The sequence below is a fragment of the Cynocephalus volans genome, chromosome 15 (assembly GCF_027409185.1).
Source record: "Cynocephalus volans isolate mCynVol1 chromosome 15, mCynVol1.pri, whole genome shotgun sequence".
In the NCBI taxonomy this organism is placed as follows: Eukaryota; Metazoa; Chordata; class Mammalia; order Dermoptera; family Cynocephalidae; genus Cynocephalus; species Cynocephalus volans.
This window is the reverse complement of record NC_084474.1, coordinates 12643807-12787985: the sequence shown is the minus strand read 5'-3', so window position 1 is coordinate 12787985 and position 144179 is coordinate 12643807. Positions and strand designations below refer to the sequence as shown.

Here is a 144179-nt window from a genome sequence, read left to right as displayed (position 1 = left end):
CTCAGAATTTCATTTTATAAAACAACCTCTTTCCTCTGACAACTTCTTTCTTAATTTGTAAGTAAAGCTTTCAGTAGAGCTTTCTGTTCAAATTTCTAACCTACATCAGCTCGTGTGGTCCACCCAAGAACGTGTTAGCAATCCAGTGCATACCCTTCAGTATCCGTCTTCTTGCTGATGTGATCACGTGCATAAGCACACACGTGTACAAGCACACACATGCACACACATGGCTGACATTGTTTGACACAGGTGGGAATGCATTGTGTGCATTTGCCTCCATTTTCTTTTCTTTCAACAATGCTTTGTGGAAATCCCTTCCAGTCAACCAGTATGTCTCCTATTCATTCTCCATTAGTGCTGCATAATATCTGTGGTATAGCATGGTGCAATTTAATCAACTGTTACCCTGTTAATCTTTTTAACTACAAATAACAATTCATGCACTTATGTTTCTCATGCACTGGTGAGTTTTCTGGATTGTGTGAATCATGTGTTTTTATTTTAACGGGTATTGCCAGAACATTTTCCAAAAAGACTGTAACGTTCACTATGTGTGGAGTATTATATAATGTATATTATTGCTAGTTTGAACTTGCAAATTTGGTTCATGTAAAGTGATATTTCATTGTAATTTTAAGTTCTATTTTCCTGGCTACTCATGAATTTGAGCATGCTTTCATGTGTTTTTTGGCTATTTAGATTTGCTTTTCTATGAGTTGTTGATTTATATTCTTTCCTCATTTTTCCTTTAGGTGATTTCTATTTTGTAATCCAGCCTATAGGGTTTTTAAAACATTTGAAATTCTCTTTTGTTGCAAAATGTAACAGAAGTGTCTAAAATATAAATGTACAACTTAACCATTTTTTATAAAACAAAAACCCTGTAACTGCTGTCCAGGTCAGAATATTGCACCCCTCCCCTGGAGCTATTTGTCCATCTGCCTCTTCCCAACCACACATTCTTCCTTCCCCCCAAAATAACCAATATTTTGACGTTAGTAGTACTAACTTCCTAGCTTTGTAGTTTTACCGGCAAAGTATTCAACCTAACATTACAGTTAAGTTACAACTGTTGTGAAACTTTATGTGAAATCTTAAAATAACATATTCTTTTGACCTCTTTCACTCAGCATTGTTTGCAAAATTTATTCAAATTGTTGCATGTAGCCCTACTCATGTTCATCGCTAAAGTGTATTGCATTTCATGAATATAGAACAATTTATTCATCCATTCTACTGTCAAAGGACATTTGGGTTGCTTGTAGTTTAAAGCTGTTATAAAAATAATGCTGCAATGAAAATACACACATCATCTAGGGAAAATGCCACTCGATTCACTTCTTTTGATTATATATCTAACAATTACTAGGTCCTGAGGAAGTGTATCCTTAAGTGTAGTAATTCTTGCCAAAGACTCTCTTCCAAGGTGGTTCCACCAGGGCACGTTCTCAGACAGTGCTCATTACCCTTGCCAAAACTTAATGTTGTCCATCTTCTTTCCTTTTTCTTTTTCTTCTCTCTGGTATCTCATGATTGTGGTTGTAATTGATGGGCACCTTTTCATATGCTTATTGGACAGCTGGATCCTCTCTTTTGTGAAATGCCTTTTCAACTTCTCTTACCCATTTTTATGCTAAGTTGTCTCACCCATTTTTCTTTATATATTCTAGACATAGTGCTTTGTCTGTTAAATGAGAATTTTACTTTAAAATTACCTTTCTTGGGGAGGCTACATAGTAAAATTTTAATTTGAAATTAAATTTCCTCAGGCCATACACCAAAATAAACTTCAAATGGATAATAAATCAAAATGTAGAAAGTAAAACAATACAAATTCCTCTAATTCCCTTATAATTGGATGTAGGGACAGCCTTTAAACCATGACTCAAAATCCAAAAGTTTCAACAGTAAAGACTCATAAGTGTGATTTTATAAAAATTTGTAAACTTTTCTATAATAACAATGACAATGAAGCTCCATAAGGAAAATCAAAAGACAAACGACAGACTGGGAGAAAGTATTTGCAGCTTATATCTCTCTCAGATGAAGGGCTAATTGCTCTGATTTACAAAGCACTTTAAAAGTTGAGGGGGAAGTTAACAAAATCTTTAGAGAAAAAAAGACACGAAAAGCAGTTCACAGAAAAAGATAAGCAAATGTCACTTGAACATATTAAAAGATGCTCAACTTAATTCATAATTAAAATGCACCTTGAGATACCATGTCTAACCTATCAAATTCCTAAAAATTCAAAAGCTTGACAACACATTCTTTTGGTAAGCCTATGGGAAGATGGGCCTGCTGTTAAACTGAAGATGGGAGTACAAAATGGTACAAACCCATTAAAGGGGAATTTTGTAATGTCTAACAAAACTATGTACCCTTTAACCATCAATCTCAATTCCATAAGTAGGTTATTCACAAGGCCTAAAAGTGACACCCTACCAGTTATGTGTTCATGTGATGGAGAAATTTTTTCTTTACCATAGGGGGATTGGCAGTGACAACTTTAACCAAGGGAAAAAACTTAGCCATAGTGCAACAGGTTGTCATTATGTGTCACTTGGTTGATGTACCTACAAAGAATTCTTGCCAGAAATGTTTAACCCTGGATTTAGTTGTAAGGAAATAAACAAATCAGAAATCCAAAATATGGGATATTCTATAGGACAACTAATCGCAAAAAATTCAGTGCAGTGAAAACCAAGGGAGAGGGAACTGCTCTAGATCAAAAGATCATTGTCGTGTGTGTGTCATATTATTTGAGAATGTTAGAATCTGTTACATATGAAGGGAAGAGGAACTAAGTGTAGAAGCAAGTAGCTTTTGAGACATGAGCAGAATTCATAAGTGCTAAATATAGCAACTTTGCATAGTTTATGGTTTTCAAAATTAATTTTTAAAAACTGTCATCCCAAGGTTTATTTGCTTCCTTTCACCATTCTACTCGTCAGTTTGTCTTAAGTAAGTCTCTGTTTAAGTCTAGAGTAGCTATTTCTCTTGACTCCTAATTTTCTGTCCCTTGTGAAAAGTGAAATTTCAGTAAGGCAACATTTATGTAGCTGAGATTAATTCAAGCAGCATCTTTGTGTATAAGTTCATGGCTTTGGTTTCTTATACACCGTTCATCAGGAATTGCCCAAGGTTTAGGAAAATTATTTCTTTGCCAAAGTTAAGCCTTATTATTTTGATCTTATTTCATCGTTATTATACCACAGCAATTGTTTCATTTGCAAAATTAGAAAATCCTGAAGTCCTTCACCCAATATGACTAGCTTACTTTTAGTTAATAAATGGGAAGTGAAAAATGGATCAAAAGACTACTTCGTGTTCACAAAAAAGGCTAGAAAATAGTATACTGCCCAGATTCTTATACTTTGTGATGCTACACATTGTGGCATCAACGATAGTTCCAATAAATTAAAATTTTAGAAATTAGAGATTGAGTACATAGAAATGTATGTTGTTAGATTTGTTGGTGTGGTGGCAGTACCTACAGTTAGGTAACACCTGATAAGTATCCTACTAAAAGATTTACTGAGCCAAAGTGTTGTTAAATCCCAACAGAAAGACATTGTATGAAAATCCAGTGCTAGCAGCATTGGACAGCTCTATTGCTCAACTGTAACTCAGTGGAGAAGCAAACAGCACAATCAGATAGCTATGGAAATCAACCAAGTGCACAATAGCTGTGAAGATAGGACAAGTTCACAGGGACACATCAGAGAGAACTAGAGATGATTTCTTCTTGGGAATTTTCTAGGTCTGGAGAGAAATGAGATGCATATAGAGAACCTCCTTACAGATTCAAACAGAAATTCATTTTCTGAAGTAAGTCTATACCAACCTTGAATAATTCAGGAAATGCTGACAATGGGATAACTTTTCACATTTATCTGTTTCAAATTTAATTATTCTAAATGTAATTATTTGAATGCAATATATTTGCACATAGAACAAGATTGAAAGGAAGAGCAAGATAAACTGTAAAAAGTCATTCTCTTTCCCTCTTCCATCCACCCGACCACACAGTTCTTCCCAGAGCAACCCCTTTTGCTAGTCTATGTGGTAAAAGTATGTATACATCTTTGTAAATTCTCTTTATGAGGCCTTTTTAAAGTTGAGGACATTGCCCTTATAAATCCTGTCCTCTGCCTCTCCCGTGGGCCCTCATGAGTGTCTTATCTGAAGCTGCCCCTCCAGTGTACTAGAGGCCCACTGGGTTAAATTAACTAAGGAGCTGTCCTTTGTTGAAATAAGAAAGGGGCTATGGATAATGTACATAACACATGAAAATACACAAAATGACTAATTTCTTCACAGTGCCAAGATTTAAGCCAAAATCAAGTAGCCCATTGAAGGAGAAAAAAACCTGAAAATTGTAGACCATATTTTAAAAACCTGGGAGACTTGAGAATAGTGACTCTCTTAGTAAAAGACTTTTGAATGCCTTATGCCATCAAAAGGAAGGTACTTGTGACATTTTCCTTATTTCCTATGATATATGCATTTTCTTACCGCCATTCACAAATGTCAGCTGGACAATGTTAATCCCTACCTATGTTTTCAAATTGCAAAATATTTACAAGTTGCCAACCCCCCGTGGTTGAGAAGCCTTTGGTGCAGACAATCAAAATTGTCCAGTGTAGAAATAATCTTCGAAAACGATCTCCAACCCCCTCTTGGTGCAATCTCATAATCCGAAGGTCCACAATGACCTCCAGTTTGCTAACAGAGCCATCTTTTACATAACCACCTTTGCAGGCAGAATTCAATGAAGCTGGCATCTTCTAGGCATTTAAGCAAAAAGTCTTGGGGGACTTTTTTTTTTTTTTTTTTTTAATGTTTTTCCAGGGTCATATTCCCATTGATATTAAAGAATTTCAATATTTCAAGGAAATTATATCTCTTCTTGAGCCATTTGTCCCCTGAAATGAGTTGTCTCGTTGAACCATGATGCCCAGTGGATCTTTGCTAGTGCTAAAGCTGCACCGCCCGATGCTATAGACAGGAGCCACATGTGGCTATTTAAGTGTAAATTAATTAGATGGTTAGAGCACAGCTCTGTAATACTAAGGTCAAGGGTTCAGTTCCCTGCGCTGGCCAGCTACCAAAAAAAAAAAGTAAAAAAAAAAAAAAAAAAAAAGTGTAAATTAATTAAAACAACAAATGTAAAATGCCGTTCCCTGCGCCGCTCGGGGCGCCCCTCCCCGCGGCCAGCCGTTCCCGGCCCCGACCAGAGCCGAGGGGCCCGATCGCGTCCCCGCACGCCCGCCCCTCCCCCCGCCCGGAGATTGGGGACCGCGCGGGCGGGCGCCCGGGAGCCGGCGGTTGTGTCGGTTGGCGGTGCCGGAGGGGCGGTTGGTAGCGGCGGAAGACGGTGCTGGAGCCGCCGGCGAAGGGGGAGGCGCAGCCTGTTCTATAAGCTTAACCATGAATGCCATTCAGTTGCCAATGTCAGGCAAAGCAAACATAAGCCAGTCTTAATCTGCTTTCTAAGAAAAGTGGTCCGATGATAACCACATCGGAGGGCGAGGTATAAGCTCAGGGCATCCAGAGAAATCATCGTGAAGTTATATGTATTTCTGGTCAACACTGGAACTGCTCTAACATTTGACACTGAACTTACCCTGCAAATCGTGGCAGACCTGATGCATGCGGTTCAAAGCAAGTACAAGACTGCGCTTCAGCACCAGGAGGAGAATGCATGGCTGCAGATGGAAGAGGATGCACCTACAGCGCTGGGACCGACACGAATCCAATTTTTCTTTTTAACAAAGCAATGTTCTTATGTGATCGTCCACCTGCTATTCCTAAAACTGCATTTTCAACAGAAAATGGCATGGAAATAAAAGTTGAAGAGTCTCTTATGATTCCTGCAGTTTTTCACACTTTTGCTTCAAGGACACAACTTGCAGTGCTTCTGCAATTTTGGGATTCCCGGCTTCCACTTCCCCTAGCTGCTCCGTCCCCTCCATAAGAGGCCACATAACCCCTGGGAAGCTGATGAGTTGCTCCTGTACATGCGCTGGGAACTGGACAGAGAGGCCTGAGAAGACAAGGTGTCTGCAGCCAGGAGCACCCCAGTGGCATGGTCTTGAAGGAGGACTCCAGTCGCACGGTCTTGAGTCTGCTTCTCTGACTCTGCCTCCATTTTGAGCTCAGACTCACCAGCAGCCTGGGTCTTCAGGCATGGCTCTCCCAGATCCTGAGTTACAGAAATTCTGGAGGGTGAGGGGCTGTTACTGACCCCTACACACTCTGAACTCAGATTGACATTATCGGTTTGGGAGTTTGCCATCACACTGGCTCCCAAGGTGACTTCCCAAGCAGGGGGCTTCTCCTCCTCGGCCACCGCTGTCTCTCTGGCCTCCTTGGCCCTTGACCACTGGGATCCTATGTTACTGTCCAGCATTGCTGCGCTGTGGCTGGTGTCTTCTGAGGCTCCGCTCGCACTCTGCTCTTGTGGCTCATTCCTGGACATTTGTGGACTTTGTTGGACTCGGTCTAGGCTGCCTCTCCCAGCCCCCAGCACATTCACACCATGCCAGATTACGCCCATGACATTGCATGTGAGGGGCTGAGATGGACACTTCTGTCCAGTTGGAGGGGACTCTGAGGGCCCACACTTGTCACCAGATGGGGTCTCTGTCAAAACGTTGGGCTTCCTTAGAAACAGATGAGGGAGCAGGGAGAGGGCTATTTAGGGGGGAAATTGACATTTTTGTTACCACTATCTCTTTTTGGTTTTTCTTAGGAAATTCTTGCTGGAATTTAGCAACCTTGGCTATCAATTTGGCCCCAGATTCACTGGTCGCCAAGGAGAGAAAGGCAGGCTGTGAAGGGATAAGTATTGAGACTTTTTTAGCTTAAGGAGATTTGGGGGCCTGTGGACCTGATAATTAGTATGACTAGTAGCTTCTGGACATTGGAGTTGACCAAAGTGGGGCCACCAGCCTCCATCTGCCAGTGTGTGAGGTCTCCACAAAATGAGGTTTCTGGTAGGTGGATGGAAAGTCGTTCTTGCTGGGATTGGCAGTGTGATAAGGTGGGGAAGAACAAGGCCTTGGCAGCCACTTGCCACCAGAAGAGGGCTGACATTGGACAGCTCAGGTGACCAAGGCTTAAGATTGCTGGGACGGGAAAAGTCAACCAGCAGCTGTTGTGTGGACACAAGCTCTGTAGGATGGAGCCCAGCAGGAGTGCCACCGAGTGACACTGAGAAATAGCCAGGCATTTAGCCAGGCAATAGACTGCTGGTGGCAGATGGTCACGATGGGGGTAGGACAATTGTGAGTGGCCAGAGTGAGAGGCCATCTAGTGGGAGCAAAGGCTCTGGTGGCTGAGAGGCACTTGGGTGAATGTGAACCAAAAGAAACATGGGAGATCGTTGGGCATGGTGACAGGGTGGAGGCCACAGGCAGGGGACACTCATCCAGAGGAGCTGGGGCAGCCAGTCAGGACAAGGTGATGGGACCAGTATCTTCCACACACCACCTGTGCAGCTAGTGGACTCTGGTAGGTGATGGTTTGCACACCTCACCCGGAGGGTCGGGGATCTCTGCCAGGTGGCTGCAGGAGACAGGAGACATATGCTGCAGCAAGGAGCAGATGGGCCAGGAGCGGCACCTGCACCCACAGCCCCTCCACTGCCTATGTGCTGACTTCACATAGCTCCTGCAACCTCTGCCCCAGGGCTTTAGTCACATCCAGTCCCCTTCTGTGGTCTCCCCTCCCAGGTCCACCCCAGGCTCTGGGGTCACATCATAGGCCCTGACAGGAAGGAGGACATGGGAGAGAAAGGAAAATTTCCTCACCTTTGCAGACGTGAGATCAGGCCCCCATGCCTCCTTCAGTCCCCCCAGGCTGTCTCCGCAGGCTGAAATCAGGAGACTCAGTTATGATAGAGGGAGGGGCTGGGGATCTTACAGGAGGCTTAGTGGAATGTCCTTTAGGGGAGACCATGGGAAATTAGACCATGAAGCCCTAGCGTCAGTGTCCAAGGCCATGATATCCCCGACAGTGACAGCAAGGCACAGGGAAGTGGAGCTGGGGCTCAGACATGTGGCTCTAATGCTATGCAAAAAGAAGAAAAGATTATGCATCTTCTGAATCCCACTGCTGCTCTCAGGCAACTGAGCTCTGGGAGTTGCCTTTGGTGCTAGAGCCCAGGCCTGTATTACAGAGCAGTGACCTCACCACAAAAGGCTCCTGGGGCAGGGGAGGGGCAAAGAGGAAGAGGCTGAACCACAGCCCCTCCCCCACCATGGGCCCAGCAGGGCTTCCTTGATCCCTCCTTCCAACTCCACCTGCTCAACCTGTCACAGATAAAGCTTAGTCAACTGTCTGTTCTTTCCCCCTGGAACCCAGATATTACCAGCTTCCTTGGAGATCTCCGCTTGCGGTCCATCCATTTCATAGTTTTTGAAAATGTGGAGTTGTCCCTGTAATTTTTGTTATTTCCCAGGGATGATTATTATTTCCCCCAGGAGACAGGATCTCCTCTGTCTGCAACAACGTTCTTTTATATAATATGTTCTTGCCTTGCATCAACTCAGATATAGAAGTTAAATTTCTTCTATTCTTTAGCTTTTTTGAATAAAATTTTTATAATTTTTTTGTTTCAAAAATAAATTCTGTTCCTCAGTCATGCTAGCCACATTAAAAGTGCCCAGTCACCATATGTGGCTAGTGACTACCATGTTATACGTCACAGATATAGGATACTTCCATCATCTTGGAAAGTTCTGGTAGGCCACCACACAAAAGCCAATTTCTTGTTTATTTTTCCTTCTTTTAATCAGGAAGTTACATTTTGGCATAAAGTAAATGAATCCCATTTTCAAAAAGCTGGAGGTTAGCAGCTAAATTTTGTAGATTCGATCTCAAAATTCTAAATTTTGTAGATTGAATCTCAGAATCTAAGCCAAAATAGTTCCATATCAGTTACCAAAGCAAATGTCAAGAATAGACCAATGCAGGAGCCACCCTTCCCTGCTGGTTGGACACCAAGTCATCTTTTATAATTCAGCTCTCCTGACTCAGCTCATCCCCAAGTGCCTCTAGAGAAATGACCACTTGCTCCCTCAATGACCTCTGTACATGAGTCCAGCAGAGCTCCCCAAATAAACAATATTTTATTCCACTTAATTGTCTCTACATCGGTCTGTCTCATCCAGCCTCTAAGATGGTTAAGAGCAGGGACCTTACCTCATTGCTCATTATAAGCCCAGCCCACAACATACCTAGTAGGGGCACAATAAAGAAACAACCAAGAAACTGACTGCATAATTTACTGAGCACCTATTTGTGCCAGGAACGGGAACAGGGCTGGGTTCTGGAGTTGTGGGTTGATTAAAATAACCCAGTCCCACCCTCCAGGAACTGGATATTTATTTTCTTAAGTTTGATTTAAAGTGTCATATAAACTCATTTGTAGGATTCTACTTCACTAGAGGAATGACAAACATTTCAAAATAAGAGAGTTATTAAAATGATGTCCCAAACCAAGAAAAGTCTGAGAAACCATCACAGCTAATAGGAGCCTAAGGAGACATGACAACTAAACGTAATGTGGGATCCTGCATGATCCTGGAACAGAAAAAGGGCATTAGGTAAAAACTAAGGAAATCTGAATAAAGTATAGACTTTAGTTTATGATAATGTATCAATGTTAGTTCATCCATTGTGACAAATGTACCACATTAATTAATGTAAGACCTTAACAATGAAGGGGACTGGGTATGGAATACATGGGAACTCTCCGCACTATCTTCACAGCATTTCTGTACATCTAAAACCACCCTAACATTAAAAGTTTATTAAAGAAAAAGATTAATATGTTTACTGCTAAATACCATTTCATCTTCATGATGAAAGAGTCTGACATGGACTGACGCTAACACAAGAAATTCATGGAGCTGGAAGTTACCTGAAAACAAGGTTTTGTGTCACCAACTGATGCATGTCCAGATCTTGCAAGTGGACAGTGCAGTCCTTTGCAAGAATGCAAGTTACTGTGTTGAGAAGAACCTTTGCCTCTCTCTCTGTAAAAATCATTCCCATTAACGTTTTCTCTTTTTCAAACATTTGCAAGAAGGTATTAAAAATTCAACATATAAAAATGTTGAGAGCACTGAAGTAAGAGTGATTGGACAAAATTTCAAGTAAAGTTGATAGAACTGGGAGAGTCTTGGTGTTGTGTGGGGCGTGCTTTTTCTGCGTGCAGATAGGGCAAATGGAAGATATTCATCAGCAAGACCAAGACAAATAAACGGAAAAGAGGGGGTGGACAGGAAGAAGCAAAGACAAGGAGAGAATAGAAGAAGCCATCACATCCTCAAAGAAAGAAAAGGCGGGAAACATATATACAAATATAATAGATATAGATATGAAAAGGATTAAAGAAGGAAAAGACCATAGGCAGCACGAATACTAGATTTGAAATTTTAAAAATCAATGAAAATGGTGGAAGTTAAAATCAAATAAGTGTCAGAGAGTAGAAGGTAACCAGAAAATAGGAAATAAATAAAATATGTAATGAATTGATTCAGAAGTTACATCTTATCAGTAGCATTCCATAAAAAGAAACCAAAGAAATTGGGGGTGGGGGGCAGGTATTATAACAAATAATATCAGAATAAGTTCCACAATAAGTCAGCAGTTTAAAGGGGTCCGCCAAATACCCAGTACAGTTTCTTTTTTAAAACTCATGCAAGGTATATCGACAAAATAAAATTTAAAAAATAAATAAATAAATAAATAAAACTCATGCAAGGGCACATCATTGAAAATTTTGCCTCCCTATGTGTGAAGGGAAGGAAGACAGGTGAACCAGATCACAAACCAAGGAAAAGGAATGCAAATGCCCTCAGATTTTTTAACAGTAACAGGGATAACAAAGACTCAGAGCTGACCAGTGAAGACTCCAGACCAGATACATTCAGCTGGGATACAAAATCACAGGGCACACATCACAGACTTGTTCTCACCAAATTCCAGGCAGGAATCTTTACTTTCTGTTGGATGCATTTCCAAATATTTCTAGACAGTATACCAAGCACTACAAAGAAATCGCCATTCCAGGGCTTTTTTTCCTTTCTTTTGAAAGTACATGCCTCCCTAGGATGCTAGAAGTTGGAGTAAAAAGGACTCAGGAAGTTGTTTTTCTGGGCAGGAATGTTAAAAAAACTTGATTGCCGTCAGCATCCTTATTTATATTTCATTTTCTGTCAGCGTCCAGAGGTGGATAAGTATTGGTTAAGGGAACCCCATCCCCACTACCACCTGCTCTGGAATCACGGAGAGTGCATATTTATAATTCACAGTCCTTTGTAGTCACTAGTGCACACTCTGGAGCCAGACTGCCCGGGTTTGATGCAGGTTTCAGTACTCTCTAGCTGCGAGATTTAGATAATACACCTGACCTACATGTGCTGTAATTTCCTCATCTATAAAGTGGGCATAATTGTATCTTCCTATAAGGATTATTATAAGGAATTAAATGAATTAATTTGTGTAAGGCCTAACACATAGTGAACTTAATAGATGTTAGCTATTATTACAGATATTAAGTATACAACATGTATTGCTATTAAAATTAAATTTAATATTTGTAACTCCTAAAAAAATAAAATAAAATTCATCATCCTAGGGCCCACCCACACCTACTGAGGTCTGAGGGTGTAGCCCAGGAATCTGCATTATTAACAAACTCCCCACGGGATTCTTACACATACTAACATTTAAGAAAACTGAACTAGAGCAAATAAAAGTTTTACCCAAAGGAATTCAACTAAAAAAGTAATTATCATAATCACAGAATAATCATGACTCTTTCATAGTTTCCAAAATACAGTTGGATGTTCATTCACATAAGGCATTTTATAAGTTTAGTGCATGTTGATTCTCCAGTAGACTCCTATATCCTTATTTCTATTTAAATCTTTTAAAACTTGAAGCTTATTTTTTAAGAAATGCAATCGTAAAGTTTGCTTTCACCTGTGTTACTTACTTTCTCTTTAAGATTGAATAAAATTCCCAGCACTATTTCATATCACCATTCTCATACTTGGGAAATCCTTTACACTAGCTGTTAAAATCATTAAGCCAATGTCCTCGATTTAATCTTTAAGGTTGACCAGCCAGCACTGAGTCACTGTAATCTTCTAGGTCAGACAGGAAAAGAATTGACGTCATTACAAAATACCACTGCGTAAGTGTCTTTGAGAAAATGGCAGCCAAATGTACACAGTGCGGTAATGAGATGTACTGAGCACAGTCCCAAGCAGGTGAGCTGGAAGCCCGTGGCACCTCATCCCAAACCCTTCAGGATACCCTGTGTGAGCTGTAGTGGATCTGTGACACACTTTCTCTGACATAACCCATTTCAGTGAGTTATCAAGATGTTTCCTCTCTCCAGAATATCAATCAGCCTATGAGAAATGATAATTTGGCACGTGCAATGCTCAGGGGACACATGCAGTAAGGGATGTTTCATACAAAGGGGCTTCCACCGTGAGCCAGCAACGTTGATCTGCAGCTAAAAACAGAGATGCATAAAAATAAACCTTCACCTTCTCACCTCGAACAATGAAGATGTTTTCCAGAAAACTACACAGGATCTAAACAGCCTTGGATTTTGCCTGCTCCTTTCCCCAGCTTTTACTTTTTAAAAAAGGAAAAATAAAAAAGTGGATCAGCTGACCTAGTTGGTTTATCTCACTAAACTGTAACACTTCCCAAAAGAGAATTATAATACAAGCATGTCCACATAGTCTTGCCGGCTTGTTTCTAGCATTTAGAAATAAACAAAAAAGTGGGGGCATGGATTCAGAGAAGCCAAACCTTCCACAACTAGGCAAGCTGCCATTGCCACCCTGGGGCCCCACCAGGGTCCTGAGGCATGGATCTGCGGGAAGCCAAACCCAGCAGCAACCAGGTGAGGAGAACACCAAAAAAAAAAAAAAACCCACCTTTTCCACGCAGGTAGCCCACCATGGCCACCACAATTGCCACAGCTGCCACAAAAGCAGCTAGTCTCTATAGCAGCAGTCACAGCCCCCGTGCAGATGGCACGCCAGACTCTCAACTGCATTGACACAAGGAGAGGCACCAGCCAAGACCAAAAAAAAAAAAGTCCTCTCTCCACAAAGCACTCCCCAGACTAATAGAAGAAGCATCTGCTTTATGATAATAGGGGTGGACTTGATGACACCTGAACATACTAACAGAGGAACAGTTCATCTATCAGATGGAGAGAACAAATCTATGGTTATTAGAGGAGGTAGGGTGGGAAGGGGAGAGATTGGATTGGATAAGGGGCATAAAGAATAAGTATGATTTGTAATAATGAATATACTAATAAAAAATAAATTTAAAAAAATAATTTCTAGCAAAGTGCTGAGCTCATAATAGATGTCCATCAAAATAGTTTTTGAATGTATAAATAAATGAATTAATTTGGATTTGTTTCCAAAAATAAAAGAAATAACAGAAAAGTTATTATTAGCCAGTAATTTAATATCCTAAATTAATATAAATTTTTCCACATGAGATATTAACGTTAGCATTCGAGGCAATTTTAAAGAGACATGCTAAGGTAACCCAGTTCTAATCACACACTCATCCTTTCCTTCCCACTCCCTCTCTCTCCGTCTCCCCTAGCCCTCCCCCAACTTACATCAAAGGGAGGAAAAACTCGAGATGATCCTCTGAGGTGGAGAGGTAGACAGCCACGTTAGTCTAAACTGCCCGGGGCCTCGTGGTGTGTACAAGCAAATCCAACTGCGGCCCCAAAAAGGGTCAAGCATTGAAGACAAGGCAAAAATCTCAAGATAATTCACATCCTGCTCAGTAAGACAGGACAATGCATGAAGCTGCCCATTCAGTGAGTCCACGTCTATGGGAGCACCAGAGCCTTGCCCTGGTGAATCTCTGCACCTGGAGGACTGTGGTTAAAGACACTGTGCTGCCCCCGAACCCGCAAGGCCCTAGTCAGTGAAGCTAACGGAAGGGTAGGTCGGGCACTGAAATCCAGAGCATAAGCCATTTGTGGATCCATGTACACACTGTATTTCTTTTGTCACTACCATCTTCCTATCCCTGTCCCCAGACCAGCCCTATTCTTATAAATTTCCCCAGTCCTTTCCAACTTCTAACATCCATATTTATGCACCTGCAGTAGAAGCTACCTACATTTTATGTGGGTCTTCTTCTTTTCAATGACAGCCATTCAAATTATATCAACATTCTAGGCCATGGAAATGAGGCTTGTGGGGACCCTGCCTCTATCAAGTGTGTGACTGGCCTCTCTGGCAATCTGCATGTCACTCTCTGCATGTCACTCAGCTCCTTCTGGCCCACGTCTGTCCATCTGCCCAGTGAGAGCATTTACCTGGTAATTTCTAAGGCCCCTTTCAGCCACTGGTTCCCTGGGGTGGAAGCCAAATTAGTTCCTATTAACCCTCCCCCATCCATGAATCCACCTGCTCACCCACACTCCCATACCCACCCACAAAGCAAAAACACATACCAGTTCTTCTCACACACACCCCACGCCACCTCAGTGGTAGCCCAGATTTGGGAGGAAGGAACGGGAGAGAGTAACCATTCGGCCACAACCCAGGTTTCAACAGAGCCCAAATTCCGGCAACTGCTCAATGGTGAATCAGTGCCAGGGAATGAGGGAAGCCTCTGGAGTCATTCATCCAGCTGGAACTCCACCCACCCTGACCCTGCTCCAGTCTGCTCTGGTGGAAATCTGCGCACTGCCCAGGCATCCTGGAAGCTGCGGAGGGAAGGAAAGAGAGACAGTGACTGTACGTGAAATTTTAGGCAAGCAGGGCTTGAGACATCCCTCAGCAATGTCCAGCGCGAAACAGCTGTCCTCACCAGTGTTGGGAGAACTGTCTAAACAGCCACCTTCCTCAAAGAGAGAGCCCCAGAGTAGAAGTATCAGATCCCCACGAGTGTAACCAACGAAGCCAGAGTCTGGAAGCCAGTCGTCCACTCCTGCATTCAGACGGGGCTTATTCCTTCTTCCCTTTATTCTCTCCCAGGGACTATGTTCTGAGCACCCACCAGGCACCCAGGGCTGTGCTTTGTGCTGGTTGCAGAGCTGTATGAATGTACTTGATGCCACTACACTTAACAGTCAGCATGGTAAATTTTGTGTTATTTATATTTTACCACAATAAAAAAAAATTTTTTTAAGGTTTAGACTCCACCCATCCTTGCATAACAGGGAATAACCAACAGTGAGGCTTGTCACCAGCCTCCTTCAGAATGGTTTGGTCCCTGCTGGGTCTGTGCCTCGCTGTTGCTTTAGGTGAATTTCTGACCCCTTTGCACCAACTAGTCGATTCCAAATTAGGCCTCTAGATCAGGGGTCAGCACACTTTTGCAGTCAAGGCCAGACAGCAAATATTTTAGGCTTTGCAAACCACACAGTCTCTGTTGCAACTACCCAACACTGACAACGTGTCTGGAAATCAGTCATCGACAATACCTAAATGAGTGAGTGTGGCTGTGTTCCAGTAATATTTCACTTACAAAAGTTTGGCCTCGAGCTTAGTTCGCCATCCCCTGTTCTAGCTCACTGGAATGCTGTGTCTGCCTCAAGGAGTCTTCTCCCACCACATGAGGTCAGAGCACTGGGGCTTGTGTGGCCAGTTGATGTTTATGCAACAAACATCTGTGTGGGAGACACTGTGCATAGCTTCCTGCACTCGTTGCCTGGAAGCCGGGTGAACTGGGGTCTGGAGACCTCACACCTCCAACTTCCTAGGCGATGTCATCATCTATTGCAAGAACCCAAGAGCTGTGCATGAACACGTGGGCAGATGCTCCAGCACAAGGCCAGGGCAATGGAAGGCAGACCCCACAACAGTACTACTTGGAGTGTGGTGCACAGTAGAGAACACAAACATAAATAATTGCTCAAAAAAATGTAAAATAAGAACTGTGATAGTGTTACAAAGGAAAGCTATTTGGGAATGCCCCCCCCCCAAATAATAACCTACAGATTAGGGCCCCTGTGTGCTTAATATTTATATTGCTAAATCTTTCTTATTTTTATATGTATTTGCCTGGTGTGTCTTTTTCCGTCTTTTTTTTAGGAGTGTCTCACAAGTCTGGGACCACGTTCTGACATGGTCTCTGTTTCCCCATTTCCCTGAACATAGGATTTGTGCCTCCGAACAGCTGAGAGTTCTACCAGGATGCTTGTACCCTATATTTAACAAGCTTCAAAACCAGCTGTTATTCATTGAGTGTTTGGTGGAAAGAGAAAAGAAAGAAGCCCTATACTCTGCAACTGGAGATGGTTCTCAGGCAACATGGTGATGTTGTCAAGCCCGATAGCAAAGATGTGAGTTATGACAGAACACCTTCAGAGCTGAACCCATCTTGACCAACTGGATAAATAACCAGTAGATATAAAAGTGAAGATAGTTCTAGAGACATATGTTTGAGGGCACAGTTTTAAAACTCATCTCTTAGACCTGAATTGGGATTCCTAACTAGAATTTTTCAATCTGTGGGTCCTGCAATCAATTTATAGAGTAATAATCAGAGTTTTTTTAAATAAAAAATATATTGGAGTGGATAAAGATAAATTATCAACTTTGGACAACTTTGGTTTTAGCTGTGTGCATGTGTGAGGGTTTCTATACTGGGTCATATATAATGTATCTTAACTGTGGGTCACAGGCAAAAGGTTTTAATGCCTCTGCCATGGACTCCAGTTCTTTTCATTTAAAAGTAAAATAAAGCATTCTGTATTAAAGGAGCAAGAACTACCAGAAGGTGGACATAGGGGAATTCATTTTTCCCAGAGAAGGAATGGGGGTTGGGGGGGTTAACCTTGCATTTCCAGTAATCACTGTGATGAGAGCTAGGGGTAGGTAAACTTAAATCACAAGGAAAGCCACAATTAGCTTATCTCCCTCATAAGTCTCAGGCACCTTCTTTGGTGAACCAGAGCCAAAGAAACTAAGGAAATCTTTTTATTTTTGCTTTTTTAATGTTTCTTGATTATGCCTTTCTCCTCTTACTTACCTTAAATCAAGAAATGCAGAAAGTATATTTTACATGACGTTTGTGGCACTTGGGGTATTCTGGGGCCAGACGTTTGAACCTCGGCTCTGCCATTTACAAGCTGTGTAACTCAGCAGAAGTTGCTAAGCTCCCGTGCCTCAGTTTCCACTATGAAATGGGGAGAGCTAAATTGTGAAGATTAAATAAGAATATACCTGTAAAATGCTTATAATAGTGAGCACCCTTGATCATCACTCAGGCAGGTACAGCCCTACAGGCTGGGTAACATGCTGTTAAAAAGCTGCTCTCTAGTCTAATGAAGTTACATTCCGTTTCGGAAACAGGACAGTGTGCTCTTTGTAAACACATTGTAGGCAGCATAGTGGTGTAGCAGGAAGACTAAGGCCTTTGGAGGCTACACCTGGGTTCGAACTCAGGTCCTATCTATTTACTTGCAGGGTGGCCACAGGTACTTTAATTAACACCTGAATTCTAATTGACCCTTCTCTAAACTGAATACCTAATACGCATTGAATTGGCGACCATGCTTGTAAGCCATTATCTGGAATGGACTGACTTCTGTCAATTTTCTCCATTCCCCTTTATAACAGCTTCACAGGAAGAAGAAAAGGTGTTCCTAGGTCCAGTCCTTGGTAACTACTTCAGAGTCAGGGTGTAACCCCAGTGCGAGCTATCATTGAGAATATGCCACAGGCAAATGTAACTTGCAATAGAAAGGCAAAGTTTCCCAGTGCAATAAACTGTCTTCAGATCCACAGAACAAATTGTCATCCCACAGGGGTTGCCCTATTATCATTGGAACCTTTTCCTTGATAAAATGATTTGAAATGTTAAAAGTAAAGATTTTAAATAGTCATAATTCTCTTTCTCATTACAACCATTTTTATTTTTAGTTACTACCTTGCAGTCATTGTCTACATGCAGACATAGTTTCTCAGTTTTTGTCAAGAAATAAACTATTTATATTCTACTTTTTTATGTGACCTTATTTATCTGCCAATACAGTCACATCAAACAGCTCCAGAAGAGCCCACCTTGTAAAAGTTTTATAACACTGGATATTAACATTACATTCAGGTTTGTGCTACAATGAGCCTTTTTATGAGCATAGTTTTATTCTTTTTCATTTTTCTCTTTGGTAAGTTACATTCTTCAGAAAAATTATGAAGGCTTCGATGCATTGTATTTACAGTGCATTCCCCTGTAAAAATGAGCATGGCCCTCTGTTAGTAAATCAGAGATTCTTTGTCTAATACAGTCAGTGGTCTGACCCGGGGGCTGATTGCACCCTTGGAAAAACTGGGGTGCAAACACTTTCAAATTGCCCTGCCCTTAGGATACATTCCTGCAATGCTCTGATCTCATCCTAAAATGGCCAGGAAGAGCAGTGCTGCTAATTTCAGCAGTGGAGCCCCACAACACATCACCCAGCCTTTCAAGAGATACACCCACCCTGGCCTTGCTGGAAGCGTGGAGCAGAAGTGAAGTGTGGGGAGGAGGAGCAGGCAGAGAGTGGGGCCCAGCAGTCTGTCACACACACACTGTGTGCAGCAAGAGCAGGCTGGAAGGAGCTGCACTGCCCGCAAGCTAGCACGTGAAGCTGTCCTCTGAATGGGTATTCTGTCCTATCGAAGCCTATTGTTTCGTGGGGCCAAGGCCTGACAATGTCCCATTGTGGCAGATGCAAGGACGAGTTGGTTAAACCCTAGTTTTCCAGATCTCTCCCTTCATTTTCAGTCTCCGAGACCGTCCCCCTGAGGATGGTTCTGCTCTCTGCCTGGGCTGCCTCCCTGCTGGCTGTGTAAGTAAGGATGGTTTCCATACTCCTTGACCTGGTTTGGGGATACTAGAAACCTCTTGTCCTTGCTCTGATTTTTATTAGGTATAAAGACCTATCCCCAGAGAGAAGACACAGGAAAAACTATCTCTGGAATTGCCAACCCAGAGCCTGCTACCTATTTGCAAAGCCACCTTTGGAAGTGCAAGGAAGGAAAATGCTCTTAAGGGTTTTATACAAATCAGTGGATGGTTTGATATTTTCTTTTTAAAGATCATTTAAAGGCCAACTTCAACTGCAAGAGAATATTTTTTGCTTTAAATAAGCCTGAACTGGGCATTAATCACTAAGTGGATTTTCAAATCCCGGGACTAAAACAACAAAAACAACAACTAGATGGCTACCAAGTGTTTTTGTTGCACACGGATTTCTGGGTCTGTAAAATCTTTGCATTGCCACTGTCTATACAAGGACTGGATAACCAGCCAGCTGGAAATGGTTAATAAGGAGGCATTGTGAAGATGGAAAATTACCTGGAAATCATCTACTTTGTGCCTCAGCTCTTAGATGGAGCAGGTGATGACTTCTAACGCGGACGCGGACGTTTTACGTTGCTTGTAGATGGTTTCTACAGAGCACCAAGGAAATGAAAATCCACGTGCTTCCAAGAAGGGAAAATGTTGAGGTTGTCAATGTGTCTATGATCCTGTTCTTTGCCTTTTTTTTCCTATCTGGGTCAGAGGACTTTGATACACACTGATCTTGGTGCTAATGCCCCAAGACAAGAATGCCTGCCAGATTTGGGGGTACTTGGAAAGATGAGGCCGGGCCTTGGGTCTTTTAGGCTGACCCCTGTGAGAAGAATGAGTTGCAGTGTCTAAAACGTATTCCTATATCTGGCTGGGGAGCCCGTGAAGTATAATTGGAAGAAAAGCATGCCAGGTACTCATCTTCCCTGGGTAACCCCAGGCCTGCTGCTTAACCTCTCTGTGGTGACTCTTCCCCACATGGGATGATAACTGTTCTGTCTTTCTCACTGGGATATTGCTGAGGAGCAAAGAGACCTAATTTAGGTGAAAGTGCTTTATAAAAGTAATTTATCTGTATTTTGTGTTGATTATCAATCACCTAGGGAAGGACAGTTCTTCTTGAGCTCATGCCCATGACATAGGTCTTTCAGGAGTCATTAGTAACAGGTGCACTTCTTCTTAGCCACACACACACTCTTTTCACACTGACTAGTTGAGAGCTGCTTACCATATCTGCAGAAGCTGTATTTCTTCCTCTCCTCAATGGCGTGGAGGTGTTGGGCGACACACTGATAGCTTACTCGGGCCAGCAGGGAGCCCATACGTCAAAGCTCTGGGTAAAAGGGAAAATAGGCTAAGAGAGGGGAGAACATGCTGGGAAACAAACCACAATAAACATTTCTCCTGTGAGAACCATTGATCAAACCTAATTGTGGATGAACAAGACTAAGGTGACATTTTCTAAATTGTATTATAATCTTCTTAAAGTGTCCATTTTGTATGTGTCCAGCTATATTATGTATTTTTAAGATTGTGTTCCAGTTCTTCAGACCTGTACCCAGTTCCCCGATTCATTAAAGTGCCATCCTCTTTCCAATCTGATTGCAGAAGAATAGAAATCCACTTCTCTCTCTGCAAACATTGCACTCCCTCACCGGTCTCAGTGGACACTGAGGTGGGATCCGTGACTGCGTCACACATAGAGCCTGCTTCCTGACAGAATAGAAACATATTAAGTAATAATCCCTCCATGTGATGTTTTGCAAGCTCTGTTTCCCCATTTGTGAAATAAGGAGTTTGGATTCCATCGTTTCCAGTTCAAACAAGGATTAAACTATGGGGGATTTCTCTTCTGCTCTGCCCCACTCCCTTTCCTCCTCCTCCCCTCCAGGGTTTTGGTAAATCATCAACCCATCCTCCTGGGGTCTCGTGGATTCCTCTGATCTGCTCAACCCTCACCTACCTTTTCAATATTCCCTAGAGGGAAAAAACTCAGTTTTCTCTGAGCAGGTGTAGTGGACGTCAGCAAGCACATGGGGACTGACTCTTAGGAGACAAAATCTGTGCTAGGCTGAGAGTACAAAATAAGTGACTGCCTGTCTTTTAAGGGTCTTTCAGTCTAGTGGAGGTGAGAGGCAAACAAACAGAATTTTAATGTAGTGAAGTCAGTGGTCTGTAAGGCATGTGCTGGGGAAGGAGGCGCACAGCAGGCATGGAGAACCTGTAGCCAGCCCATGAGTGAAATCAGTCAAGAGCCCTGTGCGTGGATTTCATGCTAATGTAGCTCTGATCTGTGGGCTCCAAGGCTGGCTTAGACCAAGTGGAATAAGTTCTCAAGTGTTGGATCTCTAAGGACTATTGAACTACTTTCTCAACATTCTAATATAATGGGATTTCACTCTGTTGGAGGTGAGAGACCAGTGGCCGGAGGTCCAGGTCTCCATTGACCTCACACAATAGGGCTGATAAAGCCCTCTCTTCAAACAGAGTCTCAGCAATCACTTTATCAGATGTAATTACATTTTCTAATCTTATAGTGACTTCCTTACAGGCACTGAGAGAATCAGGTTAAGGATCTTCCCAAAGGTTATCTGTTTAGGTTCCAGTTTCAGGTTGCAGATCTCAGCTTTATTAAGCATTGTCCTGGCTCTGCAGGTGGTGTCACAACCGAGCCATCTCCTGCACCCACCCCAGTGTAGAGGCCATCTAATCGATGTCTATCTCTGAACAATGTCTTCACTATGCCTGCGCCCCTCCCTCTGCTTGTGGAGCCCGAGGCTGATGCAACCTCAAAGGCACCTGGTGAAATGCAGACTGAGAAGCAGGCCCGTTTGTTCAGTGTGGTCACCTGAGCCACACTCACCTCTCAGGGGAGGGCTAGATTACGTGTGGTTGCTAGACCCGAAGATTTCACATGCTAGGAGGCTGTCAGTGTGATGATGTAAAAAAAGACAAGTGGCATTAAACCTACCCTGGTCTGACATTGTGTTCAAAAACCAAAGGTGGACAAGTGACTCAGTGTGGGGTACATGCTTGGTCGTCATCCAGCATTTTCTATGTAAGTTGGTTGAAGAGAAGAAACACTTGGGGGTGGGGAACATACTGGTGTATATAGCATTAGTCCTAAATATCTTAGAAATTCCCCAATTCTCTTTTTTTGGTGAATTCCTCTCTTTTTATGGACATGTTTTAGGTATTATCCAGCTACCAATCATGCTGCTTGCTTAGCACTGATTTAATTACAAGAGCTAAAATTTTCACCCTCTTAATTAACCACAAAGGGACATCACTATCTACCATACCTAAAGCCACACAGTTAAGAAGCTCAGTATTCCTCTCTTTTCAAGTAAGAACTTTGAATAGCTGTTCAGTTAAATCCTGTAAACGTGCAGTTCCACTCTTCTGGAATAGCTGTCACGCTAATACATGGGTCTCTGTCCTTCTACCACACAGGCACGGTCCTCATCCTTTACCTGCAAGTTACACCCAAGCTCTGTGGGGGAGAGCAGTTACGATGGGGACAGCAAAGCATCCTTTTGAAAACATTCTCCTGTAGTTTTTAACAAATTTGTCTTTTTACAAATGATCGGTGTTCCTGACATCTGCTTAATTCTAGTCACCTTATGGTAAAAGAGGCCATGGGATAAATTAGTACCTGGTCTGGTATGAGCAGGGAAGTCATGCCCAGTGCAATTTGAAGCCTGGCGTTGTGAGGAAATGTGCACCTGGAAAGATAGTCACAGCTCTGCCTCTAAACCATCGCTGCAACCCAGAGCCCCTGGACCTCCGATGTCACTCCTGGATCTAAAACGCATGCTCTTCGGGTGGTATTGGTCAAGCACAGAGTCCATTGTGACACCAGGACTTGGACCTGGAGAGGGGGCCTTTCTTTCTTGTGCCATCTTTAGTTTATGGAAACTATTTAATCTCTTTAAAGAAAGTGGTATTATAAACATCAAGATGAAGATTCTGCCAGGAAAAGCAAACTCCTAACCACTTTTTAAAAAAAGATTTATTAGGGCCGAGCCCGTGGCGCACTCAGGAGAGTGCGGCGCTGGGAGCGCGGCAACGCTCCCGCCGCAGGTTCGGATCCTATATAGGAATGGCCGGTGCACTCACTGGCTGAGTGCCGGTCACGAAAAAGACCCAAAAAAAATAAAAATAAAAAAGATTTATTAAGTGCTTAATAAGCGCCCAAGTAACAGCTTCACAAGGAATCATTCAGTTAAATCTCACACCAACCTCTGAGATAGGTCCTACTATCACATCCATTTCTGAGGTGAGGAAATTGGTGTAGAGAGAGGTTAGGGATGTGCTCAGGGTAGCACACGAGTAAACAGCCGAACTGGGATTCGAAGGAATGTCGACCTCATGCTCTTTACTGTTACTCGTGGTGTCTAAAAGCCACAGCTATGGTATTTGAATTGCATCTCGTGCTGTGAGCACCTGGCACTGCACATTACCCCCGGTGTGTTATTCAGGGTTGGGATTGAGCCTGACCTAAAATTCTCCTTTACTTACACGAACTTGGGTTTTTGTTTAAATGTCCTTTGTAATCTTCAAACATAAAATCTGTAAGTTCTCACATGAGCCAGAAGAAGAAAATGTCAAGGATGTTTTCGGGGGAAGGAGGAGCATGAAGTATAAATAGAGGGTTGAAGGAAATGGTCAGTTTCAAGTTGCTTTCACTGATCCACAGAACCACCCTCTGCTGGTTAGATGAACAGAACCGAGAGATCCGCTCCAATTTCTACTCCTATCCTTGTGGAGTGATGGTGGCGTTGGTATCGTTCCTGAAGGTGTTTGAACAACTCCTCCCTGCCTCACGCCACCCACCACCAGCTAGGCAAGTCAGACCTAGAGGGCTGAGGACCCAGCCTCTCTGCAACACATAGAGGTAGGAGAAAGCCGCCAGCAAGCTGGCAAGCTATGCAAGGAATTTGTAGAGGACATGAGTTCAGAAGGGAATGGCCTCCAAGCTCCTCAAAGCATCTCATTTCCAATCTTCCTTTGTATAAGAGAACACGGCCTGGAGCCACCGCCAGCCAGAATTAAAAGACAAAGCCCATTTTCCATGGGAGTGCCCTCTCCGCCTTCTCCATGTAACGCCCTTCCTCTCATATTCTTACAAAATGATGATTTACTGACCCTCTGAGTGTGGAATCTCTCCTGAACCTCCCTGTGGCCTGCTCTGCCCCACCGCTAACACTGAACTCTCCGATAGCCTCCTCTCGTGAGTAATTTGTGGACAGGTAGCCAAAAGAACTAGGTGGGAGAGGACATCCAGGCCAAGGGAGCAGCTGGGCAAAGGCCAGGAGATAAGGGAACACGCAAGTTGGGCAGCGGGAAGTAGTTCACAAAGACTAAGCAGAGGTTCTTCAACTTGGCTACACATTAAAATCACCTGGGTGCTTAGAGGACCCCCCCCACCAATGCTCACGTTGCACCCCAAGGAATGAAAGCACCTGTGGGGCCGGGACAGGCGCTCAGAGAAGCGGGGCCTGGGGAGCGGGCAGTGAGCACGAAGGCAGGTCCGCCACGCGGGCGGGCATCGGCAAGCGTGCAAAGGGCCTTTAGAGGATTTCCTATTTTTTAATCATGGGAGGAGCATGACCGCAGAGGGCAAGAGGATGGAAAATAATGGGAAGACAGTGAAGCGGGACAGGCAACGAAGAGGCTGGTGTGAGGGCAAGGCCGAAAATCATGGTGTTTGGCCAGACTGATGTAGATACTGTATGGACCCAGAGCATGCAGAACTTGGGATTGAAATAGCAGAGGATGCAATATGGGAAGAGTAGGCTATAGGACCAAAGGGCAGGAAGAAGGAAAAGGGGGTCATGACTATCTGGTAAGTGTCTTCTGCCACGTCTCAGATTTGCTAGCTGGGACAAGTCGAGGAGACCAGCGACCCCGGGCTCCACACTGCTGCAGCCCTGGCCTCAGGAGCCTCCCGTGTGCGAGTGGACAGACCAGGGACGGAGAGCAGTGACCACACCTAGGTCTCAGAGCCCTGGCAGGTTCCCTCAGCATCATGGAAACATCTATATCCTGATCTTCTCCAAACCAAATGCGGAAACACAAGATCTGATCGTGCATTTATAACGTTTTGGGTATAGCCTGGGAGATATCATTTGGATACCAAAGTATTGGAGTTTCTGGGTCCTTTCTACTTTTTGTGTGAATATGAAGATAGGATATTTAGAATAGGATTATCCCAGAAAATCCTGGACATATGATCTTCATAATCATGTAATGCGTGTATTGTACACTGGATAGAAAATGTTTTTGAGAACATTCTCCAAAATTGAGGACATGAAAGCAGAAGGAGTAACTAGCTTTCTCATCCTTACAAATAACATTGGAAGTGGTATTCGGCATAGCACCCAATTTAATTCAGTTCTACTCTGTGCCATCTTTATGCCATGTATCTTTAATTATTGCTTCAATTTTACAAAGGGAACCTGAACATCAATCTAAAGTCCTTTATGATTCAAATCTACACAAAGTTGTTTTGAGTGAGGAAGGAGGAGCCAAGAAATGAAGGAGTTTACAGAAATGATTAAACAAAAATAAAATCTTTTCATATGTTTGTAGAAAAAAACTATTTTGAATTATGAGATAAAGCTGTGTGGCAGAAATCCAAGCCATGATTGCAAATATGATTAACTATTTAGCGTTAGATTTATTTCAGTTAAGGGTACGAGTGAGTCATGATATCCAGGGAAGATTGCTCAACAGGAACTCTGAGCACTGGGTCCTGGCCCGGCCTCGCTTTCTGTGCGGGCTCGGCAGCTGCTGCTTTCTGGCCCACAGGTGCCTCTTCTGTCCAATGAGACAGTGAAATAAATGATTGTTTCTCCACTCTGTTGCCCGTTAGGATCACCTAGGGAGGTTTTTAAACATACCAATTTAAAATCTTCACCCCTAGAAAACTCCAGAACAATTAAATTGAACTCTGGTAGTGGGTCCACGACATCAGTATTCTTCACCCCCCCACCCCAAGTGATTCTAAAGTGTTACCAGAGTTGAGAATTACTGGGGGAGCTAGATTTCTATGTTCTCTTTTCAAATTTTCAATTTCTATTTCGTGAGACATTTCTCCCTCAGACTCTCATTCTGAAATGAAATTCCAGAATGGCACAGGCCTCCTTTTGTTTCCAGCTGTGAAACATACACATGCAAAGACACCACATACAGAGGTCAAGACTTACATTTTTAAAGGGAAAAAGGCTTTCCAACCATAAGTATGACTCTCAACAGGGAAATCATGATCGGTATGTTTGCTGTGTTTTTGTTTGTTTGTTTGTTTGTATGTTTGTTTTTATTGAAACATAATTGATTGCACATATCTGTGGGGTACAGCATTGAATACCAATACCTGTGTGCAATATGTGATGTTCAAATCAGGATAATTAGTTTTGTTTGTTTTTAAGGAGAAATTCTAAATTGCTTCTTAAAGGGTGTTTGGTGCTGTCCAGTGCACTGAGAGGTCCTCAGTTGAGCAAGAAGAAAGTACCAATGGGACAGGGCCCCTCCAGGGGTAAGTCTCGCTAGCTTGGAGGCCAGCTCTCGGCACCCACGTGGGAAACCGGTTCAAGGCAGCTGTGGAGTCCCTGAAACTAACCTTTATGCCAGTGGAGTGAGCAGTTTCTCTAAATACAATAGAACCTCTGCCACTTTGAAGATAAGCTCTCACAGGCCGCCTAAAACAATAATTCTGTACTTTCTTTCCTGTTTCTAGATTTATTTTAAGTATTAGTATAAAATGTCAGAGCAGCTGATAGCGGCCAGATCAGTTTGTATAAAGCTCAGCTGCCTGTTTGTAGTCTATTACAGCTATATTTGACACAGGAAAGTACTTAATCATGCCTGCTAGCAGCACACCACACCCACCTTTCTGAGGACCCTTAGAGGCTGCGAGATTTATCACTGTGAACTTGAACTGGATGGACAGGTCCTGATGGATAACGCAGGCCACTTCTGAGAAGTTTGGGCTAAAAGTGTACCATCCACAACCCAACTGCCAAGAGAAAGGTCAGGAGTGCCAGGTCGCCTCCCAGGAACAGCCTGAGCAGACTCCACCTCTGCCCCAACTAGTATCTCGAGCTGTTGAACTCTGGTGAGTGTAAATCTGACAACGTGGTAAGAAACTCCCTGTGCCCCAGTTTGCCTCCAAAATTGCTTCTTCTAAGAGTCCCTTAGCCACATTTTCCTCTGTACACCAACTGATCAATGATACCGCTCAAATAGAAATAGCTAGTAGCATTGCTGTGGTATTTTCAGCTAACCAACCTCTACCCAAGTCTCATTTCATCTGCACCTGGAGGCGCCCTGGAAGGCCACACGGCAGACGGGGCCTCGCTGTCCATTTTACACACCAGATATCCGAGGCCCATAGAACTAAGTGAGCTGACCACAGCGATGCTATCTGAAGGGGACCCCAATCCGGAAGCCCCATCCCTAAATCCTTCCTCTTAAATACGACATGCCCCAAGGTCTGGTGTTTGCATTTGGCTAGAATTCAAACCTGGGTTCAGCACTGTACTTGTACAGCGAATACCTGCCCTTTCTAGACTTCTGCTTCCACCTCTGCAATGGACATGCCTGTAGGCTCTGCATATCTTATAGGACTGGTGTAGAACACATAGGAGAGCATTATCATCTTGCCATTAAATATAAATACTTAAAAGTACCTATTTGGAATGATATTCTGAAGCGAGACTGAGTGGTCACTGCTCAGCTTTTCTGAAGTACTAACTAAACCTCTCTGAACCATTTCCTCATCTGAAAAATAGCAAATATAGAATCCCATAAATTTTTTCTTTTTATTATGGACACTTTCAAACTTTTTTAGTGTGCTATTTTATTGTTTTTATTTTAAAATATTTACTTGACAAATAAAGATTGTATATATTAAAGGTGTTCAAAAAATATATATATATTAAAGGTGTACAACCTTTAATACATTGTGTAATGATTATCACAATCAAATCAAACACATCCATCACCACTCCTGTTGTACATTAGATTCCCTGAACTTGTGCATCTTATAACTGGAACTTTTATCCTTTGGCCAACATCTCCCCAGTTCCCCACTTCCCAGCCCGTGGCAACCACTGTTGTACTCTTGGCTTCTATGAGTTCCAGTTTTCAAACAATATTTGTAAAGGTAGAGGGAATCACAGAGTGAATGAATGAATGAATGAATCCATGTATTCATACAGCCATGCATGAATCACCTGGTCCCAAACACTTTTTTCTGGATTCCTTTAAACCAAATCCAGGAGTCGCGCCATTTCACCCATCACTGACTAGGATGTTCATTTTTTAACTTGACCGCCATGCCATAGTCACACCCAGCAAAGTCGACAGTAATTCTGTAGCACCGTCTAATAGCCAGTTTCCCCAATGGTCTCAAAATGTATTTCTGCAGTTGGTTTAGTCACATCAGAACACAAATAAGGTCCAAATGTTGGATGTGGTTACTGTCTTTTAAACCACTTTTATTATCAAACAGTTCTGCCCCCTCCCCTCTTTTTAAAATCATATTATTGTTGAGTTGGAGAAACCACATCATTTGTCTTGGGGAGTGTTCCACATTCTGGATTAGGTTGGTTGCTTCCTTCTAGTGGTGTTTAACTTTGTTTTCCATCTTCCGTATCTGATAGGTTTGATTGTAAGGATTAAACGAGTGAACACCTGTATAACTCATAGCAGGCATACTTGTTTGCTAAATCTGCCATACCAAAGTACCACAGAAATTTGTTGTCTCACAGTTCTGGAGGCTGGAAATACAAGATCAAGGTGCTGGCAGGGTTGGGTTCTTCTGAGGGCCGTGCGAGAAGGGTCTGCTCCAGGCCCCTCTCCTTGGCTTGGAGATGCCCATTTCCTCCCTGTCTTCACATCACCTTCCCTTTCTTTCTTTCTCTGTGTCTCTCTCTGTGTTCTTGTTCCCCTTTTTATAAGGACAGCAGTCATATTGAATTGGGACTTTCCCTAAGTAATAACAGCCTTATTTCCAAATAAAGTCACATTGAGGTGCTGGGGGTGAGGAATTCAACATGTGAGTAGGGCAGGGGGGCATGGGGGACACAATCCAACCCCCAATATCACAATACCTTGGCACATAGTAAAATTTCTATAAATATTAGCTAAGCTGTCCATCACTCAATCATTAACATGTTATACTGTTACTTACCTAAAGATTAAATGAGTCACGTTGGCTGGTTAGCTCAGTTGGTTAGAGCGTGGTGCTGATAACTTCTAGGTCCGTGGTTCAACCACTGTGCAGACCAAAAGGATTAAATGAGTTAATATATGGAAAGCACTGAGCACAATACCTAGCACATAGTAAAATTTCTGTAGAAGTATTAGCTATAAGTTGTAACATGTTATTTATTTTTTTAATACTAATTTGTATTCATATTAGAATATTATTGATTTTTAAACACTAATTTAAACTCATAAGACTCAGTAGAATGAGCCACAAAAGTGATCAGCTTTGATAGGTAGGGGAAACAGGACTAGCTCTGCAAATTGAGAGGTCTGGAGGGACAGAGCACGCCTTGGTGGGCACCAGAGCAGCCTGGAGCCCCAGCTCGGGGAGGGTCGGGTCTGGTGTTCCTGTGCCACCAGCTACATGACTCTGGGCAAGTTGCTTCTCCAGACTGAGGATTCATTTTCTCTGAAATGATCAAACACTAGGTATTCTCCAGGCCCCTTTTCATGTCCAAAATTCAGGGTTCTGTAAGGAAAAGGACCGTGAAAGGTGTAGCCTGTGACTACCACTTATAATAACAAGAAAGCTATTGCACTACATTTGTAGTATGCACGAAAATCTAACGAAAAGTTTAACTAGTTATTAGACCATGAATCATTCTTAAAATGAACTAGGAAAAAATGATTTTAATAAAAGCAATCAGGCTGACATGCGTCCGCCTCAAATTATACTGAGATCTTCACTTTGGCTTTGTTCTATTTTTTATCTTTCACTTTTTCTTTATTTCAGGGATCATTTTTATTTTCTTTTCACGTGAACTTCTTTTGGTCTCAAGGTTGTTTGTGGTTATTTCTTTCTTGTTTGTTATCAATCACTCTGTCTTTCTAGTCCATTTTTTTTCACCAAGCACTCTTTCCTGACTTGTTTTCTCTTTTATCCCCCTTTACCCCCCCTTACACTTTTTCTTCTCTTATTCATTTCTTGCTTCTCAAATCTGGATGAAAGGGCCAAAATTTCTCAATATGGAGATGGAATCATTTACAGCATCCTGGACTTTGTCCTGAAAAATCTCTGCCTATCTTTCTGGGATGAGAAGGGTAACCCGGGGAGGCTTCCTGGCTGGGAATGAAGTCGTGAGACTCACAGCTCTCCAGACCTGGACGGTGCCCAAGCCCTCTGCCTCAGATGCAGGAGAAAGTCATCTGTCCCTGCTGGAGCCCTCCTCCTTGGGGACAACACTACCAGGAGGCTCAGCTGCCTGCCCTATAGCCTACTGGAAAGAGGTGGGGCGGGGTGGGGAGAGGGAGTCCAGTGGTGCAGGTCATCAGATCATCAGAAACGATTACTAATTGAAAGGAAGGCCTAGAGTCTGCGAGGGTCCTTCACATTGCCATCGCCATCATCAGAGAGGCCAAGAGGGCAGCCACAGAGGGACGTGGAGAGAAGGGGGAACAGCCGTCTACAAAGCTGGGAGGGCAGAAGCTGCCCTTACCAGGAGGCGGCGTCCAGGGGACTGGGGATATTGGGCCAATCTCTTTGGTGCCTTAGTTGTCTGTTCCCATCCATCTGTATCTGCCAAGCAGCCTTTTGATCTTGATGAAGCTTTCCTAGTAGCCTTCCCTCCTGAAAAGACATGGTTCCCATTAGAAAGAATTATACGGCCTTTCTGCCTCAGACCAAGTTCATGTGCTTGGACAGTATAAAACAGTTTCCCCCAGAACCTGTTGACTCTGGATAAGCTGAAAGGCCAAAGAACTTGGCAACTCTTTGGATAAGAGGAGTAAACAATGAGGAAAGAGTTAAAGATAATATCAAATTTCTAAATCAGAGTTCCCAGAAGGATGACACACCACATGCAAAATAGGAAAAAGGAGCATTAATGAAAGTATTAACACTCTTCAGGCCTTGCCTCACCACCACCTTCCATCGTGATATCTTGTGGTAGAGGCTCTGCTGGAAGTAGCCTATAATTCCAGGGACCATATTTCACTTCCACATTAGTTTAAAAATTATTTGTTAGTGCTTCCTACGTGCAAGACGCTGAGCTTGGTGTTAGGAGATTGAACAACGGTGAAAGATACAGCATAGCATCCAAGAAAAACATAGAGTTGAATAGGGAATCTGAGACACATGTAAATAACTAAAATGCAGATGCGTTGGTCAGTTGCATTGTATATCATTTAGGATTCTGTCAGCTGTAAGTAACGGAAAATTCCTACTCTTAAATTTAATTTAAAGAATAAAATAAATTTATTATCTTACCAAGCAGTTTAGGAGGCTGATTCTTGAGGACATCCTCATGGACCCAGGTTCCTTCCATCTTTCTGCTCTTCCATCTGGGCATGTTGGCTTTGGCCCTCAAGCTTGTCCCCTCACGGACATGAGAAGGCCAAAGGTCCAGTCACTCCACATGAGCACAACATCAGGTGAAAGAACGGGGTCCAATGTTTCCTTTTATTTTTCTTTCATTTTTATGAGAGAAAATTTTCCTTGGAACTCCCCTCCCCCCACTCCCTCCATGTCTCCCTTATTAAAAGTATGTCACATGACTGTTCTTATATGAGACATCAGCAAGGTGAATATTAACCTAATAGCTTGGACCAATGAAGATTCAACATTTTAGACCTGGGAAGGGAGCCCTGGACACCAGATACCTAAAGAAAATCTGGATTCTGTTATCAAGGAAAAGAAGTGGGGAGGGTTTGGGTGGGCAACCAAGAGTATTTACCGTGACATGCATGCTGTAGCTGCACATTTACCTGAAGCTGTTGAGTTCCATCCAACAGACGCTTAGACAATAAAGTGTCTGAGAGCCTTCCATTGCTTTGTGAAAGGGAAAACACCATTTTCCCCAAGAACTGAGGACAGCCCTTGGGTAAGTACAACTACTGTTTACTGGGTACCTGCTAAGTGCCAGACACTGTGTGCCTGGCACCGCACTGTGCTGTGAGCGTCCTACACCCATTAGCTCATTCTGTTCTTACACTGATTCTGCAAAGTGGGTGCTCTTACCCCTATTTACACAAATTAAAGAAAACAACAATTTGCTTCAAGGAAGTTCAGTAACTCCCCAAAGTCACAGAGCTAGGAAGTGACAGAGGCGAGAGCCAGAGCAGACCCAGCTCAGGTCCATGTGCACATCTCTAATGCAGCATTCCCAGACGAGCATGGAGCAGAGGCTTCCATGTACGGCGGTGGGAGGGGAGGAGATCTACACGCTAACCCCCAGGCGCTGTGCTGCTCCAGAACTTGCGGATGAGGGATGGGGTGAAAAGACATCCCAAAGAGCTTGGCCAGGAGGAGCCGCTGGTTGATCAAGGACAGTCTCGGAATCTAGGAGTTAGAGTGGACAGGGATTTCACTCTCTTTCTGCCCTGGAAGGGCGGATTCTCAGCACTGCAGATTATAATGGGAGAAATAGGGCTGACTAGGGAAACTATTAGACATATATGCCAAGAGTCAGATAACTTCATAAAACTTTTCTTTAGAAACCTGGAATCCACTCTGCATCCATCCAAACAAGTCAAGGCTAATGGCATGGTTGTGTAACATTCACAGTGCACAACACATGTCTACATGCACTGTCTACCTGACACCTGAATACTTGTCACTCCCCTCTGAGCTGATGAAACAGGCAATGATGGGAAAGTTCTATATCTGCATGCCCGGTACCAAAGCTACTGCCACATGTGGCCGCTGAGCACTTGCAACGTGACTAGTGTAACCAAGGAACTGAATTTTCAATTTTAACTAATGTAAGTTTAAATTAAAGAGCCACACGTGACCGGTGGCCGTCGTGTGGAACAGTACACTTCTAGATGTTGAGTGACCTGCCCAGGTTTGTGGCTTAGTGAGCTGCAAGGCCGTGCCTCCTCTATTCTCAAGCATTGAGATGGGAATTCTCCCTGGGTTCCTGGAGTTAATCATCAACCTGATTTTAAATGATGGAAATTTAATTCTGTTGTGAAAACTTCTCAAGTTGAAAAGAACTTTCCTTTATGTCAGGTCTGAATGTGTTGGGCAATGGGAGCGTAATATATATTTCATCTCCTGAGCAAAGTTTTCCACTTGGGTCACAGGTAAAGGAATGAGCTCTGAGCCCAATAATGTGGGCAATTGCTTAAGATCGCCTGTTCATTGAGGGGCATGGCTGGAACTGTCCTTCATCTTCTGGGAGAAAAAACAAAATCAAAGTTTCTCTTGTGACTTTAACCATAAATTCTGGAAGGTTCTAGGCACCAAGCAGGAGTCATTATCTGACACTAGTCCTGCTCATTAACACTGGTTAGGCTGATTGAGGGGGCATCGAGGAAGGAGAAGGGGTGCAGAAGAGGAGATTTCATCAGTGAAATCTCATGCTTTAACAGAAAAGAAGGAAAGGGAATAAGGATTAGAGCAAGTCCCCAGGAAAAGCATTTCATTCATTTTGGGGCTGTCAGTATAGGCCTCTGTTAATCTAAACAAATACTTCATCCTGTGATATGATGAGGACCATCCTCTCACCCTTCCCAGTGCCCTGGGTACTGTTTCTTCATCTCAACTCTGTGCCTACTAAGGGATTTTGGAATTGGTTGCGAAAATCTGCCAATGACAACATCGACACCTCCCACCCAATCATGACCTTCGGGTCTTAGGTTGCCCTGCTGCACGAAGCTGAGGGATTCTCGGCATGCGGTACGTTCCTATCTGCTTAGCCTGCCTCCAGATAGGTCCCTTCCTTCCTGCACAGATAGAAGGGTCGGTTCGCCAGCCAGGTGACCCTCACCTCCACCCCGGATTCAGTCACAAACTTCATTTCATCATCATTATTAATAGCTGGGTGTGCTAATGTTTCCTGAAGAACACGATAAGAACCACAGAGAATCAGAAAGAAACAAATCCGTGACTCGGCACTTTTCCCTCCTACTCGACAGCTAGGGAAGGCTCCTGGTGGGGCTAAGGCTGTCAGTGGGGCCTGTGACTCAGGCCCAGTGTCTGAGTGAAGATCTAATATTGTGTGGGATAAGGGTGTGCGGCCACTGGAATTCAGAAAAATAGTGGCCAGCCTGTCATGCTCCTCTCTAGCGCTCCAGCTACCCACCGCTGAGGAACAGAACTGCCTGCTTCACTTAACTACAGTGCCAATTTCTGTTTCCTGAATTCCAGTTAGTTGGTCCAAGGAAGAGAACCTACATTTACCGAGAATTGTGATCAAGGTTTTTATGTATGTCTCAGATTAGCCCCTTTATCTCCCTGTGAGATAAGAAATATTAATTGACATTTGAGATGGAGAAGCTGAAGCTCAGAGAGGGCGAGTGACAGCCCAGGATCACACAGCTGGTGAGAGAGCACCAAAATCCAAACCCTGACCCATGGGTCTTCCAGGACCAGGCTGCCCCCTCAGGCAGGATAATAGGAATGGAAGTGGGGTATCCACTGTTATGGACCGAATTGTGCCTGCTTTCCCCCAAATTTGTTGAAACTCTAACTCCCAGTTGACTGTATGGAGATGAAGTGCTGTGGATTGATTGAATTGTGTCTCCAGAGTTCATATGTTAGAAGCTTAATTCCCACCATTACTGTTGAGGGTGGGAGATCCTATTATGGTAATTGAAAGGTGGGGCCTTGAAGAGGTGATCAGATTGTAGGACCACGCTGTAGTGAATGAACTAAAAATAGTGGTCAGGAGCGTGATGCTGAGGGCTTTAAAAAGAGAGAAGGTGAAAGTCTCTCTCTCTCTGCTCTGCCATTTTCTGCCATGTGAGACCCCTACATTGCTGTAAAGTCACCACCAAAGAAGACACTCACCAGATGTGTACCCCGGACTCTGGACTTCCCAGCCTCTGAAACTATAAGCACTAAATTTCATTTTCTTAAAAATTACCCAGTTCCTGGTCACTTGTTATAAGCAACAGAAACAGACTAATACATAAAGCCTTTAGGTTGACAGGGTTAAATGAAGTCATAAGAGTGGGCCCTAATCCAACAGAGCTGGTGTTCTCATGAAAAAAGGAACAGACACCAGATCTTTCTCTCTCTGAGAGCACATAAAGAAGAGTCCATGTAAGGCCCAGTAAGAATGTGGCTGTCTGCAAGCCGGGAAGAGAGACCTCACCAGAAACCAACCCTGCAGGCACGTCCATCTTGGACTTCCAGCCTCCAGAACTGTGAGAAAATAAACTTGCTGTTTAAGGCCCCCAGCCTTAGGTATTTTGTTGTGCAAGCTCAAGCAGACTGATACACCCGTACTGGGGCCTTTAAGACTTTCTCTTCAAAACTCCTCATGTAACGCTCAGGAAAATGTCAAGCCCTAAACCCACACCCCACAACTCTTTCCTTATCGCCCATCTGCTCTCCAGCAGCACTGGAGCTAGGGTAACATAGGAGAGGCACCTTCCCAGATGACAAAAATTATGGGGACACCCAAGTACTCTGTATTTAAGATAAATAACATTTTAACAAGATATTTTTAAAAAGTAAAATTAATGCAAAAAAATCCATGAGGATCTGGCTACTTCACAATCTTGCTTGAGGCAGCCCTTGCCAGTAGCTATCTCTCTCTGGCTTTTCAATGTTAAGTGGAGCCCCTGTGAATGAACCCGAACTCCATGCTTGAGATAAAGGAAATGCACTTTTTTCCCATTACAGATTATTAAGACATTAATAATAATCAACAAGCTCAGGCTGAACACTGGCTGCATTGCAGACTTTGTCCTGCCTGGGTGCAGAGTGTTCAATAGTGCACAGGGCAGACAAGGCCCCAGCCTCAGCAAGAGGGAGTCTGCGGAGGGACAGAAGCCAGTAAAAGGCAATGAGGGTCCACAGTGCTGGAGCTGCAAGCAGCGCTGCAAAGAAAAGGACAACAGAGGCACACAGAAGACACCTGCACCTGACCAAGAGATGGGAAAGGAGGCCCTGGGGAAAGTGGCATCTCAGTTCACCAAATGCCTGGGCTCCAAGGAGAGAGATGTGCAAACCCTTGAGAGGCTGCTGCTTACCGAGCACTGACAAATCACAAGTATTGTGGCACTGAAAGCTCGTGACATCCTGTAAGGTAGGTGAGCTTCTTTTTCCCACATCCCCATCTGATCCATCACCAAATTCTGTTGATTCCACCTTCAAAATAGATAAGAGAATCCAACCGCCTCTTGCAAAGTCCATTCCAACCACCTCAGTCCGAGCCTCCTAACGGGTCTCTTGGTTTCCGCCTTCGCCCCCTTCACTCATGTGTCACCACTGGTGCCAGGGCCATCGGGCCAATGGCAAGGTTGACCCTGCACTACTCTGCCCACTAACAACTGCTTCTCACCCTTCCTCAGAGTCAAGTAAGTCCAGTAATCTGTCCTGCAAAGCCTCTTCCCCATTAGCCCTCCCCTCATCTCTTTATAACAACTGTATAATTTATCTTATTTATTATATTTACATCCCCCATGGGCTGCCCAAACAACTACCAGAAAAACCTGCTAATCAAGCAAAGCCAAGTTTATTAGATATCCTGCTGGAAAGGAGCAGAACACCTTGACAAAACCTTCGTAGTGTTTCAGAACGAGAAGTTGGAGTAGAGTCTTTGTTGGGGCTTGAGGCTTGGGCTAGGTGACGTTAAGGACGATGTGACAAGGATGGAAGTGGCTGGAATCGGACAATTCATGACATTCTGGCTTTCAACTGGTGGGAACATTGAGGTGAGGGTCTTGTAGGCCTTGATAAATAGTTAGTCTTGATAAATAAGCACCATTTCCTAGCATCATTCAGCACAGGAACTGAGCATTACTTTTGTTTCAGTTCTCACACCACTAGATTGTAAGCTCCACAAGGGCACGGGTTTCTCTTTCTGTTCTGTTTACTTGTATCCCATCTTACAGAATAATGCAGATATCAAGAGTACATATCAATAAATATTTGTCAAATAAAAGAATGAATGTGTTACTATGTTCTTTGTGTGTGTGTGTGCGCGTGGCTGGCCGATAAGGGGATCCAAACCCTTGACCTCGGTGTTATCAACACCGTGCTCTAACCAACTGAGCTAAACGGCCAGCCCTCTTTGTCTGTTAAAATGAGGAAACTAACTCAACTTCCCTCAGTCACGTTATTAGAGGAACACAGCACTGTTTGATTCTAAAGCCAAACTCTCTCCTGAGCCACCATGCTGATGGTAACTAATGTTTACTGAAACTCTCTGTTATGTGCTTAAAGTACAGTTTATCATTTAATCCAATAACTCTGCAATGCAAATGCTATCATTATCCCCCTTTTAAGGATAAGAAAACAGGTTTGTAGAAATTAGGTTACCCAAGGTCAAAAAGCTCACAAGTGCAGGGATGATTCTCAAGTCATGTTTTTTGGACTCCAAACACTATGCAATAGTCGAAAAGTGGAAGCAACCCAAGGCTGCGTCAATGGACAAATGGATAAACAAAATGTGGTATATACATACAATGGAATATTATTGAGCCATAAAAAGGGAGGGAACTCTGACACATGCTATAACATGGATGAAACTTGAAGACATTAGTGCACATGCAAGGACTTCTCTTAAAATTTTTTTAAAAATTTAAAACCCCTGGAGGCTGGTTAGTTAAGTTAGCTCAGTTGGTTAGAGCATGGTGTTAATAACGCCAAGGTCAAGAGTTCGGATCCCCTTACTGGCCAGCCACAATAAAAAGAAAAGAAAATTTAAAACCCCTGGACCTTACAGAGTTTTTAACACATTTTCTTTAAACTTTCCAAAGTAGCAAAAGGTTCTTCTTCAGCCAACACAACCTGCTCACCTGTATTTGTTTATATTTCCTTTCTACATCTTTCTATGTTTTCCCTTATTTTTTCTCCTTTATTTCTTGCTGCATGAACAGCTTCGATGATGGTTGATGACTGCTGGAAGATTTTATGTTCAGGCTAGAACATTGTTCATGGAAGACTCAGGCACTGGAACCCGACTGAGCCACAGTCGCTTCAGGAGAAATGCAGATGGGACCTGTGCTGAGAACTGTGTGGGGTGGGGGGACACACAGTGGTGCTGACAGGTGACAGAGAAATCTGTTTCCAGAAGATTTCTCAGCAAGGTTAGGGGGAAATGATGATCAAGTCTTGGTCCGAGTCATCTGGAGGAGGATGGCAGACCAAGAAGTCTTACGTTTCAGGCACTTGCAACAGGTTAAGAACGCTGCAGCAGGCATCCTCCATGTTGAAAGTCCCCAGGAGAGATCATTAACGTCCCTCACACCCACATAGTTCCTGAGGCCTAAAATGTCCCTCCCAAGTCCTGGGGTGTTGCTTTGTGTTGCTTTGCCCCCCACGAATTTGTCACCCCACTTCCCCTGGGTGACAGAGATGCAAAGGATTACTCAAAGCCCATCTCTTCTGAGAGCAGTGAGAGGCCCCGAAGTGGTTAATATCCAGCTGGAACCCTCAAGCGAGAGGGATCCCTTCCTTGGGAAATTAACACCAAATTAGGGTTCTCTTCCTACATTTATTTTCCAGACCAGGAAGTTACAGGAAGAGACATAGGTGGGGTTATAGTTTAACAGTATAGGCTGGTAACTTTCAATGAAACAAGCCAGATGACATTCCAGTAAGGCAATTAAGTGGTCCTATCAACAACAGTTTGATCTTAGCAAACATTCCTTCCTATAGCAATTTCTCAGTATCTTTACATAACAATCAGTAACTAGTCTGTCTTTGAGCCAGCAACCTGCTGTGCCACAATCCTTATCTTGCAACAGAGACTTATAGCCTGAGGAAAATTTTCTGTCCTTGAAAGGTCAATATTTGAAACTGCAAGGCTTTGGAAAACCAGGCCCTGTGAAGTACATATGCTTTTTAGTATATTCCACACCAGGGCTGCTGTCCCCCTCTACTGTCACAAATCAGTGTGGCCCACTCCAGTAGCTATAACTTCACCTTCTGTCCTATTATTCCCATGCTCACATCAAGACCTTTCTTTGGAAGGGTCAAGTACAGAAGGAACAAGGACACTTTCATAAAAATGTAAAAAGAGCACTAGTCTGCTTGTGCAGCCGTAACAAAACTCCACAGATACAGTGAGTGGCTTAAGCAACAGACATTTATTTTCTCACAGTTCTGGAGGCTGGAAGTTCAGGGTCAAGGTGCCAGGGTTGGTTTCTGGTGAGACCTCTCTTATAGGCTTGTAGATGGCGCCTTCTTGCTGTGTCCTCAAATGACTTTTCCTCTGTGCTTAAGTGTCTCTTCCTCTTCTTATAAGGACAATAGTTCTATCAGATTAGGATCCCACCCTTATGACCTCATCTATCCTTAATTACCTACCTACAGGTCTTATCTCCAAATGCAGTCACATTGGGGTTTAGGCCTTCAACATACAAATTCATGGGGGACATGATTCAACCCATAACAATTTATCTTCCCACTTTGGCCAGTGCAGGCCACCAGAGAAGGGCTTGGTAAGCAGTGTACTCAACCATATGTTCATTATCTTTACGACCTAGCACCATGTTAATCCAACAAGAGAACCCAGGTGGCTGGACCAGAATTAAGTGTGAACCCCCTAGGCCTCCCTTCTCGCTGGGCTGTCACCTACAGGGTGCAGCACAGGGCAGCCTAGAACTGCCATTAGTGGAAAGATAGGAGCACCATGCCCAGTTACCTTAAGGGCAGAATCCCAAATTTTAAAAATACAGATGTCTGTTGGTTGACAACTCCCCAGGGCTTCTCTTTGCACATCTTGTGAGCAAAGGCACTGACTCCCTGCATTCTAGACTCTTCTCTAGAATGTTTCTCTAGCAAACAGCCTTGGAGGATAAAGATAAATGTCTCCTTCCACAGCATAGGGCAACTTTGTTAACTTTCCAGTGTAATGATGTTTTCACCTAGAACAAAGATCACGCAAGCTCATTGCCCATTTCTACAGATTTGGGCTCCTTAAACTTGGGGTCCTTTCCTATACACAACCTACTGCATGCTCAGATTTCACTGGCCCCCATCACATCACCCTGTGGGAACTGGGCTCAAGGAACTTGTGCAAAAATGCTAAAACTCTGCTTCTGCTATTGCCATGATTAGTGAAGTCCTGTGTCTCTGACCCAGGGGTCTCGTATCCACTGCCAACACCCATGAAACTATGGCAAGCTCACTGGTTAGCTTGCAAGTAGGGTAAAATCTCAGACCCTTCACAGTTCTTGATCATCAGTCCCACATCTTTTATCCTGATCATTACCTAGGAAGCAGCCAAGAGATCATTTCTCTCTGAGGAGAGCCAAATTCAGTGACCAAACTGTCTTGCTAAGGTGTGTGGACCAGGAAAAGGCGAGAGTAGCATCAGAAATTGTTTCCTTTTTTTTTTTTTATTTGTCAGCTGGCCAGTACAAGGATCTGAATCCTTGAACTTAGTGTTATCAACACCATGCACTAACCAACTAAGCTAACCGGCCAGCCTGTTTTCAGTCAATTCTTGAGGAGGCAGTTTCAATACTCAACAACACAGGATGTCTGTGAATAGTAGGAAGCACAGAAGCTCTACCACCTTCACTATCAGCCCACTGTTGACTGCCTTTTGCAAATGTTGTCAGAATGCAAATGGTCCAGAAAACCAAATACATGACTCAGATCAGCTCCACAGGCCACAGTGGTCTTGCATGGGTTGGCTAATCAGACTAGAACAACATCGTGACCTGAAAAAAGCATCAACAGTGGTGAGACACCACCTGACAGCCCTGAGAGGGGCAAGGGTCCAGTGTAGTCAGTCTGCCAGGAGCAGGTCCCTGGCTCTGCAGGAGAGGAAGGTTGGATGGCTGGAGACTGCAGTGTGGTTCTGGAAAAGTTTCAGCAAGGTTGATTGAGAGTCCTAGAGCCAAGGTGACTGGTCCGAGGTGTCCCAGGAACATGTCTGGACTCCCTGCGATGCTCAGCCACTTGCTGGGAGCTGTCAAGGACAGTACATCCTCTGCATGAATGTCACAGTAGATACCAGAGCTCACCAACTAGAACTGTGCTAGCCATATTCTCTGCAAGTATAAAATCAAATAGATGCCTCTTCATGGCCACCACAACCAGCTATGGTTAACAAAAAGATTCTAGAATACATAACAGTAAAAGAACAAAGAAAATAAGACTCTGGAATAGCAAAATGAAGCAGCAAAAATGCTAATGCATCTTCAATATGTATGTGAGTACTTTTAATATATAAGAGGAAAAGAACTAGACAGAGCATCAAATACAGCGTCAATTTGAAATATATAATATTTACACTCTAAAAAGATGTTTTGAGAAACTAAAAAACATCTTTAAAGGTCTGAAAAGAAATGTCCAATAATAGGCATGTAAGTTTTTTCAGTGTGTTAGATCATTTTCTTTTCTCGTAACCAAAACTAGCCCAAAGGGCTTCTTGTGGCCTCTCTTCTTCTGAGGCTCAGCCAAGGAGAGGAATCCATAGAGGAGCAGGCCTCCCTTCTCACAGCCCTGCTGGAGGAGGCCTCCCTGACTGTCTGGGCCAGGATCTGGTGGGCAGGAGAAGAGGGAAGTGTGGGGCCCAGAAAGAGCATCACAATGTCCTATCACCCACCTACCCACGTGTTGATTATTTTAAAAGATTCATTGAGGTATGACTCACATATCATAAAATTCACCATTTAAAGGATACAATTTAGTCTTGATATATTCACACAATTGTACAACCATCACCACGATCTAAGTGCAGGATATTTACATCACCCCAAATAGAAACCCAGTGATAGTCACTTCTCCAACAAATACACACACACACACACATACACACACACACACCAGCCCTAAGAAACCATTTGCCTACTTACTGTCTCTATAGATTTGCTTACTCTGCACATTCCGTATAAAGGGAATCATACAATATGTGGCCTTCTGTGCCTGGCTTCATTCACTTAACATGTTTCCAAGGTTCATCCATGTTACAGCATGTATCAGTACTTCATTCCTTTTTATTGCTGAATAGCACTCCACTGTACTGGTGTATATACCACATTTTGTTTGTTCATTCATCATTCAGTGGATATTTGGGCTGTTTCCACTTTTGGGGTATTATGAATAACGCTGCTAAGAGCATTCCTGTACAAGTGTATGTGTGGACATATGTTTTCAGCTTTCTTGGACATATACATAAGAGGGGAATTGTTGGTTCACATGGTAACTCTGTGTTTAGCCCACGCCAGCTGCACCGGTTTACATTCCCACCAACCAGGCATGAGAGTTCTGACTTCTCCACACCCTGGCCAGCATGTGTCACTGTCACCCTTTTCATTAGTCATCCCAGCGGGTGTGAAGTGCTATCTCATTGTGGTTTTGATTTGCATTTCCCTCAGGGCTAGTGATGTTGAGCATCTTTCCATCTGTTTATTGGCCATTTATACATCTTCTTTAGAGAAATGTCTATTCAAATCTTCTGCCTATGTTTTAACTGGGTTAGTTGTCTTTTGCTGTTGACTTGCAAGGGTTCTTCATATATTCTGGATATCAGTTTATTATCAGATACGTGGTTTCCAAATATTCTCTCCCATTCCGTGGGTTAGCTTTTCACCTTCCTGATGTATCATTTGCATCGCAAAAAGTTTAAGTTTTTTTATAGTCCTGATTACTTTTTCTTCGGTTGCTTGTGCTTTTGGTGTCATGACTAAGAAACCATTGACTAATCCAATGTCAAACCTCTCATGTTTTCTTCTAAGAATTTAATAGTTCTTGCTCCTACATTTAGGTCTATACTGTATTTTGAGTTAATTTTGTGTATGATTTAAGGGAGAGGTTCGATTTGATTCTTCTGCACATGGATATCCACTTCTTCCAGCGCCATTTGTTGAAGAGACTATTCTTTCTCCCATAGAACTGCAAATTTTTCTCCCATAAAACGTGTCAATTTTAAGCAAAAATTATTGTTTCTTTATGACCACTGTCTGGAGGATGACAATCAGGCCCATTAATTCAGTCTCCCCACATTCCAGAATTTCTAATACTTGTTATTTTGTGAGATAAACCTCTTCCAAACACGTTTGTTAACTAAACACAAGAACTATTACTTAACATTGCTGAACTACCTAAGAACTTGAACCATTTCTGTTTGCTCTAAATACTCAGGGCTGTGAAGGAGGCTGCTGGTTTCTATTGAAATTCAATCCTAGAGTATTTGTCTGGGAAGCTGGGGGACTGATTTTCCTGTTTCACCCATGACCTCTCCCAATAAATGCATTTATTAATTTCCACGAATTGTTGTGGCTGGTGGGAGGTGTGTAGCTGCCGCCAGTTGTGTGGCTAGAAAATGCGGCTGCCAGCAGAAGGCCACAGGGACTACTGACTCGCTCCTTTCCAGCTCCACGCCTGCTTTGGCCCCTGAGAATCTGCACCACTCCTGAACCTTCCACTCACTGCAGAGAGAACAATGGGCACGTTTAAGTGTTCTTCAGGCCAATCCGATTGCAGCAGTTTTAAAACATCAAACAAGATTTTTACCTTCAAGGTGGTTCAGAGAAAACCAAAGCTGGTCAGTTAAATGGTGAAAACAGGTTTTATTCAGAACTATTGCAATAGGGGGAGAGAGACCTCAGTACAGAACTGGGCTCAGCTCCATATGCAATAGGAAAACTGGGGAGTTTATGGCCAAGGATCCGAGCGAGGATTACTGAAAGGAAGCATCAGGGGTAAGGGGGTTCTGGCTGAACTGACATGACAGCACTCTTGCTGAGGGCAGGCCAGGGTGATCAAACATCACCTGGGGGAGGGAGAGGGGGAGGAAGGTGACCAGACGTTGAGCATGATCAGAAATCAAGAGCGACCAGATATCGAGGGTCAGGGATTCTGGCTAAACCAACTCTATGGGATTCTTTCTAAAACTGGGTGATGCAAAGGTGAGCACAAAAGTCCAAATTTCAAAGACTAGTTGGGAAGAGGATTCAAAGGAGCCTGACTAAAGTGTGGTCAAGGAGACTCTTTGTCAGTGCACCACCTCAAGCAAGCTACTAGGTGCATTGAAGATACTCAAGAAAACATACAGCTGCAAAACACTAAAGATTTTATGCAAAGCCTAGGTTTGTTATATGGGACTCCAGAAGAAACAGCTATTGAAGTAGTCTTCAAAAAGCCCAAAAACAACCTCAAATGAAGGGTTATTATTTCAGAGAAGTCAATCTCCAATTCAACCTGTTTGTCTTTCAGACTGGCATTAGCTCTCGTTCTTATACCACCACGTCAGAGCAATGACTGTTCCAGGGAAAGGACACTTGCACCGTGACATCGACACATGCTGGAAAGCTTTGGAGATACATTGTTCAGGGCCCCCACTCAGTGTGACAGATGGATCCTGCTGTTCTCTACGTAGGGACGTGGAAAGACTTGGAATCCCAGGATCTCAAATCTGGAAGAGTAAAGATTCAGGAAACTCCTTTATTTACAGATGAGATAACTGAGACCAAGAGAATTGAGGCATGTGGAGTGTGCCACACAGTGAATTGAAGTGGATGCAGAAATTAAGTATTGGGGGCGTGTTAATGTTTTCAGTCGAAATCACTGATGTAAGACAATTTTTCACCCAAAATTTGATACTTCAAACATACCACTGTCTTATCTAAACTTGTAAGATGAGATTTTGGTAATTAATATCAACTGCTAGGTAAGACTGCAGTTACTACAGCTTCAAAAAAACCAGATCTAAATATAAGTTCCCATTACCTTGTTGGGACACAAAAGACATCCTCTAGCACCTTTCTCTCTGCATTAAATGAATTACAATGAAAGGTCAGTGACCTTTGTTCCTTGGATTCTTTTGACATTTTTCAAACAGCCTCCCAGTTTGCATTTCACAGGGCCCAGGTGCTGGGCCACCCCCAAACGCAGGTCCCCAGACTTTACTGTCGAATTTAGCGATTATTTTCTCTCCCTCTGCAGCTGCACACAGAAGACTGCTTTTGTGGACCATCAGGAATTTCCTGTGATAGAATATCAGAAAGCTACTGGTGACTTGGAGGAGGTGACTTCACAGGGCAAAAGTTCCCTTTCTACAATAAACATTCTCAGTGTGGCCATGTAGGAAACTTCCTACACAGACCCCACACCTACAAGCCACTTGTCATCTTGACACCAAATAGCCAGAGAAAGAAATAGAACCATTTGTAAGAGATTATCTTTTTTTAAAGTTAACTTGACTATGAGTTCCGAGTATGTTTATATCACCATGAAAACCAATGAAAAAAGTTACCTGAAAATGATTTTAAGAGAACATGTGGGTTTTGTAAAGCAAGCAGGAAAGCAAATTCGCAGTTCTATGCAAGGGATGCAGGCTGTCAAATGATTATAAGGCCCTTTAGCCACCTGAGGCACCTTTCAAGATGCTCAGGAGGGGGGTGGGCTTTGCTGGCTCCCTGACATGCTGACGTCTCAGCCACATGGCCTGCCCGAGGCCTGATGTGCTCTGGCCCTTACCTCTGCAACAGCCATTCCAAAAGCTGCCATTCGCAAGAGAGAAGGGAGAAGCCAGATCTGCTAGGTGATCAACAGTCAGAGCTGGTGCACTCTTAAGACACCCATGATCTTCTCAGTATCGGGGGAGAGCGTGGTCCTAGGGAAGGACCAGCATGGGCCGCACGCACACTGGGCTGAACACACACTGGGCTGATGCTTCCTGAGCGTGCACAGACATCTGCCCCCAGGGGAAGGCAGCACGACAGGCAAAACTTCTCTTCCATCTTTCAAATGTCACACCCTAGCCCGTAAGTTATCCTGTCTTAACAGTATCATGGATTCTCACCTACAGAATCTTCTTCTTAGAAGCTTCTACTACTATCATTTGTAAATAAGAAAAACTGGGTTAACTGGCTTGCTAGCATGACAGGCAGTGAGTCCATCCAAAGCTAAAGGTGAGCTTCTACCCCCTGGAAGAGCTTTAAAAGAATCCATATTCTTAGCAAGGACGCGCCTATACACCTGGCTGCCCCTTCCACCTGGTTTGTAGCCCTCAGAACTTTCCCCTTCGTATCATTAATCTCCCCAAGGAGTTAATAAGCTCCTCTCCTTTTTGTAATAGGATCTAATGGCTTGTTAGGCTTGAGTTTTCCTAGGCGCGCGTGTGTGTTCTCTCGTTCACACACACTCATGTGCACACACACACGACCCTGTGAGCCGTCCTATGAGGCTGTACGGAAGAAGGTAACAGCAGCCGGGTGGTGCTGCAGGTGGAGCAGGCCGCTGTTCCTGGAGGCTGTTCCTGTCTGCAGCGCTCCCGCTGGCCCTGCCTCCCCCGGGGTCAGTAGCCTGGGAACAGCCCTGTATCTTCACGGTGGATCCATCGCGTGCTCCTCAGGGTTCCCGGGATAAGGCATGAGCTTCACCAGCTCTGTCTCCATTGTGACCTGTTTGTATCCGAGCTGGAATCACACGCAGCAAAACGCTGGCACCTGTTTCACCTTTTCTGAGCAAAACACAGTTGGCCTTTGACGTCGCTTCCGCCGCCTCCCTCTGAGGATTGGGCAGTGGCTCCTTCCCAGGTCACTAGTGCTGGTGACCCAGGCCCCGCACTCGGGTGGGGCGTGAAGGTCCGCCAGTGGGCACGTCGGCCCCAGGGTGACGACAGGGAAAACAGCAGGCACCCGACGTGACCGCGACTTCAGACTCCCTCCTTATCCTAATGGCAGCTTAAGTCTTCAAGATGTCCTAGGTTCCACCCTCCCCGCGGCAGAACTCTGGCTGCGTGAGGCGCGGGGCGCGGGGGTCAGGCGGGGGCGCAGGCGCCGCTCCCCCGGCCACCCCTGGCCGCCGCCGCCGCCGCCGCCACCGCCACCGCCACCGCCACCGCCGGGCCGCCCGGGCCTGCGTTCAGCCTTGACTTTACCCCTGCTTAGCTTCCACCGCCTGTCTCCTAACCCCGGCTGAACCAGTGCACGCTGACACTCACAATCGCATGCCTTTGGGGGTCATAGGCCGGCCCCGCCTTCTTCTCTATGGAATATTCAGGAAGGACATAGGCAAGGGGACCCAGGCCTGGAGGGGGGATCTCGGAACCGGGAGTGGAGTGGATCCAGGATAGTGTTCACTGTGCCGGAGAACGAGACACCCCAGCTCCCGGGCCTCAGCCTGTAAAGTACCTTTTGTACACTAACAGTATGGAGAACAATCGGAGATTCAGGACAGCAGAACGGTTTCTGCCTACTTACTTACTGCCAGGCATGAAATAGCCCAGATCCCTGTCCTCAGGACTCGGCATAATGGGGAAGGCAGATATTAAACAAATAATTACAAAAACAAATGTGTAAGTATCTACATTGCTAGAGAGGGAAACACAAAGGGCCCTAAAGGCAAATGTAGCAGTCTGGGTATTGTGATGGCCCACACTTTCCCACCTGCCCAGTAGCTGGTGCTGGGTTAAGGAAACAGTCCAACGCGCCTGTAAGGAAGGGAAGGTGGGGAAAGCGTGTGGGTTCAGTTCAGTGTGACTATGGAAGGCTCAATGTGTCGCCCAGACCGCAGAGCTTCAGGAGAAAAGACTAAAGCAAAGAGGCCCATTTAGGCCCCCGGTTCTTACCCCCATACCCACATAGCTCATTCCTTCTCAACACATTAAAGCCCCCTGTGGGCACAGCTATTTCCTGGTGAAATCTAGACTGCCTTTCCTGCTGCTATCATTTAGTTGTCCCTGGCATCAGAAACTGACCCTGGCTGATTTAAGCAGAAAAGTATGCACTGAACTTCTCAGATTATCTGGAGGACTGGAGAACGGGACTCAAAATGGCAAGAATAAAGGCAGGCCAGAGGGGAGGAACCCAGCCAAAATCATAGCTGCAGAACCAGACCCAGGTGGTTAACGAGCACACTCCAGGGTAGCTCGGAGCATCAACCCTGGTATCAGCCTGTTGGGTTCACATCTTAGTTCTATCTTCTACTACCCATGCAACCTTAAGCAAGTTGATTAACCTCTCTGTGCCTCAGTTTCCTCATATGCAAAATTTACCTAAAACATACCATACCTCAACAAATCTAAAAATGTTGTCAGTTTGGGGGCTGGCTGGGGGCTCACTTGAGAAAGCGTGGTGCTGATAACACCAAGGTCAAGGGTTCAGATCCCTGTACCAGCCAGCCACCAATATAAAAAATAAAGATAAAAATGTCAATATTTTATAAGCCACTGAGAAAAAACACTGCCAATTAAATTATGACACAGTGCTTTCCTGTTACTTCAAGTTTTTATTTTATACTTCACAAAAAATCCTTATTAGACTGTATTTACTTATTTATTTTGTGGCTGGCCAGTACACGGATGGAACCCTGGACCTTGGTGTTATCAGCATTATGCTTGAACCAACTGACCTAACCGGCCAGACCTAGACTTAATTTAGATACAGGTTTTTAATCATGTCATTCTTATGCACACATGAGAAGGAAAATATAAGAAAAATTAACAAATTAGGCTACTTCTAGATCTTTTTCAATTCAGAGTCCAACTCTCCCGAATTGTCTGTTGACTGGTCCCTATTGTCCACGTGTTTCCAAAAGACAGATGCTGTTCTCTGGGCCCTGGCAACCTCTGGGCGGCATTTTCTCCAGGACCTCTGGGCAGCATTTTCTCCGGGACTTTCGTCAAGCTTCCAACACCCCTTCTCCAAGTTTTGGTGCTGCTGTTTTCTTGACCTTACTCAAGGTATCAAAAATCCTTCAGGACACAGGCACAGTCCTTTCCAAATGATTAAGGATGGGAAACAGCAGGGATTGTGGATGTCCTCATGTGCCAACAGGAAGACTACCAAGGGTGTGTAACACACGTGGCAATGACGGCAGCCGTGGGGCAGATGGCTGTCGATCACTCAGCCCTACTCAAGACGCTCCCTGGAAAGACCCTGTCTCAGGAACTATGAAAGCAGGTGTTCCTACCAGCCCCAGAAGACTGTTGTGAGGGCTGCTGAGCACATTTACATGAAGAACTCAGATCTAGGCCCAGCACAGTGTAAGTGCTCAATGAATGTCAGTTGTTTTTGTTTGAAAAAATACTGTAGTAAATCATGAGTGTTTTATAAAGGTGTGCCTTTTTTTCTTAGCTTTGTAGATGGAGCATGGCTTATATGTACCTGGAAGACAAGGTAAAATGAGCTTAATTACTCCACCATTTATGTGCTTTCAAAAGTAATTTCTAATTTGGGGGTGCTGGGAGTGGGAGGGACAGATTAGCAAAATGGTCTTTCCTTTGCTTGGTCAGATAGCCCAGAGACCTGCCCTGCTCTTGAGGACAATTAAATGAACATAACCATGCAGCTAGGATTTAGACCAGCTCAAAGAAGTTGCAGCAGTCAGAGAACATTCCTTACGGTTCAGTGCAAATGTCTAAGTAACTTCTTTCCATTTTATCCACCTCTAGTGATTTAAACTTAGCTCGGTTATTATGTAGTACACTCAGGAACCAAAAACAGCCTTGCTGGTTTTCTTTTGTGTTACAATAGGATTTGGAACACTGGATTCTATTTCTGACCTTGACACCTGCTACACCTTTCTCCCCCGGTGAGAGCTTGGCGGGAGATGGAAAGGTTGTCCCCACAGACGAGCTGTCAGGACGGGGAGTGGAAACAAAGACCAGGACACCTTCTCCCAGTTCCTGCTGCCTGAGTAATCAGAAGCTGGCAGAAGGCAGTGCGGCTCAGCTGGCTGAGGGTGTTCCTCTGCCCAACCGAAAAGCCTTTATTTCACAATCCTGTTCGAATAACATGAAACATTTTAACCCCTAAGTGCCATGCGTCCCATTTCCTTGCATTTGTTTTTGGTGCAGTTTGGTATTTCTAAGGGGACTATCTGAAGACTCTTTTGAAATCTGGATTTGGCAGTTCCCTGGATGCAGGGACCACAGCTCTGCTGTCTTGGGTTTATCTATGAAACAAGACTAAATAGCATGGAGCCGGGTGGCAGGTGCACAGGAACATGAAAGCAGTTTGGGGAGCTCGCCTTCTCTCCACATTTGCAGGCCACTTAGTCAGGCTTCCAGTGTCAGAATACAATTTCTAGAGTAGAACATGGCTTTGGGCCAAAAGATAAGGGAATTTTTTATTTTGGCAATTACTGTCAAGTTGCACTGTACAGGCTGTGCCAAAATACAGTCCCAACAAATGGCACAGGAGAGCACCCAGTCCCATACCTTCTTGCCAACACTGGATTCCATGGTTGTGATTTCGTTTGTAAGGTTGTGCAGATTTCGTGTGCTTGTGAACTACCTCTATGAACTTCTCATTTCTCTATCAGGGTGTTTTATCCATCCACAGCCCTTTGCAACTCACAACGGAAACCTAAGAGACCAACGACCATGGGGACTGCAATAGGACCGCGAGCTGATAAGGGAGCTCCTTAATTCCCGACTGCACTAGGCCCAACACAAGCCAGGAACCTCTCCAAGAAGACTGCTCCTAAGACCTAGAAGTGAAGAGGACAGAAGTGCTTCAAGGAGCCGCTACCGTGTTTCACCCTCTGTGAGAAGATCCTGCAGCCTGTCACTGCACCGAGAGAAGCAAGGCCTGTGGTGATTTGGTGTGGCCCAGGAGTGCGGGGGCACAGGGCATGGAGCAGAGGGGCACAAGGTGCAGGGCGAGCAGCTGTTGCCAGTTCTCTCCTGTCATTTAGAGTTCCCTGTAGCTGTAAGCCTGAAGTCTCGATTTATAGATTTCTTTGTTTATTCTGTGGGAAAGAAGCAGGAAGTTCATTTTTGTCAGTGACCTTGACTAGATGTCTTTGATGATGATGTTAAAGGGGTTAAAGATTCAACACAGTTTATTAATGTCATAATACGATGCCATCCTTATTATATATTTCTTTAATGAGTACACTTCCTGAAATAAATTATACACACACATCCATAGTTTAAAGCAAAAGTTTTTTAATTTACTTACTTTTATTGTAGCTCCATCCAAACCTATAATACAAAGAATGTGATACATTTTCAAATATTTACGTGGACTTATAGAATAATTGCTTTTGTCTTTCTAAAATGTTTTAGACTTTAATAAATTTTAAAACATTTTTCTCCACAATCATTCGTCAAGGACAACCTATATATATATCATAACATTTTGTGTTGTTTTTCTCTTCCTTTAAATAGCAAAATGTTATGTTAATGAAAAAAATTGATCGCAAAAAGCAACTTAAAACATCGACGCTGAAGTATAGGAAATTTGAAGAAATAGCTCCGTCTCGTGTTCGAAATGTGGTACTGCAATAATGCGGGCGCCGTAACACATCAGAGCTTCTCCATGTACAGAAATCATCTGGGGATCTTATTAAAATGCTGATTCTTATTTAGAAGTTGAAGGGTGAGGAAACTCTGAACTGCTAGCAAGCTCTCGGGGGATGCCAATGCTGCTGGTTCATGGACCACACTGTGAGTAGCAAGACCTTAAATTTATATGCACAGGAGAGAGCTTCAAAAAGTTCATGGAAAATTTTATTTAAAAGATAATACAAAGCTTTCCATGAGGTTTTTGAAGATTCCTCTTATGTAATGAATTTCAGTGAGTTTGACTATAAAACTAAATTTGCCTAAATAGATAGAAAGTTTTAGTTACATGTTAAGATCATTTTCAGACATTAAAAATTTGTAAGTCAAACATTTTTCTCCCTGATTAAATGTTGAAATGAATTTGTGATGTTGAATTAACTGTTACAAAAAACCAATTGCCCCAAATCAGCTTCCTGGAGTGCTCCACCCTTACTCTTGTAACCACAGTATCTAAGAACATTTGCCCACTTACTCTTGCCCACTGTCTTCCTGTTGAAGCAGTTCTGAAAGCAACATTTTCACGTTCTGTTTTGTCTCCCCAGCAGCTAGCACAGACTAAATTATAGGAGGCACCCAGCCTATTGGTCTGGGGAAATGAATTGAATTTTCGAAGTGAAAACACAAAGCAGGTGGGTATTAAGTGACTCACCTGGGGCCCTAACAGTTGCAGGGAAACCTAGCCCAGCTAGTATCTACTTTGAGATTCTGCTGCGGAAGGAAGAAGTCTTTGTCGCAGGGACCATTCTTCCCTGGAGCAGTCCCTATCGTTTCTTCACAAGGATAAGGAGCACGCATGCTTGCTGAACATTCACTGTGCCCAGCACTTGCTCGGTGACTTACATGCCTTCTCTGTCCTACACAGACAACCGCCACATGAAGGAGATACTATTGCTTTTGCCACTTTGCAGATAAGCCTCCTGAGGCTTAGGGTTTTAACAGCCTTCCTGGGTAAGAAGCCAACATAGAGACATACACCCAGGACTGGCTCATTTGGAAATTCTTGCTTCAAAACACTTTGTTACCACGGTTACCACCAGCTTGTGAGTGCACCCTTTCCGGGACTTTTCTTCCTTAAACAGTTTGCAGCTTTCAAATACGTATGCAGTCTCAAGAAGGAAGAATTTGTTCTTTATCCTTAAGATGCTAGGAGGTACAATAAATGCAAGTTCAGGAGACTTGGGAAAATTGACATCCAAAGAAAAGGAAAATGGGATCCAACCTTACAGTGTTTCTGAGAGAGTCCCGTGAAAATCAACGTGAAAGCTGTCGTGGCTACTTTTGGTTTGGTTGCCTTTTTTCTCCTCCCGTCCCCACACTTGGTCACCACCTACTACCAATGGAGACCTTGGTCTGTCATGCCCAAACTCAGGTTCCAATCCCTTTAATGTTAAGAGCGAACCAGAGTTGGCATGTAGATTACTTATACTATTCACCAGCCTGTATTTTAATGTCTTGTTCTTTTAGTTATTTATTACTTTTTTTTTTTTTTTTTTTAGTTATCTATTCCTTTCTACTCGTCTCTGTGTGCTTGTAGGACAATAAACCTGCCTTTATGATTTTAGTACCTCCAGTGCCTAGCATTGTGACTGGTGTGTGAGCACTTCATGTTTATTGAGTGTATAAATTCACGAATAATTAATTATTCTAATTAAGTAGGCCCAAGATCAAACCTAGAAACTCCCTGAGGAATGCTCACATTTGGTCACTAGGTGGCAGTCTTGCCTATTTTGAGATGGCTAAATTCAATTTGTGACGATATTTCTGTATCTTTACACTTGAGGGAAAAAGGAGGATCGTTTGGAGCCCTTCAGAGTTGGAAAGAGTCTCAGAGATTATTGCTCATGACTTCCATGGTTTCCTCACTCTAGTTTGTCAACTCAGAGGGCAGTATTGCATTCTCAATAGCTACTGCATACAGGTAGCCAAGAGACTACTAGTTAAATGGGGAAAAAGGCACGGACAGCCCATTCAACCCAACAACAGTGAGAACTGACCTGAGCAAGCCACTGGGTCAGGTTCTGCAAGAAACACAAAGTGAGACCAAGTCCCTGCTCAAAGGAGCTCAGAGTGCAGTAGTGTGTCCAGTCCATCAGCTGGCAGGCAGCGACACTAGAGCCACAGCAAAGCTTCCACAGCAGGGACCTGCATGGAGGCGAGGGGAAGGTTCTAACAGCAGCGCCTCCAAATTCAAATGATATCTGGCTGCACCTAACGCTTTCTCATTCTCCAGTCAACACAGTGAAATTGCAGTGATGCTGTACATGACATTTACGAATGAGAAACAATAGTGTGCATTAGAATGAGTGCCCATCCTGTGCCAGAGACTTAGTTTTATTCTAGCCAATGTGACCCTGGAGAGGAACTAGACTCACTACAGGCATCACTGTGCAACAGCCTGCGGGGCTGGGCTGCCCGTGGCCTAATTCTCTGCCTGCACGACTCCCTGTGCAGGACAGAGCACACTCCCACCTTTCCCTTCAGCAACTTCTGTGTCCACAGAACAGGAATAATCATGACCCACTTCCTTCCTGGGGAGGTATCCCCACCTACACACTGGAGAAGCAATAAAGAGACACCACCCCAGGAACTTCCCTGAACCACAGTCACTCTTTATATTTAAGATAAACAACAGTTCATAACATCTGCTACATTATAAATGTTAGCCCGTGAGACCTGAAGTCTTGTACTTTACAGTCACCTTTAAGTGATGACTGGATGTTGAGGTAATATTGGAGGCAGGAAACCGTAAACTTCTGCTTGATATGAGAAGGCATTGCCAAGGAAAATGTTTAGAACTTAGAGAAAGTGCACAAGGAAAAGCATAGAATCTTTATGTTAGCAGACTAGACACAAATTTATGGCACTTGCACATAGTATGTCTACTATTCTAGTTTTATTTTAAATGCATGGTTCTTTACATTTAAAAATATTTGGGTTTAGAAATATTCTTAAGGTAATATAAAAGGTATCTTTTGCCACATGCAGAGCAAATGACTAAATCAGAATGAATAAGAGATATTAGTACAAACCAGAAATAAAAAGGATTATGAGAGGGCCGAGCCCATGGCGCACTCGGTAGAGTGCTGCGCTGGGAGCTCGGCGACGCTCCCGCCGCGGGTTCGGATCCTATATAGGGATAATCGGTGCACTCACTGGCTGAGTGCCGGTCACGAAAAAACGACAAAAAAAAAAAAAAAAAAAAAGGATTATGAGAGCACTGTGAAATATTATGTGCCAACAAATGAGATAACCTAGGTGAAATGGATAAATCACTAGCAAGACACAAACTACCAAAACAGACCCAAGAAGAACAGAAAATCTGAAAAGATGTATAACAAGTAAAGATAGAATTAAACATCCAAAAACGTTCTGTAAAGAAAAACCCAGGATCAAATGGCTTCACTGGTAAATTCTACCAAACATTTAAAGAAGGATTAATACCAATTCTTCACAAACTCCTCAAAAAAATAGACGAGGAAGGAACACCCCCATCATTCTGTTTGCCTAGTATTACACTGATACCAAACTGAAGACATCACAAGAAAACTACAGACAAGTGTAAATATATAAGGGTACTTCAGAAAGTTTGCGGAAAAATAGAATCAAAAGATAATGCAAAGCTTTCCACGAACTTTCTGAAGTACCCTCATATTTGTGTTATATATGCAGAGATCCTCAATGGTAGCAAACCGAATCCAGCAACATATAAAAAAGGATAATATACCTTGACCAAGTGGGAGTTATCCCAGGTATGCAAGGTGGATTTAATATCTGAAAACCAGTCAATGTAATGTACCATATTAATAGGATAAAAGACAAGAACTGCATGATGATCTCAATAGACAGAGAAAAGGCATTTGACAAAATCCAACACTCATTCATGACTTTTTAAAAAACACTCAACAAAATAGGAATAGAGGGAAGGACATTGGCCTGATAAAGGGCATCTGTGAGAAACCCACTGCTAACATCATACTCATTAATGAAAGACTGAAAGCTTTTCCTCTAAAATCAGGAAGAAGACAAGGATGTCTGAATTCACCGCTGCTCTTCAACATTGTGCTGGAAGTTGTAGCCAGAACAATTAGGCAAGAAAGAAGTAAAAGTCATCCAGAATGGAAAGGGGGAAGTCAAACTATCTCTATTCACAAATGGCATGATCCTGACTAAATTGAATTGCTGTTACGTCCCACATAGTTCTATTTCTATCACTTATCACCACTGTCATATTCATCTGCGTGAATACTCTGCCATTAGACCATAAACTGCATGAGGGCAGAGGCCATTGTCTTTCACTCACCCTGGTATACCCAGGGTTTGGTATTTAGGAAGTATTCAGTAAACAAGCATTTGGGTTGGCCTGTTAGCTCAGTTGGTTAGAGCATAACCTTTTAACATCAAGGTCAAGGGTTCAGTAGCCCATACTAGCCAACTGCCAAACAAACAAACAAACAAACAAACAAAACAAATTAAGCATCTGAATGATTAATAGATTAAATATTTGAAAATTCTTTGCCCAGTGCCTTGTACATCTGACGCTCTTTGCACTTAAAAACTAATTTTAAGAAAATAGTTTGATGGTTCCTCAAATAGTTAAACACAGAATTGCCATATGACCCAGCAGTTCCAGTCCTGGTATATACCCAAAAGACCTGAAAGCAAGGACTTAGATACTTGAATATCAATGTTTATAACAATGGTATGCACACTAGCCAAAAGGTGATAACCCAAATGTCCATCAACAGATGAAAGGATAAACAAAATGTGGTATATACATAGAACGCGATCTTATTCAGCCATGAAAAGGAAATTCTGGCACATGGTGCAACATGGGTGAACCTAGAGGAAATTATGCTAACTGAAATAAGTCAATCACAAAAAGACACATACTTGTGATTCTCCTTAAGTAAGGTATCTAGAGTAGTCAAACTCATAGAAAAAGAAAGTAGAATGGTGGCACAAGGGGCTGGGGACAGGAAGAAATGGAGAGCTGTCATTTAATGGGTACAGAGTTCCAGTTTTGCAAGATGAAATGTTCTGGAAAGCTATTGCACAACAGTGTAAATACAAGTATATTAACATTACTGAACTATACACTTAAAAATGGTTATGATGATAATTTTTATGTTTTGTGTATTTTACAATTAAAAATTTTTTAATGTCTTAAGGAATGAAATTTTGATACAAGTTACAACATGGATGAACCTTGAAAACATTCTGCTAAGAGAAATAAGCCAGACACAAAAGGACAAATATCATATGATCCTATTCATATGAGGCACCTAGAATAGGCAAATTCACAGATAGAAAGTAGACTAGTGGCTACCAAGGGCTGGGTGTAGGGGGAAATAGGGAGTTAAGGCTTAATGGGCGTAGAGTTTCAGTTTGGGATGATAAAAAAGTTCTGGAAATGAGTGGTGATGATTGTTGCACAACGTTGTGAATGTACGTAATGTACGTGATGTTCCTAGTGCCACTTAATATACACTGACAAATGGTTAAAATGGTAAATTTTGTGTTACATATATTTTACCGTAATAAAAAAATTTTTAATTATTTTAATGTAGTATGTGTATGTAGCAAGTATTTGTCTAGTGTCTAAGAACATTGTCTCTGTAGTCAATCAACCTGGTTTTGAATCTTAGCCCTAATTCTTCTAGCTGTGTGTCCTTGTGCCGATTACTTAATCTTTCTGTGCCTTGATTTCTTTCATCTATGAAATGAGAGTAATAAAGGGGCCTGGAGAGGGGTAAATAAGATGTACATGAAAAGCACTTAAAACTGCCTGACATATATCAATGCTCAATAAATGGCAGCAATCCCAATTATTTTTGTAAAATTTTCAAATGCACAGAAAAATATGCAGTCTCCTACATTCAAATGACCAGTAAGCACATAAAAAAATGATCAAGATCATTAGTTGTTAGGAAAATGCAAATCTAAACAACAATGGGATATCATTTCACACCCACTAGAATGGTTATAATAAAAAACACAGACAGTAACAAATGCCAGTGAAAAAGGAACACATTAACGGTGGTGCTGTAACATGAGGCAGCCACTTTGGAAAACAGTTTGGCAGTTTCTTTAAAAGTTCAACATAAACTTACCTTATCACTTAGGAATTCATTCCACTGCCAAGTATCTACCCAAAAAAAATAAACACATATATCCACACAAAGACTTGTACACATGTTCAAAGCAGCATTATTTATAATAGCCAAAATATGGAAACAACCCACATGTCCACCAACTGATGAATGAATAAATGTTCCACATAATGGAATGTTATTTGGCCATCAAAAGGAATGAAGTACTGGTACATGCTATTACATGAATAAACTTTAAAAACATTATGCTAGGGCTGGCCATAGCTCAGCTGGTTAGAGCACTGCCTTGTAACACCAAGGTCAAGGGTTCAGATCCCAGTACCAGCTAGCTACCAAATAAATAAATAAAAACATGCTAAGTGAAAGAAGCCAGGCTTATACTTGTATTGTGTGATTACATTTGCATGAAATGTCCAGATTAAGTAAAAACGGAGACAGAATGCAGGTTGGCCATTGCCAGGGGCTGGGAGAAGGGCAGAATGGTGAGTAAATAAATGGGTATGGGTTTCCTTCTAGGGTGATAAAAATGTTCTGTCATTAGATAGCAATGATCACTGCGCATATCTGTGAATAAACTAAAAACCACTGACTTGTACACTGACTTGTACAGTTTAAAAGGGTGAATTTTATGTTATGTGATTTATTCTGTGTTTTTGTTTTTTTATAGTTGGCCAGTACAGGGATCCGAACCCTTGACCTTGGTGTTACACCACCACTTTCTGAACAACTGTACTAGCAACCAGCCCTATGTTATGTGAATTATATCACAACTTAAAAACATCAAAGCTACAACAGAACGTCAACATGTACAGTATGGATGACACTCAAAAAGATTCTGCTAAGTAAAAGAAAAGATCACATATTATATGATTCAATTTATGTAAAATGTCCAGAATGGGCAAATATAGAGAGACAGAAAGTAGATTAATAGGTGCCTTGGGATGGATGAGGAAAGAAGGGGTAGTGACTGCTAATGGGCACCAAATTTCCTTTTGCAGTGATGGAAATGTCTTATAATTACATTGTGGGGATAGCTGCACAACTCTATAAACATACTAAAAACCACTCTATTATACACTGAGAATCAATATATTTCATGACATATAAATTATATTTCAATAAACCTGTTTTAAAAAAACAGAAATAGGGGCCGGCCTGTGGCTCACTCGGGAGAGTGTGGTGCTGATAACACCAAGGCTACGGGTTCAGATCCCATATAGGGATGGCCGGTTAGCTCACTGGGTGAGCTTCGTGCTGACAACACCAAGTCAAGGGTTAAGATCCCCTTACCGGTCATCTTTAAAAAAAAAAAAAAAAAAAAAAAAAACAGAAATAGAAGGGCTGGCTGGTTAGCTCAGTTGGTTGGAGCATGGTACTGATAACACCAAGATCAAGAGTTCAATTCCCTGCACTGGCCAGCTGCCAAAAAAATAAATAAAATTTAAAATATGTATGTATATACACACAGAAATATAGTACAAAAAGAAAAGCAAACCGAACCCAACATAAGCAGAGGAAAGGAAATAACAATAAGAGAAGAAACTAAGGAAATTGAAAACAAAAACAGAGAGAAAATCAATGAAATGAAAGAATGGTTCTTTGAGATGATCGGTAAAACTGATAAACCTTTAACTAGTCTGATAAAAAACAAAGGGAGAGAGAGAGAAAAGATTCAGATTACTATCAGAAATTAGAAATGTATATTTCTAGAGAGCCTACAGAATTAAAAAGAATAAAGGAATACCAATAACGAATTTATACCCATAAATTTGACAATGTAGATGAATGACCAAATTCTTTGAAAGACACAAATTACCAAAGCTCATTTCGAAGAAATAAATAACCTGAATAGTCCTATACCTACTAAAGAAATTGAATTTATAGTTTAAAAACCTGATCACAAAAATAACTACATACCTGATGGATTTTGGACGTGGCCCGCACCATTGTGCACACAATGAGCACAGGATGGTCCTGGGGTCGTCTGCCACTCCAGCGCCGGGCCCCTCCCAGTTCCCTTTACATAAGCCTCCTGACTTAAACAGAAACCCCTTTTGAGGACTCAGTTCTCCACCCCGATCCACATTAGCATAATGACCCTCCTTGATGGTATCAGCCAGCTCTTGGTGCGCTATATAAGCTCTACCATCCCCACACCTTGTGCTGTCCACCATTTTCAGGGCAGCCCTGGGCTGCCCTCCCCTTTGAGCACAGCCCAGCAGATTTTCTTCCTTTAATAAAGCTTGAATGGTACCCAGCATCTCGGCTCACTTTCTTTCAATACCTAAATGGCTTCCCTAGAAAATTCCACACGATATTTAGTAATATCAACTTTACACAGTCTTCCAAACAATGAAAGACAGATCATCATTATCCTGATACAAAAAATAATAATAATAATAATAATTACAAACTGATATCCCACATGGACATAGTTGGGAAAAAAAATCCTTAACAATATGTTAGCAAATCTTAGGAATACAAGTTAGTTCAACATCAGAAAAGCAATCAGTGTGCTTCATCATATCAATAAACTAAAGAAAAAAAACCATGTTATCTTCTCAATAAATATAGAAAAAAGTCAACCACCATTCATGACAAAAAGTCTCAGCAAACTAAAGAATACAAGAATTTCCTCAGATTCACAAAGGGCATGTACAAATAATCTATAGCTAATATCATATTTAACAGTGCAGAATGGTTTCCCCTAAGATCTGGAACAAAGCAAGGATGTGTGCCCTCACTACTTCTATTTGTCATCATACTGGAGGTCCTGGCTAGTGCAATAAGATAAGAAATGAAAGGCATGCAATTGAAAAAGAAAGAAAGTTGTCACTATTTGCAGATAACATGATTGTCTACATAGAAAATACAAACAAAATCTACAAAAAAATAAATCCAACAAAACATGTCTAAGATTTATATACACTAAAAAATACAAAACACTGATAATGAAAATCAAGAAGACCTAAATAAAAGGAGAGATTTACCATGCATATGGTTGGAAGACTCAATATTGTGAAACTGTCAATTCTCCCCAAACTTATTTATAGAGTATGATACAAACCCAATCAAAATCCCAGCAGGTTATTTTTAATAGAAACTGACAAGCTGATTATAAAACTTTTTAAGAAAACAAAAGGAACTAGAATGCCCAAAACAATTTTGAAAAAAACAAAGTTGGAGGACTCATACTTCCTGACTTAAAGACTTACTATAAAGCTCCAGTAATCAAGACAGTGTGGTACTGACAAAAGGACAGACACATACATCAATGGAACAGAAGTGTCCAGAAACAGACACACATACATCTGATCGACTGATTTTTGCCAAAGGTGCAAAGGGATTGTCTTTTCAACAAATGGCACTGGAACAATTGGACATCCATATGCCCCCAAAAAATTTTAAAAGAACTTTGACCCACATCTCACACCCTAAACCAAAATTAACTTGAAAAGCATCACAGATCTAAATGTAAAACTTAAAACTAATAAAATCTCTGGAAGCAAATAGGAGAAAACCTTTATAGCTTCAAGCTAGGCAAAGATATCTTAGATACACTAAAAGCATTATCCATAAAAGAATAAAAATTGATAAACTGAACTTTATCAAAATTAAAAGCACCTATTTAAAAGGCAGTGTTAAGAAAATGAAACAACAAACCCCAGGAAAACAGAAAATATGCAAAAACTACATGTCTAATAAAGGACTAGTATGTACTATACATAAAAAACACTCCAAAGTTGATAATAAGAAAAAAGTCCAATCTTAAAATGAGCAAAAATATGAAGAGATACTTAACCCAAGAAGATATACAAATGGAAAAAAAAAACATAAAAAGATGTTAGGATCATTAGTTATTAGGGACATGAAAATTAAAACGACAATGAGATAAACTTGCACTCCTATTACAATAGCTGAAACTGAAAAAGATGGCCCACCATGTGCTAGTAAGAATGTGGAGGAACTGGATCTTTCATATGTTGTTGGGAATGTAAAATGGCACAACCACTTTAGAAAACAGTTTGGTATATGATGCAGACATTCCACTCCTAAGCATTTATCCACAAGAAAGAAAAGCATATGTCCAGCCACGACTTGTGTACAAACGTTTATAGCAACATTCCTTGTAATAGACAAAAACTGTAAATAATGCAGATGCCTATCAACAGGTCAATGAATAAACAAACTGCTTAATGGAACACATCCTCATCAATAAAAAGAAATGTGTATTTACACACACATCAACATGCATAAATCAAAAATTACTTATAATTATAGTGGCTTTACTAATAATCACTAGAAACTGGAAACAACCTGAATGTAAATAGATGAACTGTGATACATCCACACAGTGGAACATGACCTAGCAATAAAAACGAATGAACTACCTGCCGTGGTAACAACATGGACATATCTCTCTGAAATGCATTATGCTAAGTGAAGAAAGCCAGAATCAAAATGCTACAAACCATGTGACTCAATCTATAGGAAATTCTGGAAAGTACAAAACTACAGGGACAGAAATCAGATCCGTGGTTGCCACGTGCTGGGATTTGGAGAAAAGGGTCGACTACAAAGGCACTAGAGGCAACCCTGGAGGTGGCAAAAATATTCTATATCTTTATTGTGGTGGTGGCCACATGACTGTACAAAGTTGTCAAAATTCAGCTGTGCATCTAAACACCTTTACTGGATGTTAAGTCATACCTCGATAAACCTGTCTTTTAGAAAGAGAGGATATCAGAGACACGGGCCTTAGGAAGCAGAGCCTCTTTGAGGAGGAGGATGGAATTGTTTTCTAATGGGATGGGGCTCCCCTGGAAAGGCTTTGCCAGAAGGTCAACACCCAGAGGCAGGGAGGAAGCAGAGGGAAAAGAAAGATCGACTGTTCAAAGCTGCAAAGATACAAAAGGAGAGATCTGGAGATAATAATAGAACATACAAGTACCTTTTTACTGACTGCTTCAGTTAAGAAGTGAGAACTTCTTTCTTGTAAAGGGATTTTACTTTGCTAGTTTTACAAAAACTAGCAAGATCATGGCTGCTTTTACAAATGATTTAGAGCAACGCACACTGCCAGGTTCTTCAACCAAATCACACTGACAGCCTGGCCTTAGGTAGATGGTGTCTTACACTATCTCTGTTACCCGACTGAAGGGCACAAACCGGACTCTGCTCAACCTTCCATACAACCTTTCTGTACCAGTCAGCTCCAGAAAATGTACTTCAGTTTCCCTACATATTAAATGGGAAACATATTTACCTCACAAAACAGTTGTGAGAATTTCTGGCTCTATATTTAAGTTCACTGTGAATTAATTATCAGAATAATCTTTGTTCTGTCAGAAGAAATCAAGAAATACCAGATTTTGCTTTTTGCTTTTTTATCTTATAAATTTTAATGCCGGGCCGAGCCCGTGGAGCACTCGGGAGAGTGCGGCGCTGGGAGCACAGCGATGCTCCCGCCGCGGGTTCGGATCCTATATAGGTATGGCTGGTGCGCTCACTGGCTGAGTGCCGGTCACGAAAAAGACAAAAAAATAAATAAATAAAATAAATAAACCTTAATGCCATTAGTCTAAGTTTTATGATAATGCTTTTTAAAAATAATTTCTTCCATTATTGAGAGTTTTTTTAATGGAAAAATTGTTTTTCTATTCATATTAGCGAGTTCTAGACCTGATGTTTCCATTTGTCTTAGTCCATTTTCTGATACTATGACAGAATGCCCAGGACAGGGTAATTTATAAAAGAAAAGAAGTTCTTGAGACTGGGAAGTCCAAGGGTATGGTGCTGGCCTCTGGAGAAGGTCATCCCATGGCAGAAGTGGGGAAGGTGGAAGCAAGCACGCAAGATGGAGAGAACAAATGGGGGCTGAACTTGATCCTTTTATCAGGACGCCACTTCTGCCATAACTAACCCACTCCCGCCATTAATGGCATTAATCTATTCATTGCCTCTTAAAGGTCCCACCTCTTAATACCCTTACAATGGCAATTAAATTTCAACATGAATTTTGGCCAAACCATAGCACCATTTACCTCTTAAACAAAAAATACTTAAAATGTATATATCCATATATGAGAAATTTAAACTATCTTGATGTTTATAAATCAATCCTAAAAGATAAACATAAGAATCTTAATTAGTGAAAATGAAAAAAATCAGGTATATAGAGAGAAGAACAAAGACCAGACAGAGCATTACATAGCCTAAATCTGAAGTGATTAATAATAGATCTGCAACATAACCAGCGCCACTTTAGACAAGCCCAAGAACAAAATAGCACTGCCCACCTCCTCCCCTCCCGTCCCCCCTTCTCTTTTACAAGAAGCCTCATGGTTTCAGAGAAAATGCCATATGCACAGAACTCTCCATGCCCATGACCTAACTCAATCCCCACCCCGGAATTACACCACCCAGCTCTTGGTGCCAACATACCGATATAAGCTCTACCACCCCCACACCTGGTGCTGTCCCCTTTCCAGGGCAGCCCGGGGCTGCCTGCTACTCTGAGCACAGCTCAGCAGATTTCTTTCTTTAACAAAGCTTGAATGGTACCCAGCACCTTGGCTCACTTTCTTTCATTATGGTGCCAAAACCTGGGAAGGGTTGTGGCCAACATTGTGGACGATCCCCTCTCTCTTGAGGTGATTGGCTCTCAGCCACCCTTCCCGGACCTGCTGAAACCGGATGCCTCCAGAACTCTCTGCTTTTCAAACCAACACATCCAACACTGGCCTCAATTCAGGGTGAGTCTGTGGGTCTGTCCTACCTACTTCTACAGTTCCCCTGACTACTCTCTCTACGACTTTTGTCTCTATGAAGCCCAGGCACCCGGCCGAGGGAACACTTCTTGTGCCCCTCAGCTATTGAAGGACGCTTCATTAGCTGGTCAATGGCTCTTTTTCTCTCGAAAAGAAGGTGGACAACAGAGAGGACGCCTTTTGCTGGCACGCTTCTCCTACCAGGACTGACTTGCCCTTTCTCACCCTCTACACAGGATCCTCATGATCCAAACCTCCACATTCTACACCCTTGGGCTGTCTCCTGGCCAATTTCTTGGCCTCCAGGGAGACATTGAACCTAAACGTCCCATCCCATCCCATTTTCTACTATACTCCGCTCTCTATGCCTCTGGGCCGTCTCCTGGCCAATTTCTCAGCCTCCGGGGAGACATTAAAACTCAAACGCCTCGTTATAATGGATCCCAGTGGCCACAAAATGGCACTTGATTTAGACACTCACTGAAATGGCAAAAGCTGTAGAGATTCCTTGTTCAGGCCTTTTCCTATCTCTGAATGCATTTTTCTCTCTGTCAAAACTGTCCTATGTCTCAGATTCTCCTAGCTCATGCTCAACCTCTCTTTCCAGACTCGGATCAATCTCCTGATCCATCAGCCCTCCACATTTCTCTCTCTTCCCCACACCTGACCTCCAGATGCTCATCCTCAGCCCAACTCCTCCCCTTTTCCCCCTTCATCAGGTAACAGCCCCGCTTCAGCTCCAGCTTTTTATAACCCTTCTGTGAAGTGGCTGGGATGGAAGGAATTGTCCAAGTCCATGTACAGGGAACAGGTCTGGATGGCGGCTCAGGTACATGCTCAAAATAACAGGCAGCCTATGGGAGCTGTTGCTGTTCCTTGCACTGACCCAAATTGGAACTACCAGGCTGGCCACAGGCATCAGGATCTCCAGGATAATATGATCACACACCTACTTCATGGCCTCCAAAAGGCTACTCACAAGTCAGTAGATTATGACAAGCTTAAAGAAATCACACAGAGATCCAATGAAAATCCCAATGAGTCCCTAACCCACCTCTCTGAGGCTTTACATGAATACACATGTATAGACCCAAACTCCCCTGCAGGCATGGCCCTCTTACACTCTCACTTCATTACCCAATCAGCTCCTGATACTTAAAAAACTGTAAAAGAGAGCAGGCCAGATACCAGCTCCTGGCTAATGCCATCCAAGGCTCACATACTCCAAACCTGCTGCCTCAAGGGGCAAGCCACCCAGGAACTACTTCAAATGCAGTCAGCTGGGCCACTCGGCATGGGCCCGTCATAACTCATCCTCACTGCAAATGGCCAGGTCACTGGGGGATTGACTGTGCCACTCGCCAGAGAGGGAGTGGCCCAGTCCCCAACCTGCAGCCTTTGATTTCATGGCCATTCCTACCGGAGCTTCTCGGATTTGCCCAGGAGGAGGACTGATGATGCCCAGGGCCTGAGGCCCCCACAGAGATCACCATGGTGAGCCCACAGTAACTCACCTGGTAGCAGGTAAGCCGATCTCTTTTGTCATTGATACAGGGGCCATTTACTCTACCCTTCCTAAATATGCAGGACCAACAACCCCATCCTCTATCACAATAGTAGGGGTCACAGGATCAGAATACCACCCACGATCACTCAAGCCCTTTCCCGCACCCCTACATCACACCAAATTCACACACAAATTCTTAATAAGGCCTCAATGCCCAGCCTCCTTACTGGGATGGGACATCCTTTTCAAATTCAAAGCTACTCTTACCCTAAACACTTTAACTACAGCTACAACACTCCTCTTACAGGCCGTGCCCAGACCTGGCCCCTGAGGCTTCCACCTTCCCCTCCCCCTTGGACAAGGTTAATCCCTAGTATGGGACGCTTCTTCTCCCTCCATTACTATGCACCATTCCCCTATCCTTGTTAAACTGCAGAACCCCTCTTTGTTCCCTAATGTCCCACAATACCCCATCGCTAACAAACACCTAATAGGCTTAAAAACCCATTGTACACAAACTCCTTTCTTATCTCTCATGGCTTATCCGCTCGCCTTTTAATACACTCATCCTTCTGGTTATAAAGCCTAACGGCTCATACCATTTAGTACAGGACTAATCCTGACACACGTCATTGCCAACAACTCACCTGGACAGTACTACCTCAGGGGTTGCAGGATAGCCCCCACTTCTTCGGCCAGGCCTTAGCTCAAGACTTATCTGAAATTCCCCCCCAACCTCTAGCTTTTTAATACAACATGTGAGTGACCTCCTCTTTTGTAGTCCCTCCTATGAGGATTCACAAGCCCACACTGTTGCTCTCCTTAATTTGCTGGCCTGCAGGGGATATCCAGTGTCCCTGGCAAGGCCAAAATTTCCTCTCCTTAATCTCGAGTCTAATTTCTGAACTCCCTATTCCTACCACAAACGGTGAAATCCTTTCTTTCTTGGAGCTTGCAGGATATCTTCGCCTATGGATTCCTAACTTTGGTGTGGAGCAAATCCACCTTATGGGGCAGCCAAAGGGGATCCTGCCATTTCTTTAGATCCCACAAAGCTCATTCATTCTCCCTTCCAGCAATTAAAAGCCGCTGTCCTCACAGCCCCAGCTCTATCTCTCTCAAACCTATCTCATCCTTTTGTCCTACATGTCACCAAAACCCAAAGATTGGCAGTCAGGGTTTTGGGACAAAAGATAGGAGATATTTTCTCCCTGGTTATATACCTCTCTAAATAACTAGACACCACAGCTCGAGAATGGGTCCCTGTTTACAGGCATTGGTGGCAGCCACCCTTTTAGCATAAGAAAGCTCTAAACTAACTCTTAAACAACAAACAGTCAAGACCCTCTCAGCTATAAGGCCAAGTCAATTCTCTCCCTTTCCCGCCTACAACTTATTCACCTTAGTTTCATTGAAAATTCCCAGTTCTCCTTTGAACCTTGTCCTTCTTAAAATCCAGCCACTCTCATCCCAAAACACTCATGACCCTTAGAACACAATTGCACAGAGGCTTTAGACCTCTTTCTCAATCCCTTTCCACACATCTCCCCGCATCCCATTACACGGTTCACAGATAGGAGCACAACCTCCACTCCTGCCCCCCGAGTGGGTTATGCCATAGTAAATCTAACACAAGCTACTGAGGCTGCACAACTCCCAAAGGAGGCTGGGGTTATACACTGCAGAGGACACCAAACCTCCAATGACCCCATAGTCCAGGGAAACAAACTGGTGGATCTAACTGCAAAACAGGCTGCTCAATCACCAGGCCCCCACTCTTCCTCTCCTGCTCAGGTCCTTCTCATGGCCCCTACACCCTTATCCCAATACACACTCCAAGAAATACAACACCTCCAACAGTTGGGGATACAGAGAAAGGACAACTGGTATACTCTCTCTGGTCACTATGTCCTCCCTTTTAAGCTGAGCAAATCCTTTTAGGTTTCCATAATTCAGTTCATATAGGCTATGAACTCCTACTAGGCCTTCCTCAGCCTTTATATTACTCTCCCACAAAAGGACATGCTATCTTCTAACCTTAGTAGATACTCTTCCAGGTTGGTTTGAAGCTTTTCCCTGCACTTCAGAGGATGCTACAGCAGTAACACATGCTCTCACCTCAGAAATCACCCTCGTTTTGGCCACCCACCAGTCACTCACTCGCCTACAGGCTGCCCCCCGAAAGCCCACAGGCCTCAGCCCCCTTGAACTTATGTACGGTAGACCCTTCACTCTCACGCCTCTCCCTTCCACCTCATTGACTTCAGGCCAGTATCTCCCTACTCTTTCATTCATTAAGGATCTTAGGGAACAGGCCAACCTTCTATTACCTCATCCTTTCCCCACCACCCTCTCAGACTTTAAACTGAGCCCAGGACAGCAAGTGTATATGAAAACCTGAATTCCAAAGCCTCCCTCGCCATGCTGGGAAGGGCCTTATACAGTACTTCTTGCCACCTCCATGGCAGTAAAAGTACTAAGAAAGGCCCCGTTGGTATCACTTATCCTTGGTAAAACTAGCACCTGAGACTTTACCCAAAGAATCTGTTAACGCCAAGCCAGAGGGGTCCCTCTGCTCAACCCCCAACCCAACATCTCCTCACACTTTGTCCATTTTAGGGCCCACAAAACTGAAAATCTCAAGGACCTCCACTCTTCCCCCAATCCTAAAAGAAGGATGATCTTTCCCCCGGTGATTATCCTCTCACTCCTGCAGGCCCACTTCACATCCCTCACACAAGAGCTACTATTACACTATCTGTTCTAGTACTTGCTACAGGATTGGCAGCAGCTGCCCCAGAGCAGTGGAACATTATAGGAAGGTTTCTCCTGGCACGTCTTTAACACCTCTTGGTAGGATGCTTCTTAGCAAGTTCACTGTGGCAATGTCCCCCTTAAATTCTTTTGGCTCCCTAACCCTTTGCATCCTTCTCGTGTTTTTTCCTCCTATCTCAATGCTCCCCCTTACCTGGAACATGGAGGTTCCAGGTCCACAGGGATGATGCAGTCCTCAGTGAATAAGACTGGTCCCCAAGTGACTCATCTGTCTCCCACTTCACGAGAAAGTTTTCGTGGTCACCCCCCTCCCTGTCGATGCAGCCCGCAACGTTTCCACACACGTCTCTGCACTTTCCTCTCATCTCACCTTGGTGGGGACTGTCAGCGTTGTGCGGGGCCTGCCACACTCTGCCTCACTAACACCAAACGCTGCCACTCACTTACCCCCTCCTCATCCACGCCTTAAAACCGGAATATATTTCCTTTGTAAAACTACATTATCCTGCTGCCTGCCCCCTAACACGATTTCTTGCATATTCTTTTGACTCATCCCTGACATCACCCTCCAGACAGATGGAGAGATGGAGACGGGACTGGGACTAACTTCGGCCCCCTCCCTCAGGAAGTGCCCCTGCTCCCGTAGGGCACTAATTGTACATTTTAATTGGGGCAGGGACCCTTCCTGCAACTGGAACTGCAATAGCAGGCCCTGCTACTGCCTCTCAATTCTATCAAAAACTCTCAGAACTAAGCATAGACAGCATCTCCTCCCTCCAACGACAGGTCACCTCACTCACGACAGTCGCTTTACAGAACTGTTGGGCCCTTTATTTTACTTCCTTACAGCTGAGAAGGCAGGCCCCTGCCTCTTCTTGGGGGAGGAATGCTGATATTATGTAAATGAGTCCGGGGTGACCCAAGAAACTTAAACCGATTCACTGAACCCTTGGATACCCTGGCTAATGCCCCTCCTAGGACCCCTAACTGTGCCTCCTCCTACTTTTTGGCCCCTGTCCCTTTTGGTGTTTCTCTAATTTCTTGCAGGAACGTATGCAGGCTTTCACCAACCAAAAGGTCGCCAAATTGTCACTGCAAGGAGGATATCAGCCCCTCAGAATCAGTGACCCTTCCCCGGAAGAATACAGCCTCCCCGCACGAAACCAATACCCCACCACCTAATTGTTTTACCCGCCAACATAAATCTTTTATTTTTTCCATATCTTCGCCCATCACCAGCAGGAAGTAGCTACAGAAGAATGAGACCTCTGCCCTTTTCCCCTTTTTCCTATACTTAAAAGGCAGGAATAATAAATCTGCAATATAACTAGCGCCATTTTATACAATCCCAAGAACAAAATGGCATTGCCCACCTCCTCCCCTCCCCTCCCCCCTTCTCTTTCACAAGAAGCCTCATTGTTTCAGAGAAAATGCCACATGTGCAGAACTCTCCATGCCCATAACCTAATTCAATCCCCACCCCGGAATTACACCACCCAGCTCTTGGTGCCAACATACCGATATAAGCTCAACCACCCCCACACCTGGTGCTGTCCCCTTTCCAGGGCAGCCCTGGGCTGCCTGCTACTTTGAGCACAGCCCAGCAGATTGTCTTCCTTTAATAAAGCTTGAACGGTACCTGGCACCTGGCTCACTTTTCTTTCAATTAACTTTTTTTCTTCCCTTTTTGTAGTTTCCAGATTCTCTTCTGGAAATTTTAGCATCAGATAACATTAGTTATTTTAAAATTTTTGCCTCAATTTTAATACGTTTTCCAGAATTAATGGGACCCACAGGTTTTATTTGCTTTTTGTGGGGTTTTCTTTTGTGGGGGGGCTGGCCTGTTTAGGGAAGGATCTGAAGATTTTTACAAAGCAATAGTAAGTCAGAAATTCAACTTCATCCCCCTGGTTCTGGGTCTGATTCCTACCATGCTCCCTTTTCAAAACGTTACTTTCTCAGTAAGTCCTGGTAAAAATAATAAAAGATTAGCATGCATTTCTTTTCATTAATGAGATCCTAGCACGATCTATAGAAGGCTGACCACAGACTATGTGAAAATCTTAAGGAGAAAGGAAATAACATTTATGAAATGGCTTCCACATAAGAGAGGCTCTAAAAGTTGCCCAGTTCAGGAACACTTCTAGTGGCACTTGTCATGTGCCAGGCGTTGCAGTAAGTGCTTTGCAAATACTGACTTCTTTCAGTCCTCATAACAACCTGTCAAAGAACAAAATTACAACAAATTTAGTTGAAGATCTCAATTGGCTTTATCGGGATTCTAGAATTGGGCAACCCTTTATTCCATAAAATAGAATAAATGTTTTCAATGAGCCAAGCAGAGGAGATTGGTTTTACAGACAGAAAAAGGCTAAAGAAAGCAGAAATAAACAACAAATAGCAGATTGGTCATTTCAAAGTCACTTTCCTTATAAGGTGGGAACAGGAAGACAGAACAATAGAAAAATAACACCAGGTTACTTCAGGCTACCCCTTTTGTGTAAGGATTAAAGCAGAGGGAACTTCATTATCATACCTATTGATGCTTTAAACTGGTCTGATGGGGGAAATTGGCTGTTATCTTTGTCCTGACTTCCCAGAAGGTCAGACCACAGCCTAAGTGACAACTTAGCTGCGGGTAACTCCAGTTGTCTGGTCTTTTTGGACCCAGTGCAGGAATGTAGTCCAAAACAATAGCCTCCTATAGTTTTTATTTAACAAATTATATGTTAGGATCAATTATTATCCATTTTTCAGATGGAGAAACTGAGGCACAGAGAGGATAAATAACATGCCAAGTTCACAAAGCTGCAAATCCAGGTTTGGAGACAGAATGCTCTGCTACTGCCACCATACTGTCTCTCCAGCAAAGCACCTAGAGAAACAGCCATTCTGGGATTTGTACTAACATCAGAGAGCACCCTTTATTCTCTGACACAAACTACACCACTGTCATCTGACACTTTCCCTACTATTGCAGAGCCAATCAGTTTTCCAAAGAATTGAGAGAAACATTACATTAAAAAACAGAAACCCAAAAAACAGGATATCCATACTAATTATTTCTCTAAGAGTTGAAAAATTTTTTTCTTTACTAGCATATTCATTATTACAAATCATACTCATTCTTTATGCCCCTTATCCAATCTCTCCCCTTCCCCTGCCCCCTCTAATAACCATAGATTTGTTCTCTCCGTCTGATAGATTAACTGTTCTTCTGTTGATTTGTTGCCTAGACGATCTTTCCAGTACTGAGACAGGTGTGATCAAGTCCTCCACTATTATCCTAAAGCAGATGCTTCTTCTGTTCTGGAGTGTGCTTTGTGGAGAGAGAGGACCTCTTCTTTTTTCTTTTTCTGTTTTGTCTCTGCTGGTGCCTCTCCGTGTGTCAGTGCAGTTGAGTCTGGCATGCCATCTGCACGGTGGCCGTGACTGCTGCTATAGACACTAGCCCTTTTGCAGCATCCATGGCAATTGTGGTAGCTATGGTAAGCTACCTGCATGGAAATGTTGTCTTTGGTGTGCTCTTTACATGGTTGTGGCTGAGTTCAGCTTCCCCCAGCTCCACACCTCAGGACCCTGGTGGGGTCCCAGGGCAGGGGCAGCAGCTTGCCTAGTTGTGGCTCAGCTCAGCTTCTCCAGGCTCTGTGCCTCAGAACCCCAGTGGGGCCCTGACAAATCTTTTTAAATGCACATTAACTCAAGCTTTTTTGGTCTTGGACTTACTTATAAGCCATGTATACAGAAAACAGATGAAGCTGCATACCAGGAAAGGACTAAAATCTAGCTAAATAAAGCCTTATGGTCTAGATTTACACTTAGATTTCCAAGTGATGTGAACTCTTTAAGATAAAGCTACCATTGCCAACATGCTCTCTCCCCTGTAAATGACACAAGGTTGAGTCTCCTCACTATACAGCATTTTAAGGGTTACCTTTATTAAACAGAATGGACGGATTTTGTGGAACGTGCCTTTTTTGGCTGAGAATCATCTGCACAATTATAATATTAAGACCAGGATACAGCTGTTTGTGACTAAGCCGGTGCTCACTGAATAAGTACTGTCTGAGCATTATGTCACCAGACATCTGTTTCCTGTTTTCATTCTTCTACTTATCACTCTATCCCAATTTCCTTTCACCTGTAGGCCACCTAAGACAACCACAATTAAACAAGCCTTGTGTCTGACTGTCTCTTTTTCCTTCTGTCAGAGTAGCTTAGTCATTCCACTTGGAGGGATGGGGGAGGGAAACCCAAGGGCCCTCAAAAGTTCATTCTGGGGCTGCAAGGCTCTTGCCTGTGCCATCTACCTTTAGGTGACTAACTTCCTCCCTCATTTCCTACTGAGAACTTTTCCTGTTGAGGAAGTACCAGCACCTCCGAAAGTAGTACAATTGTGAACTGAATCACAAAAGGAAAACCTCCTGCAGCACAAATGAGGCAATAACCTACCAAGAGTGTTGCCTGCACACTCTGGTACACAAAAAATGGCCTCTTGGGTTGGCTTCCATACTTCATACCCGAATACAGAACAGGATGTGTTAAATTAAAGTAAGTTCACTTCCATGCAAATAGGTTGAGGTCAAAGAAGTTTTCCTCAGCCCAAGGCAACATCTTTATCTCCAAAGTATTACAACTGAGACTTTAGAGGTCATTTTACACAACCATTATATTTTCCAAAGATTGTCACTGTATTTTATACAGTTCAAGAAAGGTGAAGTGACTTACTGAATGGATTCCACTGCAAATGGCATAAAAATAAGGGAGTAAGAATAAGGGAGCACTCAGGAAAAGTGTCTAAAATATGTTGGATGTAATAAGCAAGTTCGGAACAGTATACATAGTCTATCTCCTTTTGATTAAAAAAAAAAATGCTGACAGTGGCTTAGTGACCTCTGGGAAGTAGGTCAGGGACAGGCAACAGTAAGAGAATATGTAGTTTTGCTTTTTACCTTTTATACTTCAGTATTACATAATTTTCAAAACAAGCATGAACTATTTTTAGAATGACAGAAAGTTTGGGGGGACTTTTCCCAACAGTGATTTAAAATGTATTCTACTCCTCTTAGTGACTCATCATAAGTTAATAAAAAAACATTTTCTTTGTTCATTGGCATTTTTCTTTGCAACCTTCTTTGCATTCTATCACCTCTCTTCCTCCATGCATTATATTTAAACATGTCTTTTTAAATACCCAACATAGTGTAAGACAGCTTTATTGTAAAAACATTTAGAAAAATACGGCACAGAGAAAAGCAAATGCCTCTTCCCAGATGGTTTCTGGTGCTTTGTCATAATTCTCCTTCAAAAATATTTTGCATACAAGACTGATGAATTGACCAACTTATTGACCTATTTATTATATAACTTACTGAACCCAGCATTCCAGAATGGTGGACACAGAATTATAGAATCTTGCACTTTTCCTGCATTTGTCCAATGTAAGTCACTTAACCTCACAGTTAAGGTTTCAATACCAAAAGAGGTGTAAATTCCCTTGTTGGTTGTCCAATATATCTTTTATACTCACTCACTGTAATAAAACTTTCAGCTGAGGAGATAAGGTGCCAAAGTAAAGACATCAGGCTCCCTTCAGAAGAATATAAACTAAGTTTTGTGTGACAGCTTCTAGAAACCTTCCTTAGGAAAAGCTGGCTTGCTCCTTGCTGATTGTGGATAATGAAAACGAGCACCTCACCCCAGGGTAGAGGAGCAGAACAGGGAGAAGCCTCAGGCTCTGTGGCTGTGTGCAGCAGAGCCAGCAACCAGCCCTGAACTAACCTCGGCGCTTCTGGGGGAAAAAATAAACTGTCTTATTCCAGCACCATGATTTGGGGTTCCCATCAATGAAGCCAAACCATTCTGGAACACCAACTCTGTCACCTGGGGTCTCTAAAAAAATTAAAACATGTTTTAAATTTTTACCTACCCTCTGAAATTTGTAGGATTTCATAGAAGATAGTCCCAGTCCTGATTCTTACAAGTTATAGGTTCTAAGGAATGGTTTAATAAAAAACCAAACTATATAATCCTGGGTTAAAAATTGAAAATATACTCTCAGTACACAAATTACTTTATAAATTGAATCTCAGATCAGCAATACATGAGGCAGATAAGTTAACAAAACAAAATATTGCATTGTTTAGGGTTTTTAATTTTTTAAAGAAAATAAACCCAGAATTATTTTATTTCTACTGTGGAAGAATTATCATGAATTATTCAAGATCAATCTTTAATTGGGTAAGGTAAATGAAGTTTTCATATGATCTGGATATATTTTTCAAAAGCTAAATAAGATTAACTGCTGAATCCTTTACATTAACTGAGTTTAATTTTCATATCACCAATTGTTTTTATGGCTTATATAATCACTAAACAATTTTTTCAAAATGATTTGAAATGACTGAAAGGCAAAAGTCTCCAATGTCTGAGATAAGTTAAATTATACCAATTAGAATTAGAACACTTACCTTCAAGAAAAAATGTTAATGTCTTGATCATTATTGTCTATTCTTATCACAGAGTTGAGAAAATAAGTTCACTTGAAATTTTTATTTCTCTAAACTTCAACACTGCTAGCAAATATATCCCAGTACTAATCTATTCACTAGCTTTAAGCCTTAAACTCGCCTTCCTGATCTAATTCTTCCTGACTTGAGGGCTTACCATCTTGACCTGAGTAGCAGGGCTTCCCTGAGAATACTGATTATGAGAAGCCACCAACTCATTAGCATCTGCTTTAATCTTGGCTGAGCAGACCTACAAATCAATCCCATTCCACTTGTGCATTCATTCTGATTAACAACAGTAACAAGACAAGGTTCAGATGAAAAGATCATGAAAAGAGCAGAAATATTCTAAAATCTTCCTTCAACAGACCACCAGGGAGTTTGCATCTTTGAGACAGAACCCACACAGACTCAGTTGCTCTATCCAGTCCTTGTATCTTGCAGTTTTATTTTAATTTTAGATGAAAATGAGAGATGATTACACTGAAATCTGGAGAATTATACATTACGAAAATGCAGTGAAAAAAACATGTTTTAGTCCCTTTTCCAGTACTTGTTAACAACTCTGTTTCTTGGAAGAGAATTCATGAGCTATAATATTTAAGTAGATTCTCATCTGTGGGTTTTAGGATTTTCTTATCTGCCATGTTCACCACCCATCCTGGAGCAAGACCAAAGAAAATTTGCCTGGGGTCCTTTCGAGTACTGAGCATTTTGAAGAGTTCATCTTTTGTGATATCAGGTAAAATATAACCATACTTCCTGGCGAGTTCAAGTCTTGCTTCAGGAAATTTGGCAGGATCAGCCAGGTAACCACGATTCTTTGCATCGGTGTAATACGGTACCAGTGCTTCAGGAGGAAGCATTCGTTTTGGAATTGGCTGTCCACGCAGAAAGAATGGAACAGGTTTGCAGAGAATTTCTAAAAAAAAATTCAAATAAAAAAAAAGAGATGCAATATTTGCTGTACACATGACTATGTTACAGATTTTCTTCCAATTATTAATTTTTAAATATTACCGAGATGAGAAATTAAGTCCAAAAACTTTTTGCATTAAATAGGCTTGTCTTAAGAAAACATATGGAAATGCTTCATTTTTAATAGTTTGCATCTTGAAAGGCAAAGTTATTCCTGGGTTACCAATGGTTAGTGAATGTCTAAACAAATATAATACTGTATTTAACTCCTAAGGTCAAAAACACAAAAATAAAACATTTTTATGACATACTGTCTATGGAGTATTAGCACAGGATGGAGCCCCACTGGCCACACCACTAATAGGAAGTCCTGAAACAGAAAACTCAGGTGTCCAAACTGCAAGTCAAAGAGCCATGTAGACTTTTAAAATCCTCAAATGGATCTTACTTGTTTAAAAATTAGGAAGAAGCATTAAGATTTCTGGAAAACCAATGACACTAAAACGAATTCTCTTAACCAAAGAGTAGGCAATGAAATCTTACATGAAACCAACCAACAAAAGTATGCTGCATACTCCTAGTTTTGTTTTTAAACTGTTTCAAGTAGCTGAAACATGTGTTCCAAAGGTGAGGTAGTGAGAAAAGGCCTATTCATAAAATATCAGATGCCACAGGGCCTTTAGATAGTTTAGGAAACAATTACACAAATACACAAACAGATAATTGTATGAACACAATGACACTCTCCTCATTATGCTTTAGAAATGCAACCTTAGCCACAGCTGGAAACGTAAAACAGGTCACCCAAATCAAAACAGTATTAAAGAACTGAGAACCTTAAAATAATAGCACATGCATCACAGAGCAGTTACGAAGTTTACCCAATTTAATCCATGCATACACATACAGTAGCTGGTATACAATAAAGTATATTTTAGCTATCACCCACCAAAACATAAGCTGTGTGAAGGAAGGAACTTCAGACTCCTCTGCATATTGTCTGTCAGTCACCTAGAACAGTGTCTAGCCAACACTAGCCACTGACTAAGTATTTGCTGCCCACAACTATCTGACAGCTGCTTTCTACACCCCCATTACATCTCATTATTAGGAGGTTCCCAACACTGGGAGAAAGAGAGATGGCAATCAGAAGGTACTCCCTGTAGGCCACTCACAGAAATGAGAACTGAAAGCTGTCTGCTAAGGGTCAAGCCTAAGAATTACCAAAGCACAGCCACCTAAAGCCAGTTCATACTCTGGATAAACAATCCTATACTCCATCTACTACAAAGAGTAATTAAATATTTCACGTCCTTGACTCATCAAGAAATTACCTTCAAAATACATTTTAAAAGGAAGTTTGTAAAACACTTTAGATGAGCTATCCCTCCTACAAAAAAAAGTTCCTTAAGAAAATTAGGCACAGTGAAATAACCTGTTCTGAGGAGAATCCTGGTCCCAAACTAAATAGCTTTGAGAGTATTAGTCCACAGACACCAAATGAACTGCATAGACCCCCCCACCCCAAATTTTTTTATGGCCTAAAACAGTTTATTCTAAACTTAAAAAAAAATTGACTGAATAAACTTTCTTCCACGGGGCTTACAGAAGAGAGATAATTCTTCTTACTCTCAATACAGCAACAGCAGAAAGGGAAGAAAAATGTGCATTAAAATTTTTTCCATAACTTAGAAAACTAAAGTACAATCAGTAAATTACTTACAGGCAAAATTACTACTGAATGGTAAACCCGTGATTCGTTAGTTTTACTGCTTTTTCAATGAAAGGCTCCCAGGACAACTGCAGGACTGCCCAGGAGGCCCAAGCACCATCTCAAGGGGCTATGACGTGTCCCAGGACTCCAGCTCATGTCATCACATAGCAGCTGTCTGGTGAACAAACACGACCACCACATTCTGTGGTGACAATGACTGAAAAATATTCTACTGACACCAAAAAGACTTCCAAAATGTTTGTGATTTTAAAGAAAAATACTCATTTGCATATTTGAGGCAGCTCACTCTAAAAAATATCAGTGATCAAAATAAAAAGCTCATCTCTAATAAATAGGAGGGAAATAAGAATTATATTGGTGAATAATTCTTATAAAGTTTAAGTATGAGGAAATGAAATGGTAGTTATTTGTTTTAAACTCTTTATATAGAGAGAATATGAACACTTCCCTTTTTCTCTTTTATATATTGATCTTAAAAGAATTTTCTTCTAATAAGCAGTTTGGTCCAGAAACGTTTAACTCTCATTTGAATGTAAGAGCACCAAAGAATCCTCTGTAAAAGCATTTAGTCAACAAGCTACCTTTGTTTTTCACCTCTGCCACTTAAAAAAACTCAGTTTATCCATTCAACAAATTTTCAGTGATCCTCTACTAGACATCAGATACCACTCTATGGGCTGGAGATACAGCAGTGAACAAAAGGTCCCCATCACATGAAAGAGAATGAAAAGGAGAGAGAAATAAAATTATACTTTGTGAGCTAGTGATAGCTGCCAAGGGCACACAACATAGGCAAGGAGACAGGACATGACTGTGTGCGCGTTATGTGTGCATGCACGTGCCTGTGTGTGTGTGCACACACGTGCTCTTTTATTTAGTACAGGAAGGAAAGATCTCCCTAACAAGCAGAGACTTGGAAGAGTGAGGCCCAGAGCCATGAAGATTCTAGGTGGAGGCAGAGGATACAGCAGGGACAGGGGCCTGAAGGTGGAATGGCTTGGTAGCAGAGGAAGGCCAGGGCAGGTGGCCAGCAATGGAACTGAGTGAGCAGCGGTAGCCATCAGAGGGGAGGTAGGAGGTGGTGCAGATTATACCCGGCCTTGTTGGAGTAGCACGGCCACCACTTTAAGTTTTGTGCAGAGAAGTGACGGTCCATGCTTGAAGAATTCTGTGCCACATCACTCTACTAGCAGACGGGAGCAACATCAGAGGCCAGCTAGGAGGTACCACAGTCATCCAGGCAAGAGGATGGTGGCTTGGATCAGACTGCCAGCAGCTGGAGAAGATGGATTGTGCACACAGTTTGAGGACAGAACTTACAGGATTTATAAGGGTATGAAAGAGTCCAGAGAACTCCAGATTTTGCAATGAAAAATCAAAAAGATGAAGTAGTCATTTACTTAGACAGGGAAGACTGCAAGAAGAGCAGGGTGGTGACAGAGATATGAGAGACATTTCAGACACACTAAGTTTGAGATCCCTACTAGACATTCAAGGGGAGATGTCAGGCAGGCAGAAGCGAGTCTGTAGTTCAGAGGACAGGCTGAGTCTTTTTTTACCCTTTGGTATATCTGTTAACTATATGCTTCATTTTTTATGTCATAGTAATCCATGTGACAGATCAAACAACAACTACCAACATTTGCTATTCACTAAGTAATTAAAAAGCAGCAGCCAATATAAGACAAAGAGGGAAAGGAAAACAACCACAGAACTAGCTTACCCAGACTCCTTGGATCATAGAAGGCTGTGGTGACAACACCGCCGTTTTTTTCAATTGCAGCAATAGCTAGTTCTGAAGCTAATTGTACTTCAATATTAACTTTCGCCTTAAAGGTGTCAGCACCCTGTAGTATGTCAAAACAAGGTCTATTAGTAAATAGCTTGGCTAAAAATAAATTAAATACTGCAACCTTCCTTTTTCAACTGTGTTTTCTCCTCCAAAGTGCCTACAATGTAACAGTAACTCCTATTTTGAATATCTCTGCTTTGTGGTTCTATCAAATTTTTTTACATTTTATTTAGGCCACCCTATTTAACCAATTTTCAATCCCCATAAGTTGAAATGACTATATTTCCATTTTATGTATTTAGTACACACCTATATAAGCACCCATTGCTGGTACTTCATTAATAGTAGGTTGTTTAACCCTTGTAACAACCCTATGACAGGGTCATTGCTCTACAAGCACAGAGAAGCTAAGAAATTTACCCAAGGTCACAAAGCTGGGATTCTAATCCAGCAAGTCTAGTCAAGCATCTGTGTTCTTAAACACAACACTATGCTGTATGACACAGATAAAAAATAACCTTCCTTATCCCTAAATAAGCAAGAGGAAGTTAAAAAGGGAGACATGAGGGCTGGAGTGGGTGAGAACACAGAGTATCTGATAACATCTGAGCTTTGGTGCTATCAGCCCCTTCTAGGGAAAAAGGCAGAAGACAACAGAAATTCACTTTGCGTTCACTACTGACTTTACTATAGCCTCTAAGCTGGAAAAAATTATATAATAAGTCTACCTTTTCTTAGAATGTTGAACTCCAGAAAACGTAATACTGAACTTTTTAAAGTTATCTTTTTAGTAACATTGGTTAGGATATGCTATATTTTTCTCTAATTTCAACATAGATTCTGATAAAAATAAAAAGATGGCAGCTTTACCACTCTTTTGTGATAACAGAAAATTTTTGCTATTTTGGTGTAGATGAAACAAACTGGTTCTCAATTTAGTTCCTTTTACTAACTATAAACTTTTCATGTATTTTTAAAATATTCCATCAATTCTTTTTTTTTTTTTTTTTTTGGTCTTTTTCGTGACCGGCACTCAGCCAGTGAGTGCACCGGCCATTCCTATATAGGATCCGAACCCGCGGCGGGAGCATCGCTGTGCTCCCAGCGCAGCACTCTCCCGAGTGCGCCACGGGCTCGGCCCAATATTCCATCAATTCTAAGACATATTTTACATCTGATACTGGTGTGCATTTACAATCAATGGCACATTTGATTCAACAAAATAGGGTCTTGCCACACTATTTGTGATTTTTAATTATTATTCTGCAGATTGCTTAGCCAACTCCATATTCATGGGCAATGGTGTCAGTTCCAGTATTTTCAGTATCATAAATAGCATTTTTAGGAATGTCTTTGTATCAGGCTTCTTTTACTTTTTTCCTTGAGAACATATATTCCCACATTGGTAATTTTGTGCTAAAGGATCAAAACTGTCTTATTATTCACAATTTACTATGAATTTGAAATCCAGAAAAGATAAACCAATTTATAGAACTATAAATGATGTATAATTGCACTTAACCGCTGCCCTGGGTAGAGATTTCAGGATTATTTTTGCTAGTTTAGTAGACACACACCTGAAGTCTGTTGGGATGTACAGTTTAAGGTCTGATGATGTCATGGATTTCTCCATATGTTAAGTTACACATGTACTTGTATTTCCTCACACATCCAGAGTAGAATACTAATCTTAACCATATATTTTGTATTCTTTTCAAATTATTTTATTTGGAAAGCTTTTATCCATGAGTTTTGCTTTTTCCAAAAGAATCTAAAAGATTTTTCCATAAACATATGCTTCCCTCTACTGGATACTTTGTTACCTACACAGCAATATTATTGACAAATAAGAAATAGTAGTTGATCAACAATGTACAAAAATTGATTTGCTTATAAACTCTTAGCCAATCCTACAAATAGAAAACTTCTTTACTGCAACAAGAATTAGATTTGATTCATTCCTTTCTTCCATAAATATTGAGTGACTATAATGAACCAATATTTCCAATATTGAAAGTATAGCAATGAATCAAAGTACCTGCCCTCAAGGGAGTGTACACTCTAGTGAGGAAAACAATGAGAAATAAATGGTAATAAGTGTCAGGTGTTCGTGTATATTCAAAGAAAAATGCTTTGGACATGGTAAGGCAGAGTGTGACTGTGGGTGCAGGGCAAGTGCTCCTTCATCAAAAGCTATCAAGAAAGACCTTCCTGATATGTTGACATTTCGGCACAGAACCAAAGGAAGTGAGGGAGGAAGCTATATGAATCCCCAGGGGAGAGCATTCCAGGACCATGCCACAGAGACCTGACAACTTTCCAAAACCATAACTGGGTATAATGCAATCACCACTGCATACATAATGGTTATAAACACAATTCAAATGGGACAAAAATAAAGAGGACAAAGCGTTGATAATATAGAAATCAGAAATATCCCTCAATATAACACCAAAAAATCTAATCCAGACTTACCTCTTCCACCAGCTGTACACCATAATCCCTTTTAAGGGGCTGGATGGTCACACCTCTCCCATTGACAAGCTGGGTTAAGTCAATAGGCTGAGTAGGATCAACTCGACCCAAATCAATAAGATACTGCAGTCTATTGAGACTCAAAGGCTGATACTGGCGTCTGAAGCTACAATACAAGAATGTAACAGTTAGAAAACTCAAATCAATCTTGCTGTAACTTCTCCAAATCAAAGCTTTGTCCTGTGTTTTCCTCCAACATTTCTGATGGTTTAACAAAATAAAACCCTGAGACAACACAAACATGTAATATTGCCTGATTCAATAAAAAAAAAAGTAACTCCTTTACCCGACTAAAAATAACTTGCCTATCTAAGCACTCACTTCATTCATTTACACAAGTAGATAAACTTGTGAAAAATTTAACCCACTATCTGAATTATGCACTAAAGAAGCTCAAAATAATAATGATAGTTATCGTTTATTGGGTGACTACAATGGGCCAGATTTTTCTACACATGAGTACATTATTGCTAATCCAGAAGAGGAGGCATTATCATCTCCATTTTGTAAATCTGGGCTTTTTCTCTCTACTAATCTGGGCTATTTTCATTACCAAAAATAGCTCAGAAGAAAAGTAGCAAAAGTTTGCTTCAAAGTGAATCTTAAATTTCTATCGAACTTTTTTAGCTGATTCTCAATGGATTTAGGAATTTGCACTTTAAAAAGCAAAGCAACCTTACCTATGTCCTTCATTAAACCCATATTTTGGGATTCGGATGTAAAATGGAGTCTGGCCTCCCTCAAAGCCCAGTCGGGGCCGAGTTCCTCTCTGCCGTTCTCCTTTATGGCCTCTGCCACATTTTCTACCTCTTCTCCGGCCTCTTGGTCGTCTCTCCTACAAGTAAAGAAGAGAGTTTTATCATCCACAGATGCATTTTTTAAAACTGCATTTCACCTCTTCGCTGTATGTTTTCTTGTTAAGCCATTCATTCATCCAACCAACTAGCTAACACTACTATGTGTCAAGCACTGTGGTGGCTGCTCAAACATGCACACACACTCCATTCGCATCTTTGCCTTAGAAGATGCACAGCTAATTCTTGTTAACAAAGTACAAGCTGTGTTTGAAAGGCAAAGTTCCAAAGACAGGATGGGGATATGGGTTCTTTAATAGGCTGGAACTGGAAAAAAAATCCTAGAATTAAACATTCACAACAACGTTTAAATGGTATTAAAAAAAAAATTACTTTGAAATTAATTGTAAATATGTCAGTTACCCATATACATTATTTTATTTTACTTGACGACTTTACAAAGAAAGTCTTTTCCTTAACTTACTTCCAGTCACTAGACCAAAGCAATGAATTGTTAAAATGACAGCACGTCGTCATCTAACAGCTTTTCTAGCTGTATTCAGTGACTTGCAGAAAAGACGGCTGACGTAATAAATCAATTAATATCTTAACAATGAAGATAAAGAAACACTGGGAAAGCACTTCATTTTAAATCCAATTTTGAATGACAATCGTTTTCTAGTTTCTGCGAGTTTGCTCCTCCGCCCTAATTAACTTGTTTACGCTTCTAAATACAAGACTTATTAAGAATAGGAAGCACCTGGAAAGATTTTCCCGTGCAACTGAGAAGCGAAGTTTGGCAACCCTATGTTCATCCCAATACCTTTCCTGAAAGGGCAGAGCTCAGAATGACGACAGGGAGTGAAGGGCCGCTGCCATCGCCCCGGTCCCCAGCGCCTCCCCGCACGGCCACCAGCTATTTACCGGTTTCCTGGAGCCGGGACTTGGTTGCAAGTTGGCCAGGCTCACACGCGGCAAGGCCCGGAGCAGGTCCAGGGCCCTAGCCCCACCACCCTGCCCGGGACCGGCCATGACCTGCAGGCCAGGAACTTCCAAGGACGCCCAGAGCCGCTTAGGAGGCCACGTGTCTCGGGACTCTGCTTTACGGCCGCAGCCCCACCCCTGTCGTGCTGCAGCCGCGCGCGCCGGAAACCTCGGACTTTGGCAGTGGTTTCCGAGATTTCAAGGTTGTGTCCGAAGCTTGGGAGACAAGTTTTTCTTTAGTTCTTTGCTGATGTGATTGTATTTTGCTAAGTTGTGCTTTGTTCTCGGGCTCCTGTTCAACATTCTGAACGTAAAACGTTTTTATCCGCCAAACAAGAGCATGCATTGAAAACGCTGTGCTTTAAGTAGAGGATCTACTGTTTGGCGTTGCATATTTTGTCTTATAGGTGGTGTCTTCTGAGGCAATGTCTTCTCTGCGCTCTATGTGGAGCCCAGAATAAAGTAACGTGAGCGGTAAATTATTAGCTTTTCAACCTGGCTAATTATACACCATGAGATACGAAAATAATACCCAGAATGCAGCTATTACAATGCCTGACTAATACCAACCTTTGAATTAGATTCAAACTATGAATTCTCATCTGTGTGCATCTATATTGTTTTGAGTGAATCACTGAGCTACTAATTTCACTTACCATTAATGGTAGGATCTATACTGAGCTCTTGGTATGTGCCAGGCGCTGTAAGTTATACTTATTCGATGTTTCTACCTAAACCACTCCAGAGGTAGATGTTAATCACACTTTACAAACAGAAGGTAAATCTTGGCAAGGTCTGGTAATTTGACCAACGAATCACAACAAGCGGCAGAGCCAGGACTCAAACCTACACTACCTGCTATTATAAAAGTAGTGGGGGGGGGTTGTTTTGTTTTTCGTTTCTTTGGTTTTTGGTGGCTGGACTGTATGGGGATCTGAGCCTCTGACTTTGGTGTTACAACACCCCGGCTAGCCCTAAAAGTAGTATTTTTATAATGTAAAATTGAATATCTGGATCACATAATATATAACAGTATTTTTACTCCAAAAATACTTGCTTCTCTATTTTTGTTTTGGTGAGTTTAATATGGAAAAGACTGTTCTTTTCTTTCTCTTTGATAGCTCACTGCGCGTTCCTGGTGACTCTTAAGAGTAATCACACAAACAGTGAAAGTGAGACAGTTTTGAGGGCAGCTGTTTGTGTTTAACTAAACCTTTTTAAAGTTACTTTAAACCGAGTGCACAATAACTACATAGAAAAAGAAGTTGTACTCATTCCTTTATTTAAGCAGTATTTATGAACAAGACACTAAACTTGTTAGAAGTATATATGGGTGAAATCAAACAGGATCTTGCTCCCAGGTTGATTGAAATCTAGTAGGGGAGAGTTTCCAAAACCGAAGTTTAAAAAAAAAAAGTAGGCTTCTTGTACACTCACTAGCAAAAATGCAAGAAAAGCACAGATATATGAGTTCTATAAAGTGATATGAAGGTAAGATCCAGACTCTAGAAGTAAAAAAGAGGGCGGGCCCATGGCTGGCTTGGGAGAGTGTGGTGTTGATAACACCAGGGATGGCCGGTTAGCTCAATTGGGAGAGCGTGGTGCTGACAACACCAAGTCAAGGGTTAAGATCCCCTTACCAGTCATCTTTTTTTTTTTAAAAAAGTAAAGAAATGGAATATAGAACAGAAATAGAAGCTAGTTTCTGTCCTTAATGATTTAATTTAATAATTTTCACCATTATTTTATTAGAACTTTCACACCTTTAGGAAGAAAATTGCAAAATAGCAAAGTGTATCCTAGTCTACAGTAAGATACACAACTTTTTTCTCTAGCTAGAAAATCATTGTTTGCATTAAGTATTGAACTTCTGATTGAATGTCAATACCAATTATGTCTTATCATTAAATGACAAGCAGGAAATATAAAATCATCTGCTGCACTTCTTGGAAGTAGACATTATTTTTGTTGTGTGGGTTATGTAATATTATTGGTAGACGTAGTTAATAGTGGAAATAATTGTTTGCAAATAATTATAGGTTACATGTTTGTTTATCCCATATCCAACATGTTGATTAAGCATATAAAACTTAAAATAAGTTGATGAGTTTCATCTGTGTGGTAAGTATGTAAATGAAGGGTGTGTGGTGAATGTCAGCAATCCTTACCGTACGTCTATAGAAGTTTTACATCATCATCATCAAAATCATGTGATTAATATTTATTACACACCCACGTGCTTGGGGTGTTGTGCTAAACCCCGTTTAAATCAAGTTAAGGAGAACTCGTAATAAGAAAACATTTATCTTAACAACTATTTAAGGTCCACGCTGACTCAGCCCCAGTTAATAGTGACTATTGAATCATTACCTAAAAAGAATGAAACAAACCCTGTAAAGATGACACATTTGAAGTGCCTTGGGAAGGCCACACATACTCCCAAATAATCTTCCCCCAGTAATACCAGGGCCTGATAGTCTGTTAACATAGATTAATTCCCTTGAGGTTATTTTAAAAAACAAAAAACATTCTCAGGGTGAGCAGAGAATGGGAGTGGGAAATGTAAATAAGTGGGAATAAATTCATCACGTAAGGTGCTTTGCATGAAACAACTGTAATGCACTATGAAATGAAAATTTCATCAACTTAATCCTTTGTTTTTGAAATTAAAAACAACAAAAATACACACATAAAACCCCTCATCCCATCTCCCTAACTGTGATAATACGTTAAATAATATCTTAATATCTTGGCACGGATGTGAACAGGAGGAAAAGAATTTTGGTCATGAGATTATCACTGAATTTTATTGTGAACTAAGAATGAGGCATTTTTAGAAAGGGACCAAGAATAGGCTAATTTTGTGATGGTCCAAGTTGAGGATCAGAAAACAACTGGAGAAGTGATATTTTTTAGTGAAATAGGAGGAAGCCAGGGTTAGGAGGGCGGTGAATCTCTTCAATATTGGGAGAAAACTAATAGCGAGAGAGGCTACGAAGAGGGTATGGAAAGGGGATGCAAATAAGTGTCACATTGATAAAACCTACCTAGTTTTATCAAGGGTTGGTCCCAACTTAGTTTTCATTCACACCTAAATAGGTTTGTTTTAATTTTATTTAATTTTATTAAAGTATAATAACTACGTACATTATAAAAAAACAACAAATAGCACAGAAAGGCTCATAAGGAGAAGTAGCTTCTGTTTTCAGCTGTTTTTGTTTCTTCTGATTTCCTCCTTATTTATAAATTAATAAAATGTTTCTACCACTAATTGTTTTATCATTTTTTAATATTGTATATTCACCTGTCTTTTAAGAGATGAAGATTTGGATAGTTTCAACTGTTTCCTCCTATGTAAAGTAAGGCAAATCATAACTAAAGCCAACATGTTTCATTATTTTAGTTATTAATTTAGTTATACTGTTTCCATTTATATTGTCAGAACTAGGGGTCAGACCCTTCAAACCCATTGTACAGATGGGGTCCCCAGACCCCTCACACACAGGTCCATGCTAGGTAATTGGGAAAGATTCCAGGAGCTGTTGGCACACAACACAAGCTCAGTCCTCAGCAGCAGCAGCTTACGGATCCGGTAGCTTACAGGTCCAGCGGTGGCGGTGGCCTTGAGGAGGGTCCCAGGGGCACTAGCAGCACCAGCAACAGTCTCCAGCAGCAGTAGTGGCCTCCCCATACCCCCCGCCAGGGGGATCCCAAGGGGTGGAGGACTCCATGGATCAGAGCCACTTATCCTCTATACTTAAGTCCATGACCCAGGACACCTGGGTGCACATGCGCAATTACACTAAATGATAACCAAGGAACACCTGAGCACACGTGCCTATTTATATCAAATGTTAGGCAAGATTCTGAACATCTGAGGGGCCCTGACCATTTTCCTATATTTTCCCACATCCTAGTATTTGAGTTCTCACACAGTAAACTTTGTAATTTAAATAATGTACTGCAAGTACTTTAAACATCTATTTCTTGGAATTTAACCTTCAAAAATATAGATTAGCTCATTCCTCTGTGTAAGATGAAGATACTGACAGGCATAACATTTCACACTTCTTTGCCCCTTCTACTTTCCAACTTTTGTTAACTGTATCTGTTCTTAACATCATCATAGATTGTACATATACACTTTAAATGGTTGTTTAGTGTAAATGAGCTACAGTAATTACTGTATTTATTCTCCTTAGAGCAATTTTCAGTATTTCCCTCTTTACTGGCTACAAAGAACTGGCTTTCAGGCTGACAGCCTTTGCTTGAATTTATGATCAAAAATCTCAAATTGGTCATCTTATTCCAATGTTCTAGAAAACATACTTTTTAACTCTCCAAGATGACTATTTCGTATCTTTTCTTTCCCTCAGCTAATGATTTTTACTTATTCTTGGGGGGGAAAAAGTCAAGAGGTGGAGACCTTCGTCAACATCCTACCATTAAATCTACAATCCTTCCTATAACTGCATTCATCTTCTACCATACTATTAAAGGGAAGGAACTGGCTTTCTCCTAAGGGTCAGCCTTTCCTTCCACCTGTCATCTGAACTCTCATCCCCTTTCACCCTCATAAGGATTTTATTGTTTTGATTGTCTCTTTGTTGCAGGGAACCCTAAGCATTTTCTAATTGTTAAAACTTTCCCTTATTTTCTGCTCCAGAAACAATTTTTAGAAATTTTATGCATGATTGTCTTAATAGCAAACTCTGGGTCCTGCAACTTAACTTGCCGGCTTCCTGCACCCACCTGTATCCATGTGCTAATAGGAGACAACAGTCTCACACTGCCCTGAGGTCTGGATGCAAATTAGGTTCCAGAGCTGACCAATGGACTGTGTCCCATAATCAGCCAATACAAATTAGCAGGACTGCATCCCTTATTTACATAAGAGGACCTAAATGGGAACTTGGGTGGGAAGTTAGGGCAGGAATTTTGGCTATATATGATCGCCTCTCTCCTTTGTTTGAGGGAGACACTGATTTAGGAGTCTTCACTCCCCAGTGCTCTCCTTGCCTGCAGGCAAAAAGGCACTCTGTAACACCAAACAAAGAGCTGTAACACCAAATAAAGAACTGTAAAACTGCAACACTGACTCCTGTCTTGGATTCCTCTGTGCGATCTCACCCACAACACCTTCTCTCTCCTGCATCATCAGTTTCTCCTCATGCTGGATGGTCTAATCAGCATATTAAAATGCTCTAATAAAGAAAAAGAAAACAAAACACTGCTTTTCCTTTCCCCACCATCTCTTCATATCCCTCCAGCTGTGCCCATTTCTCTGCTTTCTTTCACAGCAAAACTCCTCAAGAGAGTTCTAGATAGGCTATCTCTACCTTCCCTTTGTTTTGATTTAGGGGTTTTCCTATGAATAACCTGCATATTGCCAAATCTGATAAGAAACTGTCTGTCCCCCTGGCCCTACGCAATCAATCACCAGTCTACTTTCTGTCTCTATGGATTTGCCTACTTTTGAATATTCTTATAGATGGTATCATGCAGTGTGTGTTATTTTATGACTGGTTTATCCACTTAGTGTAATGTTTTCAGTGTTTATTCATGTTGTAGCATGTATCATTTCTTTTTGTTGCTCAGTAAAATTCCATTGTATGGATATGTGACATTTTGTTCATTCATTAGCTCATGAGCATCTGGGTTGTTTTCACTTTAGGGCTTTCATGAATCATGCTCATCGTGCTCAAGTGAGCATTTATGCACAAGTTTTTGTGAGGGCCTATGTTTTAAGTTTTCTTGTTTATATACCTATGAGTGGAATTGCTAAGTCAAATAGCAACTTCATGTTTAATTTTTCCAGGAACTGCCAGGCTATTTTCCAAGCAGCTGCACTGTTTTACATTTCCATCAGCAGTGTGTGAATGTTCCAGTTTTTCTACATCCTTCTCAACACTCGTATCTGTCTTCTTGATTATAGCCATCCTAGTCGATGTGAAGTGGTATCACATTTGGTTTTAATTTCCATTTCCCTAATAGGTAATTATGTTGAGCACCTTTACATTTATTGACGATTTGTATACCTTCTTTGGAGAAATGTCAAATTCAAATCAAAGAAACCATTGTCTAATCCAAGGATGCCATGATTTAAACCTGTGTGTTATTCTAAGAGTTTATATTATTAGCTTTTACATTTAGGTCTTCAATTCATTTGAGTTAATTTTTGTACATGGTATAAGATAGTGTTCCAACTTTATTCTTTTGCATATAACTATCTAATGAGCAACTGATTTTTGACAAAAATGCCAAAGCAAATTGTTGGACTGGGTCACAGACCCTTCAAACCTGTCCTGTACAGGTTGCAAGCTCAGTAGTTGGAAAAGATTCTGGGAGCCACTGGCAAAGTTGACATGCTTTATTTGGATGTGAGCTCAGCCTCCCAGTGGATCCAAGCCATTGTCTTTTATACTAGAGTCAGATAGCCAAGGAACACATGGGCACACATGCACAGTTTTACCACTCTTACATAATGTATTTACAACAGACATGCTGAGTCGTGCTCAACTGGATATGAGGTGAGGGAGCCCGACCATTCTGTCTACATTTTCCTCATACTCCACCCCTTCAGGGTCCCTCACCATACAATCTATGCATCTGGAGTCTTCCACAATGTTTCCTTAGTGAGGATAGATGACCCTTGCATCCATAAACCACAGCAGCAATGTAGGCTGCAGCAACATGCTACTAGGACATAGGCTCCCCCTCCCAGTATGGCCAATACGCACCTCCATGAAGAGGATATACTGGCCCAACATTCCTGGAGGAGATCCCATGTCAATTTTTGAACATTATGAATTTCACTTGTTAATTGTTGTAAGGCCTGAGTAACATTATGATGATATTCAGGAATATATATATCAGTCATCATTGAGGTGATTTTCCATGGGAATCTTGCAGCCACACTGGTGGGAAACTTGGTGCATATCCAGCAAGCAGAAACATTGGCCACACGAGCATATGTATGTGCCCAGTTGACTATGGTATTGTCAGCCACAAGGCTATGAGTGAAAAGACAGAAGAGTTACTGGTACCAATAGAGGGAGTTCTTGCCCCTCTGGTAGAATACATGCCAGTTTTCCATCCTGAGAAAGGATGGTTGTAGTAATAGGTATCTTACCTGGTTTATGATACCATACATTATCAACCAACACTGATGGATCTATAGGTTCTACATGTAACAGTATAGAGGAACTCATACCTGGCCATAATGATAGTATAAATGTGCCCTTTAGAATACAGCATTTATCTGTTCCAGGTATTACCTTTTCTTGGGGAGGTCAGGTACTTGTCACCCAAGGTAAGACTTTGCAAGTCTTCTTCCAATCCTTTCCCCCAAGTCTCCATTAGGCCTACCCAGTGTATACAGGGGGCTTCTATTTTCCAAGGCCATTCCCACTATACTGTCTTCCCTTGCTGTAAACAGGTTGGAGCTGGTAAGAGGATATCTCCATTCTTACCATATCCTGGTTTCAGGAGATCATCCTTAGTAGTAACTTGTAATTGAATAGATGCAGCAACCCTATGTAATAGAGCCTCCACTGGATACAGTCTGCCCTTATAAGGTCTATTGTTTATGGTTTGAACCATTGGCCATGAATGCCCTGTCTACCCCTTCAGGAATGGGGGGCTGGCAAATAGCCTAAATCCCCTATTCAGAAGACCATTTTACTGTTCAATCATTCCTACTGGCTGGGGGTAATATGGTACATGTATTGACAGTTTTGAAGCCCACTTCTGTACTTCCTGTCCAGTAAAGTGGGTTCCATTATCATTTTCTATGACCAGGAGTTGACCATACATAGCCATAAGGCTATTCAACACCTTAATAGTAGGTACCTGGTCTGGAGCCTTGCAGGGCCACACAAACAGAAGTCCTGTAGCCGTATCTACAGCTGTGAAAATATACCTGAAATTCTCCAACGTGGGGAGCAATCCTACTTAATCCACCTGCCATCAAGTAAGGGGCACCCTTCCTCGAGTTATTTGCCCATCAGTATGAGGCACCTGTTTGGGCTGTGGACTTTCATAGGTGCATACCAGGCAAGTGTGACAGGTGTTCACTACATCTTCCCATGTTATAGGCAGGGCCCATCCTCAAGCCGCCATCCACATGGTTTTGCTGCCAGCATGCTAGTTCCATTGATGTAACCACTGGGCTACATCAGCGGCTGGGGCTCTCTCCAGCCACCTTACCTTAGCCAATGCGTCAGCTTCATCATTGCCTGGACTGGCTAAGGGGAAGTGTCCTGTGACATGGAAAAGAGTTATTTCCTTCTCATGTCCTAATTCCCATAATTCTCGCCACATGGCTTGTTCCCACAGGAGTCAGTGGCCTACCATCCACTACTGGTATTTGCAGGTAGATATCCAAAGGGTAAGACCCTTGTATACTGCCCAACTGTCTGTACATATAGTGAGTGGCCCAGATTCATTTTTAATCACCATCCATACTGCTCTTAACTCAGCCCATTGACTACTTTGCCCTATGCCATTTTCATAACATATGGTATCTGTTAAGGGCTGAACAGCAACAGCCATCCATGATGTGAGGAGCTCATGCTGGAGCCATCTGTATACCAGGATTGCTACACAATATGTCCCTGTCCTTCACGCATTGGTGTGACCTCTACCTCCAGGGGTAGGGTTTGTGTCAAGGTCTCCTCCCCTACTTCTACTGGTCCTAACACAGCTTGTAATTCATTTGATAGAGGGCTTGTAGGTATAGTACTCCTTTGTTCTATATATGCTCCCCATTTGGACAGAGTGGGAGTTTGAGTGACACCTGTTTTGGGGGCAGTTGTCCACATGCACAACCAACTCAGCATGGGGTATGTCATCTGTACTAGGACCTTGGCCGTTCCTGTTATAGCCTCAGTAGCCATCAGGGCAGAATACACAGCTGCCAACTGTTCTCTATCAGAGAGTAACATATTTCAGCACTCTTCCAGAGCTGGGACCAAAATCCTATAGGTGTTTGGAATCAGTTCTGTCTTTGCCACAGACCCCATCCTGACCCTTTTTGGGTTATATGCACATCTAGTTCAAAAGGCCTAATGGGATCAGCCACTTGTAAAACTTGCACTTGCTCTATTACCCTCTTTGTTGCCCAGTAAGCCCGTTCTACTTCCTCAGTTGAATCCCAAGGGCCTCCTTTCTTTGTTAATGCATACAGCAGGCAGGCCATTTGGGCCATATGGGATACAAAAGACCTCTAATACCCGAGAAGTCTCAAATATGCCTGCAGCTGAGATACTGTTGTGGGCTGAGAGTATACTTGTATTTTGTCTATCATAGCTCCTGGGATGACTCATGTCTTACCTGACCAGACAACTCCCACGAATTTGACAGTCAGCCCAGGTCCTTGTACTTTGGTTGTGTTCATGGCCCACCCACATTGCTCCAAATGACCTGACAGTGTTGGGACTGCCTGAGTTAAATCTGCAAGAGAATCAGAGGTTAGTAGGACATCATCTATATAATGAAATATTGTAACCATACAGGGCCCAATCCACTTTGCCAGTCCCTAGCCACTAAACCATGACAGATGGTTGGGCTATACAGGTATCCTTGCTAACACCTGAAAAGTCCATTGCCTTCCCTCCCAGGTGAAGGCAAATTGATCTTGGCTATCAGCCAAGATTGGAATAGAGAAAAAAGCATTTGCCAGGTCCAATACATAATGATAAATTCCTAGCTGAGTCATCAGCTGATCCATTAAATCGTGAACTGAAGGCACAGCTGCATACTAAGGAGGGACTACTCTGCTCAGTTCTCATTAATCCACACTCATTCTCCAGGTACCATCAGGTTTTTCACTGGCTGTACCAGGGCATTAAATGGGCTATATGTGGCATGAATAATGCCAACTTTCTCTAATTCCAATATAGTGACTCCTATCTCTGCATGTCCTCCCAATAGGTGATACTGCTTCACATTGACTATACCTCTTGGCTTGGGTAACACCTGTGGGTCATGTTTAGCATATCCCTATAACACAGACTCTACTGTCCATATACACAGCTGAAATTCTCCAACTGTTGTTTGCAGGTATAAACCGTAAAGTACATCTATACCCAAGATGCATTCAGCTACTGGAGATACATATACAGTATATACATGGGTGGCAATTGTCCTATGCCCAACAGCAATGACACAGCTTTGACTTTAATAGTATGTCCTCCATAGCCATCAACATGAAACTGTGGCCACTGGAAACTTATCTGGGTTGCCATGTATCAGGCTACATTCTGCACTGGTATCCACCAATGCCAATAAATGCTGAACATTTTTCTCTGACCAATATATTACCAGTTCAACATGAGGTATCTGGTCCTTGTCTGCCCCCAAAAGGTGGGCACCTTGGCCTGCTCCCTAATCGAAATGAAACAGTGCATCCACCTCTGCAGAAGCAGACAAAAAATCTTTTAAATTCACTGGGCGTACCTTGCCATCTGTTTCTTTCAGAGGTTTGATGAAATGGTGTTCAGGACACAATTTTTGCCACTAGGTGAACAGGATCACATTCGGTTGCAGTCGATTTTCTCCCTATCGACCTCTGCCGTGAGCAAGTCAAACCACATCTGCATATGGCTGGTCTTGCTCGGTCCCTTCAGGATCACATTCCAAGCATTTCTTGGGGGCTTGGTCTTCGCCACCTTTTGGACCCCCTTTGTTTGTCTCCTCCTCTCCACTTTGCCCAGACAGGCCATAATGGTCATTACTTTATGTATAGGATGACCAACATATGGGATCAGTGACCCAAAGGACGTTGATGGAGCATTTTGCAGCACTACATCTCTCATGCTGCCTGTAAAATGTTCATTGTCCAGACCATTGGTGTTCACATTAAACATGGACTGCTGCATCCCCAGCTCCTGAATTATTTTAATCAACTCGGCATACGTTTTCCATTTACTCAGAATTTTGGTCAGTTCTCCAGCATTTGTCCACAGAGTGCATTCACCCATTCCATCAAAGAGTGGTTACACTGCCCCTGTGCATATCTGCAGCTATTCTGTAATCACTGTTGCAGGGATGGGTGTGTGGTAATGGAGGCTAACTTTTCCACCTCCTCACCAGAGCATATCACACTATCCACCCCTAGGTCCCACAACCATAGGAGTAAAGCAGCTAGGGGTTCTCCCTGTTTCTGTTGAAACTGTTTCCCCAAAACAACCAACTCAGCCTGGGTATATGCGATATAAGCAGTGAACTGAGTCACTTGTGGGTTGCCTACCAGTTGTCCGCCCAGTCTCATAGGCTGGTCATGCTTCATTTTCTGATGAACAGGTCGTGCCAGGAAATGTACAGGTTCTCCCAACTCACCCAGTGTCAAAAGCAGGGGTGACCTGCTAATGTACTTCATCCTCCAGAGCATGTACTTGTGCTTCCAACATGTCTGCCTTTTGTTTCAAATCTCGAAGCTGCACCACTTCATGAAGTGCCTGGTCCATGTTGTCTCACAGAACAGTGAGCCACGGCCAGCTCCCAGTTAACAGGAAAGCAGGTGGCCACATTTCTTCCCTCCCCTGAGGGGCTAGTGGCTCACTTATCTGCTCAGAATCCTGCCAGCAATGCCAATTGTCAGGTTGGGTCACCGACTCTCAAACCCATCCTATGCAGGCTGCAACCTAGGTAGTTGGAAAAAGATTCTGGGAGCCATTGGCAAGGTTGACATGTTTTATTTGGATGTGAGCTCAGCTCCCCAGTAGATCAGAGCTGTTGTCTTTTATGCTAGAGTCAGATAGCCAAGGAACACATGGGCGCACATGCACAGTTATACCACTCTTACATAATGTATTTAGAACAGACATGCTGAGTCATGCTCAGCTGGATATGAGGTGAAGGATCCTGACCATTCTGTCTACGTTCTGCCCACACAATTCAAAGAAGAAATGATAAACTTTTCAATAAATGGTGATAAAAAAATGGATAGCCATATGCAGAAAAAAACTCAATCATTATCTCACACCATATGGAAATTTTAGTTCAAATGTTTCATAATATATACACTAAATATAAGAGCTAAAATTATAAGTCTTCTAGAATAAAACATAGGAGAAAGTTTTAGTGATGTTGGGTTAAGCAAAAATTTCTTAAATAGAATACAGAAAGTATAAACTTCAATACAAAAAATCAATAAATTTGACTACATAAAAGCTTTTGCTCTTCAAAAGACACTTAAAAAGTCCAGTCACACAAAGGCACCAAGCCTATTCACTGGGGAAGGGACTGCCTCTTCAGCAAATGGTGCTGGGATAACTGGATATCCATATGCAGGAGAATGAAACTAGACACATACCTCTCACCATATACTAAAATCAACTCAAAATGGATTAAGGATTTAAATATACACCCTGAAACAATAAAACTTCTTAAAGAAAACATAGGAGAAACACTTCAGGAAATAGGACTGGACACAGACTTCATGAATATGACCCCCAAAGCACGGGCAACCAAAGGAAAAATAAACAAATGGGATTATATCAAACTAAAAAGCTTCTGCACAGCAAAAGAAACAATTAACAGAGCTAAAAGACAGCCAACAGAGTGGGAGAAAATATTTGCAAAATATACATCTGACAAAGGATTAATATCCAGAATATATAAGGAACTCAAACAACTTTACAAGAAAAAAACAAGCAACCCAATTAAAAAATGGGCAAAAGAGCTAAGTAGGCATTTCTCTAAGGAAGATATACAAATGGCCAACAGACATATGAAAAAATGCTCAACATCACTCAGCATCCGGGAAATGCAAATCAAAACCACACTGAGATACCATCTCACCCCAGTTAGGATGGCTAAAATCCAAAAGACTCTGAACGATAAATGCTGGCGAGGTTGCGGAGAAAAAGGAACCCTCATACATTGTTGGTGGGACTGCAAAATGGTGCAGCCTCTATGGAAAATGGTATGGAGGTTCCTCAAACAGTCGCAGATAGATCTACCATATGACCCAGCTATCCCACTGCTGGGAATATACCCAGAGGAATGGAAATCATCAAGTCGAAGGTATAACTGTTCCCCAATGTTCATCGCAGCACTCTTTACAATAGCCAAGAGTTGGAACCAGCCCAAATGTCCATCATCAGATGAGTGGATACGGAAAATGTGGTACATCTACACAATGGAATACTACTCAGCTATAAAAACGAATGAAATACTGCCATTTGCAACAACATGGATGAACCTTGAGAGAATTATATTAAGTGAAACAAGTCAGGCACAGGAAGAGAAATACCACATGTTCTCACTTATTGGTGGGAGCTAAAAATTAATATATAAATTCACACACACACACACACACAAAAAAAAAAAACGGGGGGGGGAAGATGATATAACAACCACAATTACTTGAAGTTGATACGACAAGCAAACAGAAAGGACATTGCTGGGGGGGAGGGAGAGGAGGGAGGAGGGAGGGAGGTTTTGGTAAGGGGCAACAATAATCAACCACAATGTACATCGACAAAATAAAAGTTAAAAAAAAAAAAAAAAAAAAGTCCAGTCACAGACTGGGAGAAAGTGTTTTCAAAATGTGTATCTGACAACACACTTGTATCCAAAATATGTATAGAATTCTTACAATTCAATAATAAGAAAACAAGCAAACTAATTAAAACATGAACAAAAGATCTTATCACACATGGAAAATAATTTTGGAAAACATTTTGGCAGGGTCTTAAAAAGTTAAGAGTTGGGCTGGCTGATTAACTCCATTGGTTAGAATGCAGCCTTATAACACCAACCTCATGTTTCAGATCGCCCTCCTGGCCTTCCATACAAAAAAATGAAGAGTTAAGAGTTCACTTTCCACATGACAGGGACATCTCATTTGTAGAGAAACGTAAGCACATGTTCACATGAAAACTTGTACAGGATTTTTTATAGCAGTTTTCTTTGTAATAGCCAAAAACTGGAAAAAATTCAAAATTTCAACAGGTGAAAAAATAAATTGTGGTATATCTATACAATGGAATACTAATTGGTACTAAAAGGAAATGAACAACTGATATAGTAACATGGGTGAATCTCAAAACAATGATGCTGAGTGAAAGAAATGGTGGAAAATGTAACCAAATCTATTATTACAGAAAATAATCAGTAATTCCCTGGGAATGTGGCATAGCAGGGAAGAGATGGGGATAGATTACAAAAGAGCTCAAGGAAACGAGTGTGTGTGATAAATATGTTCATTATTTTAATTGTGGTGATAGTTTCAAGGGTACATAATACACCAACATGCATCAAGTTGTACACTTTAAACAGTGCAGTTCATTGTGTATCAGTTACACCTCCATTAAACTGCTAAAAAGAATGAGATATGTTATTTTATAAGTTTTAAACTTCTGTAAAGTTACTTAGGGTTTTGTAATTTGGTTTTTGAAAATTCAACATTCTTTTTGAAATCTGCTCATGTTGATGTGTTTATACATTATTCATACCTTTGTACAGTATCTGATCATATGAATACAACACAGTATTTATCCATTCCCTTGTTGATTAACATCTGGATTGTTTCCAATTTTTCACTTTACAAAGAGTACTGCTATTAATATTCCTGTATGTCTCTCTATGCAGCACATATATGTGAGGGTATATTAGAAACAGAACCAATAATACGAGGGTACTTCAAAATGTTTATGGAAAAATCGAATAAAAAGATCTTTCCACGAACGTTTTGAAGTACACTTGTGTATGCGCGCGCGCGCACACACACACACACACGAAGAGATTTGTTATGAGGGATTGATTCACACAATTATGAAGGACAGGAAGTCTCACCATCTGCCATCTGCAAGACCCAGAAAAACTGGTGGTGTAATTTCAATCTGAGTCCAAAGGCCTGAGAACCAGAGGAGCCAATGGTGTAGATCTCAGTCCAAAGACAGGAGCAAACTGATGTCCCCACTCAAGCAGGCAGACAAGAAGCAAAATGGGTGAATTCCTCTGTCCTTCTGCCTTTTGTTCAATTCAGGCCTTCAGTGGATTGGATGATGCCCGCCCACACTAGGGAGGGTGGTCTACTGAGTACACTAATTTAAATGCTAACTTCATCCAGAAACATCTTCACAGGCACACTAAGAAATAATGTTTAATCTGGACACTCCGTGACTTGTCAAATTGACACATAAGATTAACCATCACAGAGGATTTCTAAAATGTGCCCTAGAGTTGTTGGGTCACAATTATCACATCTGCAACTTCACTAGATCTTCCCAAATTGTTCATCAGAGTCATTCAATTTGACACTCTCATCAGCACTATATGCAACTTATCCTTGTTCTGTTCTTTCCAATATCATGGGTCTAAAATGGTAAATTGTTTTTTTTTTTTTTTTTTTGTCATTTTTTCGTGACCGGCACTCAGCCAGTGAGTGCACTGGTCAGTCCTATATAGGATCCGAACCCGCGGCGGGAGCGTCGCCGCGCTCCCAGCGCAGCACTCTACCAAGTGCGCCACGGGCTCGGCCCAAATGGTAAATTGTTTTTAATGTGTATTTTTATAATTATTACAAAATTTGGTCACTTACTCATGTTAGTCATTTGGATTTTCCCTTCTGGAAATTGCCTAAAATTTGGTGGGAGAAATAATGGAGAAACCAGCTAAATTTTCTCCCACATGTAGTCAGTATGGGAAAGCGAAATATTCTGACCTCAAAATATTTCTTCGACATATTTCAAGATGGCTAATTCAGGGAGACTGGAAAAACAAGATTAGCTAGAAGGCTATTTCTTTGTGGAATTAAATTTACATCTGTATATGCAAACAGCCAGGCTTCCTCTGAAGCACCCCTCCTCCAGCTACTCTCTATTCTTTCTGAGGGCAGCCTGAGATCACCTGAAGTATTTTCATCTGCATACAAGGTGTCTCTACCTAACTTTAACTTCTGACTTCCTTCTTTCACCTGTGACAACACCTCCCCCTAGAACTTCAGAGTAACCATATATAAACTTTGTACCCCCATGGGACATTTGGGGCATTACTCTCTTGTCATTTCCCTGTGCTTTGCTTTCTCCCAACATGTAAAATAATAAAATTTATTATGTTTTTCTCCATATTGTTAGGTCGATGAGACAAACAAAATAAAGGACTCCAAGCAAAACATTTTTATGCAAAGGAGTTTACTCCAGCAAACCTGGAGAGAAAACTGAAAGATCAGTATTCTGCCCAGTACAGACTAGCAGAGGCCTTATAGGGTTTGAATTTGGGAAGCAGGGGATTAGGTGGAACAGCCTAAATTCTGAGAAGGGGTTAGGCAGCTATTCTGAGCACTAATGGCTTTGTGGTTTTTTCCATTTTTTACAAGATCCTGTTTTGTACCAGATGTTCTTATCAGAACACACTGACCTTGAGGTAAAGGCAAGGGGTAGGGGGACAGGGTGAGGGAGTAGTCAATGTAGCTGTGCTTATGTTAAGTTGACTGCGAGGGCTAATAAATATTGATCTAAATTTTTCACTGATTTTTATTAATGAACTTTTAGGAGTGAAAAAGTATTCCTTTGACCCCTACACCAGTTATTTCAATACCATTTGTTGAAAAATCTTTTTTCCACTGATCTGAAATGGCAATTGCCCCCACCCACATCTAGGCCAGCAACGGGAGCCAGCCCAAAGCCTGGGGGTGCTGAGACCGGAGCTGAGGGCCCACCATGCCCCTACCTGCAACCAGATCTTGGATGTACTTATTAGCCATTTGTGTTTCTTTGGGGTGTGTGACTTATCAGCTCATGTCCTTCACCAAATTTCTGCTTATATTTTTTCTAACTTATTTTTAAGTGTTCTTTTTGCAATTAAAAAACAAAATTAAGAAAAATGAAATCAAATACCCTTATCATGTACCTATTTCTTATGTGTATGCACACGTGTACGTGTGTGTTTCTCTATAGCTTAATTCTCCTCTATAAATAAATCCAAGTAACTAAAGGTATTCAGTAAATGATCTGATTTGCTTGTCCTTTCCTGTGCTGGTAATTTACTGCTGCAGCAGCTCCTCCCCCCCCCACACAAATGAGTTGCTTTAATTCCACGTGATACAGAATTTGGAGAAAAACAAAGACCAAAGGGCAGACTGGCAGGATTCTGGGCTGGGTTTACTCTAAATTCACAGCTAAGGCAGAAATAGCTGAGTGAAAACAACTAAAGAGGATTTGAGCCACTGTCTTGCTTCCTTCCTTGTTCATCATCATCTTCTTTTTTTTTTATGCAAAAGTTTATTTGTAAATGTACCACAGGCTCCAAAACAACACTTCATTCTAGTTATACGTGGCAAAATATGTTATGGCAGTGAATCCAGACGTTTAAATAAGAATGGAATCAAGAGTCACTAGGGTCAGACACAAGGAATAGTTTGGTTTTTGCCAGATTTCATTTCTTTCTTTCTGAAGTTGGCTGGTATGGGGATCCGAACCCCCGACGCTGGTGTTATGAACGCCGTGTTCTACCCAACTGTACCCGAGAGCCGCCCCCTCAACTCAAAATAAAAAATAAAATAAAATAAAAAAAGGCTCCCTGATGGATATAGGACTTGAGTGAAACTTGCAGGAATAGTAGCAGCATTTGGACTGGAAGGAAAGGTACAGGTGACAGATACCTCAACTTGAGCTGTCCTACTTCTCGCTAAGATTGGTTGGTTTGTTTCTTTTTGTGGCTGGCCGGTATCGGCAGGCAGCCGGACTTGGGTTCAGTAACAGATCTGGGGGAGTCTCAGCCAGGAGCTGAATACCCTGGGTAACAAGTCCATTATCGTTTTCAGTAAACCAACATCGATATAACATTTTTTGAGAGTCCACAAAATTCTCACCATTCAAATCCAGGACGAGAATGATAAAAAAAACAGTACGACTAAGACACCGAATCCCTCAGCACTCTGGCTGTGGTGTGAAATAAAGTCGACTTTTTTCCCCCCAAAGCCTTTTGTTCACCAGCTTCCTTCCCAGTCTTACACAGTGCTCCCTCAGGGTTGTCTTTATCCTTTACGTTTCCTCTGAACTCTAAACTTACGAAAATCAGGGCATTTTCAAAAGTTAACACTATCTCTTGCTCCTTCCCAGATCCTACATGTATGCAATAAATTTGTTAAAGAAACCACATTTTGGATTGTTGAGTCACCTCTGCAAAAAAGGGGCTAGTCTCGTGCTTAAATCTCTACTACGTCGCTATTCACCGATCAGTAAGTACTGTGGACTAATTTAGGGAAGGTGAGGATTCTTGGTGACAACTGAATGTTTCCCTTGCCAACAAAAGTTTAAAGGAGGCGAGGAGTCTACCCCAAATCTATTCATTGGTGTACCCCCAAGTGGAAACACACCGGTCTCTCCCAGTCCAGCCCTTCTGTCTTTCGCAAATGAGTAGACCCAGCGACCGGGTACAATTGTCTTTGGGGCTCCTTCTTTTCACTGCAATGCCGAAAAGCGGAAGCCTAAGCCAGATTACACGGACGAGCTGCCAACCAGGCCTGAGCGCCTTCCCAGGGACCGTACCACCGCCGGGCGGAGAGGAGCGTCGCGGGCCGCCCCACCGAGTATGCGCAGGCCGGGGCTGGGGCGGGGAAAGAGAAAGTCCGTTCTGGCCGCGCTCCACAGCCAATCCCGGTGGAGGGAGAAGCCCGGACACTGTGACGCGCGGAGGGCGTGGCGGCGTGGGAGGGGCAGGGCGCCCGGCCCCTGGGAGGGCGGGCGCGCGCGGAGCCGGCGGAGGGAGGCGCGGCGCCGGGTTGGCGCGTACGCGCCTGAGCGCGCGCCCGGTGGGGCGGGACGGGCCAGGATTTACCTCTCGCACGCCCTTGGGCCGTGGCCGGGCCCCCGCTCTCCCTTCCGCTGAAGACGTGCTGTGTGCAGAGCCGGTGTATGTGCGGTAATAACATGTCTTCTCCGCTGCCCGCCATCGTGCCCGCCGCCCGGAAGGCCACCGCCGCGGTGAGTGGCGGCGGCCGGGGTCGGAGCGGCCCACCCGGACCGCAGCCGGCGACTGCCCCTCGCGCGGGGTTGGCATCGCAGGCGGGCGGGGACGCTGCTCCCCGCCCGGATTGCGGTGCGGGTGGTCGGCGCGGCCGGGCCTGTTCTGTGTGGGGACAGCGCTGGGGTCGCGGCCGGGCGGGAGTGTCAGCCCCTTCCCCCAGGCCTCTGCGTCGCGCGGGGAGTGCGGCCCCAGCCCCGAGGGGCGGGCGGTAGTGGCTTTCTGGCAGGTTTTTGCCTAGTCTGTGGATGAGGGAAATCTAAGTCCGCAAGCAAATCGGTTTATGGGCTTACCTCGCACCCCTATCCTAAACGAACGAAGTTTGGGGATTTAGTGTCTTGTAAGGTCAGAGGTGCTGTTTTGTGGGAAACTTGTGTATGAAAAAACTTCTTTTTGTCCTCGGAAGCTTTTTTTCGTGATGGAAAAATTCTACAGTATACATGAGACTTTCATGGTTTGACTTAAAGAGACAAACTACTTCTCTTAGAATATGAAAATTTGCACTTGAGAATGTTTTAACTGGGACCTGTAAGTGCTAAAACCCCGCATCAGTTATCTTAGGAACTAAAGGGAAAGAAGCTGATTTCGTATTTTTGCCATTTAAAAAAGGCCTACAGAGATTAATTTGCCGAAGGTACTGTTCTGTAATTTTGTTATAGGTTTTAAGAATCTTCATCTCGTTTTCCACCTTAACCAAAACTAGTGTAACTATTCTGTGTGGGCTTATTTAGGCATTGCTTGTTAATCTTTCCTCTTCTCTTCTAGGTGATTTTCCTTCATGGATTGGGAGATACCGGGTAGGTACCATGATTCGTAACAGTGCTGAAATGGGGTCATGCCCCTGTGCTTACCAGGTCAAAGGTTTAATGTTTAAGAACGCTGGAATTGTATCAAAAAGGACTGCTAGTAATATTTCCTACAGTCCAGTAATAAGATGCAATCTTTTCAAAACCCCTTTATCATCTTGAATTTATCATTTTTCAACTCCTATTTCTGGAACATATTAAAATTGCAAACTCCTTCCTAGCTGCTTTTGGTATTGGATACCAGAGATCAGTGGAATGTTTGTAGAGATAGTGTGCAATTGAGAGCTTTCCAGGGGAGTTAAAATTTCAGAGAAGGTTGAGGAGAACTCGTTAAGTAGTAGTAGCAACATAAGGCATACATCTTTCTGAATGGCAGATTAGATAGATGTTCCCCTAAAAAAGAAAATCAGTTGAAGGGCAAGGGAGGCAACTCAAAGATTTATTTGATGTTTATCGATAAATTTTGTTGTGCTAACTTTAGATATATCATTTATCTTTTACTCAGGCTTTTTCCATATTGAGAGGTTTTTGCTTTTGTATTTAAATCCGTGGTTATCTGTGTGAAACTTAGGTAAAATATGAATGTTGTTAAATTGCAGAATTGGAGGAAAACTGAAGATAAGTTTTGGTAAAGTAGCCCAAACTACTAAATTTTCTTTTAAATGAGGCATTGGTCTAGATTACGTTTTGTATTGTTTTGATTCTTTTTGGCGGCTGGCCGGTAGGGGGATCAGTACCCCTGACCTTGGTGTTATACAACACAGCACTCTCTAGATTGGATTTTAAAAGTGATTCTTCTTATTCTTACCTACAGCGTCAAGGTGCATAACACATAGCTTGTCTGGAGGTAGAGAAAGGTTGCAGGATCCTTTCTGGCGATCAGGTCATCTTATGAAAATGGCAGACTTATACTGCTCAGTGGAACTCAAATAGCAGAACCTGTTTCATAACCAGTACTTTCTTGGTGCTGCTAGCCGGGGAGAAGGTTGCTACCCTGTAACCTTGCCGATAACAGGAGCTTTTAGGCTTGAAGGAACAGTACAAGCAAAAAACAAGCTTCAGGGTAGGCAGATTTCTCTGTGGACTCCAATTTAGCCAGATTCCACAGACTGAAATTAAGAGTGAAAATGATGAAGAAAATCAAGATCAGATTAAGAACACAAAGAGCATCCATGTGGCATCTTGACTAAGAGTTAAGTTTATAAAAAAAGTTAAAGGCTTCCAGTTTGAAAATACTTTGTGAGATAGCACTGAAGAAAAACTGACTCTAGACTGATTCCATGAATAAATGATGAAACTCAGAACCAGTCAATCTGACAAGTGGAAATTTAATAGTTTAAAATACTTTTGGAGAATGCATCTGACCACCAAAGTGTTCTTATTCATGATGTGTAATAAATCCAGAAACTAATATTCAAAAAAATATGTTATAGACCATAATGTATTACATGCCATCACAGTTTTCCTTTCAAAATAAAAATAGCTTTTGTTAAGATTTTGAAAATGTTCCATTTGTATTGTAAAAAAGTGAAAAATGCAAATATGTTGGAGAATGAAAATGAGTTGAAATCCCACAACCCAGAGATAACCTATTTTTTATAGTATTTAAAAAAAGGTTTTATTTTGAAATATTTTCAAATTTGTGAAAGAGTGGCAAGAATAATACAGATTTCTCAATACCCTTTACTCAAATTTACTAGTCCCTTTCTCTAACCAGTATATGCTGTTTGTTGAATCCTTTGAGGCTAAGTTGCAGATACATGATTTTTTACTTCCATATATTTTAGCATATATCTCCTAAGAATAGAGTCTCATATAACCACAGAACAGTTATCAAACTCAGGAAATTTAACATTTAAGATTATCGAATATACTACGTATTCAGACTTTGCCAGTTATCCTTTTTAGCAGTCCCTTCCCCCTTGCAATCCAGTTCCCAGTTACACATTGCGTTTGATTGTCTTGCCTCTTCTATTCTGGAACAATTCCTCAGCTTTCCTTTGACATTTTTGCAGAGAACAGGCTAGTCACTCAGCTTAGGTTTGTTTGATACTTCCTCATGATTAGATTCAGTTTATGCATTTTTGGTATGAATACTATATATGCAGTGTGTCCAATTGCATTACATGAGAAGACAAATGATGCTATTTGTCCCATTATTGATGTTAACTTGGATCACTTGATAAAGGTGGTATCTTCCAGGATTCTCTACTGCGGTTATTTTCCCTTTGTAATTAAAAAGCAGGCTGTAGGGAGATACTTTGAGACTGCAAATTGTTCCTCATCAGACTTTCACCAGATATTTTTAGCATCCATTGATGATTCTTGCTTGAATCAATTATTACTTCAATGTGATTTTCTAACGCTGTCATTTCTTTTCTGTTTATTAGTTTGCCCCTCCCCATTTATTTAGTATGCACTCAGATTTATTTAATGGGTTATATTCCCTTACTGTTATTATGTTTTTAAATTTTTTAACTTTTTCTTTTAAAATAATTTCAAATTTACATAAAAGTTACAGTTCCATACACCTTTCACCCAGATTACCCAGTTGTTAATATTTCTGAACTATTTGAAGGTAAGTTGCAGATGTATTGTCTTATTACTCCTTAATACATTAGTGTATATATATATTTTTTACTATAACAAGGATATGCACATTTATTTGTTCAAATAACTAGCATATAAACTGAATAACAGATGAATAACAAAATACTCTGTAGAAAGTAGGGCTTCTAATATTCACAAAAACTGGATATGTAAAACCTATTAAAATTTACATATTTCATTTTATAACCTCTACAGTTATTTGAAATACTCTCTAAAGTCTTCCAAAAGCATGCAAATATCAAATTGATTTCAACAGAGGTAGATGAATAAACTTTTCAAAGGCAAATTAATTTCTAAGCAAATCAACAAGTCCACATAATAAAAATAAATCAAGAATAGAAATTAAATACGTAAGTGTAGCAACATAAATTGCATTAAAAAAATCAATAAAACAATGTAAACACAAGGGCACTTCAAAAAAAGTTCATGGAAAAATAGAACTGAAAGATAATGAAAATCTTTCTGTGAACTTTTTTTTGGTGTGTTTACATTTTTCCTTTTTTTCTTTTGAAAGACTAAGATCATAGAAAGTATGTTCTCTTACCACAATAACAGAAGGAAATTTAGAAAACTAAATAAACAATGGGTGAAAAGAAAAATCACAGGGAAATTAGAGAGTACTTTGAGATAAAGATCAAAGTGCAACATATCAAGATTTATAGGATACAGGGCTCTCAGTGTGTACTTTTAAATCCAAGGACACCCTCATATAACCACAGTATAACCATTAATCAAGAAGTTAACGTTGATCCAGTACTACCATCTAATCTACCAACTCCATTCACATTTCCTTGATTTGACCCATTGAGATACATAATTTACATATCATAAAATTCACCTGAGCACTGGGAATTTTTGGTTTAACTTAATACCATATTTCCAGAGTAGAACAGTATAGGACATGTAGTCGCACTAAACATGAATTTGTTGAACAAATAAATGAATTAAATGAGGAATTAAAGGACAAGACAGATAAGGATCATCAGTCACCAAGTGTATTAGTTTCCTAGTGCCACCATAACGAGTGATCATGAACTACATGGCTTAAAACAATAGAACTTTATTCTCACAGTTAAATAGGCCAAAAGTCCAAAATCAAGATGTCAGCACTCCCTCTGAAGGGCCTAAGGGAGAATCCTTCCTTGCCTCTTACAGTGTCTAACAGCTCCTGGCATTCCTTGTCTTACAGCAGCATGCCTCCAATCTCTGCCTCTGTCTATGCATGACCTCTGCTGTGTATCTGTGTCTTTTCCTTTTGTGAGGACACCAGTTATTGGATTTGGGCTCACCCTAATCTAGTATGATCTCATCTGATTAATCTAGGTTTCTGAATACATTATTAGGTTCTGCTTAATTGAAGCTCTGTGTAGAATTTTTTAATCTTGAGATTTTCATAGACTTTGAAAATATTCAAAACGACTGGACACAGGTTGGCCATGCTTTTGTATTAATATGGTTGGAGTCAAAGATTTTTTTATAACCTGTGGGGACTTTTGAAATCATCTAGTACAGCCAGCTCAGGTTATGGATGGGATAACAGTACTAAAAAGGCATTGATTCACATACGATAGCATGCATCAGGATCACCTAGAAAGGCTTAGTTGTTGGGCCCCACTGTCAGAGTTTCTGATTCAGTAGGTCTGGGATAGGGCCCAGGATTTGCATTTCTAACAAATTCCCAGATTATACTAATGTTACAGATCTGGGGAATCACACTTTTGAGATCCACTAAACTGAGTGAACAGTGTGAGGCCAGACTTTTAGACAGTAACAGAGTAACTAGAACCCAATATTCCTATTTCTTTTTCTCATGTAAGGGTTCTTAGTATTTCTTGGGTAGGACAGAGGTTGATAAACAATGGCCCACAGTTCAATTATGTCCTGCCACTTACTTATTGTTATTTATTATGATATCATTCACATACTGTAAAATTCACTATTTTAAAGTGTACAATTCCGTAGTTTTTAGTATATTCACAAACTTGTGCAACCATCACCACTATCTTTCTTTTGGGGCCACCTTGTCAATATGGAGACCCAAACCCATGACCTTGGTGTTACTAGCACCACAACAAGTGAGCTAACCAGCCAGTTTTCACCATTATCTTAATTCCAGAATGTTTTCAACATCCCCAAAAGAAACCCCACACCGTTAGCAGACTACTCATTCTCCTCCTTGGTAACCACTAATCTCCTTTCTGTTTGTACGGATTTGCTTATTCTGGACATTTCATATAAATGAAATCAGACAATATTTAGTCTTTTGAGTCTGGCTTCTTTTACTTAACGTAATGTTTTTCAGGTTCATCTGACTGTGCAGTTGTCTCAGCTACATTTGTTGAAAAGACAATTCTTTTCCCATTGAATTGTCTTAGCACCTTTGTCAATTGACCATAAGTGTAATGAACTTTGAGTCTGATTCATTGATTTATATGTCTATCTTTAGGTCATTACCACATAATTTTTATAATGTTGCTTTGTCATAGTTTTGAAACTGGGAAATATGAGCCTCTCACTTTTTCTTTTTCAAAATTGGGCTCCTCTGGATTCCTTGCATTTCCATGTGAATTTTAGCGTGCCAGTTTCTGCAAAAAAGCTAGGTAGGGTTTTGACAAAGAATTGCATTGAATCTCTAGACCAATCTGGGAATTTCTGCTGTCTTAACAATACTGTCTTCCAATCAATGAACACAGGGTGTCTTTTTATTTATTTAGATTTTTAATTTCTTTCAATGATGTTTTGTAGTTTCAGTTTACAAGTCTTACATTTTTAAAAAAATCTATTCCTCTAAATATTTTATTATTTTGGATGCTATTGTAAATGGAATTTTTTAATTGATTTTTATTTTTATATTGTTCATTGCTAGTGCATAGAAATACAGTCATGTATCAGTTGATGACAGTGATATGTTCTGAGAAACGCATCCTTAGGCAATTTTGTCATTGTGCGAACATCATAGAGGGTACATGCACAAAGTTAGATGGTATAAACCCTGCTTACTACACATCTAGGCTATATGGTATAGCCTATTCGTCCTACATGAGTTATGCATTGTGCTATGACATCACGATGGCTTTGGTGTCACTAAGTGATAGGGAGTTTTCAACTCCATTATAATCATGTGGAGCCCGTCATATGTGCAGTTTGTGGTTGACTCAAACATTGTTATACAGTGCATGACTGGACACTTTTTTTGTATATTGATCTTGTATCCTGAAATCTTGCTGACCTCATTTATTAGCTCTTAGAATTTTTTTTGTGTGGATTTCATAGGATTTTCTTTATATAAGATAATGAAATACTGAGATCAAAAGATCATGAGAGAGAGACTAACTGCTAACTTTCCAATCAAGATCCTTTTTATTTCTTCTTGTCTAATTTCCTTGGCTAGGATGTCCAGTAAAGAGATGTACTATACTGATTGGCTTTGGTATGTTGGACCACTGTTGCATTCTAGGGATAAATCCCACTTGGACATGGTGTATAATCCTATGCTGCTGAATTTGGTTTGCTAGTATTTTGTTGAGAATTTTGTATCTATATTCCTATGGAATATTGTTCTGTTGTTTTCTTTTCTTGTAATGTCTTTGTCTGGTTTTGGTATCAGGGTAATAGTGGCCTTATAGAATGGATTAAGAAGTATTCCCTCCTATTTTGGGGGGGATGAGTTTGGAAAGGATTGGTGTTAATTCTTTTGTAATCATTGGTAGAATTCACCATGAAGCCATTCAGTCCTGGGCTTTTCTCTGTGGGAAGTGTTTGATTACCAATTCAATCTCTTATTATAGTTCCATTTAGATTTTGTTTCTTATTGAACCCATTTTTGGTAGTGTCTGTCTTTCTAGGAATTTATTTCATCTACGTTATCTAATTTATTAGCATATAATTGTTCATAATATTCTCTTATAATTCTATTTGTCAGCTTAGTAGTAATATCCTTTCTTTGATTCCTGATTTTAATAATTTGAGTCTTCTCTCTTTTTTTCATAGTAGTCTAGCTAAAGGTTTGTCATTTTATTAATCTTTTCAAAAAACCAACTTTTGGTTGAGTTCATTTTTTTCTGTGGCTTTTGTATTCCTTATTGCATTTATTTTTCCAATATTTGTTATTTCTTACTTGCTTTGGGTTGTTTATTTTTATTTTTTCCTAGTTTTTTTTAAGGTGGAAGCTTAGTTTATTGATTTGAGGTCTTTCTTTTTAAATATATGTATATACAGCCATAAATTTCTATCTAAGCATTGTTTTTGCTGTATTACATAAGTTTTAGCTGCCACTTGTTTTTCCTTATATGGTTAGAAAAATATAAAAATAATTTAGTGACACATGAAAATTATATGAAACTGAAATTTAATTTTATTGCATCACTGCCATATCTATTTGTTTACATATTGTCTATGGCTACTTTTATCCTGGAGTTGAGCAGTTGCAACAAAGACCTTCTGGCTCACAATTCCTAAAATACTGACTATTTTGGTCCTTTACAGAAAAATGATTATTTACCCCTATTGTAGAATTAAAAAAAAAAAATTATACTATGAAAAACTGAGCTTTTCATTATAATTTTTACCATATGTGAGAGTTAGAGCTATATACCATTGGGGTAATTTTCCTGAAATGATATCTATCATTTGATTTGCTAGTGGTTTCCTATCAGCTACATGATGAAATTCAAATACATGGCACAGCAATCAAGTCTCTTCAGGTGGTCCTGACCTAGCTTTTACAGATCCTGTGGTTGTACTAATCCATACTGTACTGTTTATCATTCCCCAAATATACCTACATTTCTGTTTATCCAAAAATGTCTTTAACTTCTCCTCATCTCTGATTTTTAAGTATTCTTTTAGCATAATTTATCAATATATATCCAAAAGCCTAAATTTTTTATGTATCTTTTGTGACTCTACCATTTTTAGGAATTTTTCCTAAAGAAAAAATTATGTCTGCAAACATTCATTTATAAGAATGGACAATTAAAAATGTAGATATAGTATAGTCCTGTAAAGACAGAAGCATATTCACCAAAATGTTAATGATTGTTTTTCTTTTTTTTTTTTAATAATTGTTTCTTGATTGTGCCATTTCATGTGTTTTTCCTTTTCTTCCCTTGTTTGTCTTTCCCTCCCTAATTGTAATAAGGAATAAAACCCACTACAGTGTGTATGTGTATATGTGTGTCATGGGGAAACCATGACATACACAGCTGAAATTAATCTCTTCCTCCTCTTTCATATTTTGACATCTTCATAAGTTTTTGGTATTATAATGTATTTATATCTTGTTTCTCCTACCGGACTGTAGCTTCACTGAGAACACAATTCATATCTTGGTCTTTGTATTTTTCATGCATGTAGAATGTTTGTTTTTTTAAAAAAATTTCTTCTAGTTTTTTTTTAAACATATCTTCTGTTATAAAAAAAGGCATTTTCTTGGGCTATTCCATTGGGCTAGTGCTGTTGGCCAAAAACTGTGTATATTAGGGGGAAGACAGTAGTTTGTGTGGTTAAAACATGAAGTAGTTAAAGAAACAACATGTCTTAGGGAAAAGTACAAAATAGATATGAATAATTAATATTAATAATTGTGGGATTACAGTTTTGGGCACAAATAGTTGTAGAATCATGAATAGTCAAGTTTTAATGTGAAATATTGCTGCATTGTCTATATATTTGGGTTGAATAATTGAAAGGCAGCTACTCAACAGAGCCAAGAATTAGTGAGTAATCTAAAAGGCCTTTGAACTGCAGTTCAAAGAGTCTATATCCTAAAGCTCTTGTACTTTACCACAGTGGACTCCAGTTTTTTTATTCTTAGCCAGATGTATATATGCATATATGAGAACTACAAAAGGTCATAAGAATTTAGAAAGCTAGCAGTATAGAACCCTTTGGTATGGAGAAAATAGCCAAGGTTTTATGTATTAAGAGCAATTCTAAAATAAACATTAAATTTTAAATTTTATTCTCTTTCTCTAGTCACCACTAATTTAAGTCTTTACTTCTCAATAAACTTTATAAAGTGGCTTCACTTTGTAAAATATAAGGTAGTGGGGCTGTCGTCCACCTTAATCAGCCATGTTAAGTCAAGCTTTTATTATGTTTAGTATTGTTTTAAGGAACATAATTGAACCTATATTCCATTTTGGACTCTAATAAATAGATGGAAAATTGTTTTATAAGTGTGATTTTTAGTGGCTGTGCATTCTCAAAACTATAATTAGCTGAAATAATACCATGATGTTTTGGGCTTCTTTAGTTATCCCTTAGGTCATTAGCACAAATTCTGAAATGGAAAATACAGTAATGATACACTTAGAAATTGAAAAAGATGAAAACTGGAACAATATACATAAAATCCTCATTGGCAGTGACCATGGAAAGAACATTTTTGTTGTTGAATCGTATTCCATTGTGTGGCTGTGCCATATTTTATTTATTCATTCATCATTTATTTGATGGACATTTGGATTGTTTCCAGTTTGGGTCTGAGTAATGCTGCTAAGAACATTGGTGTACAAGTTGTTCATATGTTTTCAGTACTTTTGGGTAAAGACTGAGGACTAGAGTTGCTGGTTCATATGGTACCTTCATGTTTACCCTTTTGAGGACCTGCCAGACCATTCTCCAAAGTGGCTGCACCATTTACATTTCTACCAGCAGTGTATGAGGGTTCTGATTTCTCCCCATCATCTTTTATAGCCATCCTGGTGGGTATAAAGTGGTATCTCATAGTGGTTTTGATTTGCATTTCCTAATGAGTAATGATGTTGAGCGTCTTTTCTTGTGCTTATTAGCCATTTGTATATCTTTGCAGAAATGTCTATACAAGTTCTTTGCCTATTTTTAAGCGGGCATCTTTTTAAAGAAAAAAATTTGAAGTGAAGTTCACATAACATAAAAGTAGGCACTTTGATGTGAACAATTCAGTGGCATTTAGTACATTCACAGCATGCAACCATCACTACTATCTAGTTCCAAAACATTTTCATTAGTCCATGAAAACATTCCAAACTGATTAAGTAGTTACTCCCCATTACCAGCTTTCCCTGTCCCTTGGTAATCTCTAATCAGTTTTCTGCCACGATGGATTTGCCTATTCTGGATATTTCATATAAATAGAATCATACAATAGGTGACATTTTGTGTCTGGTTTCTTTCATTTAGCATATTTTTGAGATTCATCCTTTTTGTGGTAGAATAATATTCCATTGTGTATATATTATATTAGCCGTTCAACTTTTTATGGACATTTTAGTTGTTTCCACCTTTTAACCATTGTGAATAATGCTACTATGAACATTCATGTACAAATATTTGAGTACCTGTTTTCACTTTTCTTGGGTATATGCCTAGGATTGGAATTGTTGGGTCATATGGTAATTTTGTGTTTAATTTGTTGAAGAACAGCCGACCATTTTACATTCCCACCAGCAATGTACATTGCTTCCAATTTCTCCATATTCTCACAAATTTTTGTAATTTTAAGTTTTTAAAAATTTATTTTTAGGACTGATTGATTATTCAGTTGGTTAGAGCGCAGCCTTGTAAGGGTTTGGATCCCCATATCAGCTAGCCACTAAAAATATTATTATTATAGCCATCTTAGTGGGTATGAAGTGGTATCTCACTGTGGTTTTGATTTGTCTTTTCTTAATGACTAATTGTGTTGAACATTTTTTCCTGTGCTTGTTGGCCATTTGTATATCTTCTTTGGCTAAGTATCTCTTTAAGTCCTTTGCCCATTTTTAAATTGGGTTGTCTTTTTATTTGTCAGTTGAGTTCTTTACAAATTATGAATACTAGACCCTTATTAGATATATGATTTGCAAATATTTCTCCCATTGTGAAGGTTGTCTTTTCACTTTTTTCACAGTGTCCATTGAAGCCGACAGTTTTTAATTTTGATTTCCAATTTATTTTCTTTGTTGATTATGCTTTTGGTGTCATATCTAAGAAACTGTTGCCAAGTCCAAGATCACAAATATTTATGTTTTATTCTAGGAATTTTATAGTTTTATCTCTTATATTTAAGTTTTTGGTCCATTTAATTTTTATATGGGATGTGAGGTAGCAGTTCAGCGTCATTCTGTTGCATGTGGATATCCACTTGTCCCAGCTACATTTGTTGAAAAGACTATTCCCCATAGATTCATTTTGGTACCCTTTTCTGAAATGTTGACAGAAAATGTGAGGGTTTATTTCTGGATTCTCAATTAATTTATATGTCTGTTTTTACTTCAGTGCTACCGACTTTTGGTTACTTTTTTAGTAACTTTTGAAATTGGGAAGTGTGAGTCCTCCAACTTTGTTCTTTTTTAAGATTATTTTGGTTATTTTGGGTCTCCTGAGTTTTCATATGAATTTTAGAATTGGCTTGTCAGTTTCTGTAAAGTCAGCTGGGATTCTGATAAAGATTGCATTGACTCTAGATTGATTTGGGGAGTACTACCATCTTAAAGTATTGTCTTTCTGTCCATGACCATGGGGTATCTTTTCATTTATACAGATCTTTAATTTCTTTCCATATGTTTTATAGTCTTTAAAGTCTGTAACACAGGTACACACCCATATACACACGTGAACTCACACATAGAAACACACATATACACATGGGCTTATACACACATAGAACTCCTAGAATAGCCTGGCTCAAAATTAGTGTTATGTAAGTGTTCCTGTTAATACTGTTGTTAATCTTTTTATATGTCTTTAACACTTTTGGGGGAGGTGGATTAAAACAGAAAAATAGTCAACAGATAAGTATTTAATATTTATTTCCAGACTATTTTATACAAGTTACTTCTACCTTATCCTTTTTTGTTTTCATTTTTGGCGGTTGGCCAGTGCTGGAATCCAAACCCTTGACCTTGGTGTTACAAGGCAGTGCTCTAACTGACTGAGCTAACTGGCCAGGCCTACTTTATCCTTTAGTAGAGATAACATTTTCAAAGTATCAGGTTATAATGTCAAGTGTGTAAATAAGCTGGAAACTGTCTGTATAGTTTTTTTTTGTTTGTTTGTTTTTTGTCACATCTGTATCTGTTTCTTGATTGGAAAAAATCAGAAGGAAATACATCAAAAGATTAACAGTTCATTTCTGGCTGGAAGGATTATGATGATTTACATTTTTTCAACTTTTCCTGTATTCTGTTTTGAACATGTGTATATGTTCAACATGTTTTCAGGAAAGAATATTAACAAGTTGTTTTTAATGTGTAGTAAGCATAGAGATATTAGACAACTGATTTACTTTATTCTTCTGACGCTCTTTTCTTCATATAAAATGTGAATTATATTATCTGTCTTGCCTACTTTATGGGTATATTGTTATAAAGTTATAAAGAGATAAAAAAAATCTATATTTTGGGAATTGTAAAGCTCTGTGGAAATCTATGAAGGAGCACACATTGCTGTTGAGAAATGACAAGAGATCATCTTTATCCACAGGTAGAGCTTAAAGAACAGCCAGTGCATTGTTTCTAGGTTCATGGTGTTGTCTTAATAGCATGGATGGTCCACACTTTAAAGATATTTTAAGGAGTTAACATCTATCCTCACAAAAATTTTAAGTATTATTCTACTATCAATATATTGAGATTTAAAACAGTATCTAATAGCATTATTCAAATAATTTTTTCACCAGGCACGGATGGGCAGAAGCCTTTGCAGGTATCAGAAGTTCACATATCAAATATATCTGCCCGCATGCGTGAGTATTTTTGATTTTCAGACTTGTGATTCAGTATCTGGAGAGGAACAATTGGGATAACTTTACGTTTCCAGAAAAGTGTTTGAATATAGTCGAATTTCTTAAAACTAAAATGGTCTCTTGGTTAAATTGAAATTTTTTTGTTCTTTTTTCTTTGTTATTGAGAAATTTAAATTATTGCTCTCTTGGAGGTCAGTTGAACTTAAAGCCATAAATATTCTTTGAAACATACAAATATCTGTAAAGTTCGAAGGATATTTGTGGGGTATCTCAAGGGGATTTATGTCAGATTTGTGAGAAATCTTTATTATGTTGAAAACACTCTTGAATTTTATCAATTAGAGGTAGTGTGATGTACTGTGGAAAGAACCCAGGCTCTGGAGTCTCATAGATTTGGCTTCAAATTCTGCTTCTGAAAATGTTTGTGGATGTCAAAAAGAAACTAGTAAGTTTTAACCAAACTCAGAAAATCAATAAGATTGGCAAGTTTTAGGTCAAAAGGTTGCTGAGAAGCAGACAGCCATGGAGAGGACAGAAGGGATTTGGATCATGCTAGTAGGTTAGTAACTCATCCGCAGAAGAGGTAGTAGCAGTAGAGGTGAGACAGATAGGTGAATGTGAACGAGGGAGTGGGAAGAGGAACAATGTATGAGAAGGTTGGGTAAGAAAACATTCCTTCCTCTTTTTATCCTGAAAAGAGGGTCTGTTTTATTACCTCTGCTACAACTAATACTGTGGGTAGGGTTGCTCTGTCTTCTATTATTCTGCTCAAGCAAGACAGGATTCTTGATTATATTGGGATTTCTGCTATATTGTTATTTGTCCCAAGATTGAGTTGCTTTAAGGCTATTTACCAAGCTAAAGAAGTTTGTGTTCTCAAAGAAATTTTGATAAGGTTTTGTAACCTCTAAGGTTGATTTATTTAATGAATCAGGAGATATAGTTACAGAGTACTGACTTTTCTTTCCTTTTGTACCTAGCTAACTTCAGATTATCCAGCATATTTTTCATCACAGATTTGAACTGGGTGTAAAGGAGACTTAGGCAAATCTTGTACCTCACTTGTTTGTTTAGAGGTCTCTTAGTTGAGCAAGTACATAGCTAAGAACTAGAAAATAAGCAAAAATGTAATCTGAGCATATGGGAATTGATGCTATAGTATCTGTGCAATAAATTGCTCATGGCCTTAGTTCCTTACCAGAGTCTCATGTTTTATGCATTTCCAGCTGTCTTGGTTCCTGGTTTCTCTTCTCATGTTTGAGAAGTTAAAAAGTTTTAAGGGTGTTTCAAAAAGGAAGACATTTTTATTTGCCAAGTTTAGTCCTTTGCAGCTGCTGCTTTGTCTTCAGAACACATTTGGAGGGTGTGGAGAAAGAACTGTACAGGGTGGGTGCGGCACAACAGCTCGTATGTTAAAATTGTAGCATACAGTTTTGTGTGAGTCTCAAGTAATTATCTCTTTTTGATTGATGTAATTTATCAGATTTTATGCTTTGTTATTCTTATTTTGCTATTTTTTTCTTTTCCATGTAGGCCAGTTATGCCCGTTACGTTAAATATGAACATGGTTATGCCTTCTTGGTAAGTAAGAATTTACTTATTCAGTAAGAACTTTTCATTTATGTTACTTAGTCTTTTATCAGAAGTGCTTTTACATACTGTAATTTTTAATTACTATTTAAAAATTGCAAAGTTACATAATTAAATTTAAACTTTATTTATTTTAAGTTTTTATAGTTTAGATTTGGGGGTAAACTTAAAGAGCTGTGCAAACAGAGAAACAGGAAAGAATGGGTTAATAGAAATATTGTGGCAAAATATCTCCATTGCTTGGTAAACTTGTTGATTTCAGTAACCAGTCATTTGCATGAATCCATGTGGCATACACTCTGATTAAACCACAGCCTCTTCACTCTTCCCACTTCTTGCCTTCCTGGTGAGGTGGCTGTGTTTTAAGGAAACCACCTGTCTTTTAGCCCTCTCAAGATATCCTCACATTCCCTGTGCACTTTATGATAAGAAAGTAGGGTCGATCTCTCATTCCTGTGTGCCACTTCCAGATTATGATTTCTCATTGCTACTCCTGCCATCAGGTCTTTTGAAAAATTATAACTTTGACACCTTATTGATAGTTTCCTTTCCACTCCAGCTCCTGCCATTATTTTATTGACCACAGAATCCAATGTAAATGGCCCTTGCACAGCCTTGACTGGCTTGTTACTTCTTTGACTTCTCTTTCCTGGGAACTTTTTTCTTCTCATTTCTTCTCTTTTCTTTTCTTTTTTCAACTTTACTCATCCGCAGTCACTTCTTGGGCCTCGAAATCTGGAGCTGTCTCATGTTTGAAGTCACTTAATTCAAACCAGACTACTAAGCATAATAATTGTTCATCCTTTGACTTTGCCTCCCTCTTCCACGCTATTTGTTCTTAGACTTCATCAGGACCTCCAGTCTGTTCTGTTCCCGTCCCCTCTACTTTTCCCACTCATCCATAACCCACTCCTGTACTTTCTTTTTTACCCACTTTAGATTCCTTGGCAACTTCTACAAGTTTCTGCCCATCTTGGCCTTTGGTTCTTTCATCTTCTCTCTGGCAAAATCCACATCCCAAAACCAAAATTCCTACCTAATGTTGCTGGAGACCATAATGTTAGCATATAACCAGATAGAAAAGTAGAAAGGGCCAAAGCAAGGCTTCCCTTGGTTTCTGGTTTAAGATATCTACAATGTATGATGAAAAAGTTTTGCAGAATATGGATAGAGAACAGTATAAATACCTATGTTCAGTAGGTATGAGTATCTTACATGCAAGATTAACATGGTAAAGAAAAGTAACCATTTCATTGGATTGACTTCAGATGCAATAGAAGAGGAAATGAATAGCTAGAATTTACTGCAAACTTTTCAGGATTGTGGTTAAGATTTCAGCCTGGGTGTAAGATTGGACTATGTCATTTCTTAGGTTGTTCTCACCCTAAAATTATATGACACTGTGACATTTTAACATTAGAATCTGTATCTAGTTGGAGTGAAAGGAATATACAGAATGTCAGATTCACCTATTCATATTTTAATTTGAGTTTCATGTTCTACAGAATATCTCTGGTTAGTCCTTTTTATACAAACTGCCATGAGTTTAGTAAAACATACTTACCAAGAATAAATTTTCTTAGAATCAAATGGTTCTTTTAAGATTTTGTCTTATTTTCCAGGTTTGATATTACTGGGCTTTTACCAGATTCACATGAGGATGAACCTGGAATTAAACAGGCAGCTGAAAATGGTAAGTATAGAAAATTTTTAAAAAGACAAAGCATTCTTAAATGTTTTTAGTAGCTTCATTGCTTGTATTGATACTGATTAAATATTAAATGGGTATCTGGTCTCAGGAAGTAGTGCTGTTTCTATCCTTTTTGGTCACTGACTAGCTTGTTTGCCATGATGTCCACATGGACTCAGCTGTCTGTGGTCAATGGAGGTGAGCTGGGTGGGGAGGAATGATAGCTGTCATGCTTCAGCTCTGTCAGATATATCACAGTTCTTCTTTACTTTATATCTGCAAATGGAGAAAATAGAATGTTTAATAGTTATGCCCAGTTATCTTCATTAAGGAGATTTGAAGGATGAAAATAATGATGTAATGATAATAATCAATGAAAATGATAATGGTTAATCATAATGGTTAATAATAATCAATGAAAATGATAATGGTTTAGTGTGGTGATAATAATAGATACTACTGATTAAGCACTTAGCTATTTACAAGCTAGGTGTTTCTTGTACATTACCTCATTTTACAGCCCTGTGAAGTATTTGCTCTGCTTTACAGAATCTCCAAAGCCTGTTCTCTGGTTAATACTACATTCTCCTTTATGAACATGATAATTCTGTTGGTTTTGTGGGTGAAAACCTAAAGAACACTAACTTGCTGGGAGATAACTTAGTTTTTAAAAATGCATGGAAGCGTTCTTTTCTTTTACACGTATGTACTGAAAGATTTCCCAGTATGAGACCAGGATTGACCTCAGAATAATCTGGGTGGTAACTCCTGGGTATGTGTGGGTAGGAATTGGCAAAACAGATTTGGTCATGAATAGGTAGTTGCAGAACTGAGGCAGTGTGTACCTGGGGAGTCAGTACCCTGCCCTTTCTGCTTTTATATTTGTTTGAAGTTTTCCAAAACAGATTAAAAACCAAAAGCCAGTAAGATCCTTTTAATCTGTTTTAAAAGAACTATTAAGATCTTTGAAGCAGGGAAAATACATTCAAAAGACATCAGATGTTTGGGAAAGTCAAACCAAGAACGCTGACTTTTTGGATCATCAGGAAGTAGATCAAAGCTGGAATCCTAGAGCTAAGATTTTGTTTAAAAATAACTGATGACAACAATATGTACTCAGGTATGGGAGTGAGTGCTAGATTCTGTGGAAGACGGAGGGGCTGGGCCCTGTGGAGAAGACAGGTGGGCCTGGTGAGTTCCAGGATGGAAAATTCTGTCCTATTGATAGCGTTGGCCTATGAACAACTTGTCATTTCTTTCCTCTCCGAAGTGATGAATTACTGGAGAGAATTAGGATCAGAGTTAGAGCTAAGAAAAAAAGGACCAAGAGAATGTGCTGCTCAACCCAGAAGGGTGTGCTCAGGTTAGGTTCTCGGGAGTACATAGTGGCCTGGCCTTTAGGTAAAAAGTGATTGAAACTAGAACTCACTACTCCACAGTTGGCTGCTGTCATTGTAGTTGTTAAAATATCTTTAGCTCAGCCAGTTGGTGTAACCATAGGGAGTAAAGCTTTGTGAAACTGAGGGAAAATAGTCCCTGCAGCTCACACGCAGCAGGCCCCAGCACATTCCCACTCCTCCCCACCCTCCCCACAGCTGGGCTGTTTCTGCCCCTTCTGCATCTTCTTGTCTTCAGCTGGAGCTTTGCAGTCTCCTCTAAATAGATCCCTCATACATGTCCTCAACAGTTCCTTTATTTCTTAAGCCTCCTGTACTTGTCCCTAACCATTGTTCATGCCCCAGTTGGAGTACCCCTTGCTTTTCACACTAATTTCAACTGAGAACTAACCTTAATATAAAACAAAAATAACTTTTAATTTGGACATTTTGTTTTTGTTTTTAAGACTAGCCAAGTGCAGTAGTGATAAGAGGGGGAGAGAAGAACCAGGAGTTTGATCTGTGACTGTGAACAATTAATTGAGAGAACTCACTACCTTTGGACCAGCCCGAGCATTTGTTTTTTTTGTAGTGTTCTAATAAAAGCAGATTTGGGGGGTTTTTTTGATAAACAAGGAAATATAAAGTTGGAAGTTTTGATCTTAAAAAGTTGAGACTTTGCTCATATCTAAAAAATAAAAAGATAAATTTTTAAAATGTACAGTTATTCCAGAAACCCAGGACTTATTATGAAGAAAAAGGGAATTAATTCCAGGAGTTATCAAGTTTTATATTTATATGATGTATATCAAAGTATTTTGCAGAAATAAAAGTACTCAATTTTTATGCAATTAGTTACTGGCCGTAGGAAATATTAATGTTGTGATTTTGTTTTTAATAGAAGAAACAGTTTTAAACACTGTAAATCACAAACCATGTAATCCACTTCATTACATACAGTTTTAAAATGACAGCTTTTAGGTACAAATGCCTCTGGCTCATTGAAGAGAGAGAAATATAAAATGTATATGAGCAGAATTAATTATAGGTAAAAGAATCCATCTCTTGATGAGAGAAAGAACAACTGTTAGAAGGTAAATAATAATAAATTATTGAAGTTTTAGTTTAAGCAGCACCTGCAAAATCTGAGAAATTTCATAGTGAAAATACATTCTAATTTTGTATTTTAATGCGTGCTTCAAGTTTTCACTCATTTTCACCTTGAATATACTTCATGCTTTTCTATTATTAATTTATTCTTATTTTGAATTGTATCAATGGGCTTAATTTTGAAAGTATTGATGATTAACTTTCATGTTTTTAGTAAAGGCTTTGATAGATCAAGAGGTGAAGAATGGCATTCCTTCTAACAGAATTATTTTGGGAGGATTTTCTCAGGTAAGATAATATTTGGGTGGTATATCAGTAACATCAGTATATTTATCTGGAAGTCTGTGGTTTCAATCCTTTTTCTATGGAGGAGTTCTTTTTTTAGAAGATGTTATGGATTCTTGACTGATATTCTTACCTTTAATGCTAATTAAGTTTGGATGGACTAGAAGTAATTAGTTTGTATTTCATACACTTGATTGCTTTTCTAGTTTTCTATCTCTTTAGTGGTAGCCTTCACCTTATAGATTGCCTTCAAAGTCAGTTTATTAAGTAAATTGATTGGAACCTGGAATATATTTTCTTAACCGTAATACACATGCAGTTAGGTTTCTAAGTTACTATAGTGTACCCCTTTAATTAAACAGAACTCTAATAACACAGGTGTAAATCCCTTGTTCTAGGAGACTACTGATAGGAATAGTAAAAAGACGAGAGGATTTCTTTCCTTTTTATGTAAAGTAGGTTTTAGATATAAATATGTGATGTTTATTTTTGGCACATTTCTCCCTCTCTGCACTTTTTCTCCTATCTTCTATACTTTTTCTACAGACACTGTTTTCTCATATTGACTTTATATCTTTACTTTAGTTTATCACCCATTCCTAGAATGCTCTAGTGTGTTATTTATAGATCTTCTAAATCAACAAGTTATTGTTCAGACTACCTTAATTAGGGAAATGTCAGAATTCTGGAATCATTTAGAAGATAGAATCCAATAGAAAGATAAGTTGTTGGGCTGGTGGTTAGCTCAGGTGGTTACAGTGCCATTTTGTAATAGCAAAGTCAAGGGTTCAGGTCCCCTTACCGGCCAGCTGCCAAAAGAAAAAAAAAAAAAAGGGAAGAAGAAAGATAAGCTTTTGATATAATACAGTAAAAAGGTGTTATGGATTTGATATTCATTGAAATTAACAGATAATGTACATTATGACATAAACATGGGGACAAATATTATGTTTGACTCAAAATAGGTGCACATAGGAGTCTGTATATTTGAGATTCATTGCTTATAGTGTACAGAAACCAACTCCTAATACCTTAAGCGTGAGGGAATAAGTTACAAGTCCGTGGCATCATATCAAGGAAACTGAGCCTGAAGATGAAGCAAGGCCTCAGGAAGTAGCCAAGACATGGGAAGTCATCAGAACTTTCTCTCCATCTTTTATTTCTGTTTCTCTGCTCACCTGCTTCATTTGCCTTCAATCAGTGGTTGGCCATCTCAGCTTTTGCAGCTCAAAGCTTTTCCAGCTCTTGATTTTGCATGTTACATTTCCAGTCACACAAGGAGACTGACTGGCAGTCACTGAATCCCAATTCCACAATCCTGGGAGAAAGAACATCACTGGGGTGAGAAAGAACCTCATGTGGCGCAGTGACCCATAGGCAGGGTCAGAGTGATGGGGCATCTAGATGGCTGACAGGAGCACAGCTCCCAGAATGCAGGGTGTGGTTAGCAGGGTCGGCGGATCTCTAAAGGTGTCTGCTGTGTAGCCCTTATGATCTTGAATTCCTGTTTTAGAAAATAATGCCACTTTAAGATTAGATTGGATGTTATGCCAAAGACTTTTCAGAGGAGAAAATGATAACTGTAAATTCAGAATATTCCTAAAGCATGTTGTAAATCCAGCAGTTTACTGTTAACTGTATCTCAATTCATCAGGCAGTGGGTATGTTCTCTTTGGTGTAGAGAACATGTCCTTTAGGACACGGTAAGGTGTGTGTGTGTTTCCACTATTTGCTTGATTTGACTTATCACCCACCCAGTTTGATTTTTTTATGAACATCATTAAAACAAGATAGCTGTTAAGTTCCTGTTGGCAGAGTTGTGTTCTAATGACTTTCCCTGCTTGTCTTTCCAGGGAGGAGCTTTATCTTTATACACTGCTCTTACCACACAGCAGAAACTGGCAGGTGTCACCGCACTCAGTTGCTGGCTTCCACTTCGTGCTTCGTTTCCACAGGTAGCCTGGTTGATGCACACAATATGAGATTACCAAGCTAAAAGGTAGCAGATAATGTTGTGCAAAGAGTAATCCTTTTTTTTTTTTTAACTAATAAGCTTTATTTTTTCGAGCAGTTTTAGTTCACAGCAAAATTGAGCTGAAAGTACAGAGTTCCCTTACACTCCTGTCCGCATACATGCACAGCCTCTCCCACTATCAACATGCCACAGCACAGTGGTACATTTGTTACAGTCTGTGAACCTGCATTGACACATTATTGCCACCTAAAGTCCATAGTTTACATCAGTCAACCTTTTTAAAAGAATTTTCTTAGACTTTTGTGATGTCTTACTAGACTTTAGTCTGTACAGGCTTTAAGCTATGTACTGTTTTTACTGTGGATTGCATAGAATGGAATAAGAAATAGCCTTATATTGTCATAAATCTTACATTTGAAGGGTTTAATACATTTTAGGATATATGTGAAAATCAGGGCTATTTTTAACACATAGAAATAATATTTTTGAATGTTCAATATATGCAGTGTTTGATAGCAGAATTTTAGCACAGAATAGAATTTCTAAATATTCAACAGTGAAGCAATATAGCACACCTGAGGGGTGTGGCATTACTTTATTTTCAAATTCATTTTTAAATCTAGGTTTTGTCTTGTCGCTATGTAGTAACTCTTTGGTGTCTTGTGCATAGTAGGTATTGTTTATTAGTCCTCTTATTTAAATCAGTTCAATAAAAGCTGGGGAGAACATGATTTACCTAATGCATGCTTATAGTCATTGATTACCTCTCATGTCAAGACACTGTGAAAATAGAAAGGTGAAATTAGATATAATCTGCTTCAAGGAGCTGATTCATTGGGAAGACATAATACAAGGTAGGGTGATCATATATACTATAGAAGTTTAAATAAAGGGATGGGGGATTATAGGGATGGAAGGAATTTTATGTCTTTGTCCAAACATAACCTATATTGTAGGTTACAATACAACATGTTGTATGTGTGTATCTAATCTACAGTTTTAAATGCCTGGCATAATGCTCTATGCATCTGACTAAATAATACTATTTTGTTTTGTTTTTCGCAGGGTCCTATCAGTGGTGCTAATAGAGATATTTCTATTCTCCAGTGCCATGGAGATTGCGACCCTTTAGTTCCCCTAATGTTTGGTTCTCTTACTGCTGAAAAGTTAAAAACATTGGTAAATCCAGCGAATGTAACCTTTAAAACTTATGAAGGCATGATGCACAGTTCATGTCAACAGGTAAAGTATCTTGAAGCATTGACCAGAACCATAGTGGCAACTTCTTCCATGTGATAGTTTTAAGATAAATAAATAACATTTGACTGCTTGGGAATTTAAAGGAATTAATTAATGAATTCATATTGAACCATAGATTAGCAAGTCATTAAAGTTTATTCAATTTAACTCAACAATTATCTACTGATTACCTATTACATGATTCAAAGCTGAATAGTAAACATTCCCTTTTATTAAAATTTATGATAGATTAATTAAAATTTAATAAGGAAGAAAGATGTATATCCAAGTAACTGTATGGAAAGCAGAATATGACGTGAGTTGTGTTACAAGTTTTTTAAAAGTACCCTGAACCCTGTACTGGCCAGCTGTGAAATAATAAATAAATAAAAAGTACCCTGAAAAACTGAGAAGGGTGAGATTAATTTTATCTTAGGATGAAAGAGCTAGATTTTGAAGAATGGGTAGGATTTGGATAGCGAGTGTGCAGAGAATGGACTGCAGGACAGAAAACAAGCTGTCCAGTTTATGTCTTATGAAAAGCTGGGTCTCATAGGTCAGAAGACAGGGAGCAGAGACTCAGTTGTGGAGAGCTTTTACGTTGTGCTGAGGGAGACTCGTTCTCTAGGCAGCAGGAAGCCATCGACATTTTTGATTGAACGGAGATGTGATCTGATCTGCATTTTGGAGACAGATGAGACAGAATCCAGTAGGGTTTAGAAATTAATTCTATGGGGTAAGAAAGGAGGTATGAGAGAGGCCTCAGATTTCTAGCTCAGATGACTAAGAAGATGCCATCATAAAGTAGGTGCAGGAGTGGTTTTCAAGTAACAGAAAGGAGATAAAATTCTGGGTTTAGTGAATTTATTTGAATTGTTGTACCCTCATGATATTAAGATAGGATGTTGGAAATACTTGTCTGAAGCTCAACTATAAATAAAGACTTGGGATTATTACCAGTATCATTGATTAGAGAAAAATTATTGTGGAAGAACATCATGAGAAAAAAAACAGGGATAGAACTTTGGGGGGATACATTTAGATTTAGACTAAGGAGAAAAGGAGTGAGATGTTGAGAGTATGGGAGGAGAGAATTTCAGAGTGGTGGGAGCAGTGGCATATGTTTCAGAGGAGGATTAAGGAGAAATAGACCAGGAGGAAACCATCCATTATTAAGCCACTGTGTGTCTGGATGTTTGAGGAGGTAGAGATAAACTGTAGTGGATTGTGTGAAGTGGATAGGGAAATGAGGAAGTAGAGACGACATGTATAGACCTTTCTGAAAAAGTTTTGGTAAAAAGGGAGAAGAGGTAAAAGGGTAGTCTCTTTTGGTAAAAAAGGGAGTCTCTTTTAATGAGATGGGAGAAAGACCTGTGAGTCCAGTGAGGGAGTAATAAGATGCAAAAAAAGACGATAATTCATAGGGAGAAATCTTAAAGGGATCATATAATAGAATTAAGTCCTGCGATGGGTAGTGCTTGCTTTAAAAGAGGAGAAAATCACTTTTAAATCAAGAAAGAAGAGGATGAATGAATATAAACAGAAGGTGTCAAGATGGAGAAGAGAGTACTTGGGAGCACACAGATGCTCTTTATCTTTTCACTAAAGTGGGAGATGTGTTCACCTGATAAAAATGAAAGGGGCCTGGATAGGGTTGGAAGCTTGAAAAGGCCTAGAATAAAGATTGATTGCTAAGCAGTGAGGTGGTCCAAGCTAACACTGTTTTACAACCACTCAGCCTAGTTAAATCATTTGCTTTAGGGATAGAGAGAGTGGGTAATAATTTTATTTATTCAGAAAGACAAGGGGGCCTGGAATCGTAGACTGTTCCCCTACTGATATAAAGTACTGATTCCAGAAGTGGGAGAGAGGGGAGGTGCTGAGGGTCTGGAACAGTGGCTTTTCTTATGCGATTTGCATCACAAGTACCCTGGAGCTTCATAAAGCTCTATAGATGAGTCCTTGTGCAGCCACATTTGAGGACACTGGACTGAATGAGCAGGAGCAAAAAGTGAGGAGAGGTGGGACAGCAGGAGGGTGTTACAGGAAACTTTCAGGACTTCAGGCATTGTAAAATAGGACAGTTTCATGCTGTGGCCCTTTCTGAGTGACTAAGTTGTAAGGTCAAAGGTTCCCTGCATTGCTATTTTGTGGCAGTGAAGCTAAGGCCTTCATATACAAGAGCTTATAGCAGGAGGTAGATTTCAGAGATGTGTGAAAACTGTGAGCCAGATGCAGGAGGACTCCAGGAGAGGGTTTCTTCTATCATCAATCTTTGGTGTATTCATGTTCACATATTTCGAGGCCTATCTTAGGTATATGCTCTCTTTCAAATGGTTAGTTGTATATATAATTCTTTATGAATGGTACAAAATAGTTTATGCTATGGATTTAGCATTTCCTTCTAATGAGGGAATGGTAAAAGATAGGCCTTTTCACTGATACTTAGTTGTAATTGTACTTACACTGAGAAGTCTCAGTAGGTACTGTCACTTTTAAATCTCCCCACCCCCCAAAGTTTTATTTTGTTCAAGTATAGAAAATGCAGATCATTTTCATGGAATTAGATAGGAGCTGTTATTTCAACGTACAGTACTAATCATCATAGAAAATACTATGAAATTTCTATTGGACCCTCATTTTTATGTCTTTTTATTTAATTGTACAAATGTGTTTTCACCTTACTTATGCACCATGGATTTAGTTAGTGGCATTTTAGTGGGGATTTAATTTCTGATTTATATAACTACTTATTAAATCACTTTATTCCAAACAGGAAATGATGGATGTCAAGCAATTCATTGATAAACTCCTACCTCCAATTGATTGATGTCACTAAGAGGCCTTGTGTAGAAGTACACCAGCATCATTGTAGTGGAGTATAAACTTTTCCCGTGCTCAATCTTGAAAATTCTGTTTGCAGTGTTAAAATGTTTTGCAAATACACGCCAATGACACAGACTAAATAATGTCTCCTCATGGGAAATTTATGATCTTTTAAGTTTCTATACATGTTATTTGTATATGATCCAGAATATACTAGTATTAAAATAGGTGAAGCAACTAGCTTCTTTTTCTCAAATGTAATTCAACAAAATAATACTGCAACCAGATTTTTTATTACATCATTTGAAAATTACTAGTATGCTTAATGAAAATTTGTTCAGGTATAAATGAGCAGTTAAGATATACATGATTTATGCATGCTGTGACTTAGTCTATGGATTTGTTCCAAAATTGCTTAGTCACCATGCAGTGTTTGTATTTTTATATATGTATTCATATATATGTGAATCTGATTGTAATACATAATAAGAATGAGATGGTATTACATTATTCCTAATAATAGGGATAATGCTTTTAAGTGTCAGTAAAAAGTAATAATGCTTCCTTCAATTAATGTCCCTTTTGTTTGGGGGACCAGGCTTTTCTTTTCCCTGACATCATTTCTGCTTTGTATTCTTTTCTCTGGTAAGGAAAAACAGTGTGTTCTTTCTTTCTTTATTGTCCTTCATAGCAAACCAAATATTGCCTCCCTGCCATAGATACCTACTGTCGATACATGCTGTTGTTTGACATTCTGAATCACAGACATGATATTAAAATTTATTTATATTTTATAAAGAAACCAGATATTACTTAAAACTTCCTGCACCACTTATTTCAAATAACTGTACCTTAGTCCAAATTTACACTTATTTGGTTTTTAGAATCTTTAATCCAGGTAACAGAGGAATAATTCGGTGGTTTTATTTTTCTGCAAGCAACTGAAAGGATAATTAGGTCATCTTCTAGTATGTTTTGAAATATTTAAGACTGATCTTCAAAAACTAATTTCTAAGATGATTTGGTATCTTTGTAGCATAGAGTTTAAGTTTACTTATTTTGTACATATGTTTGAAACCAACTACTGTAGAAAATCAGCAATCCATTAGAAAATTTTGCTTTACTTTTATCTGCCAGTAAACTTATTTGAAATTTTCACTTTAGTCAAATGATTTTTTAAATTAGGTTTTTTAGCAATCGTTTTATTTTAAATAAACGAAATTTCCAGATTAATGATCAAAATTATTTCAAAAACAAATCCATGGGTAATAAAGGTTAATGAGAACCTGTATGGATGGTGTAGGTACATCCTTAATATATAGCAAAAACATATGCTTTATAATTCTGAACTGTGTTAATTTTTCTGCTGTATTCCAAATGACCGAAACAATGTTAAGAATGCATCTTTGTAAACAGGTGCTAATAGATAATGGAAATAATTTAGTAATGGACTATGTAAGGTGTTAATAATGAAGCCATATGTTTATGTCTAGATTTAAAAGTTTTAAACAATCATTTACTAAGTCGTTTTGCATTACCTTGAAGAACATAAACTGTTGTTTCAGTTATACAAATCAGCAAGATCTTATTTATGGTAAGAAATATTCCATTGAAATGTTGTGCTGTAATGTGGGGAAAATGTAAATGTTTTTCACGGTTCTATCAATGTGAAGTAAAATTTAATTCTAATTTTTTTGACTTTTTTTGAGTATTATTTTAATTTGCGTTTACTTTGAAAAGAATGTCTGCAGTGAAGGAGGAAGACAACAATGTAATCACAAGAGTATACCCTTGGAGAGAAATTTTATTTTAAAGCCAGGTTTATTGAGGTATGATTTATATACAGTAGAATGTACCATTTAAGTGAACAGCTCTTTGAATTTTGACAAAAACATAGTCATATAAACATCACTACAGTTAAAATACAGAACATTTTTATCACTCCAGAAAGTTCTGTCAGACTCCTTTCTAGTAAACTCTTTTCTTCCCCAACCCCAAGTAATCACTGTTTTATTTTCTGTCCCTACAGTTTTGCATTTTCCAGAACGTCAGCACATAGCCTTTTTAGTGTGGCTTCTTTCACTTAATATAACACATTGGTTATCTGTCTGTGTTGTTGCTGAATATTGCTGAATGGTATTCCATTATATGGCTGTTCCTTATCCACTCACCAGTTAATGGACATTTTAGTTATCTGAGAGCTCCAGTTGTGTTGCAGCTACAGCTCTGAAATAAGAAAAAAAAAAGTCACATCTAAGTACTACCCATCCAAACCTATTTTTCTACAGTTTCTAGAATTTGAAATGAGTGTTAAATTGTATCAAATTTGGGGCAGTTATTGAAATAGTCATTGTTTTACTCCTTCCAACTATTAAATATAGGGAACTTATAGAGAAATTTTGATGATAATGTGGTTGGCTTGGAATGGAATCAGGCATGAGAAATAATCTCATTCAATTTTAATGTGCTAAAAAAAAATTCTAAATTTGATTTTCAGTGTCCCTAATCTATTTAAGAAGTTTTATTTGGTGTTTTCCTTTTTTCTTTTTCTTTTTCTTTAATGTAGTATTCACTGAGATTTTAAAATTAGTATCATATGGCAGTTATAAGAATAGTTTTTTCCTTTTGTTTCACCATTGACTTCTGACTTTTCCTGGTACAGGAATCCTTTCTGTTCTATTAAGCTGTCTGTCCTTCAGTTTCTGCTTTTAAATACTTAAAGTGATCAACCTGCCTTTTTGTGAGTCTGCTTATTTTATTTTTGAACAGTCCTAATGGTAAGAGGACTTTTTTTTTTTATATCAAAAGTATTATCTCTAACTTCAACTCATTTTTAGATTTATCCTCCACAGCAGTACCTTACTTCAGGTGATAATCTTTATTTCATCATTCTTTTAAAAATACTGTGTTCACAATTAGATGTGGTCAGAGCTTGTTACTGTTAACTACCTACCAACAGATAACAATACTTTTATGTATATATAAATAATTGGAAAATTTGCCTACTATTGCAGTCAGTCTTACTGCTGTTTTCCAACAGTAAATATGTGACATATTTGCCACCCTTCTAACAAGTACCATTTTAATTTGTAGAAATTACTAAAAAGTGAAAATGCAATTTGTTAACTACTTAATATATTCCAAGCATTGTACTAAGCATTTTATCTCCTTTATTCATATAATCCTCTTGTTGACTTTATCTCCATCTTACAGAAGAGGAAACTGATGTCTTGAGAGGTAAACTGTTTGCCTGTGATTACAGAGCTATTAACATGCAAGAACCAGGATTCAAATTGATGTGCCTTGGGCTGGCTGGTTAGCTCAGTTTTTTAGAATGAGGCCTTGTAACACCAAGGTTAAGGGTTCAGATCCCCGTACTGACCAGCCACCAAAAACAAAAAACCAAATTGTTGTGCCTAACTACCTTATTCTATGCCCCAGTGGGGTAGTTTATATGCTTTTAAACACAAAAAAGTATATTTCATGTAATACAAAACACCTAGAAATGCTGAGTAAAACTATGATGAAAACCGGCTCATCATTAAAAAATTGTGATCTCCACTAGCCAGAAAAAACTAAAAGGAAACTAAAAACCTACCTAGCATACTTATACCTTGGGACTCAGGTGAGGTAAGGTGTGGAAATAATTCACCATTATAAAGCCAGGACTCCTTTTAAGGGCTGCACACAAGGGGAACTAAAAAAAAATCTGACGCCCAACACAGGGAAGTAAAGGGAAGCTTGTCTATTTTGGCCTGGGCTCTGGATTGGGTAAATTCACATCACAAATCTCCCTGGACTGGCTCTACTGCTCAGGCACCTGGAAGAAGCAAACAAATACTTTATAGAGAATGACGTACTCAAAATTTAAATTTTGAGGCTACACAAATTTAGTCCTGTCAAAAGTTAGCTCAGTGCCCCTAGATTACAAGCCACATGAGGGAATGGCCTACCTACCACAAATGAATACCAGATAACAAAAGATAAAAGGATGATTAGAGTCCCAGAGACTTTAAGAAATAGAACTTTTAGATAAGAATAGAAGAATTAAAATAATCAAGAATAAAAGAATAAAGTGAAAAAGTAACTGCAAATGCAGATTAGAAAAAAGGTAAAGTTCTAGAAATGAGAAATATCCACTCAAATGAAAAATCTCAATGGAAAATAAGAAAGAGAGAGAAACAGTTGGAATGAAAGGCCTTTGTTTAGATCTTGCCTCTGCTGCACTGCTAGTTCCCTTTATGGTCATGCATCAGGTTCCTTGTTCATCTCAGCTGCAATGTTACATCCTCAGGTCATCCCTTACTCCATAATCTAAAGTAGCCACTCAAACACTCCTCAACATACTACCTTGTTGTAATTCTCTGCAGAGCATTTATTATCATGAAGCTGTCCTTATTTATACTTTATTCTGTCTCCACAAACAAGAATAAAGGTTCCGTGAGAGAAGGAAAAAAAAAAAAGAGAAAAGAAAAATCTCAATGGAGAAGTATTATTTACGATGGCAAAATATTTGAAACAACTCAAATGTCAAAAGTGGACCAGCCAAATAAACTATTAAACATCTACACAGTGGAATGTTACGCAGCTATAAAAGAGGAATGAAGACACACTGTATTAGTTTGGAAAGGATTTAGGATACATTATCAGATGAAAAAAAAAATTGAAAGAAGTGGAGGAAATAAGACCATATATTTGGCTTGGCTAGAATGTGCATTTTTAAAAAATGCTAAGAGGGTACTAAAGAGTCTAATAAAAAGTGATTATAGACCATGAATGGGGAAGAAATAAGATGGGAAAGGACAGGAGTGGGAGGGAGCAAGCCTGCCCTTGGTATATGTTGTTTATTCTTAAGATGTTGTTGTGTTAGATTAGGCATAACAAAATTTACTATTTTAACCATTTTTGAGTGCACACTTCAGTGACATTAAGTACATTGACATTGCTGTGCAACTATCAACACCATCCATCTCTAGAATTGTAATTTTCCCAAACTGAAACCCCTACCTATTCATCAGATTTTGCATTGTGTTAATATATGACCTATAAAAAAGATTCAAATGGACCGGTTAAACTGTAAGACACAACAGGATTGAAAGATAATTCTGAGGAATTTACTCAGAAGGAAACCCAGCGAGCTGAAAGAGTAAGAGACTAGAAAAATAAAATTAAGAGGTCTAATATAAATTTTAATAGAAGTTGGAGAGAACAAAATGGGAGAGAAGCAATATTTGATGATAAAATGGCTGAAATTTTTCCAGACTTGAAGAAAGGTAAGAAGCCTCCGATTTAGGAAACAGAAATGAGTTACTAACAGGATAAATGAAATCTCTACCAAGACACATCGTGGTGAAAAGCAAAACAGAACCGCAAAGAAAAAGATCTTAATAGCAACCAGAGAAAAAGAATCTACTTAAACTGTCACACAGGTTTAAGAAAAACAACACTAGAGGTCAGAAGATAATGGAATAATACTATCAAAGTTGAAGAGGAAATGGCAATTTGGAATTTTCTACATAGGTAAACTCAAGACTAAAGGCAAAAGAAAATCATTTTTGAGTAAATAGAAAGTTAATTAGAAAAGGACTACTGACAACTTTTTCAGAAGACGATAAGCAAATGAGAGGAAAAGATTCAAAGAACAGGGAACAAAGTGGTAAGCATTTGGGTAACTCAAAACAAGCATTGATGGCTAAATGACACATACTAATTTGGGGGCTGCAATACTGGATAAAAATTAAGTACATGCAAAAATCAGTTGTATTTTATATACTAGCAATGAGCATGTGGAAATCAAAAATAAAAATACAATACCATTTACGATTGTTTTAAAAAAATACTTTAGTGTAAATCTAAAAAATCATGTACAGAATTTGGAGGCAGAAAACTACAAAATGCTGATGAAAGAAATCAAAAAAGATCTAAATAAATGGTGACCCACACCATGTTCATGAGTTGGAAGACAAAAAAGTAGAGGTTAATTCTCCCCACACTGATATACAAATTTAAGGCAATTCCAATCAGAATCCCAGCAAGGTGGTTGTAGTTATACACAAGATGATTCTAAAATTTATATAGAAAAGCAAAAGAACTAGAATAGCTAAACAATGTAGAAGAAGAATAAAGTGAGAGGAATATCAAATTTCAAGACATTAAATAGTGACAGTAATCAAAAAACTGGTATTCGCAAAGAGACAGACGAACTGAACAAAATAAGAAATAGCCTCACATAAGTGCTGCCAACTGATACTTGACAAAGGTATAAAAACAATTCAGTAGAGGAAGGATAGTCTTCCAACAAATGTGCTGGAACGGGCAGAGCCCGTGGCGCACTGGGGAGAGTGTGTTGCTGGGAGCCCGGCGACGCTCCCGCCGCTGGTTCGGATCCTATATAGGAATGGCCGGTGCACTCACTGGCTGAGTGCCGGTCACGAAAAAAGAAAAAGTTGCAAGAAGTTAGCTAAAAAATAAAGGAGTCTTAAAAAAAAAAAAAAAAAAAAAACAAATGTGCTGGAACAATTGGATATTCATAGGCAAAAAAATAAAAAGAAACCCCACCATCTAAACCTTATACCTTAAACAGAAATTAACTCAAAGTGGACCATAGATTTAAATGTCAAATGTAAAACTCTAAAACTTAGATAAGGAAGAAAATCTTTGGAACCCAGGGCTTGAAGTGTTCCTAAGGATGACAGTAAAAGCATATTCCCAAGAAAAAAATTGATGAATTAGATTTTATCCAAATTAAAAACTTTTGTTCTTTCAAAGACTCTGTTAAGAATATGAAAAGACAAGCTGAAACTGAGAAAATATTTGCAAACCAACATATTCTGATAAATGACTACTATCTAGAACACAAAAGAACACTCAAAACACAACAGTAAGAAAAAAGAATCCAATTAGAAAACAGGAAAAAGACATGCATGAATGAGATATCACTACATACCTACTAAAACATCTAAAAATTTTTTTAAAACGTGACAAGGCCAAATGCTGGTGAGGATTCAGAGAAATCTGATACATTGCTGAAGGGAGATTAAAATGGTACAGCCACTTTGAAACCTGGCAGTTTCTTAAAAATCTAAACATGCACTTATACAACCTAGCAATTGCAGTCTTGGACATACTTACCCTAAAGAAAAGACAACTTATGTCCACACAAAAACCTGTACAAGATTATATTAATTTTACTCATAATAGCCAAAAGCTAGAAACAAGTAAAATGTCCTGCAATAAAAGGATAGTTAAACTGGTTGGGCTGGCCGGTTATCTCAGTTGGTAAGAGCGCAACCTTGCAACACGAAGATGACGGGTTCGGTTCCCCTTGCCAGCCAGCTGCCAAAAAAACCCACAAAAAACAAACTGGTACATCCATGCCACTGAATAATATTTGGCAATAAAAAGGAATGAACTATTGATGTATGCAATGACTTGGATGTATCTCAAAGGCATTATGGTGAGTGAAAAAAACCAATCTCCAAAGGACACATACTACGCACAACTGTTTCAAAATGTCAAAGTTATAGAGATGGAAAACAGATTAGTGGTTGCCAGGGGTTAGAGACGGTGGGGAAGAGGGTAGTGGGTGTAGCATGAAGGATATCTTTGTGGTTATGGAATAGTTCTATAACTTGATTGTAGAGGCGGTTACATGAATCTACACATGTGATAAAGTGACAGACACAACAATGTCAATGTCCTGGTTCTGATATTATACTATAGTTATGTAACATGGAACCATTGGGTGAAACTGGTTGAAGGACTTCTCTGTGCTATTTTTACAATTCCCTATGAATTTATGAATATTTCAAAATAAAAAAATTTTTAAATATATGATGGAAAGGATAATAGAAGTTGAAATATTTTTGGTTCTTCCATTTTCTAAGAGTAGAGGAGAAGTATCTGTTCCCTTTAAACTAAATGTTCACAGTGTAAGTCTAACTTAAAAAATGAATGCAGGCTGACCTGTTAGCTCAGTTGGTTAGAGCACCACCTTGCAACACCAAGGTTAAGAGTTTGGTTCTCCATGCAGGCCAGTTACCAAAAAAAAAAAAAAAAAAAAGCGGGGGGGGGAATACAAATATATGTAGAGGACTTCTGCTCAAGATGGCAGAATAGATGGTCCCCAGCATCACTCTCTCCCACAAATCAACCAATTTACAACTATATAAAAGCAATGACAGCCAAGCTGGGGCCATTAGATCTCAGGGGAAGAGGAGGAGAGACCTATGGAGTGCATGAAGGTGGGAGAAGCCATGATGAGAGAGAGAAAAAGCCCCTCTGACCGTTTCAAATCCTGGCCATTTCCAGGCTGGAGCTGCTGAGGGCACGGAGCGGGAGCCGGCAAAAAGCCACAGCTGTGCCTTTTGGATGAAGTTGCTTGGAGGCGGCAGGGGAAAAGAGGGCCTTGATGGCCCCCAGGCCAGCAAGACCACTAATAGGATTCCTGTGTACCCACATAGGACCAAGGAGCCACAACAACTGAAAAATAGAGGTCACTCAGAGGCTGATGAGTCATCGCAAGGGACCAGAGCATGGCCTGTCTGTCCCATGGGAAGTGTTTGGAGCACAGGTGGTGGGAGAGGTGGGCCCACTGAGGGAACACTGGGGCACAGCAAGATCAGCTGATCTACTCCCCAATCAGCATAAGACCAGTCAGAGAAGACTGGTCAGGAATATAGAATTGCATGGGATGCAGTTTGATGAAAAGACTCAGGCCCAGACCAGAGTTTCTACACAACCCAGGTGCACCAGATTTCACAAGATCTGGAAGTACCTATAAAGTCAACCATTAAAACCTGAGCTGCACAAAAAGACTTCCCTAGGGAATCAGCAGCAAAGCAGCAATTTAGCTCAGCAAGAGAGCTCAAGTACTGGTCTTCATAGGAAGTTCCCCCATTTCAGAAGTAAGCAAAGGACATTAGTTCCAGCACAGAGTTTGAGTGGTGGGAACAGCAAATAATCCAATACAGAACTTAAAGAAAAAACAAAATACCCACAACCAGAGACAGTTTGATATTAACTAGTAAAGGTCTCATTTCACCAAAGAACACCTATAAAACCTAGAAGAACCGGAAGTTCCCTAGGCTACCAGACCAGAAAGGGGGGAGGGCTGAGGGGCCTCAGCCATGCTCCCCAACACCCGCAACCAGTCCCGAGGTCGGGGCCCCGGGCCTCGGGCACACACCCCTGACAAGTGCAACCACCCCAACGATGACCACTGCCAAAGGAAGCACCCTGGGCTCTCCCAAGCCAGGGCAGTGGGGGGCCTCAGGCCTCAGTCATGCCCCCCCCCCACACCCACAGCCAGCCCAGTGTCAACCTCCAAGCCACTACAGGAAGTTCCCTGGGCTCTCCCGAGCTGGGGAGGTGGGGGGCTTCAGGCCTCAGTCATGCCCCCCCTCAACATGAGCAACCAGTCCAGCGATGACCACCAAGCTGCCACAGGAAGTGCCCCAGGCTATCCTGAGCTGGGGTGATATGGGAACAAGAGCCTCAGCTATACCCCTCCACAGCTGAAGCCAGCCCAGCAACGACCACCAAGCCACAGCAAGGAGGGCTCCGGGTTCCCAAGCTGGGGAGGTAGGAGTTGAGGGCTTTTGCCACACCCCCCTGACATCTGCACCCAGCCCAGCAATGACCAATCTACCGCTGGAAGCACCCTGGTCTCCCCTGTGAGAATGTGGAGGATGCCACAGGCCCCAATCCTACTCCTCCTCCTTCCTCTTTCTTCCATCACATTTCCAGCCCCTTCCCCCTTTCCCCCTCCCTCCCAACTGCTCTGCAACAACATCATAGAATGTAAAAAAATAATATTAATAAAGTAAAATAAATATATATATGTCAGGTGGTAGGTATAATTTTGAAAGTTCAATTCAATAAAAGACAGGAAAGCAAGAAAAAGGCATATAAAACATAGAATAAGAAATTTCATAATATGACAGACAAATTAAAAGAATAGTAATTACAATTGTGAATGACCTAAATTTGCCAGTAAAATGACAGAGATTATCAGGTTGGACAAAAGAAAGCTATCAAGCTATATTTTAACTATGAGAGATATCTAACACATAAGGACACAGAAAAATGAAAAGTAAAGTGATGGGAAAATATAACATTTAGCTGGCTTCGCTATATTAGTATGAAGTGAAATAAACTTTAGGGCTATGAACACATGTCCACACAAAAACTTGTATGTGAATGTTCATAGCAGCATTATTCACAAAAGTCAAAATGTGGAAAGACCCCAAATGTCCATAACGAATGAGTGAATAAAATGTTACATAGTCAAACAATAAAATAGTATTCAGCAATGAAAAAGAATGCTACAGCACGGATGAACCTTGAGAACATATGCTAAGTGGAAGAAGCCAGTTACTAAAGACTTCATGTTGTGTTATTCCATTTACATGAAATACCAGAATAGGCAACTCTATTATAGAGTATGTGTTATAACTGCTAATGGGTCTAGGTTTCCTTTTGGGGGTAACAAAAATGTTCTAAAATTACATTGTGATGATGGTTGTAAGTAAATATATTGAAAATCATTAAATTGTACACTTTAAATGTGTTAATCATATGGAGTATTAATTATATCTAAATAAAGCTGTTTTTAAAAAGAGACTTTACTGCAAAGGATATTATTAGTGATAAAAATGGTCACTACATCATGATGAGTGGTAATTCCCAAGTACGCTATGGCTAATCCTAAGCTTGTATGTACCAAATATAGTCTCAAAATATGTGACAAGGAAAAAGAAAAAAAAAAAAATGACAGTGACATTAGTAAAAGAGGAGGAGTAGGGAATTCCAAGAGGAATTCTGTTACTCCACAGCCACAGAAACACCAAAAAGACTGACAAAAACTGTCATAATAAAGTTGATGGAACTCTGGAAAATGGCCAAAGGTTTACGGCAACCAAGCAAATGCTTAATCAAAAAGTTGACTGCAAACCAGTAGGAAAGCTTTGTGCCTTTTTAACTCACCTTTGTTTAATTGGTCCCTCCCAGGCAGGGGTGCTCTTGAAGATGGCAGTCCACATTCCTGGTACGGTTTCCAGACATTGGAGGAAGCAAAGCAGATCTTGTTTCCAAAGAATTGTGGTTGTCTCTCGGGTGTCTCCTTGAAGGACTAACACAAAAGATGTACCTTTATCTCACCTAACTCACAGTTCTCTGAGTAGAGAAGTGGCTACACAGAGGGTGTTGGTAGGAAATATTGAAAGGCAGATAAAACCACCTCTACTATCTGGGGCAAAGGATATAAATTGGGGCAACCAATAGACACACTGGAAATCCTGGGAGGAAAGGCTGGGAGGGAGATGTTTTGGAGCATAAATATTTTGAAAAGCTTCTACATATATCTGGAAATGTAGAAGGGCATGTGCATGTACAGGGCAGAGTACATGCTCAGAAAAGACTTGAGAAGGCCCCAAGCTCTCACCCCCAGCTGACCTCGAAGCCCTGGGCAAGCAGGACATGAAGGTGAAGGCAGAGTTATAAACTGACCAGAGTTAGAAACTGAAGGCAGAGTTAGAAACTGAGTAGTTTATAAATGAGTGTTAAATGTGTGCCCCAACACAAAGAGCCCAGCTGTACAGACTGAGGAATTTTGGCGGGTGGTGGGGGGTGGAAGTGGGGTTCCAGGCATTTTTTAAAGTCAATTTTTATTCAAGGAATTTTACATATTGTGAGTCCTTGCACTGCCTATCAAGATCACCTCTAAAGCTTCAGTCAAGATTTGTCTTCAAGATAGCCCTTTTTAAAAGAACTGATGCTTAATCCACAGTTGTTCTCTCAGTCCATAATTCCTTTATTTAGGTTTTTACCTCCACTTGAATAGACATAAAAATGACACCTTCAAAAATTCCCCACCAAGAATATTTGGGATCCATCCTTCCTTCCTTCCTTCCTTCCTTTTGGTGGTGGCCAGCATGGGGATCTGAACTCTTGACCCTGGTGTTATGAACACCGTGCTGTAACTAAGGGATCTTATTTCTTTAAGCAATTCACTTTAGGGTCATTTTTAGAGCAGATGGATCTGCTTCATTCTCAATTTCTGACACCCTCTTTAATGTGAAGAGTTCAAATCATATTCATTCCTAAGCTATCATTCGCAGTACAGATCTGTGTGACATGACAATACTTCCAACTTCAGACATCATGTTGTGAAGATAAAAGCCTTTGAAAAGCCATGTGGATGTATCATGTCAATGTGATATTGGAATACTAAATCAATATAGCTGAGATTTCCCTAATGTCCTATGCTTTTTAATTATCAATTCTACAGCCCTGGAACCAATCTTTATGGTTATCAATACCCCCATCATTTTAAACCATCTTAGGTATCACAATATTCCTTCTTCTATGTATTGAAACTCATACTGAACAATGAGTTGTGGGTTCCAAAAGAGGATTTTTTTTTTTTTTGCACCTGTTCCAGGCATTTAAGGAAATGAAATCTGTGTCAAATCATTAGCTGGACACTAAACTAACAAAACAGACACTTCAGTGACCACACATGACAATGCATATTACAAAAAGAGTTTAGAAAGTCACTAAACAAACATACAAAGTAAAAAAAAAAAAAAAAAAAACCCACATAACTATAACCCACAGCAAGCAGCAATAATTCTGATTTTCAGAGTTACATTATAATAGCCAAAATGTCCATTTGTCAACCAAAAATACATGTGCCTTAGATTGACTGTCCCGTCAAAACTTAAACCCCACTGTAACTGTTGAGGGTGGAAAATCCTACTATGGTAGTTGAAAGGTGAGGCTTCAAAGAGGTGATTAAGTTGATGGTTTAATGGTGGTCGTGGATGTGGTCCTGAGGGCTTTAAAAGGAGAGCACATGAAGAGCTCTCTTTCTGTCTCTGTTTCCACCATCTCACATTTTGATACCCTGGGTCAATGTCAACACCACCAGATATGTCCCTGAACTACAGACTTCCTAGCATCCAAAACTGTAAGCAATAAATTTCATTTTCTTACAAATTACTCAGTTCCATGTATTTTGTTATAAGCAACAGAAAAGGAATAATACAGCATGCAAAGAAATAAAGTCTGGCCCATATACAGAAGAAAAAAAAATTAACAGAGGAAGCTCAGACATTGGACACTAGACTAAGATCTTATTTCAACTGTTTTAAATATGCCTCAAAGAACTAAAGGAAACTATGGGCAAAGAATTAAAAGAAACCAGAACAATATTTTAAGAACTAGAGAATATCAATAGATAAAAATTATAAAAAGGAATGAAATAGATACTTGATGCTAAAAAGAACAAAAATTAAAATGAAAAATTCACTAGAGGAATTCAACAGCAGATTTGAGTGGGCAGAAGAATCAGCGGACTTAAAGACAGGACAATTAATACTAGCTAGTCTAAGAAACTGGGTAAAAGAAAGAAGAAAAATGAACAAAGCCTAAGAAACCTATAGGACACCATCAAGTGCACCAACATATACATGAGGAGAGAGAAAAGAGGGGCAGAAAGAATATTTGAAAAAATAATGACACCCCCAAATCACAAAATTTGATGAAAGGCATTAATCTACACATCTACACAAGAAGCTTGATGAACTCCAAGTAGAATAAACTCAAAGATATCCACAACAAGCCTATTGTAATCAAACTGTTGAAAGAAAAAGAATCTTGAAAGCAGCAAGAGTGAAGCAACTCATCACATTCAAGCGTTTCTCAATAAGATTCACAGCCAACTTTTCAGCAAAATCTGTGGATTCCAGGAAGCCATGGAATAATATATTTAAAGTGCTGAAAGAAAAAAAATCTGTCAATGAATAATTCTATATCCAGCAAAACTATCCTGCTAAAATGGAGGAGAAATTAAGACATTCACAGGTAAACCAAGCTAAGGGAGTTTGTTGCTAGTAGATCTGCCCTAGAAGAAATGCTAAAAGGAGTCCTTCTGGCTGAAATGAAAGGACACTTGACAGTAACTTGAAGCTGTATTAAGAAATAAAGAACACCAACATGAGAATGAAATTAGTACAGCCATTGTGGAAAACAGTATGGAGGTTCCTCAGAGAACTAAAAATTGAACTGCCTTATGACCCAGCAATCCCACTACTGGGTAATATACCCAAAGGATATGAAATCAGTATGTTGAAGAGGCACTGGCACTCCCATCTTCATAGCAATGCTATTCACGATAGCCAAGAGATGGAATCGACCTAAATGCCCATCAATGGATAAATAGATAACAAAAATTATGGAATATGATTCAGCTGTAAAATAAAATGAAATCCTGTCATTTAAAGCAATATAGATGGAACTGGAGACCATTATGTTAAGTGAATGAAGCCAGGCACAGAAAGACAAATACTGCATAATCTCACTCATATGTGAAATCTAAAAATAAAAGGAAAGTTGTTCCCATAGAAGTAGAATAGAATAATGGTTACCAGAGGCTGGGAGGGGAAGGGAACAGGTGAATTAATGGGTTCAAAGCTAGGCTATCTACCCTAAGTGAATTAATGTACAGTATATGCATGTATCAAAACAACACAATGTATCCCACGAATACATACAAATGCATGTTAAAATAAAAATTAAGTTAAATTAAATTTAAAAAATACCATAAAGGTAACTACATATGTAAATATAAAAGCCTGTGTTGGCTTGTGACTCCTCTTTTTTTCTTATATGATTTAAAACACAAATGAATAAAATATTAATAATAAATCTGTGTTAATGGGCACTCACTGTGTAAAAATTTAATTTGTGACAATAGCTACATAAAGGGGGTAGCTAGATATAAACAACAAAAGAAAAATGAAAAATTCACAAATGTGTTGAAATAACTCACTCATACAATAAATGGGTCAAAAAGAAATAAGAAAATATTTTGAAACAAATGAAAACAAAAACAATACACCAAAACTTATGGGATGCAGTGAAAATAGTGTTCAGAGGAAAGTTCATAGCTGTAAAAGCCTACATTCAAAAAGAATTAAGATCTTAAGGCAATAACATAACATTATACCTTAAGGAATTAGAAAAATAAAAGAAAACTAAACCCAAATCTGGCAGAAGGAAACAGTAAAGATTAGATTAGATACAAATGAAATAAAGATTAGAAAAACAATAGAGGAAAACCAAAATTTGGTTCTTTGAAAAATCAACATTAACAAACCTTCGGTTACACTGACTAAGGAAAAAGAGAGAAGACTCAAATTATTTAAAATCAGAAATTAAAGTGAGCACATTACTATGGACCTTACTAAATAAAAAGAACTATAAGAGACTACTATGAACAATTGTATGTGAGAAACTTAGATAATTTAGATGAAATAAGTTCCTATAAACATGAAAACTGCCAAAACTGACTCAAGGACAAAAAGAAAATTTGAACAAACCTATAAGAATGTGAATCCATAATCAAACCCCTCAACAAAGAAAAGCCCAGGACCAGATGGTTTCATTGGTGAATTCTACCAAATACTTAAAGAATTAACACTAATACTTGTCAACTCTTTCAAAATAGAAAAGAACATTTCCTGATGCATTCCATGAGGCCAGGATTACCAGATACCAAGGCCATAAAGCACAACTAGACTGCTATCCTTTATCTATATAGATACAAAAATTTTCAACAAAATACTAACAAACCAAAACTGGGAGCATATTAAAAGGATTATACACCATGACCGAATGGGATATCAGGAATGCAAGGGTCGTTCAACATATGCAAATCAATCATTATAATATACCACATTAATAGAATGTAGAAAAATACCACATGATCATCCCAACTGATTCAGAAAAAGCATTTGACAAAATCCAACACCTATTCATGATAGAAACACTCAACCAACTAGGAATAGAAGGAAACTTCCTCAACATACTAAAGAGCACCTACGAAAAGCCCATAGGTAACATCATACTGCATGGTGAAAGAATGAAAGCTTCCCCCCAAAATCAGGAACAAGACAAGGAAGGATTTCTGCTTTTACCAGTTCTGTTCAACATTGTATTGGAAGTTCTAGCCCGAATAATTGTGCAAGAAAAAGGAACAAAAGACATTCAAATTGGAAAGAAAGAAGTAAAGCTGTTTTGCAGGTGAAATAATCTTATACAAAAAATCCTGGGCTGGCTGGTTAGCTCAGATGGTTAGAGTGCAATGTTGTAACACCAAAGTCAAGGGTTCAGATGCCCATACCAGCCAGTTGCCAAAAAGAAAAGAATAACCTAAAGAATCCATAAAAAAAAACTATTAGAGCTAATAAACCGATTCAACAAATT

General features: G+C 40.4%; 2 protein-coding genes and 2 non-coding genes across 5 annotated transcripts; 1 reads left to right on the top strand and 3 right to left on the bottom strand.

Annotated features, from left to right (window-relative positions):
• Positions 1 to 37023: 37023 nt before the first annotated feature.
• TRNAI-GAU (transfer RNA isoleucine (anticodon GAU)) lies at positions 37024 to 37098 on the bottom strand. Its single transcript has one exon. It is a non-coding gene; the product is annotated as a tRNA-Ile (tRNA).
• A 3558-nt stretch (positions 37099 to 40656) lies between these two features.
• MRPL15 (mitochondrial ribosomal protein L15) lies at positions 40657 to 83819 on the bottom strand. Of its 2 annotated transcripts, none has more exons than XM_063079835.1 (5): positions 83660 to 83819; positions 82622 to 82776; positions 81882 to 82047; positions 79338 to 79461; positions 40657 to 40958 (listed from the first exon to the last, which is right to left on the bottom strand). In XM_063079835.1, the coding sequence occupies exons 1-5, from the start codon at positions 83765 to 83767 to the stop codon at positions 40720 to 40722; spliced, it is 792 nt and encodes a 263-aa protein (XP_062935905.1). In that variant the 5' UTR covers positions 83768 to 83819; the 3' UTR covers positions 40657 to 40719. The 2 variants fall into 2 exon arrangements, with proteins under 2 accessions (XP_062935905.1, XP_062935904.1); XM_063079834.1 differs by lacking the exon at positions 40657 to 40958 and adding an exon at positions 75381 to 75883.
• Positions 83820 to 102425: 18606 nt separating this feature from the next.
• Positions 102426 to 129599, top strand: LYPLA1 (lysophospholipase 1). The gene is made up of 9 exons (XM_063079342.1): positions 102426 to 102654; positions 103460 to 103491; positions 115754 to 115819; positions 117353 to 117400; positions 119032 to 119102; positions 121800 to 121873; positions 123724 to 123825; positions 124911 to 125087; positions 127861 to 129599. Exons 1-9 carry the CDS (start codon positions 102586 to 102588, stop codon positions 127912 to 127914), a joined length of 693 nt encoding a protein of 230 aa, XP_062935412.1. The 5' UTR covers positions 102426 to 102585; the 3' UTR covers positions 127915 to 129599.
• Positions 129600 to 140261: 10662 nt separating this feature from the next.
• Positions 140262 to 140370, bottom strand: LOC134364254 (small nucleolar RNA SNORA40). Its single transcript, XR_010021812.1, has one exon. It is a non-coding gene; the product is annotated as a small nucleolar RNA SNORA40 (small nucleolar RNA).
• Between the last annotated feature and the right edge of the window lie 3809 nt (positions 140371 to 144179).

What these genes read in the sequence shown, in the direction of transcription:
- MRPL15 (XM_063079834.1), bottom strand. Translation starts at nt 83,767, where the DNA reads ATGGCCGGTCCCGGGCAGGGTGGTGGGGCTAGGGCCCTGGACCTGCTC. An exon ending in GTCCCGGCTCCAGGAAACCG is followed by an intron (nt 82,777 to 83,659) that starts GTAAATAGCTGG and finishes CTTTACTTGTAG; the next exon opens with GAGAGACGACCAAGAGGCCG. An exon ending in GTGTACAGCTGGTGGAAGAG is followed by an intron (nt 79,462 to 81,881) that starts GTAAGTCTGGAT and finishes GACATACTACAG; the next exon opens with GGTGCTGACACCTTTAAGGC.
- LYPLA1 (XM_063079342.1), top strand. Translation starts at nt 102,586, where the DNA reads ATGTGCGGTAATAACATGTCTTCTCCGCTGCCCGCCATCGTGCCCGCC. An exon ending in TTTTGGGAGGATTTTCTCAG is followed by an intron (nt 121,874 to 123,723) that starts GTAAGATAATAT and finishes TTGTCTTTCCAG; the next exon opens with GGAGGAGCTTTATCTTTATA. An exon ending in TTCGTGCTTCGTTTCCACAG is followed by an intron (nt 123,826 to 124,910) that starts GTAGCCTGGTTG and finishes TGTTTTTCGCAG; the next exon opens with GGTCCTATCAGTGGTGCTAA.